The sequence below is a fragment of the Diprion similis genome, chromosome 8 (assembly GCF_021155765.1).
Source record: "Diprion similis isolate iyDipSimi1 chromosome 8, iyDipSimi1.1, whole genome shotgun sequence".
In the NCBI taxonomy this organism is placed as follows: Eukaryota; Metazoa; Arthropoda; class Insecta; order Hymenoptera; family Diprionidae; genus Diprion; species Diprion similis.
Window position 1 is genome coordinate 21,745,280 of NC_060112.1, and position 143,048 is coordinate 21,888,327.

The 143,048-nt window shown below is 37.9% G+C and overlaps 13 protein-coding genes and 2 long non-coding RNA genes across 28 annotated transcripts; 9 read left to right on the forward strand and 6 right to left on the reverse strand.

Annotated features, from left to right (window-relative positions):
• Positions 1-850: 850 nt before the first annotated feature.
• Positions 851-3,927, forward strand: LOC124409884 (protein takeout-like). Its single transcript, XM_046887828.1, has 6 exons — positions 851-976; positions 1,553-1,645; positions 1,765-1,912; positions 2,759-2,901; positions 3,008-3,157; positions 3,251-3,927. Exons 1-6 carry the CDS (start codon positions 916-918, stop codon positions 3,406-3,408), a joined length of 753 nt encoding a protein of 250 aa, XP_046743784.1. The 5' UTR covers positions 851-915; the 3' UTR covers positions 3,409-3,927.
• Positions 3,928-5,111: 1,184 nt separating this feature from the next.
• LOC124409888 lies at positions 5,112-15,259 on the reverse strand. Its single transcript, XM_046887831.1, has 3 exons — positions 15,107-15,259; positions 10,070-10,253; positions 5,112-5,349 (listed from the first exon to the last, which is right to left on the reverse strand). Exons 1-3 carry the CDS (start codon positions 15,213-15,215, stop codon positions 5,184-5,186), a joined length of 459 nt encoding a protein of 152 aa, XP_046743787.1. The 5' UTR covers positions 15,216-15,259; the 3' UTR covers positions 5,112-5,183.
• Positions 15,260-18,760: 3,501 nt separating this feature from the next.
• LOC124409882 lies at positions 18,761-20,461 on the reverse strand. Of its 2 annotated transcripts, none has more exons than XM_046887823.1 (2): positions 18,942-20,461; positions 18,761-18,840 (listed from the first exon to the last, which is right to left on the reverse strand). In XM_046887823.1, exon 1 carries the CDS (start codon positions 20,148-20,150, stop codon positions 19,005-19,007), a length of 1,146 nt encoding a protein of 381 aa, XP_046743779.1. In that variant the 5' UTR covers positions 20,151-20,461; the 3' UTR covers positions 18,761-18,840; positions 18,942-19,004. The 2 variants fall into 2 exon arrangements, with proteins under 2 accessions (XP_046743779.1, XP_046743780.1); XM_046887824.1 differs by having other exon boundaries at positions 18,782-18,837.
• Positions 20,462-21,887: 1,426 nt separating this feature from the next.
• On the forward strand, positions 21,888-50,735 carry LOC124409883 (cyclin G). Of its 3 annotated transcripts, XM_046887827.1 has the most exons (7): positions 21,888-22,037; positions 44,497-44,746; positions 44,865-45,281; positions 45,394-45,654; positions 45,762-45,970; positions 46,602-46,676; positions 47,744-47,878. In XM_046887827.1, exons 2-6 carry the CDS (start codon positions 44,627-44,629, stop codon positions 46,645-46,647), a joined length of 1,053 nt encoding a protein of 350 aa, XP_046743783.1. In that variant the 5' UTR covers positions 21,888-22,037; positions 44,497-44,626; the 3' UTR covers positions 46,648-46,676; positions 47,744-47,878. The 3 variants fall into 3 exon arrangements, with proteins under 3 accessions (XP_046743783.1, XP_046743781.1, XP_046743782.1); XM_046887825.1 differs by lacking the exon at positions 46,602-46,676 and having other exon boundaries at positions 47,744-50,735; XM_046887826.1 differs by lacking the exons at positions 21,888-22,037; positions 46,602-46,676 and adding an exon at positions 31,289-31,609 and having other exon boundaries at positions 47,744-50,735.
• A 2,088-nt stretch (positions 50,736-52,823) lies between these two features.
• Positions 52,824-54,410, forward strand: LOC124409887. The gene is made up of 3 exons (XM_046887830.1): positions 52,824-53,555; positions 53,662-53,957; positions 54,224-54,410. The coding sequence occupies exons 1-3, from the start codon at positions 53,378-53,380 to the stop codon at positions 54,377-54,379; spliced, it is 630 nt and encodes a 209-aa protein (XP_046743786.1). The 5' UTR covers positions 52,824-53,377; the 3' UTR covers positions 54,380-54,410.
• Positions 54,411-54,497: 87 nt separating this feature from the next.
• On the reverse strand, positions 54,498-56,230 carry LOC124409886 (COMM domain-containing protein 5). Its single transcript, XM_046887829.1, has 4 exons — positions 55,915-56,230; positions 55,430-55,622; positions 55,112-55,258; positions 54,498-54,982 (listed from the first exon to the last, which is right to left on the reverse strand). Exons 1-4 carry the CDS (start codon positions 56,009-56,011, stop codon positions 54,784-54,786), a joined length of 636 nt encoding a protein of 211 aa, XP_046743785.1. The 5' UTR covers positions 56,012-56,230; the 3' UTR covers positions 54,498-54,783.
• A 302-nt stretch (positions 56,231-56,532) lies between these two features.
• LOC124409881 (zinc finger protein 180-like) lies at positions 56,533-59,743 on the forward strand. Of its 3 annotated transcripts, none has more exons than XM_046887820.1 (4): positions 56,533-56,580; positions 56,998-57,066; positions 57,512-57,751; positions 58,424-59,743. In XM_046887820.1, the coding sequence occupies exons 1-4, from the start codon at positions 56,560-56,562 to the stop codon at positions 59,273-59,275; spliced, it is 1,182 nt and encodes a 393-aa protein (XP_046743776.1). In that variant the 5' UTR covers positions 56,533-56,559; the 3' UTR covers positions 59,276-59,743. The 3 variants fall into 3 exon arrangements, with proteins under 3 accessions (XP_046743776.1, XP_046743778.1, XP_046743777.1); XM_046887822.1 differs by having other exon boundaries at positions 56,537-56,771; positions 58,424-59,742; XM_046887821.1 differs by having other exon boundaries at positions 56,537-56,710; positions 58,424-59,741.
• A 5,904-nt stretch (positions 59,744-65,647) lies between these two features.
• Positions 65,648-66,845, reverse strand: LOC124409891. Its single transcript, XR_006929549.1, has 3 exons — positions 66,732-66,845; positions 65,886-66,543; positions 65,648-65,784 (listed from the first exon to the last, which is right to left on the reverse strand). It is a non-coding gene; the product is annotated as an uncharacterized LOC124409891 (long non-coding RNA).
• A 16-nt stretch (positions 66,846-66,861) lies between these two features.
• LOC124409876 (monocarboxylate transporter 13-like) lies at positions 66,862-72,831 on the forward strand. 5 transcript variants are annotated; one of them, XM_046887813.1, is made up of 6 exons: positions 67,517-67,667; positions 68,947-69,005; positions 69,870-70,103; positions 70,254-70,380; positions 70,486-70,665; positions 70,941-72,831. In XM_046887813.1, the coding sequence occupies exons 3-6, from the start codon at positions 69,890-69,892 to the stop codon at positions 72,256-72,258; spliced, it is 1,839 nt and encodes a 612-aa protein (XP_046743769.1). In that variant the 5' UTR covers positions 67,517-67,667; positions 68,947-69,005; positions 69,870-69,889; the 3' UTR covers positions 72,259-72,831. The 5 variants fall into 5 exon arrangements, with proteins under 5 accessions (XP_046743765.1, XP_046743766.1, XP_046743770.1 ...); XM_046887809.1 differs by lacking the exons at positions 67,517-67,667; positions 68,947-69,005 and adding an exon at positions 66,862-66,999; XM_046887810.1 differs by lacking the exons at positions 67,517-67,667; positions 68,947-69,005 and adding an exon at positions 67,133-67,185.
• A 306-nt stretch (positions 72,832-73,137) lies between these two features.
• LOC124409877 (CLIP domain-containing serine protease 2-like) lies at positions 73,138-75,790 on the forward strand. Its single transcript, XM_046887815.1, has one exon. The coding sequence runs from the start codon at positions 73,354-73,356 to the stop codon at positions 75,106-75,108; it is 1,755 nt and encodes a 584-aa protein (XP_046743771.1). The 5' UTR covers positions 73,138-73,353; the 3' UTR covers positions 75,109-75,790.
• LOC124409874 (tyrosine-protein phosphatase corkscrew) lies at positions 75,539-81,078 on the reverse strand. 3 transcript variants are annotated; one of them, XM_046887806.1, is made up of 12 exons: positions 80,874-81,078; positions 79,713-79,835; positions 79,196-79,390; positions 78,955-79,117; positions 78,728-78,840; positions 78,359-78,624; positions 77,484-77,563; positions 77,164-77,346; positions 76,910-77,083; positions 76,485-76,701; positions 76,154-76,305; positions 75,539-76,069 (listed from the first exon to the last, which is right to left on the reverse strand). In XM_046887806.1, the coding sequence occupies exons 1-12, from the start codon at positions 80,885-80,887 to the stop codon at positions 75,899-75,901; spliced, it is 1,851 nt and encodes a 616-aa protein (XP_046743762.1). In that variant the 5' UTR covers positions 80,888-81,078; the 3' UTR covers positions 75,539-75,898. The 3 variants fall into 3 exon arrangements, with proteins under 3 accessions (XP_046743762.1, XP_046743763.1, XP_046743764.1); XM_046887807.1 differs by having other exon boundaries at positions 80,859-81,078; XM_046887808.1 differs by lacking the exon at positions 80,874-81,078 and having other exon boundaries at positions 79,196-79,407; positions 79,713-79,850.
• A 2,472-nt stretch (positions 81,079-83,550) lies between these two features.
• Positions 83,551-84,952, forward strand: LOC124409892. Its single transcript, XR_006929550.1, has 2 exons — positions 83,551-83,670; positions 84,231-84,952. It is a non-coding gene; the product is annotated as an uncharacterized LOC124409892 (long non-coding RNA).
• LOC124409872 (polyhomeotic-proximal chromatin protein-like) lies at positions 84,869-92,674 on the reverse strand. Of its 2 annotated transcripts, none has more exons than XM_046887801.1 (13): positions 92,470-92,674; positions 89,867-90,554; positions 89,497-89,760; positions 89,114-89,392; positions 88,749-88,953; positions 88,382-88,623; positions 87,786-88,166; positions 87,002-87,515; positions 86,653-86,910; positions 86,399-86,530; positions 86,158-86,305; positions 85,882-86,071; positions 84,869-85,798 (listed from the first exon to the last, which is right to left on the reverse strand). In XM_046887801.1, exons 2-13 carry the CDS (start codon positions 90,371-90,373, stop codon positions 85,568-85,570), a joined length of 3,351 nt encoding a protein of 1,116 aa, XP_046743757.1. In that variant the 5' UTR covers positions 90,374-90,554; positions 92,470-92,674; the 3' UTR covers positions 84,869-85,567. The 2 variants fall into 2 exon arrangements, with proteins under 2 accessions (XP_046743757.1, XP_046743758.1); XM_046887802.1 differs by lacking the exon at positions 92,470-92,674 and adding an exon at positions 92,306-92,392.
• Positions 90,855-105,991, forward strand: LOC124409879 (D-2-hydroxyglutarate dehydrogenase, mitochondrial). Its single transcript, XM_046887817.1, has 8 exons — positions 90,855-90,956; positions 102,806-103,105; positions 103,735-103,932; positions 104,066-104,259; positions 104,389-104,557; positions 104,655-104,953; positions 105,085-105,253; positions 105,357-105,991. The coding sequence occupies exons 2-8, from the start codon at positions 102,823-102,825 to the stop codon at positions 105,611-105,613; spliced, it is 1,569 nt and encodes a 522-aa protein (XP_046743773.1). The 5' UTR covers positions 90,855-90,956; positions 102,806-102,822; the 3' UTR covers positions 105,614-105,991.
• Positions 105,992-107,647: 1,656 nt separating this feature from the next.
• On the forward strand, positions 107,648-140,753 carry LOC124409834. 2 transcript variants are annotated; one of them, XM_046887726.1, is made up of 4 exons: positions 133,914-134,049; positions 134,885-135,025; positions 137,480-140,488; positions 140,531-140,753. In XM_046887726.1, the coding sequence occupies exons 1-4, from the start codon at positions 134,004-134,006 to the stop codon at positions 140,731-140,733; spliced, it is 3,399 nt and encodes a 1,132-aa protein (XP_046743682.1). In that variant the 5' UTR covers positions 133,914-134,003; the 3' UTR covers positions 140,734-140,753. The 2 variants fall into 2 exon arrangements, with proteins under 2 accessions (XP_046743681.1, XP_046743682.1); XM_046887725.1 differs by lacking the exon at positions 133,914-134,049 and adding an exon at positions 107,648-108,260 and having other exon boundaries at positions 137,480-140,753.
• The last annotated feature ends 2,295 nt before the right edge of the window (positions 140,754-143,048 follow it).

Sequence of the window (143,048 nt, forward strand, 5' to 3'; positions counted from 1 at the left end):
TGGTGTAAGGAACCCGAACGGATCATGGGTACTGTCAGATGATACAAAATTACTTTTATGAATTCTAATGGAAAGGTGGCCAACCGTCACTCGCGAAATTTACGCCGAAAGAAATTCTTGTATCGGAAAACTAAAACCTACAGCTAACAGCGTGCCCGTTATAATTCCCGAAATCTCAGTTCTACCCCTGTGATAACGAATTAAAAAATATATCACAGTCATAAGAAAATACATACTTTGAGTATCTCCTCTTTTCAGGTATATGAACTTTCAAGGTTTACTGGTACTTGGTTAGAAATACAAATTGGTTTTATAAAAAAATTTGAAAAAATCAATACGCTGATCCGCTGAAACAAGTGACTTTAAATTTCAAAACCAACGAATAGGAGCGGACCTAAAACTCTCGTGTTTTTTCTTTCTCGTAAAACAAGATTGGATGTATAATATATTCTTTAGACCCAATAAAAATTCGAAAATCTATGTTCAATGATTATATAACAACTGCAGTATACAAAAAAATGATACTTGTTCGAAATTAGTGCCTCGTATGCGTTCAAATCGTTGTGAGAAGAAAAGAACTAATCCGAATGTTTATATTTAAACCGATATGACTGTCCTTCACGTGTCTGCTCTCCATCATGTTTCGATCCTTTCGACGTCCTGGCGACCCGATCACCTCCACTCCCACTTCTTATACCTCGGTGTTTACTGGTTAACGAGTTCGTCACTTTTTCATGTGATGATCTTATGCCATACATACATTTATGTACGGCTACAAACACGCTTACATACGGCCAACTCACCCGGGGTATCAATGGTGGTAGCCCAGCTATATAAGGTTGGCAGGTCTCCATTGACTTACCAGAACTTAACGAGGAACCCGACGAGCCACTCAGCGATCTACAAGCCCCAATCATGTTTCGGTTAGCACTTCCAGTCATCTTCTTCTTCGCGTGTGCATTAGCCGTCGAACTTCGTAAGTACTACCCTGTACTGCACAATTACTGCACAATTATTTGGTTTATTCTTATCTCGATGGATTCCTTTAATCATTCACTTCGTTCATTTTTCTCTCGAAATGGCAAATATAGATTTGGCCTGAAGTGGCCGTAAAATCTAAATCGCGGCTCCGGGAACTCGTGTTTTCCACTGGGACTTGCTCTTCACGCTTTTCGTCACTATCGTCGTTATTAAAGCCCTCGAAGACATATTTACATATAATAGAAATCTCCAAATCCGTTTTAATTTTTATTTTTTCGCCAATAATTAAATTAAATTCAGCCCACTTGTATTCCACTTGCTGCAATTCACGTCACCTTTTCATCAAATATTTGACGGGAATAATTTTCATGCCGCAATAATTGTTTTATCATTTCATTGCAGTATAGCAAGCAGTTTGCTTGATTTTCGCAGATATCTGCACCTTGTTCTAATACCTAAATATATCGTTAGCAACATTTTGAAAACATTAAACTTTCTTTTCGCTGCAAAATTTTCACACACATTGTTATCTCATACAGTTTATTAAAGCGTGTGGATATTTTCGTTTCAGCTTCTAATTTCAAGAGTTGCTCCAGAAATGATCCAAATATTGATACCTGTTTGAAGTCAGCCATACAATCAGCTATCAAAGATCTTGTTAAAGGTAGTATAAATAATAGTTCAGTTTATTGCTTTACTTGTAAAGTTCGACGGAGTAAATCTCAATGCAATAATACAAAGAAGTAAAAGATCGATCGTTAATGAATATTTGTCATAAATCAGGAACGAAAGAGCTGAAGATCGCACCGATAGATCCTTTGCACCTAAAAACGCTTGACATCAGCCAAGGCACCGGCCCAGTTGCCATTGTGCTCAACTTCAAGGATGTTGACATCAATGGAATTAGTTCCATCCTAGTTGACTCCGTCAAGTAAGTTACAGTTACGTATTATGGGACTTATAATTTAAAAAGACCAATAATCATTCAGAGGGTTACGCCCGAGTATACATGGCGTAAAAATCGGGTGAGATTTGGGAATTTATATCTACCGATAACCGACTATTTAATGCGACTGGGGTTTGATTTAGTCAAAAGTATGTATGTTGAGCTGTATTTTCATATTTTTTCTTATCAAAAACAATTAATAGGAAGCATTGTTATCGACAACGTAACGTCAACTATTTCGCTCTGCGACATATTTTGCACGGCTCAACCGGTTTACTTTAAATTTAGAACAATAGTCTGAAACAGTTCAACCGTTTTGCCACGATCCGAAATTTCCTATTATTTTTTTCGTAACCAAACGGTGACCGTTGAAAGCCGAAATTCGATTTTTCGATGAAAATTTACGACTTTATCGCTTAATTAAAAAAATCATGGGTTTTTGTCAATGAGTATTAACAATCCAAGAATACTGCTTTCAAAATAAAAGTGAATCAGTGTAGGCGTTTTTGAAATATCGTGGCCAGCGCGAAACATTTCACTGAGCGAAACGACTGATGTTATTGACAATAACAACACTTCCTGTTGATTGACTTTAATAAAACAAATATGTGAGTGAAGTTGGATCTACATACTATAGAATAAAACAAACTACATTCGAATTCAATACATTAATGGGCTCTTGAGATGTGAATTCCGAAAATTCGACCGCATGCGCGTGTTCAACCTCTTAAGTTTAAGGCAAAACACCAAATTCAATATAATGTAACGACCTTTAATCACACACGTTCATGAAATAATTCATATCTGCATTGATATATTTTTAAATTTCAGTGCTAAATTAGACGGAGATGAAAAAATACTGACGTTGAATTTGGTGGCGCAAAAACCTCTGACTATTTTGGGGCAGTATAGTGTCGATGGTAAAGTACTCGTTCTTCCTATCCAGGGATCCGGAAACGCGACGATTAATCTCCGTAAGTCTGATGGTTTACAATTTTAAGTTCTACGCAACATGGTACAGCTATATGTAAACATGCTAATCATGATTGTTGATAATGATGAACTTTTCCTCCCATATAGTTAGCGTCAAAGCAACGGTAAAACTTATTGGCAGCATAGTGAAAAGGCACGGCGTTGAATACCTTATTTTCAAAAAAGTCGACTTTCTTATGACCCCGGAGTCGGTGGAACTCCAGTTCGCTAACCTCTTCAACGGCAATAAAGCGCTAGGTAAGCATATTATTACGAGGGCATAGAAAACCAACGCGCTGATAAAAAGTTAGAAATCATTATAACACATGTATCGAATCGAATACATTTCAGGTGACAATATGAATAAGTTCCTGAACGATAATTGGCTGGAGGTGTATCCAGAGCTGCAGAACCCGATCCAGGATGCTTTTGCACACACTATAGTAGATCTGGCACATGGTTTCTTCGCTCAGGTGCCATACGACAGTATTATTCCTCCGAGCTCTTAGACTCCGACGTTATTCAAGAAATCACACACTCCTAATGTCTGGCGGATCGAGATAAGCCACGAATTATTGACTTGGTTCATCAATGACGCAATGACGTATATTTAAGGACAATTTCGCATATATGTCATATTGTACAGAGAAATCGTCACGGGATTACAATTTCGAACTAACCGAGCGCTCGGATTTGAAGTAATTCGATACTTCAATACAGAACAAATTAATTTATTTAACCCAAAAAGTTATATTCGATTAGCCGAAGTGATTTAACAATCGATAAAAATTATTTACGTTGACAAGACGATCAAGTATTTATGAAAAAAAATATTTTTCTCCAAAACGTTGTTTTCGCAGTTCACTGTGGTTATACAAAAAGTTATCGAGCATTTATTTATCATTTGTACTAAGTAAGAGCTACACGTTGTTAAACCCTAATGTTATTTTCGTACACCTGTTATTTTGTGTTATTATTTACTGAAATGTTATCAAGTGGTCTGTGAATAAACTACATTTGCGATTTAACAAAGTTTTATTCTATACTTCGACGAATTACGCATTAACTGGAATAACGTCAAAGTTATCTTTTTGATCGCATTGCTTTTTTTACTCGTGCTGTTTTCTCAATAACAGCGTATATGTGTATCGAGCTTATTATTAAACGTGAGAATAGACCAGTTCGACGCCAAGTCGATAGGCAACCCGCGTTACAATTTACCATTTCACGAACGAAATTGTAACTCCGGTTGCCTATGCTTGGCGCCGAGCTGGTCTATTTCCACGTCTAATCCAGTTATATCATAACTACAATATGATGCGTTTCATAGTCACAAAAGATGATTTGTCTAATTTTATGATCCACCAAGTTTTTTTTTTGTCTAAATTTACTCGGGGGCACTACATTAGTAACACAATTTTCCTCAATGATTTCATGCCCAGTGATGCTGCTGCAATAAAGCAATGAAAACTGAAAAAGCAAATAAGTTGATAACTCACGGTACGTCAAATCAAAATTCAAAAAGTACATCAATAAAAGTCCTGGGACTATTACTTGAATATTGTGACAGTTATTCGAATAGTTGCTGCAAAAATGAAAACATACGAATGCGTACGAATCCATGTGACAAATAAGGATAGGAACAAATAAATAGAGCCTTAAGTGTGCAATAAAATGTAAAAAATGAAGGAGAATCTGAGGAAACTTGAGCAACCAAGTAAATAGAGATACTTTTTGACAGCATAGGTTAAAGTAGAGAAAGATTCCACATTTCGTGTATTGTCGTTGTGGGCAGATACATATACACCGATCTGTAATAACGAGTTTCGTTGTTTATCCAATTATGGCAGCAGACTAATATCAGTACTGCTACCGAAGTAGCGTAAAAAAGTGAATAATCGCGGAGTCCAAAGTGTATCCACAAATAAGGTTTTATTTTTATAATCATTTTTGCAATATTATAAGTTTCTTTCAACAAGTGCGCAATGTCTTCTTACTTTACTATAATTGTCCCCATGAAATTTACATAATAGAAAGAAACATCAAACTCTCGGAAAAACCGCAAAAATATTGAAAAAATGTACCTGCATATCTTAGGAGATTTCAACGATTACATAGCAAGACCTAAATTAATGATCAATGAACTACTGGCTATACTGCATGACGTACGAAAAATCACCGCATGTGTAACAAAGGTTAAAAAAAAGTGCAATTTACGGTAATATAGTAATATAGTTTATTATAAATACAATATGTACAGAAGAAGACGAATTGTAAGTCCGCTTTATATAGTCTCTTGGACGACAACGATCGGCGGAAGCTTTGCTGGTTTTAACTGCAGTTCCGGAGCTGTCTGGATGCATCGTAATCTCGGACAGCAGCTTGGGTAAACCAGATCCTCGTGCCCAGGAATTATCTCGCATCCATCGATCTCCTTGAGTGGCGTACACCTGGTACATGCAACACAGGAAAACAGGATGAGTTCATTCTCTGCACAAACGGTATTAACAACTTTATGACGTGGGTATAACACGTCCTGCGAATTGTCGATCGTATCCTTATTCCCTGCAGGCATATTTTCATGTAGCTTTATTATTTTCTCTCGCATCACCGGAGAGTCATATTTACGTATTCGCAGCGCTCCACTGGAGGCCACGAGCCGAAACTTTGAACACGGCTGAAACTCTGATTCAAATTCGATTGAAACGTATAATTATGGACATATCTCGTAAGAAACGAAAAAGGCATTATGGTTTACCTGATGTAAAACTGTGCTTACATCTCATAGTGTTTTCCACACATGTTAAAGCACCTCAATTATTTATTTTACGTTCCAATCAAATTTGAATCAGAGTTTCAGCTCTTTTCAAAGTTATGGCTCGCAGGCATCTATAACATGATGAATTATCATCTGCAACCTTTCGCCAGGTCAATCAGATTGCATTATACCTTTTCTGTGTTACTGCGCCTTTAAAAAGTACCACCAAGGCATATCCATTTGCGTCAAACTTGAAGGATGAATGGATCTCATCGTCGGAAACGAAAGTTTGGAAAAGAAAAAAGACCGTTTCGATAGCTGAGCAGAACAACTCTCAGGATTCTGTTCAACGATATCCTATCTCAGGATTTGGTTCAACAACATTGCATCCGAGAATTTAATTGAAAAAAATCGTATTTCAAAATTTTATTCAAAACCATTGTGTTTTAGAATTTGTTTTAACATCGTCGTGTCTCATTGTCAGGTTAATATTTCATTGGCATATTCTCTGATTTTTGAGTAAAATTCTGTTTGTTTTCCAACCAAACCTCGAATTTGTACTGGTACTGCACAAAAAATGTCCGTCAACAATTGCATTTACATATACTATAACTATATTCACTATATAATATAAGATTTCTAAATATTTTTTAGAAACTTTTTCGACCCTTATTCAACGAGCAAGGTGAGTCTAAAAACATAAAAAACAGTTAAAAAATACCAGAGGTTAAGCATTTTGAATATTCGAATTATAACACATTCTCTCAAATTGTTGATATCTGAGCTTGATGTTCTTCGAATTAACCCAGATACAAATCACATACTAAGCATCGTGTTTCATTCGTATTCATTATATCATTGGCCAAAATATGTAACATTGCTAAAGTTTTTTGTAAAAAGTAAATGGACGGAGCCGATTTATCCTTAAACGATTCACTTCAGTTACATTATATAGGCGTGTGTGATGGTACGGTGCGCTTTTATGTGATAAAAGTAATAAAAAAAGCTTCGTAGAAGATTTTAATGGTGGGTACCTGGGTGCTAGCTGCAGTAATTTAACCGTTCGACTGTAGGTGCATATAGCAGTATGTGCGATAAGTTCCGTCGTAAAGCACTGATAAGGGAAACATTTTTCCACTGATCTAGAGTACTGTCTCGGTAAAAATTTCAGTTGCACTTACATGTTTATGATTTAACTGTAAACCTTCTAGAAGATTGTCAACAGGGACATATTGTTGTTTTTTTAAAGTTTTTTTTTATAGAAAATGGTGCAAGCACAGAACGAGTCCTAAGCAATTGGATTTGATGTTTCTGAATATCGATTTTAGATCATTGATTGAAATAAATATACCCATTGATCGATCGTAATTTACGTAATTAATTGCATTATTCGCACTCGCGGTAGTTACGGTAGCAAATGACTAAACAAGAACACAACCACAATGCATGATTTATATATGCTACTTAATTACATTGTTAAACGCATGATACGCATCGCTCGCGCCTTAAGATGTGAAATGTCATGGAATAAAAACAACTGTGCATGGTAATTACTTTTTTCTAAATATGCAAACACGATTGTTTGGCATTTATAAGTTTCAGACATTTGCAATAAGTAAATAAACTCAATGTCCTCGCTGGTTTTAAGTGTACCGGGGCTAACGTGGAAACAAGCCACCTCGGCGCCTACAGATACGCAACTGAGCGTGACTGCAGCTTTTTTGTAACTCCAGTTGCCTATTTGCAGGCACCAAGCTGCCTTGTTTCCATGTTTAGGCGCCCGGTATACAATACTGAACAGTTTTTAATTTATACAAGATATTATGACTCGTAATTGTAAGTTCTCAAACCGACATTCACGAGGGTCAAGATTTCTCCAAGTGCCACTTACGTCTCGAGAAATACTAGGAATCACTCAAATCAGGTGCAAATATGTATGCCACTTTTCAAACATGCTTATAGGTATACAAAGTATGCACAGCGTAGATACTGACAGACAACATTCACCTGCAGTCAGTCGTTCCCAGATCAACCTATATTTATTATAACTTTTACATTCGGATCGAGTCGTATGATTCTGGCGAACGTGGCTTTCGTTTGGCATAATTTTACTTCATCAAAAATAATATAACATACAGTCGATATAATATCCGTCAAGAAATTAGCAGCGTGCTTTTCTTTTCACAATTAATTTTCCGAAAAGCCACTACGCATTAGACATACGCTATATTAAGGCGGTTTTAGTTTTGCAATAAATTTTACGATGACATGCATCACTGAAAATATTGTACGGTATATGCAAATTTCATTATGGTTATTACACGTGCCTACGGTTGAATTGAAACCCGCGATTATTCAAACCTACTGATAATATGCTGTAAAAGGGAAGAATTACCATTATTTTTTTTACGTAGGTGCTAATTCGAAACATAATGCATAGCTTCTTCGTCTAACAAGAGTTTCGAAAGTTACGCACGCAAGGTGGAAGCCAGCAGCTATTTAAAATAAGACGTGAGGTGTTTTCGTTTATGGCTAACCTGCAAGCCGCGATATCAGTTCATAATATATGCCAAGATAATCTTGATTTTGTTTGTGCAGGAAAAACAAGTTACGAAGTCTTAAGAAATGGCCCGAGGCTGGCCCGCCCGGCTCACGGAAAATCATGCAAATAGTTAGCAGGCTGTCAGGTGTACCCACAACAGTACTACAAATGCGCGTGGAACCGAAGTCAAAGAGCTTGTGAGAGTGGGCACAGACAGACTAAAGGTATAAGGTAGTCGAGCTGCATGGCTAGCAATGAGACTTTCAGATACCCCGCGGCGACGACGAATCGATGCCAGGTTCAAATCATAAATATTATTAAGGTGATGTATTGTTTCCTATATGCAGCTTCAAAACACGCCGTACGCATGGGTATACCTCATAGCTACTATATACCTGCGATGATCATCTCCGCACTCCCAGTCGGTCGATCATCACGCCTCCGCCTTACTCATCCCAATGAAAATTATAATAACAGACAACCCGCACCGATCATGCAATGAATCGCTGCAGCGATGTTGCTGATCGTTTATCATACATCTCATATACTGCACTCTATCCAGCTTATAGGTATACTTTATATGAATTATACCGCACTCCATTTAACCGCACTGCGCATCATGGTCTGGTCTGCACACGGATAAAACGCATCGTACGAAGAAGTAGAGAATGCAGAGATCCAGAAGATCTCACAATGATCCTGATGCGATGATCGCATTCACGCATTCATCTCGCAAAATCCAACACTCGATCCTTTTCTAGTTTCGAACAAAGTTGATCTATTCATATATAATACATGCAGGCTACACTTGTCAAGTATGACTTTCTAGTATCTGGATTGACTTTCGAGATTGATTCCCTTGATTAATTGATATTCTCAAATATCGATGCAACGGTTCAGCATGCAGATGAGACGGATGGATTTTTCCCCTCTGTGATCTGAAGTTTCATAATTAAAACTTTTTTGCGTCCGCAGCTTGTACTCGATCTGCACGATCCTGGATCTCGTCCACCTTGTCCTAAATTTAACATAGGGTAAATCCGCCTGCATTTATGCAATTCAGGGTACACCTTACCGATCGATATTTGTTCATCTCTTTCACGATTGGCTAAATTTCACACTCTCTCCCGAACTCCCGCCAATCATTTACCATGAAACAAATGTCGATCGCTAAAATGTACCCTGAATTGCATAAATACAGGCGAATTTACTGTTATATGTTAAATTTCTTATGGAACATCTCGAAATCGAGTTGGATTAACGGACGGATTTGTTATTTGTTTACTACACAGTACGATAAAAATTCATGGACCCGCCATCCGCATATGTAAACAATAATAACAGTCTGACATTTAGATCAGAGAGAAATTTTTTCTCAACATATTTATAAACGCAGTGTGTGATCAAAGAAATTGCGTAGAAGCGTGACGGACCTTGAGCCCTATATAACATGTATAATAATTGTGCTGAATTCGACGCAAGGTCTACAAGGAAGTAGAATATCGGTAAAAAAAAAGTAAATTGCTATATACCTACTCTCCTACGTTCTGCACCTACAATAGAACCGGCAGAGTAATTATTATCAACGAGACATGACAACCCTCAATAATCTGTTTTGTTAGCTCTCGATGGACGGTAAAACTATCTGGTTTAATGTCCGATCGTATACTAGTCCAATGGCGTTTTACTAGATTAGACACACTTGACCAATCGTACAATTCGCATATAAATTCGACACTATTATACATACAGCGGAAATGCTCCAAAAGAATTTTAATACTTCATAATTTGGGTGAAAGTCAATTTTTAAGCCAAATAGCAGCGTATAATAAAGGAAAGGAAGAATTACCATGAACATCATATAGCTCACCTTTCAACCTTGACGAAAAGTTCGGACCTTGCGTCGTTCCCGGTCGAATGTCCAGGCGCCCTGATGCAGGTTTTACTGACACAGTGTTCCCCGGGTGTTCGTCCGGCGCCTCCAGCCAACGTCATAGTGACGCCCGGCGTCAGTACGGCTCCAGAATCAGCGTCATAACAGCTCCCTGGATACTCTGCGAGCAGTCAATGATGCTTCAGTCTTGGGGGAGGAAGGTGATCACTGTACACCTATGGATGATGAAGAGGTGGTTGTACGATGCGGTTGGGTGCGATTGCTAATAGAGATGCAGAGCGTTGTTTATTCTACGATTTTAATACTGCTGGCATCGTGACAAGCATATTATCATATTGTCCGTATGATGAATTGCCATAATCGGCTATAAAAGCACGCGAAACGATGCCTGTAGGCGTTTAGGTATTGTACAATAGGCAATGCGAGGTAATGGATATACATCCGAGAAATGATACGAAGACTGAATTTTAAATCGAAAATCGGAATGATTTGCTCGAGGATCATGTTATGTCTATAATATTGATTCTCTATTTTGTATTTCAGAGGCTCATCCCTGTGACGTATGTACATACGTACGTACATACAATGCCAAGAAGGCGAACGTCATATTGCTTCAAGGATTTCCGGCGCACATATATCTTTTGTCTGATCGTCTTGTTATATACTGATTGGCGTTGACTTATATTTACTACTTTATACTTGACTCATATGGTTTATAATTATTTGTAGTTTATGAATGACAGTTGAAAATTCTACAGATTTTCGAATTATATAATTAAATGACAATGCCTGGTCGTGGAAATAAGGCAATGAGGCAACTTTAAAACGTCACAGATTGCCAATCATCATCATGTACAATGTGATTAGCGTGGGCAACAGGTGAATAATTGGCAATAAAATATCGAGATAAGAAAGAAATCACCGTATTTCGCATAATGACACGTGGGTATGTATGCAGGTACATAGGTACACGTATGTGCATAAGTGACTGCGATCGTTGCGGCAAGGTTCTGCATTGGTGTAACTGATGGGATCCTATAAATCTCTGCAGATAAAAGTGAAGTTAAGTGTGCCACAAAGACTGGATTGCCATGGCTTGTAAAGGTAATGTGGGAAAGCAACGTCGACGCGAGGTGATTTGCTACAGAGACATAAGGCCCCATGAAACATTCCTGATTTGAACTGTTATGCAAGAGAGGAACGTATTCTGCGGGAGCTGTAAAAAGGCATTGGAATTTCTTCACGATCTTTTCGGCCATCGAACCACAGCTGGCCTAGCCATAGAATTGCAAATATATACATATTTCACGAAGGCTTGCACGAAGCGACTTATTATGCATAAAGGTGTTGCGTCTTACGTTTATGGATTGTGTAATACGTGTTAAAGAAAACGGCGATAAGAAAAAACTACTAGAAAAAAAAAACAGAGAAAAAAGAATGAAAAAAGAAAATCAAGGTGGCTAACGATTTCGCATAAAGTATAATTACACTGCGAACCATAACAAGTTCGTACTTTGCATTCCGCATAAGTAGGGACGTGCGACTATTACAGTAGGTGATGATATAAAGTTTTCACTATTCCTGAGGCACGTACTTTGCACCGATCGCAACGTGCTTTTTAGTCATTCCACGCATTGCGTCTTGATTACTCGCTATTATATCTCAATTCGCATGCGTGAATGAAGGAGCATTGAAAAGCTTTGCCCAGAGTGTACCGTGTTCGTTGTGTATTAAATATCACAGCTACGACAATTAAAACGCGAATTTAGAATTTTCACCTACCATTGCAAACAAGGCGTAGAACACCGTTTTAAAAAAACCTATCTAACGGTTGTCTAATGCCATCGAACATCGATAAACGAGCGTCTAAAATCATTGGAAATCATTTTCACAATGTTATAGAGAAAGTACCTTACACTCGGTTCAGTTTATACAGGCATAGCAGCTCAAGTTTTGAACTAGCCATTACAAATATTATATTTTTCATAATTCACCGTGCTCGAGGCATAGAAAACTATACGAGTGGACCGAATTGTTTGTGTAACGAAAAACACGGCACGGTGTGTGGCAATTGCTCAGTCTGTTAATTCCGAAGGCGAAGCCTCTTACCATGGTGTCAGAGTATCGACGACTTGAGAAATCACGTAATTCATTACGCATTTTGTAAAAGAGGAGGACTTTTGTATTGAAATAATACTGCGCTGATGCTTCTGTGCTCCCAGTTGCGCACAATTTATTTAAACAGGTTTACTTGAAATGAGAAAATATAATATATCCTTCCAAAAACAACGAGTCATTTGAATACATTATATTCTCAGTTTTAACATTTTCACAAAACAGCGTCTACGTCAAAGTTGAATAACATTCACCTCACCAATAAATATTAATCCTTAGACGTTCGCACGTATGCATGCATTCATACATGTACCTCAGCTACACTTGTGATCAACAAAAATATAACGTTGACCGTGAGTTTGGCAAATCCCTATCTTTCATTCTAGACGAATGCTGTGAATACTAACCATCACGAGGTGAATAGACGTTAGATTTCCTTCCTTTCATGGCTCTTAACGATTCGTGAGATTTAAACGACATGCGAATAATTCATATTCTACGTCTTATCTTCAAAAGGCCCGACCTCCTTTGTTTTATGTATACATGAATTCCTGAATCACAGTACACATATAATCTTGCCAATTTTATCTGTTCTTGAAAATTTCCCTTAAGCTTCTATTAAGTAAATTGTAAGAATACGTTAATGAGAACGTATAATTAATCATTTTATTATTTCACGAGCCGGTAAAATTGCTTATCGCCTCCAGTACTTTTACTTTCTCTCAGAAGAGTTATCGTTCTTTTCATCTGTTAAAATGAGGCAAAAAGTTTTCCCCATTAATATTAAAGCTGGAAACTTGGGCGGCCATGAATACATTTTTCCTGCAGATGCACGACAGCTCCTTCATATATAGATATACGCTACTAACATTCGATATTTAATATAGTATAGGTAGCATACATAATCTTATAGACTCGATTGCGAAATGAAATTCCTAAGCAAAAGGCGATCCGAAATTAATTCGAGCTTGGAGTAACTGTATTTGAATTCACACTTTCGATACTCTATATCTGCATACAAATAAATGTACTTTCCATTTTTTCAACTGGAGCTGAACAGGATTAGATTAGCTGCCGGCTCCTTTCATGCGTAACAATCCGTATAATAGCTAATTCACAGTGTATAGAGGAAGTGAAATATATATACATATATACTCCAAGAAATATCCGCCCCATGCATCTGCATACATTTTGACGCAATTGAGGATGTACAGCTGTTCAATCATTGTTATACACCGAACGAGATCAAGTTCGATTCGTTAACCCATGATCGATAATTTCTCGCATAGAATTCTATCCTACTGTTCGACGAATGATCTCGGCGCGTTAATTTTCTCCCTTAATATAGGTGGTGCGAAAAATTCCGAACACAATAGGAACAAAGGGACGAATTTATGCTGCTCGAACCAAAGCCGCGTCAAGCTAATGCTTTCAGAGTGACGTCACTACGTCTGCAAATTATCCTCTAGCTTCAACGGCTAAGGATGCAAGTGTCTGGGTATTGCTGAATATCGAATATGGGATGTCTTATTGAGTTACGACCGGTTATTGCGTCCGTTCAGCGAGATTGTACACGGTGATATCTGACTTATCCACGAGGTCATAGTCGCAGCTTGGATATTCAATATACCGATCCAGATATCGCGTGGTGCCGTACTCGCGACGGTTCGGGGGGTTTGCCGCATCTGCACCATTCAAGATGCTTGTTCAGTGTGAATGCCAAGCTCAAGTCTCGACGCGGAGTATCGTGTATCACTAGAAAGGTGTTTGTTGTTTTTTCTTTTCCTACTTTACATTTTTTTCTATTATTGTTATTATTATTATTATGTTGTTTTTTTATTATCATTGTGTTCACTCTGCAATCCGGGAACTTGTACATACGTATACAGGTACCTTAGTTTTTTACAAACCGCCAATTACGATCAGACACCATAACTACTAGACTTAGCTACATACAAGAGTTTTATGAACACCGCGCGCGCCTTTCATTCACTCTGTTCAATCCTTTCGTGAACCTATGCTGTTATATATGTTGTGTAGAAGCGATTGGCGATTTCACGGCTGTCTATCAAAGGTCTGATGAAATCGTTTTGCACAAATTATGGGCTTTATATCGCCCAACCACTTTTGTGTTTTTAATACGAAAGACTGGTACAGGGTTTAATCAAATGTATTTATGTGTGAACGAAAAAAAAAGAAGGGAAAACAAATAAGGATATCTCACGCTCTTTGAGTAAGGTTTATAATCGTTGTTTGTACCATACCGTGCAGTACTTGAAGGCCGATTTCATCCGGTTATTGGCATAAAGCCATGCGACTTACTACGAGTATGTATAACACGACGAGTGTGCTGGGTACAATAAGAAATAAGGTGCATTAAAATTTACGGTGAGTTATGCACATGACGCATTCATTGGCGCAATTCAAATTGTAAACATATACCAATATATATGTACAATGTGAGGATGAAAAGGCTGCTGCCGCACTTGCTGCGATATTTCAATTAATTTCAAATAACTAATTTACCCTGTATTAACGCGCGTCTTTAACAAAATTAGATGATGGAAATGTGAAATTCAATATCAAGAACACAGCTGCGCGATAGTTGGTCATTTGAGATAGATTTATCAAGCTGTTTAGGCCCATAATTTATTCCACGTAAATAAATTGCTACTAAAACCATACAGTCAACCTTCAACTAAAAAAATTGCGAATGTAGAACTTGCGAATATAAGTAATAAGAAAACAATGCTTCCTCTCAATCTGCACTGCACTCGAATTTATCCAGTTGTGAAAATGATTATACAGATGATTTTGAAAAGTAAACTTGCGGGATATTTAATCCGCGAATTGATCGATAGTGATTATTTTTCTTAAAATGCTTATCGCTGTACCTACCAGGGTGTATGTCGGATTTGTAGGTGTTGATCCAAGAACGGACGGGCGAAATGCACATGGCGGCCAAAGTGAGGGCGCAGAGTGATGCCGAGGACCTTCTTCGCAGCATCGTGGTCTCAAATCAACTGAAAGCAACGAACCTGCAACTTAACACGGAACGCTAGACTCAGCGTCTGGTGCTGGCCATTCTTCCGCCTCTCCCCACTTCATCGGTGTGATGTTAATGATCCTCATAAAATATTACTTTGCTTAATGATCATTACGGCGATGTCGAGCATGATTATGGGAGTAATATTTTGCCACGTATGACATTGCCTTCCCAAGCTTTTCTCCGCTTGTTTATCTTTCGTTACCAAAATATTTGCAATATAATATCACTTGTTTATTTCAATTGCAGCAATTGAAGACGGCGCGCTGCAGGGTACATACGTTATACTTTTTATTTTTACTCGTCAACGTATGCGAACAGCTGATTACTACAGGAACGATCGCATGAGTGATGGTCGGTTTAATGCTTTTATTTATCTCTCTCTCTATTCTTTAACAATAAATATAGATACGTGGAGGGTATCCATTTTGTTTTACACGATTGCAAATAAAAAGAGAATTTTTTTTACCGTTCAGTAACAGTAATACACGCATCATGAAACTGAAACAATCTAAAGATTTATGATAATTTACCGAGGTTCTTGAATGCTTCGTAAATTGTGCCATTTCGTTCTGATGGCTATGTCCCATTTCGATCGAGTTTCTAACTATATTTACTCCGTAATTCGAGCGATAATCGTTGAAAATCAAATTAAAGTAGGTACGAGGTAAATGTGGCACATTTATAGAATAATTTTCCTGAAATTTTTCACACTTTCATCGAAGAATCGTATCATATTTCGTGCACGCTTCGAAGTGCAATTAATAAAGTTATACAATTATCGCGGATAATCGACCTTGTAAAGGTGTTTGGAATCAGTGCGTCGGAATTATAATTAATCTATAAAACATATGGAATGGCAAATAGAAGTCATAGGAAATGAATAGCAAAGTGTTCTACCGCAACAATTGAACATTTCCGCAAGTTTTTGCTTTTCGATACGGTCGTTGTTGACCGACTGGACGGTTTTATGGGCTTTCAGATCGCCTCGAGTCAATTCAAAATGGAAAAACACCAGACACAGAAACCAGCTTACGGAGATTCCCGCTTCGCCTTGGGCACTTATGCATGTATTATATACCTACGTAAGGATTGATCAACCTCTCGAGGGATAAGGCAAACACCAGGTGGCAAACTCGAGTCCGCTAGACGGGAAATTGCCAACTCAAGGACAAGGGCGTGAAATGCAAGGGCGGTACATTTATATGCGCAACTTGTCTCGCACGCGACAAAGCGGGATAAATCATCAAAGCAAAGGACGCATTCACCGCTCTGCATCCGAAGCAGAACCGTAGTCGCATCATTTGAATTTGAATGAAAATCGCGCATGGATTATAGATCAATTGTAATTGATAAGATGGTGGGATGCAAGTGGCAGAAGATTTAGAAAAAAAAAAAAACAAATGGATATCAAGTAATAATTTTATTTACTTTGTATTGATACACTTCATGAAAATGGACTTTCATGGAAAAGGAGTATCTATGCTCTACAATGCGGCAGTATTTGATGTCAGCGTTTGAATTCTACTACATACCTGGACAATACAATCCAGTATAATGAACTGAAATGAATAATGGTGCAAAAGTCTAATATACCGCATTGAACAACATGCATAACAGATCCTGATATCAGAACTTGAACTCGCAGTTTCTTTTATTAGGATAAAAAAAATATATATGTACAATATGTACAATATATATGATATATGTATATATCAAAATACAGTAACGAATTATCTAAAGTAGGCAATGACTCACTCATTCATTACTACATTGAACATTGATTGAATATTCCCTTTTTTCAATAAAATAAATATTTTACTCTTCATGGTCGAAAATAAATGTCCGTTGATCAGTTGATGGTATTTACCATTAGTTGCCTAATTTCAATAATCTAGTAAATTTACTTGAATTTTTTGGAGTACTAGAAGAAAATAGTTCATCTTTTTGCAATATATGGTAACTCGTTTTGACCAACGAATTCATATCAACAATTTCCTATAGGATTCAAAAAAAAAAAAAAAAATTAGTATATTTTGAACGTTCAGTTAGATATTTCTTTCATTTTCCACTGCCTTCACTTAACTTAATAATATTTGTACATCGGTTGGGTGAAGGGTAATACATTTCTGATATCAAAAATCATTTCTCATATTTTCAAGTGATAGTCAGTGAAAGAAAAATCATAAGTTCCAGGAAACGGTTCTATTCCCTTGTTCGCTGTATTTTCCCGATGACTAGATAACCTTACAATAAGTTATATTTTCAAAGAATGAAAATACTTGCAATTTGTCGTCACATGCGTTTTTGCTCATGCAAAACTATCTCGCCAGCATAAAAATCTGTTCGGTAAAATCTCTGAATCTTTAAAGCATGTAAGTCATTCAAATCGATGTAAGCTGCACGAACTGAGCAACTGATTGTGTAACAGGCCATGGTGAGACTATCTTTTTACAATCTCTGTACTAGGAATCCAATTCCAATGTCTGGGGAAAATTACAATTAAAAAATTACAGCTACCGTAACAGAATTGACGATGAAATAAAAAAAAAAAAAAAAGAGAGAAAACGGTAGAACCTGATAAAATTTTCTGTCAGGTTTCTTTTTGTGCATCACTTAAATTAATAGGGTAGATATGCATGAAAAATGGTGAATATTTAAATATATCTCCAAAAAGTATTTTTTTTAAATCTGACATTTTGCAAGGTTTTTTTCAAAGTTAGTCATCCTTTGGAAATACCTATACATTATGTAATAGTGTATTTCTCAGTTCAACACAGTCCACGTAAAATAAATTACGGGAGGTGATCTGAATAACAGGTGCACAAATTTCACCTCAGTTCTTCAGGAACGCTCTCTGAACCGCGAATGAGAATTATAATTAACGTTGGACTTACTACTGAGAATGAATTAATGAGGTAAAACAAAGAGAAAAGTTTAAAAAAATTGAGTGGAGAGGAAATACAGCAATCTCCAGTTCATCATAAATGAAAGCATTAATCACATCGACCTCTTTCACAACAAAGTCTTGAATGTATAAAGTTCTGAAGTAATAAAATTGGACAAATTTTCATCCTTAAATTTTATCGTCTTCTCTTTGATCACTGATTTTTCCAAAGAGAAATATCATTTAAGTCTATCTAAGCTTTGCACTAACGAGCAGCCTTTCAATCAGCAATGTCTAAATTCTAGTGGTGCAAACTGAAATAACCTAACAAGAAAGTAGTTAGTTAACACAAAAGCACTCACTGATAAAAGAATAAAATAGAATTAATCTAAAATATCAACTCGAAAACGAATTAATTTAGACATTTAAGATATGGTCATGCTTCACAGGCTGTTAGTGGAGCACTCTCGTGCTATATCCGATTAAGATTACATATCACATCTTTGTGGTTGTTTTCCTGTACTACTATCAAGTAATTGGTATTGGATGTCACAAACATAGACAATAACTCCAGATTGGGTGGTCAAGCGACTTGGTGTAAAAAAAAAAAAAAAGAAGCAATTTTTTGTTAAATGGTCACAACTATGCATCCAAAAGGTTCAGTTCTGCAGTACCAAGATGCCGCAGTACCAAGTCCTACTGAAAAATAGACGAATACACAAAATGAGTCATGAGTTTCAACAAGTAAATTCCTTAATATTCAAGTTCGTGGAACGCATTTTGTGGAAATTATTACATACCTGTAAGGACTTGTATCGATACTAAGAGTATCGATACTCGTCTTCGATTGCAGTGCCCTGATTTTAGAAGGTCCTTGCTTCTGCCTCCAATGTCTCTGGCCGTAAGATGATTAGATTTTGCCCATATGTAGATTTACCATCAAACAATTGTTCGACTTGGAGCGCATCCGATGGAGTTTTGAAGTAAACAAAGCAAAATCGTACATTGATTTCCGGGACAGTTTCAATGTCGGAAACATAGATCGGTTCGAACTTGTCGAACATTTCATAAATGTTACTAACTCCCAAATTTGAATGAATATTTGCCACAACAACGTCGCAAGCGAGGAAAACTTGAGTTTTTTGTTCCAGTGGATTGGTGATCAAGGGTGGTGGTGCATCGGTTATTACAGACAAGCTTTTACTGCTGGCACGCGAAAAGGGCCGACTGGTAATCATTGCCTGTGGTATCGCACCGGTGGGTATTGCAGGTGTGTCAACAAACATCTTCTGATTTCCACTTTGCCAATCATCGTTGGATGGTTGAAAGGTGCTGGCAATGGTTCCGCGACGTTTGTACAATTCTGCAAATTTTGATGCATTTAATCGATAATCCGAATTTTCTTGCACCTCGTTACTGCCATCTGATTTATTTTTTGGTAGATTCCTGACGAGCCTCGCGCTCAATGGTGTCCTTAATGGATTGCAGTTGTCCGTTTTGGGAGTCTTAATGTCGTTACCGGAGTTGCTATCAGCTCCGTTCAAGTCATTCGTACCGATATTTTCTCCATTTTGTCGCTGAAAATCATTTCTTTTTGGCTTGGCTGAGTCTTGATTACCGTTGATAAAATCTATTCTACCGCTTTGATTGGTATTGTGCAAATGATGATTAGTTTCCTGTCCACCGATGTTAGATTTGTTATTTTTTCTAAACTGATGAGGAGGGGAATTTTTGTTGTGACTTCCATTTTTTTTTTGAGCTTCCTCCAGTCTTATGCTTGGATGACATTCCAAGCCCCGTACACATTCAAATGCTTGTTCTTTCGTTCGAAACCTTATAAAACGAAAACCAAATTCATTACTGCCGGCTGCGTTAATGCTCACTACTTCACCGTATTTGGCGAAGATTTTTGTTATATCTTCCATCGGCAATCCCGACTTGTTACGAAAACGTACACAAGAGATTCCATTATCAGGATTTACTTCAACAAGTTTGTCATTATTTGCCATACTTGCACGATTTTATTATTTGGCTTTACGTATTACTTCACGTTAGGTTTCTTTTTCTAGGCTATGGGAGGCTGCAAAGTTTACTATTGTAATAATCCTTGAACTTCCTCAAACATGTGTCGGAACGGAAGTTTACCACCTCTGTCCGAAATTTACAACCTCAAAAGTTTTTAGTTCACAAGACAAAATTGATCACGATTAAACTGGAAAACTTCATCAACTTCATGTGGCGTTTGTGCTTGGTCGTGAATCTAGTTCGAGTCAAAATAAAGTTTCTATAAACATTACAGAATTCACAAACCCCAACACAAATTCGTTCTACACAAACTTTGCTTCAAACAGCTCAAGCTCAATTTCAAAGCGTTCCCATGCCCCTACCCCATTTCCTTGATTTCCTTATCCAGTACCAAAACGTGTTGCAAGTCATTACTTTCTGAAGTTTATGACAGAGGGCGCCACGAGGACTTTTTTCAGAGTAGCGAAACCGTTTCCATAACGATTTCTTGAAACCTGTTAGTGCATGACGGATATACATGATCATCATTGGCTGCTATTTGTAAAGGCTTGTTTACAGCAAACACGCGCTGAAATCTCAAAGTAATGCTATACCCCTTCTTGACCGATTGAAGTTACCTTGATTAGTTTTTTGATTTACCCACGAACGGAGATGTGAAATAAATTTAACTTCTCGTTCTTGATAATCCATGAAAAGCGAAATTTCCAACTGTTGAGATATTTAATAACGATGAGAATAAAATTACTTCTATCTCGTTATCCGTACTCTGGGTAGTTTGTGTATTTTACGTACTATCGAAATTGACGACGATGAAATTTAGCAAGGCCGAGATTTCTGCAATTTTACGTTGACATAACTTTCACTTTCATTCTAATAAAAATGACATTCGCAAAAGTCTAAATTGTCAGAATTTGCCTAATATGTAGTATAATTTTTTGCTATCTTATTGAATATCCTTACATAAAGTTAAACGTTTTTTGCCATAGATCATCAAACCGAATAAAATTAATAATAAAGATACTATTTTACCGCTACATCAAAGAAAAAAAAATGTTTCGGAATTCTTCGATGTTACAGTCTGAAACTTATTCGCAACAATAGTTGCACAATAATTTTACCGATTATATTTCGTCGAGCATGAAATCTGTTCTTTGGTTGATGATAAACTGGGTACAACCATCGTCGCATTTTGATCAGTTGTAGCAATTTTTTCAGTGCCTAAGTAGATGTCATTGCGGAAATATTGGATGATCTTCTCATATCCAAACAAAATACAAATTTTTTAGTACACATGTGGACATTAATTCAGTGATGTATAATTTTTCGGCCGAGTCGATTACGTTGGTAACGCAGATTCAGCCTGCAGTGCCACTGTTGGACGGCCGCCACGGGCTCAATCTGCGTTACCAACGTAATCGACTCGGCCGAAATCGCAGCCGTCACATGTGTATGCAGACGTCAAGTGTGCATACGTATTATGCCATTCTACCTACTATTTATCTGACGGATGATTGAAAAAAAAATATATAACTCGCTGAAGTAAACTTAAAGAAGCATTCATGCTCTGTTGACAGATTTTTCCGACCAACTTGACAGGAAAATTATTGAAATGTATTCGAAAACATCGAATTTACGCGTTATTTACGGACTACTTTCCGCACTGTATTATGGCGGCGTCTATAACTACGCGCGAGTGGCGCGGAGTGATCAGCTGTCTTAGTGTAACTCCGACGCCATTGCGCGTTGTGCAGAAACTGTCAGCCACAGAGGCGTACAGTGCTTCGTCTTCCTCTTCTGAAACTTTAATTGTTGGAAGAACGAGGCCAAGATTGGGTGATCTTTGAGGGTAGGAGCGTTCTGGACGCATCCGGGTGAGTCCTTTTATCATTTCAATTTTCCCCACTCATTTCAAAGGCCAGAAATTCAGTTTATTCGGGGCTTGGAACAGGCGAAAGAGTTGTTGAATGGGAAGTAGATTATTGCGTTGTTGCCGTTTTTTTGTCACGACCACGCGACACACTCGATTAATCTAATTCGCTCTCAACCAAATTCACCCGACTCATCCGTTAGAGTCTAACCTAACTTTAACCAGGTTCAATTTCACTTCCTTTGTCATTTTCCACTGATCGTAGTGGGTACATCAATTCCACCGTTAGATCCACACGTATATGTACACAGCAATTCAAACGCCACGACAGGACTGTCAACACAGGTGAAAGATCTATGATCTCCCCTTGTTTTTTGCTAACGCTCAAAATTTGGTTCTGTGGGTTTTACGTCAATTATGGAACGCTGATCTATGATCTTTTGAGCATATAAATATGAGAAAAAAATAAACGTACTGCACATTGTACATAATATCTTATACATATACGAAAGAATATCTATGTACGAGGTGAATATCTTGCTTGTTGAATTGTCTATGAATTTTACCGATGCCTTATACTTTGCAACCCGACGATTCCAAAGTAATTCAAAATTGAGCAAAATATTCCTTTGATCGGTTTTCGTCAAAGATCTGACACGCTTACTGATACACTTAACAAACCGTGCGTGTCACGATTGCTGGCTGTATCACCTATGCTTCGGTGTGGCTTGAATTTCAGGTCATACGATATCAACTGTCGAGAAATATTTATCAATCATATCGTCGCTATAAAAAATAGAGCGACGGGGACTATCGAAGACGGAAAGGTTTTTCCGCCCCGATCGTCGTTGTTTTATCACTCTAACTAACAAATAGGGAATTATCAAGGCAAATTTATCGTTAGCTGCGTAGAAAACCCAAGTCTTCTTACACCTTCAAATAGATTAGGTATAGAAATACAATGCGGAAAGCATAGAAATATTTTTCGACTAGAGTTAGTCTCGCGATAAAACGCACGACACACTAGCTCTACGTACATACATACGTTTCAAGATTCATATTTAGCATGAGCAATTGTGTGTAAGATAAAACTTGTGCACGTGCCGCTTGATTGTTCACCCAAATCCGTAAATATTATTTTTTCCAGACGACGTAGAGGAGCCAGACGACGGTTTTATCACTAATTGAGTCTACACAACTAAACACGCTTATTGCACTGTATATGCACTGTCTCTTCTTTTTTCTAACTATACAATATAACTTGATATCACGATATGTATGATCGTTGATAACTACGGATGTTTACCGAAACTGTTTCGTATATAATAATCGCGAGTCGGTTGCATTTCCGGCTCTGTCATACGTGATAGAAGATGCCTCTTCGTCTGCGACATACACAAAAGTATGTGTAAATAAACGTTGATATAATAATTTGGCCTAAATTTTTCTACCACCGTATCCGCAGTCGTCGACAACGTTAAGTTGAAATTCGGTGGTAGTTACGGTGCTGATTCTTATAGTTGATATCGCCCAACTTCAACCGCATCAATCAAAATTCCGAATCCTGCAAGGATAATTCATTTGTATGAGTGAGAGATCTATTTGTCGTCCTGTTTCCTTGACTTTAAAAACTTGCCCCGGCATCGATATTTTCAAGTGCCGTCATCCAGTTGATTATGAAACTGTCCCAATAAATCACAGGTTGTGGTGCCAAGTGTTTTATTTTCAGATAAAAAACACATTTTAAATTCATTCTAAAATTTTTCACTCGAGACATCCATCTGCCAAAGGGTATCTATATATAATGTTCGTGCGGTCGGCGGAGAATTACGCGTTATTGTCATACATTATACAAGGTCGAAATATTTATTTACGATGTATATGTATTTTCAACGCTGCCTTTCCTTCATTGATGGAGAATTATATTTGTTTTTTTTTTTTTCTTTCCATAAAATCTTTTATCTTTAATCTGAATGCTTTTGCAGGTCAACGACTGTAGGCGGGCTAAATAATTCGATGACCTAAAAATACCCATAATTTGAATTCGTGCATAGCTTTGTCAGGGTTCATACCTGGTCAATGATACCGAGTTGTTGTATTCGGAACGATTATTGAACGATAGCTTTTCGAGGCTTTTCGATCTTATAGCTCATACATAGATATGCATCAACTCGTTTGATCTATTCCAGTGAATTATACGTATATGGCCACCTAGTGTATTCAAATCCTGTAACAGATAAGCGGCTTTGACCTTTATTATGATTACTATAATTATTATTTTCATTATCATTATCGTTGTCATTTTTTATCATTATTCACTCGCAATTTCAAACGAATTCGATGTGTAGTCAATTTCGCAAGCTTACAGTAGACCGATAAACGTGATCTACTGCGCTTCAGTTTGTAGTCCAAAGTCACAGCTACGACGATATACATATACAATATACATACATACCTACGCAACAAGTACGGGGTCAGATTTTGGACGCATAGATATATATACCTGACGATCAGTTTACATACCTCGATCTTTCGATACAAAGAAAATGTCTTGATCCATGTGGAAGAGATAAAAATTGATTCAATCCAAATGTAACTAAAAAAACCTATGATTTTTCGTTCGAATAAAACGATTTATTATTTATATTTCTTGCCAACAGTCATAAGACAATAATGAATTAGTCATTAATTCAGTCGATTTCAATGATAACAATGTACATAATATTTTTTCCTCGATATACTTGAAAAGGAAAAAAAAAAAAAAAAATTGAAAATTTCAAAATGAAACTGAAAGCGCGCTTGATTATTATCATAGCAGCAACGTCAAAGAGATATAATTTTCGTTACATATGTGTGTGTGTGTGTGTATATACATGTACATATATTTTTTAGTTTAATTTTTATTAATTTTATATATATATACACAATTTTTGTCGCGTCAACGTCAAACCATGCATAACGTAATTTCTGATGTCTTACCGACCAAACCCTTATTTTGTAGTTCACTCGTTTACGATCTATTCTAATCAGCTTTCACACCCAATAGATTCTTGAATTTTAAACCGAACCCCGTGTACACGAGGTCTCGAAGGCCGTAAACCAATAGCACGTATCGAGGGGCGTCGGGCTGACAAGGGTGAGAAAGCGACATCAAGGTGACCATGGCAAGGTTGCATCAGTCTCGACAGCTGCAGCAAGGGCTGCAATACCGCCTGCAAATCGATATATTCCCTCCTACATCCTCTCCATTCCTACCCCGCTTCCTCATTCCGCTTTCGACCTTTCTTTCTCTCTCGTTCCTGGCCTTCAGCTTCAGTCTTCCGATCACTTTCGCCCTTATCTATCCATCCGTGTAATCATCCCTGTATCCTGTCCAGTCCTGTCCTCGTTTACACCAATATGACACATGATTAAATTGAGTCGAACTAGGCGCATGCTTTATGGAAAGAATTACTCGTTCAACTAGAAATCCTGCGTATAATATTTCTTCGTGAACGTTTAGGAAAACAATAGTGCGACAGGTAGACCATCGATTCTAACTGGAAGTTTTGAATTATAGATGTGTTATACCGATCGCATTAAATTTTAGTGACGTTGCTGTTGACGATTATCATTCTAGAGTCGGTTTTCTGTAGAAACAATTCTGATTTTTGGCTAAGATTCTTGCCGTTCAATTTCCACAGTTTTTATACTTGTCGCATTATTTTTTTCAACATGACGTGAGTTTTCACTGAGGGTTCGCCGCGCCAAAAATATGCGCCGGCAAATAGGCAACCGAGCTTACAGCTGAAGTACTTACTGCGTGTGAGATGTACCTTCGGTTGCCTATCTGCCGGCGACAGGTCATTCGCGTTAGGACGTTTCAACGATAATTCACGATGTTATTATGAAACGCACATGACTGAGCGATACATTTCGTTGAATCCCGTATATTTATCTCGTTCAAATATATCGTCATTAGCGCGTAGCGATAAGTTTACTATACGATATGCGACAGTTACACATATGCACGTAATACATGAATGTCGATCATACGGGAATGCAAAGATTATCTTTTCATGTAAAATATAAAAAGCAGTTCCGTTTTTTTACGATCTAAACGTACGACAGATGAAATCTTACACTTGGATTGAACGCTGTTTTCGATACCCAACGAATCGAACCGGGAAGCGAGGGGGGATTTGATCGCTTTACCCTCCTACTACTCACATCATATGTGTTATTTACGGTCTCTCTATCTCTATACATATACTTAGCCTTGACACTTTACCGGGCAGGAAGTTAAATTGAAAGAGGAGAACCTGCGCAGCAGCTTGGCAGCAGGCAACAAGCAGGTAGAGATTGCAGGGCGGGGAAATATCGAGTCTATTCGAAATAAGAACGATAAGAATACATTATTCACGAGGACGGCATAACCTCGCCGCGATAACCTTCGTCAACTTCGAAAGTATCTCCGCGTAGATTGTATTATACCTGCAAATGTGGGTATGTGTGGTTGTTTAAACTGTTAATCACTTTCAATTGTATTCAGCGATCATACTTATTTATTGTTAATCTTTGCAATCTGCAATATTGCTGCGCATTAAAACTGAAAGAAATCCGTGTGATTATTGACTATAAATTTATATGTCCATTTTTAATTTTGCTTGAGATGGTGTGATAGGTCGGGATTAAAGAAATTGCGAGGTGAAAATTTGACGCGTATAACACCGGAATTGTAGCTCGTAATTTGTGAGATCAGGTTTGCTCTGGATTTTCAACGAACTTCGTTACAGCTGGGATATGCAAATTTATGAGTCGGTGTTCACACATTTGACTCGCGATTCTAGGTCAATTTGTAATCGACATGCTACGTTGCGTCAAGGACTCTCCTTGATTGTGCCAACCTTCGCTGATTTCCATGTACACAGTACGTACGATAAAAACGTAACTTCTGTTTTGTAAATTTGCTGATCGAGGAACTTGCCGCCACGATCGTATCGTAGAAAAAAACTGCAAAAATCAGGTGGATAATATCAGGAACCGTTGTAAGCACTGATCTCGAGTTTAGAATGACTCAGGAAAATCACAACGGTACACCACTTCAAAAGAGAGAAAATGAGTGAAATGACCCGATAACGGGTTGTAATGTACAGTGTAATTCGGATTATTTCCGTGACGCACCCCATAGGAACCCCTAATTATAGGCAAATCAGAGTACAATCCACTCTGAGTAGGTCCGAGATTCGCCTGGGCGACATCAGTCACGTGCGTGTGCAAACAAAAGAGCAGCGAAACTGCTCAGAGTAGACTTGTACCCTGATTTGCCTATAATTAGGGTTCCCTGTGAAGCGCATCACGGAAATAACCCGATATAAGGCGATGAAAAGCAGATGGGCAAGCTTTTCTGATTGGCAATTTATCCATCGATATTATAGCTGTGCTTACAAGATATATAATATAATGCGTATCGCCGCTCAATGCCAAACAGAGATGTCTGCATATATGTAACAAAGAGCGATTTGAATAGAAGAATTGTATAATAAGGTGCAATGGCCTTTTCGTTTACCCGACGCAATGTGAGGTGAATTATTCAGGTGGTGATCGGGTCGAATGCGGTTCATGTGGTAAATGCATCTTGTATCTTGCATGCATGCGGGTACAACATTCTGCACAAATCTGTAACGTATTGGTGTCAAAATGTGCCAGGATCTCGTTACGATTAATTAATTTTTTCGTTTCCCCATTACTTTTTTGACTGATGGAAAAATATTGTGGCATTATGTAATAACAGGGTAAAGGAACAATATCTATAAGAGCCGCGCGACAAGTGCCTATAATAAAATGCGAGCGCAGAAAAAGGTTACGACGAAATTAATTTCAATTAGCATTCAAGCCTCATTTAGAGTTTACGTTTATTGATATGCATTATAGGTATCACGGATTGCTAACGTAAAAAAAATTTAGCGATCAGATGGGCCCATCTAATCGTGAGGGATTACACACGTTACAACAGGTATAATTACTCTAATGCTAAGAGCTGCTCGTTGGAATAAGTTGCAATCGAAATTGAAAGTAAAGTAATATCCTACGTTTCGTTTTACTTTTTCTACGTATACGGATATAATACAACGGTTCAAACATTGCATAGTCAATTCACATGTGAAAACGTTCCATGTAAAGTTTTTTTTTAAATATTGACCGTATACATATTATGCCTGTATAAAAAATGACGTGAGTGTAATGTGTATAATGAGTATATGTATAAAACGATTTGGTTGACAAATAAGCTCTCTGTGTGCATTTCATTTGAATAAACTCTTCCCTCCTAAGTCATGATATAAACCCACTTGCGAGATGTGTGCTCACGATATCTATACTAATACATTTATTTACCCATGCATTTGCAGTTGCGATCAGTTGCGATCATTCCTATGTATGTATCCGCCCTTTGCCCTGCAAGATCCCTCGGATAAGTTTTATACCGGTTTACCGAGCCCTGTCCATCCTGGTTTTCCTTGGCCTCTGCGCGCAGGCCTTGGGAGAATGGGCAATAAAAGAATCTCGTAGTCCCGGATTTGTCACAGATGCGCTCAGAGAAATACGAACGAATAATTTCGAATTTAGATTTTGCCGATTGGCAGGAGCGAGCAGACAAGCGCTACCGAATTATTGTTCCTAATGGTGTAAAGCCGATTCAAAGGCAGCTTAGCCTGAGACACCTTATTTATAGACACCTAAGAATGATTCTAGAACATTCGACAGTGACTTTCTATAGAGCCTTAAAGTCGCATCGACTCGAATAGCTATCTATAGCCACTCTTTCTGCATTCGAACTTGCTGACTTACATCTGTAAATAGTAGAGGAAGAAAGAAAAATAAAAAATAAAATAGACAATGAACTTGGAACTGACCATCCAGTGACGCGAACATGACGTACATAAAGCTTTTCGGGGACACGAATAACCACTGGAATCTTCTTTCCATCCAAACTTCAATGTAACAATTTTTTTGTTCCCGAAAATCTTCTGTAGGCAAACACACGAGAATCAGTCCAGGGAATTATTATTTATCGAATCTTATTTTATTTATTTTTTTTTAAATTTTATTTTATACCTTTTCATCCACTTCGCGCATAACTAAAAATACAAATTTCTAAAAAAGAGACACCTGCGTCGATTGTCGGTTGCGTAACGAATGATCGTGCGTATTTCCAAATCAACAAATTTTCTCGAAAAGTCAAATGGAGCTTATTGAAACGTTATATAATTCATTTTTTTCAAAATCAATTTTATCTTATCCAACGCACGGTACACGCAACATTCGTCGTTGCGAATCTGCGAACGGTAAACGTTCTAGAATGTTCTGGTTCTTTCCGTACAATTGACGAGGCACGTTCTCTCTCTTTGCAGACCGTCGGCTGATGTTGGCGCGCACAAAATCTTATACCTATATAGTTGCCAACCGTCGTTACCCTCGGTTATTTTCGCTCTACCGACTTGTATCTCATCTTTTCTAAATCCAATAAGATAATCTCTCTCTTACCCAACGAGTTGTTCGGCTGCTGGCTTCCACAGCTGTCACTTTTCTGACATAAACAGCTGACGGTGGTTAAGCGATCTCGAAATATCTTATACTCAAGTTGTATACATACTATTAGCACGTGACGTCGATGGCACGTTTACGTGTCACACGTGATCACGTGGTTCATCGTTTTATCTGGGCTGTGCTGTTGTTATACATGTATACAGTTAATACAGTTATACGCGATGACTGTGAAGCCTCCAGGTATTATTTCATCCACATGATCTTCCAGAACGATTTCGAGCAGATACTTTTAGTTTTAATGAACCTCAAGGCCGTTGTTTTCTCCACCCATGTACAATATCCACACGTATCTTCATAATTCTGTTCAAGCTCCGTGGATAGGAACGTTATATTATTTTTACTGATGATTTTTTTTTCTCGTTTACGTTATGTCATGTTATATTAAAGCTAATAGCTTATGTAACACGGTTTAGGAACACATTTTCTGTGTAGGTACACCTACTCGAAACAATTTACTCAAATTTACGTTTCCATTGCTTCTGAAAAGCTTTTGAACGTCAAATTGTTTTGGGTGTACCTACGTTCGATAGAAGAATACCAAAATTGGTCTAAAATTAATATCGAAAGAAACGGAGATTATTAGGAAGTTGGAAAATGAATAAAAATTTAATACTATAATTTGAAGAAAAAACAGATAGAAAAAGAAGATTACCAATCGAACATCAATTAGATCGGTATGGTGAGTTTTTTTGCGGCTAATTTCAAGGTTCAATGTGATTACATTTATAACTTCCAATAAAGTCATCAAATGCAGACAATTGAGATGGGTTTTGCAGATCAATGTAAACGCCTCTAACTAAACAATCGTTCGAATCTCTTCATCCTAGTCGCCGTTAGCATGAGGAGCACGCTGAGACAAGTGGACGAGTATCAACATGCAGCTAAATTATTAACGTGACAGATTCTTCGACTTCGACTTACTCTACCCCCTCTACCCCCCTTGAAATCTCATCGTCAAGCATCCGCCAATAAGATCTCGAGAATTGAGCGAGGAGGATCAGTGTTTAGCCATGATGTCTGCTGTGTGCATAGCACGGACGTAGGAAATATATAGTCGGGTATCCGAGGAGGGGGGAAAGCGACCGGCTGACTGGTTGGAGCTTGTAGAAGCGACGGACCGTGCGGTGTGAACTTAGCCAGGTTTCAGGATTAAGTCCGTCAGTCAGTCGTCAGATACAGCGAGAAACCCACAGCGAGCGTACCGAGAGTGCGTTATTTTTTTTTTGCCCCGAGAGTAGGAAGTCTTCCTATTACTCCTACTACTTTAAACTGTAACATTGAAACGTCGTGTGGATAATATATATACCGCGCGTGTGAACACCATGAGTTCTTAAAGGATACGGAATAAAACTAAGTCTTAAACCGGAACTAAACAAATACGCTTATAAAAAATTATTATATACAATATATCACACGAATTTACATTCCGCCACGCGAAATAGGTACACAAGAAACGAGTAAAGAGAGAAGAATATAAAGAATAAAACGGTACCAATATATTACTAAAAAGAAAGAAAAAAAATTAAACAAAAACGTAACTAAAAAGGCTGATTATTGTTAAATAATAACTTAAAAAGATATTTATATTACGTAGATTTTCAATATAATATACTTAAAAATTACTCGGAAGTAGAGAAGAAGGAGAAGGATACTATTGAAAATTGAATGTACAATTAAACGTAGTCAAAAATAAGGCTTTCTGAAAGTCTCTTCGAACTGGTGGATATATTCTGAACGTTATACTTACGATTTTGACGTTTCGTTGCGTCAGCCGCCGCCGGACGCCTGAAACGTGGCCTTCTTCTTTGTTCCCTCTGCGCTACACGAGAGCTGCAGAGAAGTTTGTTGCATCAGGTCGTTGCATCCAAGTTTTGAAAATTTCATATCCAACTTCACACACGTACTCAACCACCACTTTCGCGGTTATTGGATTGCAGTTCTGCGATATCGACAGCTCTCTATCATCCATCTTATCCTGCCTAACTTCACGTGAGTATTTTCATGATGATGACGTATTTTTATCGTACCTAACTGCAATCGATGTTTCATTATTCTGTTACTGGGTTCTACTACTTCCGTGTGAATACACTTATATTGTATTTTCTTTCTGTCACGATGGACTGTCACTGTGCTATGTTGTACGCCGAGAACTGACCGTTGACCGACACCCGGTATCAAGGCTGTCTCGATTTTTCCCACAGAATTGCATTTTCATCATATCAATCTTGTGTCGAGTGTAAGATCGTTTTAGAAAATATGAAAGACGAATTCATCGCGGAACTCGGAAACTCCAATATCGTCATGAACAAAGTCCGAGTGAGTGCGAACAACGATATACATCGAAACGTGATGCAACGAAATTCACCGAATGATCAAATCCCTCCTCTCTTACGGTCATCGTAATTCACCATTCTTCGGTCAACTTTATGCTTTATGCAAGCACGATTCAAGCCGGAAATAAATTCTGCGTTTGAAATGGATTTGGATGCAGGCGCTGCATCAATTATACCATAAAGTGTCGTATACATACGTACAACTGCAGAGGACTGGGAAAAGGGAGAGAGAGAGAGCCCTGAATACTGTTCTTTGTTAACACCGCATTACCCTCCCCCCCTTTATGACGCATCGAGGTTTCACACACATGCACGTAATGCCAGGCAGGCAGAGGCCAAACCCTCCATCAGGCAGGCAGCAGCAGGCGTACGCGACGTGACGTTGGTCATGAAAGCGCCCTGAAAGTTAAAACAGGCTTGGACTCGTTCTGGGCTTCGGATTCACACGTTTTCGGACACGTACGAGCAATGATTCAGTACCTCGAATGGAGTCTGAAACAAGGCATAATGGGTCAAGGTCCTCCGGATGCTGTTGCTCCTGCGACTTTGGATAAGTCACTTTCTCGACAAAGAAGTTATTACATCACCCGGAAGTTGAAGGCTGAATTGTATTCTACATCGGCTCTTATCATTACATACTTCCTATCGTTTTCTTTTTTCTTTCTCTCTTTTTTTTGTATTCATTTTTTTCTTTACCAAACGACTTTCGATCTTTGATCTCTCAGATCTCAATCTGTACTGATGATGACCGCATTGCGATGCTTACTACAGTAGGTAACGGATAAATATACCCGTGTATCATACCTCGTGATTCATTTCACTTTATTCCAAGGAATGCAGGTGCTCGTTATCGTTTAAGAAAACCAGTTCAGACGGTTGACCGTTTGTCCTGAAGGCTGGCGAGCCCTAGACCCTTATCACACGATATATGTACATACATACGTTTTCTTTTTTGTCTCGTGTGGTCTTTTGTCTTTTTTATCCTTCCAAAAATAGCCTTCGCTACTTTGTTGATATGTACTTCGTGGCCCAGGTAGAATGATGTTTTAATATGTATGTACTTTGTGAGAAACTGTGAATACGTCGAGGAGGAGTAAAGAAACAAAGCTGGAAAGATATACAGCTCACTTTTTCATACCCGTGTATTATTGCGCGAAATATACAGCTGATCACATATTTAATTCTCGGATAAAGTTTTGATAAGATTGACCCAAGTGCCTCACACTTTTGCGTATTATTCGAAGTATTACTAATAATCCTAGTAGTGTATGATAGATGCACTGGGTATAATCAAGGAGTTGTCAGGGAATTAAATTTCTTATCGACTTTCTTAATATTACATGGCAATAATTTTATCGATATCGAGTAACCAGGACGTGTAGTGACGTAGCGACAAATTTATTGTTATTAAACCACAAACAATTACGCGGCATACAATAATTTTACTAAAGTTAGCGTTTTTTTATTCGCGGTATCGGTGGTGTGACTGCCTTATACGAACAATAAAGTAAATGTCGCTGATAGCGATGAAATAACAATAACAAATTCTAAATTTGAAATGGCATATGCTTTTCATTGTCTTTTCGTGGAAATTCCTTCTTGTACTGACTTACATAATGTATTATTTATATCCACTATACGCTACGTTTGCAACAACGATATTCTTTACACATTGTTATTGTCATCTCTCTCTCTCTCTCTCTCTCTCTCTCTCTCTCTCGCTGTCTTTTTCTCTTTCCTGTTACTAACGTATCAAATGTCTTATTGTCGCAATCGCATCTCCAGGCAGCGTCGATGTCGCACTTTCTTTTGCGGAAACTTGATCCTTTTCATTAAGGATGAGCTGACATCGTTCTACCTATGTAATCATGAGACGTAAGCGACTCCTGGCTCGTTGGTTTAAATTTACTCGTTATCTTCCGGCAGTAGGTAAATTTCGGCTGCAATATCTTCGTGTTTACATACGTATAGTCGTATCGTACGTAGTCGCGAGTTGCAAAGCATATATATCTCGATTGTATTCACGCTATCTTATTTGCTCGCGTAATAATCTAAAATATCGTTGTCTATGTTGTTTTAAGATAAACCATTATAGTACTAATTGATTTTTAGACCTTCGCTTCTTTTTTTTATTACAGGCTACAGGGTTACATGCTTTTGTGATTTTGACTGGTACGTTTGCTATGCCTTTTGTATATTACACAAATTATTTTATTTATTGAAGTTCCGAAAGTGCCTAATTCAGAATTTTTCGGTGGCGAAATGGAATCTAAAAACACAAGATCAGGTAGCGAAATAGTTCTTGTACTTCGTCTTACGTACACCTTACCTTTCTACTTCTATTCTCTGGGATTTCCATCTTCTCTTTTTAATTCTCAATTTAATTCACCGTTATTATTATACCTGCACTTCAATAGCATAATCAATCAGTAATTATTTTTTTTCACCTTGAACCTCGCCTTGAACGCAAATTCTCGCCACTTATACTTGTTGCCACACTTGTTATACACCCTCTCATCAACTTACGTACATAATTAACAGCTTTCTTGCTTACCTCATATACATAATATATGTATAGCAAGTTTTGCACAGTTGACTCTCTCAATATTGCCACTCGCAACAGGGCCGCTTCCCCTCAAGAGAGCTCAGCAGCCTCCCCGACTACTTCAGATTAACAAAGCGTAGCCGCAATTTTTCCAGATACCCTCGCAATAGGGTCGGCTACAAAAGTGAAATGTTGGTAGAAAATAGCACAGTTGTTACGGACTTCAGACGGCCCTATTACGAGAGTCTCACAATCAGTTCAAAGCGTTTTAAAAGCACGCCGAGCTCGTTGGTGGGGGTATGCTAATTCCTAGAAATATCCTCCCCTACGCCCCCACGACCTGAGAGAGAGAGAGAGAGAGAGAGTCGAATGTAGTTGGAGCGTTCGTAGCTTCGGAGCTTTTAACTGCATGGACTAGACTATACCTAGACGCTGTAGTAGGGGCTGACGTTTGTTTATTTTCTTTTTCTATCGCCGCCCGCAGAGACGCTCGCTTCCTTTCCCTTTTTATAGGGCGCGTACGTGGTATATTGTAAACAACAAATTTCGTTCACCCCGGATGCTATGCCTGCAGTATAAGCTGCAGGGACATTGACCTATGCGGTACAAACTACCGGAATATTCATATAACTGATCAGTTTTATAATCCTTTGCAAGGTTTTTTCCTCCAACAAAACCTTCGTGTAAGGAACTTTTGCACAATCAGCTGACGATGCGGGATTCCCTGTATTATGCCTAACCTGCACATCTTTTATACAAAATGGTATACGCATTATTTTATTATTATTATTATTATTATTATTATTATTATTATTACAAGCCTTACAGCGTCTCTCCATCATAACATTTGCAGGAGTTGGTGTTTATTTGCTGTTTTAATTTTTTTTTTCTTCTCTCTTTATTAGAAAACGTTGTATAATATCGCTACAAATAGCCTCGGGATAGCAACAAAAATTTGCTCAAGGTGTACGCAGCGTAAGCCTGCCTACTACTATATGCATACGTAATACGTAACCTTGACTTGACGCAATTTGGACGGATCACCTTTCAGTGTTAAGAAAATAAAAATAAATTGAAAAACGTTTAAGAAAGATCCGAAACCCAGGCTGACTGCTTATCTTTTCCTTTCAAATCGCTCAATTGCGTAGGTAGTAGGCGTATTTAGATGAGTATCCTAGTTCGTTCGTCGTGTTGTAAAAGGTGAAACCAGTCTCATTGAGCTGCTGAACACAATCGCGCTACGGACATGTAAATTAAACACGCCAATTTTTCTTTCCATATATATGTAATACAGGCACGTGTGCCTTGCTTGAAATTCTTTTTTCTTTCCCATTGCCAAGCTATATGTATATATACACATACATATGGCAATGGGAATAAAAAAGAATATATATATATATATATGATTATAACAAACACGTCTAATAATAGCCACGCAATTTTTTTTTCGTCGATGATTCATCGCTGGTTTACGAAATGGTACAATCGCGCAGTATATCACACCTGCAGTTATAACTCGAAAATTATGATTCCGAGTTCGATAAGATGCAAAAATGAAGAAAGAAAAAATAATGATCATATCATTCGATCGAACGTGTAAATAATCCTTGACCTAAATTCTTGGGAATTCTACTCTTATATACACGACGATTCGCAGGAGAGGGAATTTATGTCTACCTGCGAAATTCGTTATACATATTTCCTAATTCTTGGGGTGGGGATGCAGCCTGAGTAGCTCGTAATCATCAATCTCTGCAATCCTCGCTTCCCGCGTCCTTGACACTACCTGACATAGGTATATACATTATACATGCATACGTATACATATGTATCATATTAAATACGATTTCGTACAATACATAATTACTTCCGATTATGATCTTGACCGGTATCAGGCCTTATGAACCTATGAAAGCCCCCCCCCCCCCCCCCCCCCCGCCGCCGAATTTTCCTGAACAAGTCGTCAGGATCAGCTGTACTTGACGCTTCGCACACAGCTGTACGTTTTAACGGTGTATTCTTTTGATGGTGGCGGTATTATTCACCGCTCCTCGACCCTGCCTGCACGTGATGTCACGGTCCGTTATTCTTATTATTATACATGTATATATAACATGGATATTGTATATACCCTGTTGCTATAAAAGATCGAGTATCGATTTGCGTAATGCCGACGGAGGGAAACGTCAACGTTCCGATTTACCTACCCACTCTCGTAGGTACTATAGAATCAAATTTTTATTCTTTTCTCATCTCGGCATGTTACATTAATATTTGAATAAAAGTGAAACCAGGAAGAAGGAGGAAGAAAGAATAACTGAAAAACCTTTCTTTGATTATATTATTCGCAGTTAGTTTTCTTCTTATCTGCCTCCCTTCCTCTCTCTCTCTCTCTCTCTCTCTCTCTCTCTCTCTCTCTCTCTCTCTCTCTCTCTCGTTCTCCCTTTATCTATATATCTATATATTATATCTATCTATTTTATGTATCCTCATTTGCCCACAATGCTATTGTAAAATACATGTCATGGATCTATCTATCTATATATTTCTTTCTCTTACCTTTCTTTTTCTGCATAAATACACAGATGGTTGACGTCTAAAAATAAAAATAAAAATCCTACGCAATATCACAGCTGCTGAAAACGCAAAACCAATAATTATAGCGTTACTGTTCACGTTATAAATGTATATATTTATATACAAACATTCGCGCTCGATCTGAAAAAATAGTTCTCATACCGGTACGATATCGAATAATCGTTCGGCTTAAATAGTCTCGGGTCAACGAACCTCGTACTCCATTTCCCTCTTTCCTTTCATATATGCAACGAAAATATCCTTCTGCCGTGTTGAAGCAAAATACCAACGACATAATTCTCTGCGATGAATTTTAAATATACATACATATATAATAACGTTTGAATATACGTGCATATATATATTTATGTATATATTTATGTTTTAAAGGTATGCACCTTATAAGTATATTTGTTCAATTCCACGAACTAAGCCGATGACGATGCTGCAGAGGACTTGTTATAATAATGGCGTTGAACGACGCTGTATAACGACAAATGCATCTATTAGCTCGCCGTCTAATGCACTGCGCATCGTCGTTGTGTTGCATGAAATACACACAACGAGAGCCAACTTCTAACGATAAGCTGATGCGATGATCCACGTCACGCATTGTAAACACAACAAACTTTCACGTAACACCCAAAGTCTATTGCGCCAAGCGCTCTGTGTATAAATGTATATGGATATTGGTATGTGTGTATGCACTTAATGACCTAAGGTGTCAATGACTCCGCGGCACAAATAGTTGGCCAACTTTGCTCAAACAAAGATAAACTATACACTGTACGCAACGTAGAATAGGTACGGTCATTAGTATATTCCTTGCATTCAAATTTAACTCGAGCAATTTGAATTGCATCAGGAGATTGTTCACATCTTCGCCAATTATATGTATTTGATTTTAAGATTGGACTTTTTTTTTTTGCACTTCATCAAATTTGATCATTTCAGCGATAATCACGATAGAATGAAAGAAAAAGATCGTGTTGTTTTGTGATTGTTACAGATAACGGAAAAAAATATTTTCTTGACGGAAGATATGTACCTAGACACATGAAAGCCTGAAATTTACCTTAACGAACGGTTCAGTGGATAATTGAGGTCAACGAGTCGAATCTGCGTTGGAAATTTAAAGAGACCCTGTTTGTAGTAAACTAGCTTTTCAGAGCCTATTGCGTGACTGACTATGAAAAGGGCGTCAAGTTGGGTTTAGGAAGATTGTTTATAACTCGTATAGTGTACATGTGTGACGTGGTCGATTAATTCCCTGCCAGCTGCAGCATGAGCCTAATATATTGTTGATATGTATGTCGAGCCTTGCTGCTGATTTGGAATGTGGGTCAAGAGTGGTGGATACAGAGTCCCGCATAAACGTGCTTAGAATTGATAAATGAAAAAGAATGTGAATAATCCTTCGATCGAACACGTATTGTAATATATGAAATGTATATTGATTGTTAAATTGCTGTAGTTGAAATAAAAAATGAGTCGTTTGAAAAAGAAGTCATAGCACGAGGTAATTTTGGTGCAGATGAATTTGTGAAATATGTTGCGCGGTTTTCAATTCTTCCATTCATCGATAGTTTTTTTATTTTAGTAGTTGCAACTTGTAAGATAATTGTAAGATAAATAAATTTTCTCAACGTTTCTGTATAAGTATGTAAAAATTTCGTAACAAGAAGAAACGAACATTTGGCAATTGAAGATTGAAGTTGTACTAACACAGCTATGAATTAAATTGTTGTCATCACTGTCCTTCTTGTTAGCTTGTTTCAATGTTTGAATTACAAAAGAAAGAGTTTAAATTCGCATTTACGGTTGAGAATTCGTGTCAAGGTTTACACTGTGGAATTCAATTCGACAATAATTCGTACAGACGAAAAGTATATTTTGTGAAACCTACAAAAGACGAGAAGCTCGGAAACAACTCGAGGGAAAATTTATATTCGCTCACTTCATTTGCAATTTAATCAACCGCAATAAATGCAGATATTTCACTTGATACGAGTGAAATTTTTTTATAATTTTTCATCGACTGACATTTTGCAATACGAGGAAGTACCAACTTCGTTTTGCATAATCGTTATACTGTAATATGTTGACGACGATTATTACATGCTTGTGCAGAAAATTTCTCTGCTTAAAAATTAATTCACGCCGCTTGCTTTGTGTGTTATGTACACAATTATGACGAAAAAAGTTGAATTCATCTGCAGTTGATGCAAGAAAGAATTCAATACTTTATATTTACGCAACCGTTGGATTATATTTGACAACGTTGTGAAATTTTTAGAGCAAGAGGGAGAGAAGAAAGAACACGTTGAGACAGAGAAAGACAGGAAGAGTATGTTGCGAAACATGTAAAGATACGTAAAACATACACTTGTGTAATTGAATACGATTCCTCCATGCAGATTGCATTATACGTGTATGCATAACACAACACTTACCTTTGAGTATTGAGACCAAGTTTGATCACGAGGTTGAAGTTAGTAACGTTATCGTAACGGAACATTGGAAAAAAAAAATACTATTTTCTGATTTTTACAGTGATTTAGAATCAATGTTGTTTAGACCGTTTTTCCACATCATAAATCGTTACGGTAACGTTACTAACTTCAACGTGATGTTTAATCGCGTTTCATTGACCTACTGATTGATACATTGATCACTTGATCAGTTAATATTTTTACACATTCCAAAACCGTTTTCGTATGCAACTATAGGTGTATTGTTTTAAAAATTTTACGGAACAAAGTTGAATTTGAAAGAACGTAAAATCTAGCGTTATTTTTGCATAAATTTGTATACCTATAATACCTAGAGATTTCTTCTTTGAAAAACAAGTATACCTATTAATGTATTGTACGTTTAATATGCTATACACATACGATATAACAAATTTGATTAAGTGAGAACGTAGCTCGCTCGTGTCGTCGTAACACTTTCCGACTCGGCAATGCTACGTCTTCCTGTTGAACTTCTCTAATTTTCTCTTCTTACCGTATATTTTTTCCAATGCGGTAACGCGTTTCTCTGCAAACTCATGAGTTGGTACATGAAACCATAGTAAATCCATGCGATATGTGTCCATAACTCTAGTACTTAAGTTGAACTTGAGAACGTGTAAGAAATTTATCACCTATTCATTGTATATTCACTTTCACAAATACCTCAACTTTTTGCCTGACCACCTACAGACAGATTCATTCTCATCATTCTACCTGCAGCACAACATTCGTAAATTAGGTATCGATGACGATGATGAAATCTTGATTTGTTTATTTATGGATATACATAGATATGCATGTAAATATGTCTCTAAATATCTTATCTCCTCTGGATAGTGTTTACTCTTATTCCAAGCAAAATGTCATGATTTTCAGTTATTATTTTACCATCACCATCTGTATTTCAAATGGGTATAGATGATACCGAAAGAAATTTCTGGTGTCAATTTGCTATTTACAGACTTTAGTTAGTTTCAATTGGAAATGTAGATATACATTGAGGTTGGCTTGCGATTTCAAATCTTGGGGGGGGGGGGGTAGGTGCTTGGGTACCATCGAAAACTAAGTTTATTCAATTCAACGGCTTAAGCTTGAAATATTATACCGCAAGCAAATAGTTGAAGAAATATCGAATCAACGACGCAATTTCGTTGCATAACGATCTCACGTGATTCAACGTCGTTTACTACAGCAAATAGGTATATATAATATAATTATGATTTCGCTATTTCTCTAACTATAGTTCTAATTTCTTTTGCATATCTCCAAATTTATGCAGTTATAACTATTTTACATCGTATTAGAAATACTTGTGGATCCATATCGGTTTATTTTACTACGCTTATGTATATTATTAAACGTTTCATGACGGACAATAATTTTCACAATGGTGCGCAGACGTCGCTCTCGTCGCTCGCGCGCAGCGTTTTCTCCTCGCATGTAAATATGCGAGTTTTGTAAACATCCTAGTTTCTATCAACACCTTGTCTTGAATTTCGGGGAGAAGATAAATTGGTCTATTCTTGATTTCGCTTTCCTAAATTTGTTCAACGTATATATCTACCTATATTTATAAGTTATACAGTTGACACTTTTTTTTGATTGAATTGTTTAACAGCGAACGCAAGAACATATCCAAAATGTAGAAATATATCGGTAAAGTAGATATTTCTATAATATTAGACGCAATTATTAATAACGCGTATTGTGTTTTCTTTCTTTTGTTTCCTCTGAAACTTGAATTCTTCTGCACAGATATGTAATATATATGTATACGCATTTAGTACGGACTTTTTTTTACATTTATACGGGTGAGTTGAGTGGGTCAACTGTGCTTAAAAAGATGAGAGAAAAAAAAATTTAAATAACAGAAAGGAAGTCATATTTATATTCCGCAGTATCCACAAACTTTCTCTTTTTTTTTTTTTTTTTTGTTCATCATCATCAATTCAGCATCAATTGGGGAAAATTTGACGGTGTGAAAATCTTTTTGTCATGTAGTTTTCGCAACTGTCTTGCGACCGATTACGCTTAAACATGATTCTCTGCTGCTATTATATACACACACTATGCATGAATAAGTATAACATGCATAAGATCTTGTGGTTTTTAAATTTCGTACAATCATGCTTGCCTATCTTCGCCTCTGCGCCATGTTATAGACGAACATAAAAATTTTCGTTACGTATGCGATACACGTCGGTGCATGTTAATTGCTTCTATCACGAATTAAGTGATATTTATCAACTAAATGTGAATTAGGAATTCTTTTTAGTACGTATGGAAGCAATCGAAATTTCGTTATAACTTTAGTTTATTTTTCTGTGCCATAGAATGTGAATTTTTGCCATGGTAAAATATTTTACTGTTACAATTGTCGTTTGTTTGAAAACTGGGTTAGGTGAAATTTTTCACACCTCTATGTTGGTATTATTCTTCTTTCCGCTTAACGTTTCGCGTTAGCGATTATTCTTACCTCGTATACATAAGTATACGTGCGAATTTATATTCGCAGTTGGTAAACACGCGCGTGCGCGCGCATGAATGTTACGTAATTTTGTTTTGGAAAGCAAAAAGATAATGATGATGAGAATCGCGCGCTGAGTCCGTTATATAGGTATGTAGTGGTGAACGAAACACGAAAAGAAAAATAGCAAGAAATATTCGTCGTCTTACGCAATATCCCCAATATACATATACTCGATCGCATCTACATAATACTAACGACACATTATTTCATCTATTTTTGCTTGTTGGCAAACAGAACCTTTGCATTCTACCGCGAACCCAGATCACGTCCAAAACTGTCTTTGCAATGGCCTAGAAATGACGAAACATCCGTGCAATGGCATTCGAGGAGTCGTCTTTAATCGAAAAATACTGCTTGAACGATCTAGAGAGTCGAGGTGTGTAGGGTAGATATTATACATCTTATTCTTACTACGAAGTTGCTCGATTCTTATCTTCTTGGCATTCTATCCACTCATTTAAAATCTCTTTTTATTTTATTGAGTTTCCAAAGTAACAGTTAGTTATAGGTATACGAATGTTACGATTTGAAAATTAAATGATACAGGCGTACAAACATTTCGATCGTTTATTCACGTGCCAATCTTATTCGAAAACGTGACAAACCCGTGTGAGACATTCAACGGGAGTTGAAATTCACTAGACGAATGTACGATAACGCGAGCTTGAAACTTATAGCTTCGAGCAGATTATTGCTGTAAGATCTTACCAGATACCTACACGCAATTCGGTTCTTTCCGATGCGACGCGACGATATGATGTCAGTCGAGCAGTCGAATGATATTGTCTGACCTGATAAAAGATTCTGTTGTTATTGTTTTGTAGATTATCATGAAGTTACCACTCATATCTGTTGTATTATACACGAGTTACATTCGTGCCTGCGTAACAATTTACGCATCATGTATGCCTATATCAAACAATGACAAAGTATTTTTTTTCTGCATCAACAATTGTAGCCAAAATATATGGGACACGACAAAAACGTCGAAGAGTCAATACGAAGTGTACCGTCGAAAGAACAATGCAATACGTGATACAATCGCAGTCTCAATTCTTAACTGAAACGACGTTGAGACTAATTTTTACACAAGCTTGTGTCTGTACAGTTGTGCATTTGTGTATGTACAATATTGAAAACAAAATCCCTCTCAAGTATTAATAACAAGCGTATGTTTATAAAATGTTCTCGAGTGCGTCTGCAGGCACTCGAGAATAGAAAACTTTGTCGATTGGAATAATGCGCCAGCCGTTCTGAAGCGGTCAAAATTTCAATACCGAAGGGGCGCCAAGAATATAATATTTGAATTTTCCTGCATGGCGCATAATCAGGTAGATCTGCTTAATACCTATGCACAAGAACTAGATTGGGGGTAAATTTATCAAAACAGCTGTTTTATTCCGTTGGTTAGAATGTATCAGGCCTTAGCGACAGCTGCATTATTTCCTTATTTACTCAGACAATCAGTCTGCAGTGTTTTAAAATTCGAACCGTTTTCAACACTTCGTAATTTTACGACGACTGTATGGAACGTTATCATAGAGCTGCCATTACAGAGCAGAGAAACTTGATTCACAGAAAAATCCTAGTCCGACTTTCGGCTACATTAAATGATTCATTCATTCATCATGAATATTAAATTGTCATGATGAAAACAGCTGCTCGGTCAGCTGTGTACCATAAAGATATAATATCTTGACACAACGTCCTGCGCTCGACCGAATGCTTTGATGCTTGAATTATGCATATTATACAGTTCAAATTATCGCTCCTGTGAACAATTCTTTCACACGGGTTTAGGAAATACATTCCGTCCACATGTTTGTTATTCGGTATATTTACCGATCTCTTCGTAATTGAATATTTTAATGATTTCTTTTGTTTACTGTTAATTGAAGGGTGTTTTTTCGTTGTTATTTATATTGAATGGTTTACGCTCATAATTCAAATAAGCTAGCAGAGTTAGCCGAGCTAGAAGAGTATATGATGAAATGTTTTCACGTCTCCGTCCTTGAAGGATGAGACGATTCAGACGATAAAGCCAACAAAACATACGAGAAAAATAACTGAAGGAAATGAAAATATTTTCAGGTTTTATCTTCATTTTGAAAACATCGCATTGAAATAAATAAAACAAATGAAGAGATGCCCTATTAAATGTAAAAAAAAATGTCTTCAGGGTTTGTCTCATTGGTTTTTTGTTATTCGTAATAACGAAAAGTCGGGTATCGTTTTGTTTACTGTCAATCAATGACCGTTGTTGTTGGTGCGCTGGCACCACTATACTATACAAGTAATCACGAATAGAAATTTCCATTGATGCTTGAAGGTGACAGCAATCATACTTACCCGCTTGTTTTCGTATTATATGATTCCAGATACTAGGCCAGCCAGTTGTTGAGCCATTCTTGTGGTGTGACTACTTCTTTTGGTCAGACTACAATTTGGCAGTGTTTCACGTTACCTACTTCTACTAAGGTAGTCGGTCGTCGGTCACACGTAGCAGGAATGGACACATCGGGCTCGCCTGTACCGGATGCAATCCACCCTCTTGTAGAGCAGCTGCAAGAAGCTCTGGTGCTTGAGACCAAGTATCAACCCAATCTTCAACTACCCATTACCACACAGGTAGAGTACAAAAAAAAAAAAATACATAAATATAAACGACACTTGCTGGGAAATTTTATCACAATGCTCTTAAATCCAAATATTCGCAAATGTAATTTTAATCTTTATTTCATTCAAGAATGATGAGATAACCATTGGCGCTCGGGATGGATCGGCGCACGTGTTACGGTGCCTAAAGGTGTGGTACGACCTACCATCGGATGTGTTCTTCATAGCGATCAATCTCATGGATCGCTTCCTGACTAAAATGAAGGCACGGCCTAAGCACATGGCTTGTATCAGCGTGTCGTCATTTCACATCGCAGCGGTTCAAATGGCTCAATCGTTGGATGCAGACCATTTGGTTTCCATATCTCAGTGCAAATGTACTGGCGGCGACCTAAAACGCATGTCAGAAGTTATCCGCAATAAACTGGGATGGGACTCGGGTGCACAAGTTATTACTGCTCTTACCTTTCTTCGACTATTCAATGTCATGTTTCATGCCGCTGCTGGACAGTTGGGACTCGCCGATTTATATGCTAATATTGTCAAGGTATGCGCGACACTCTTTTATTACAGTAAAAGTACTATTATCGGTCCTTCTATACACGGGTATGTTTATTCTTTCTTTTTCTTTATTATATAAATATGTTTGAATTTTATAGGAGTCTGAACTTCTTCTGAGGCTGGAAATGGTGGCGTGTGATGGTAACTGCGCGAGTCTAAGACCATCCGAAGTTGCATTGGTTTTGCTGTGTACGTACTTAGATAGCGCTGTAAATCGTCTCGATAGCAATGCCGATACCACTATGTCCCTTGCTGGTATTGCCGGCCCATCCACCTCCAGCTTGACAGTCGCTGCTAATCCTGCTCACCAGATGCTGAGACTTGTTGATTTCGCTGCGGAACTTCAGAAAATTTGTAAGGTAATTACAAGATAGAAGCAGAAGGCTATTATCAGTTAATTTGAACCTTTTACTGGGCGGAAAAAAAGACACTTAAAGAATTACATGTAATTGCAAACGTTTTTTAGATCCCAGATGAAAGCTTCTATCGTACACACGAATTGGTAGGCGCAATATTGAGCAAATACAATGCCCAAGAGCAAACACCGCACAGACAAAGGCTGGTTTGGAGATTATCATCTCGGACCGCTCGTCTTTTACGACCTACTGATAAATTTACCTCAGTCTTACCAGCCATTGCTGAGCATGCCCCGATTCCTTCACCTAGCAGGATCAGGTATAAATATATAGATTATTATTTCAGAATTTAATAGTATATATGTATGATGAAGTGTGATGTGGTGTTGACGTGTATACGTTTAATTGAGTTGAAAGAGCTTTTAATTATATGTGTACTGATTCTATAAAACTTTCATGTGACGGATTGCTTATATTTATGGTAGGTATAGAACAATTTTTCACACAAGCTGATCAAATTGTAATTTTCACAATTGTACGTAATAATTTCTAAATAAGCTCTTTCAATTCAAAATAGTCAATATACAATCATCTATCCAACTAAGGACAAAAGTTGAGCATTTTTCAAAAGGATGGTAGGAATAAATTTGCGCTGTCAATGTCCATAATTACAGTATGTGTCATTACTTGCCGCACATGATTGTATTGTTGGCTTTGTAAACTGAAAAGTGAACTGTGTTGATATTATTTTAAGTATTAAATTATATGAATGTTTCTAATCCACCTTTCTGGGTAAAGTAGAAGCAGCGTTCATGGTCGACAGATTCGTCCATCGAATGTTATCTACTGGAAATATTGTAGGGTGTAGTTCCTTTAGTAGCTAGGAGCAAGCATCATTCAGTCGAACATATTACTTACCATTGGTGTTTTTCTTTTTGATTTTCCTTTAGAAAAAGTCGGAAATTTGCACGTCGTCATGGCAACAAGAGGCGATAAAGATGCCACATTGTCAATGTGCATCCAAGGTATTTATAAATAGTAGATCGGGCCACCTTCCCGAACAATACATCACGTATTTTCAGTTTTCATAGTTATCCTATTTCATTTAATCACCCCATGTTTTGTGTTATTGTCAATCATTTTGTGAATTAATTTCACTTGAAAGAAAACACCGAATACGCGGATAGTGGATATAGGTAATTAGGTATTCACAATATCAAAAGTTTGGGCAGTGCAATTGGGAAAGGTATGCTGATCTGTCGCAATGACTAAGATTGTACTATACGTGTACATGAATCACGCTCCTGTATCCCTTCTTGTCTATCTTTCACACAGAGATTAGTACTTTTTATCGATTACTTAATTTTATTCGGAATTTGATGCATTTTTTTCTTGATTAATTTGAATTATCAGTAATAAAATTTAATCTTACCCTATTTCGCTTCTGGACTGATCATGTGATTGATAAAATCATTAAAATAGACAATCAACAAGGGCATTGATATTAGTTAATGACATTAGTTTATCGATTGACGGTTTGTCTGTGTTTGACACTTTCATTCCTTGCAACCGAGAATCTAATTAATTGTAGTCATATATTTAGCTTATTGGGAATTCATTCTGGCAATCTTGCGTTTATTTCACGACTTATTCCATCATTGAATAGTTACAACCACTTATTGGAATACTCCTGCATACATATAGAGCAGTTTTCTCCCACGTTGTTTAAACTGCAAATACGGATTTGTTCATCCTTACAGCTTGTGACAGGTGAATCTGCATTAACGTGCCTAACAAGTAGAGTGGGTTTACCCAGGAAGGGTTGCGAATGTGATTTTTTTTCATCAATTTATATTCTGCATGATATATTTTAGACTTATTGTTTACTATATTACGTTCTTTATCAAAATCTCAAATTTATTATTAATGTCAACAACATGTTGAATTCACCATCTTGAAGGGAAAAGCAAAGTAGCAAGAATGTTGAAAAACGTTTGCTTTGTAATTAGTCTTAAATCTGAGGAAAATGAACGATCTCTTATAATTATGTTTGTTGTCGAAACTAAATATTATATTTGTTTTCACCTTTAAGGTGCGGCAGCATAAGTTCATCTTCCAGCTGGTCCAGTGAGGACGAAATTGGCATTGACTGGGATATGGACACCACGGACAGAATTTTGCATCCTATTGACTGGCCGATTCAGTGTTAATCAAATGAGGGTACGAATTGAAGGACTTAAAATTTCAATATTTCGAATGCCAGTTATGTTTTACCTACTGCTGCATCATACATCAAATTTGGGTTTGCATTTGCATCAAAGGAAAATTTTATAAAATCAACTTCAGGAATACCCTTGTGAAGAGAAAAAAGAATAACAATCAAGGTAGAGAGTAATAAGTTTTTGTTTTTTACTTATTTGTTGATATCATTTCATGCTTAGCTTGCGAGTTTATTACGGCGCTGTTAAATTATCCCTGTGAGGTATGTGCTATCAATCAACCCGTTTTGAACGGTCCTGCACTACTTGAACTGTCTTTTAAACAGTTTCGTATTAACTCTGCAGTGCATATTGAATAAGATTTTTTCCTGAACATCTGTGTACACGATATCTACCGTACATACGTATATACATACCTATATTTACTAAAAATATAAAAAGCCAAGCTAAAATATGTATACATATATATAGATATGTATATATATATACATACAAAAAAAAAAAAACAAAAAAAAAAAACTAAAAGGTCGAAAAAGTTATCAAGCATAAAAAAAAAATTAAAAATTTTTTATTAAAAAAAAAAATATAAAATAGCGTAATAAGCAGGTAAACTTATTAAGGTGGCTTGACATAGCATAAGTTTGAAGAGCCAATTGGTTGATTGAAATTGTTTTTGTTCTAGTTCCAGAATTGCCACAAATGAAGATAGAATAAAAAACGAAATGTTGCTTGTTAAGGAAATGTGAAGAAAGTCTAGGGTATAGATTTTCATTCTGGAATTATGACATCAATTCATTGATACCAATTCATTGACACTTGTAAGTGGTTCCGTTGTTGGTAGAAGGGTGTCATCGGTTTTTCGGTCTACCCTGAATTGAGGCTGTCTGTAATGGGCTACTAGCGTGACGGTAGTGTGGAGAGAAATGTGAAATTTAGCCAGATGCGCCATTCTAAATCTTATTACAAAGCTCTGTGGTTACTCTCGAGATTCCGAATACATATAAAGTTTTGACGATTTAAAGAAAAGTGTAAAAATTATATTTATTTATTATGTGTTGTGACAAGCAAGACAAAAATTATTCATTATAGTATATGCATTTCTACGATGTTTGGTTGGTAATGTTTATTGAATATAAAAAAATTTAGAGTCGTGAAATATTATGAGAAAATACCCGAGTAGATAAGTGGATGGATGAGCGTCAGAACACAGCCAGTTTGTGCTAGTCAAAAGTCACTATGTTCAATCTCTGTTTTTAATTCAGTGTTTTAACTCTCAGTTTTTATTATCCTAATTAATTAATGAAGATATAAAATGTCTCATTAAGTAAAAGGTCCTAATATCAAAACATGTTTCCAGTTTATTTTTTCTGAAGGTTTACGTAATAAACCAATTCCAAAAGCAACTTCAATCTCATAGATTCTGCATAAGAGTCACGGGTAAAGCGTTAATAAACTCATTCAATTCATAAATGATATACCATTTACAATAAATTTACATATACATCTCAGGGTAAATGCTGGCATTGGGTGAATATTCTCTGAGAAACATTACAGTACATGTATATTCGCAGAAGTTGAAAATAAACTAGTGCAATTTTGTGTGCTGGTCATGGCTTTTAGTTACATGTAACCCTCTACGACTTTCTTACCAACAAAATTATCGTTTCGTATCAAATACATTTATTATTCATTCGAATGCAAATCATATACACATTTATATCTATCAAGACGTCCCATCGTACTAGAATTTTTCGTACTACAGTTATCATTTTTCTTTTAAGTCCAATACCACTTACCGTAGGATGTTCTACGTGCCTTCACTCTGGCAGTGGTATTCGATGATATTGTGGAAAATAACTTAAGTCTCGCCTTAATCACAATTATTGTGCTCTACATATAAGTCCGGGCGTTTTCACGAATAAAAAAAAAAAAGGAAAAATGATGTAAGATTCTTTTTTTGATGTGTAAAATTCTTTATTTAATTTAATTTGTTATTGAATCGTAGTATGTTCTACGGCCGCCCGGTCATGGCGGTATCTCTTACTTTGACTATCCAACCATTTCTCGAATAAATTATTCTTCAGACGTATTTGTCTCCTTTTTTTTCTCAATACAAGCTTAAATTAATACCAAAAGTGTTTGAAATGTAGTAGACAGACCTCAGTGTTTGCTCGAAATTAACCTGAATAATTTATTCATCTTGGTATTGAGCAAACGATATTCCACTTTTTTTATGACTCGTACTGATCATTTGAAATCGCAAAAATTTAAATCATATTATAACAGCTTTGTTTCAAGTCCTCCAAAAATGTTGGTATAGATTGTTGTGGGGGTGGGGGAAAAGATGAATTATTTTCTTGATTGTCCGCGTCATTCGCAGTAATAAAACGACATAATTAGCTACATGAATTGTCGTTACTTCAATATACTGCTTACTTTCCAAATTCATTGTTGTTCCATTACTGGGAGAATGAATATTGCCTTTCCCGGTTAGCTGACTCTTGCATCGAACTTGTAACAAAAACAATAACGGAATAAATAAGAACTGTAAAAAAAAAACTGAGCAACATCTGACGTAATAAGTATAAGAGTCTTTCTTAGAAATTAATAAATAAAGTGATAAACGTAAGTACCACCACGTTGTTACATCTGTGATACATCAGCCAGCCAGCCAACCAAGTATAATCTTATAAAAAATACTGTCAAAAGTACAAAATAATTATTTGAATTCGTTAAAGGAATCAATGTGAATAAAAGTATTTCAACATGCCCTTTAGAAGGGTAAAAGATCTCAGTCATAAAAATTCAGTCAAATTTTGCATCGTATCAATTGAAATAATGATTTATACCTTCTAATTACTACCAAATTAAAAAAAAAACCCTGCTCTTGGTAGAAAATTTACCGGTCATCTAGTTTTATGTTATAAATATAATTGTTTCATATTGATGTGGAGCAGATGAATTTTTTTCATTTTAAATCTACATATCCATGACCATTTCGACATATATATCGTGTTTTCGATACTATTAAACTTTTCGATACTGCGTTCGAGGAAACATTAATCATTCCGAATATTTACAAGTGAAAATGAAGCAACTTTTATCGACATACTAATGAAATTTTAATATTTACTTGAAGCTTCATTTATCAAGTAAGCTTTCAGTACCGTTCCATTAAACGAAAATAGCATGAATTTGACTGAAATTTTATGATGACATGTGAAGCTATACCTGCAGCTTCATATTTAATTAAAGTGTGAGAGAGTGTATGTTCATAAAAATATTTAAGAAGAAAGCAAACGTAATTTAGGAAAGATGTTTCTGTGTGGTGCAAGTGTGTCACCAGATTAAAGTGGGTCGGCAGAGAAACACACAACTCTTGTATATAGCGAAAAAATGTATTTTCTTTTACGTGTCGAATCGTCTCTGCCGATTTTCGATGTTAAATATCTTAATATTATTATTATATAACATTTGATAAAGAGAGTGCACAATGTTTTGCCCCTTAAATGTTTACACAAAAAAAAAAGGAAAAGCAAAAAGAAAAGAAAAAAGTTATTATAAATATATGTATTTGTATACATTTTCGTATACACAGGGTAAAGCGAGATAACTTTGTGCAACTGGAATATTACGCACACTAAAAAGACAACAGATGCTTCTTTCATTGCTGACAAATTGGGTTGCGACAATTAATACTCATAGATGTTTGCAAGTACCCGTCACTGTTCTAAAGTGAAGTTTAAACTAACATAACTGTCTACTGTTTCCTAAATACAATCTTCTCAGAAAAAATTTACATTTTCTAATTGCACTGTTTAACATGTTATTCCCCATATTTATTCGACATTCTTATAAAATTCCTGGGAAATAAAACTGCTCTCTTTTTCCAAGTATGAGATCTCCAATATGGACAGTCATCTCTCCTCACCCTTGTATATATATATAAATATATATAGTATAGTTAATATATTATTGAAAGTTATTAAATCTTTCGTTTATTCTCGTTCTTACGATTATTATTGTATCATTCTCAACAACTCTAGTTATACATCGTACTTCTCCATCAATGTAACACCTTCATAATTCTGTTCTTCATGTATAATTTGTGATCGAGTAGCCTGCATCATTTTCGCAAATTAATTTTCTCCTGATTCTACAATGGAGTTTGTCTGAATATGTAATATGCGTTACTACATACTTGGAAAATTCTGGTTCATTTTTATGCCACAAGAAATAAAAAGGACAATTGTGTAATTACTAGTTTACGTTAGGAATAATCGTTCTACGAAATTTCGAAGTATAATTCTCACATTGCAGAAGCGTCATTTTGGTTTAATGTCATTTTCATTTGCATATTTTGGATTAAATGTAAGTATTTGGCGTGATTAAATAAAATGTTATACAACTAATGAATATGTATGCATTATTCTTAAATGGAATTAAAATGAAGCAGTATTTGTAAAATAATTATAAACAATAATTTCGAATTGATGCAAGTTAATCGAATCATTTCCATACATTTTTCACCATAACTAATGCACTTTGATGTTACAAAAAAATTGAGTGCAGAATCATATGTTCACATAAATATTTTTAAAAAATCATCAGCAAATCGAGTACCTATTGTTGTACATTAAATCATTGGTATAATGTCATTGTTGTTATCAGAATAGCATATGACTGACAGTATGATTTGTCTTTCTCATCCATCGGCGATTATTATTGAATTTGTAATGCAGCAAATGAATGCATTTGTAATAAATACAAAATACCGTACTATCATAAAAAAAACCTTATACTTGATATGTGTTGAAAATTTATTTACGATGCTATCATATTATTTCATAGCTTGGATAACTTTTGCACATATTTGGTTCGTATATGTGAAATATTATTACATTGAGAAACGATAGATTAATAGATTATCAGACGATTCATACTTGTTGCATAAATTTGCATGTTGCAAATACTTATGTTTCAATGTTATAATGCTTGATCGCACTTGTGGTCCTTATCAGCTGTTCGGTCTTATATAAGAAACAGGTAAGTAGCAATTAGGTACCAACATGGGTACAAAGACATCTCTATTTTGTGTGGGAATTGCTTTGGGAGCTGAACTAGAGTTCCTATAATTAGTAAGCTGAACTATCATCGCAGGTTTGTCATATCTCCATGGCAACCATACAAAACCTGCTTCCTGAAGACGAGACTTTTGGATTCTGTTCTGTCATCTCTTACCGTTACACTATTAATTCTTTATACAATTTTTTTATAAACTCAGCTGTGTATAAAAGAATTTTAACTTTTTCAGAGCGATTGTATGGCACAAATGCTTGGAAATACTATAGGTATGTCCAAAGATAGATATAAAAAAAATCAGAGAGTTTTGGAATTTGCTGAAGGGAAACAGATAGCTGCCAAGAAATCTAGTCGGCCAACTCAAAACCTCTGCGAGTCTTCAAGTTCAGGTGTTACATCAAGAAAAATTATTGTTCATTCGAATTATGTGGTTTTTTATCATATCCTTCATTTCACACTCAGATGTCGAGTGGACGAGCCATTTTTCAGAACCCTTAAACTTTACAAAATACAATGAAGCCTATAAACAAAAGTCTGCAAGATCACAACGCAATACTGCAAAGAAACGGAAAAATAGTCACCAGAAGAGGGACATGGCATCAGGTATGAGACATTTTTTACCAGTATATTTTGTCATAAGTGTGATAAATTGTCGATAAACTATACGTGATCAAATAAACTACATAATAATTTTCACTCTAATACTCAGCTTGGAGAGCCACAGTTCCTATTACACCGCAGATGATCCGTATTGTTGTTAAAGAATTGCAAACAAGAAGAGCGTACATTAGTTCTGCCCTGATTGCCAGCCATTTGCGACGCTGTTACCCTATAGATAGTGATCCAAAAGCACTAAAGAAAGAGTTGAATGAAAAGTTGAACTGTGCTGTGAGTGTTGGACTGATTGCAAGGTGTGGAGATGATAAATATTCCATACCTACACTACGCCAACAAGCAAGCTTGGACAAAACAGCTGTCACTGCTTTTTGGGATACATTTTACAGAGTGAGTAATATTGTATAAGTAACAAGTGATAATTGTTTGTGCAAAAAGTATGCAGAATACTTTATGTGTCTGACTTTCTATACATTATTGTATGTAACAGATTCTACACATAAGACGTTATTCAGTCAGAAATTTAAAACATTAAATTGATATTATTCTTTAATTACACTTTGCAAGAATTTATTCTTACTAATGAAACTGGAAACAGACGATGCAAAAACGACGTTTTGATAAAACATTGAAATTTACTTTTTCTTCCTCTTCAGAGTAGCGCACCATCTGCTGTGGATGAATTCGTCAGTTTAGGTCTACCAAGAGTACGAACCCTCCAAAGAACTACCATTACTCCGAAGTATAAAGACAACAGTAGGAGTAACAGCTCTGCGGATTTTAATCAAATCAGTAATCAAAGACTAAAATAATGAAAACTATAAAAATATCGTGACTTAAAATCAGGCAATTCATACAATTCACTCATTCATGAAAGCCAATGATTATTTACGCGGTATTGAAATAACACAGCTTTGACATTTTCTGACATAAATTATAGTGAGTGAATTTATTTTTTTCCAAGTCAAGAATACAAATAAACAATTAAAGATTTTATCCTTTTTCTTCTTCTGTTATACTTATATAAAGAATATTATATGTACTACGCTATGGTATCAGCTATTATTGTTACAAAAGTATGCACAAGTAAAATGTTTTGGTTATCATATAAAAACGATATTTTCTTTGTAATTGGTATCACATTTGTAATGGCACTCGTAATATTGTATATTACAATTCTTGTTTCCCTGGGCATATATTTACAACTATTTGTTACTTATTTCATTTCTATACTAGGAGTAGAATAATTTTTTAATGTATTGCGTCGTTCAAACATTTGAATCTCTCTCAGAAGACTGGCTACTGCGTGTCTAAGTTGATGAAATTTGGCCATAGATAATTCAAACGTTTTGCACTCGCCTGAGCTTAATGTCCATTCCATTATAATACTTGGTTCCATAATTCTCGACAAGACGCTACGGACAGAAATAATTATAAATAAGATAATTTTACAGCTTATGGTGAAATGCTGTTACTTGATCACATTGTCATTTTTTAATTTCAAATAATCTTGAATAATAAGTGCAAAAAATGTGTCATCTTACCTCGAGGAAATGTTAATGTCTATTCTCCATCGACAGGATTTTATATGTGGATAAAACTTTGTGATGTATAGTAATTCATTAACTAGAACCGCTCTTCTTTGGCCATAAACCACAGTAGATAAATCTTCTATGCAATCAGGTGACAATCTAGGAAATATATATTTTTTTAATAAGCACGATAGAATTTAAAACTAGATTTATTGCTAAATTAGTATATTCTGAGAGGTGCAGATTTTTATTTTTTTTGTCATAGAGAAGATTGGATAGTTAAACAGAATATATGAGGAAAAATAGAATTTATTTAATATATATATTTACTTCAAATCTTGAAGACATTCCTTAAATTCTGCAGGTTTAACAGAGCCCGATGGATAACGCAGATGTGTGTGTAAAATTTTCAAAACCGCACTATACCATTGGTCAATATTTTCCTGAGAAACATTATACTTTTCACATATTCTATCCAGAACTCCTTCTTCAATGTGATCTCTTTGAATCGATTTTACAGCAACTGAAAAAACCAAAAGGTTTTAACAAACATGGAGACATATGATTATTTAAAAGTTAAAAATTCAAGTTTGCATATATTTTGTTACAATAAAGTATGAACTTTTACGAGACGGGATAGGTTCATATTCCGTTCTTTACGATCTTGCTACTGGTACGTATGTATCCCTGTACTAATTAAACGACAGAAGCAAGGGTCGCAAGCAGTGAAGAAGAGCTCCGAACCACCGCAATTGCAACTGTCAGTTCACGCATAACCCCCTAATGATCGGAACAGATTGTCTTTGTCAACTTACGTTGTATCAAGGGGCGGATAACTGGCTTCTTAAGCTCTGCCAAGTATTTAGTTTTGCTCCCTAAGCAGGAAATTTGGGCTTGAAAGGTAGTTGACATATTCAGTATGATTATTGACACTTTTTAACAATAATCGGAAAAAGTTACAAGCCTTCAGCTTTCAGCGACAATCGTGCCCCTGATGAGATACACTCAGCTAACGAATCATTACAGCTAATAGGTACGCCTGCGAGACAGTGAGGGACAAGATCAACGATTTACGGATATTTTCCCTGCACATTTTACGCGGTCGCTACCATTCGCCGTCACCATCTGGCCTGACATCGCAGCGACAAAATCCCTTTCCCCACCCATTCCTTATGTTAACAGAGTTTCCAGATTGCCAACCTTAGTCAAAACGGAGTTTGGATTGCCGTGCTACTTTCATGTCATGTAAAATTGATTCATGTGCTACAAGCTATGTTACAGTGAATCCAAAAGGCTGCAGCTCATCGAAATAAGATGAGCAATGAGTTTTCACCATCATTATATTTCATAAATTTTTTGTTTCAAGTTGATTTGTTGGCTATCACGAAGACGTAATAGATTTTCCATTTTCCTGCGCAACCCATGCGCAGAAGTATTAATTTTCTTAGCTCGATTCATTCATGATTGTTGACGGTTTTCCGGTGCGTACAGTCTGCCGAGTGGTTTTAAGCTTAGAAATAATAATCATGGTATAATAATAACAAATTTAGCTGAAGTGATACGTCTCAAAACGATCGAGAAAACAATGAGGAAGATTTTTTCATAACGAAGGTAAACGCACAATATGCTTTAGTGCCTTCTGACCTTGTTCGACATAATTACGAAAATTAAGGTTCGCCATCTTTGGTTGCATTTCATAAGATTTTTTTCAGGCCTGCGTAAAAAAGTTCTCTCGACTCCTGGTTTCTCAATCTTTTTCGCGATATCTGACCCACTTGTGGATTTAGATAACCCTTCCAATCAATTGTCAACAATGAACTCAACAATAGCTAGTACTGAAAAATCAGTATATTTAGGTTATCACTTTTACGACTAATTAACACACTTTATTTCGACAGCTTTTCGTTTTGCGATGTCCTAAGCCCGAGGGCAGAGCCAGATACAGTATTTCAGAAAAGACGTACAATGTGAGTATCATACCAAATAATATATCTTTTCACCTAGATTTCTATTTATTTCCTAGCTCTTTTTCCACTTTGTAGAAAGTCAACCTAAGATTCCTGAATCTTGTCAATCTCATCATCCACAGACAAATCCTAGGGACCGCCAAAATTATCTCTACTTAGAACACAAATGATTTTCCTTCTCATTTTGCCCTTTTCATTTCATTTTCATGCTTTCATAGGGGTTTGTAATATTGAACATTTTTATTTAAATTTATTCTTTTATTAATTTTCGATCTCAAATGAAAGACCGAATTTAAACTATCAATTTCGCACGAACAAATATGTTATATCAGTTGTTCCTTACTTGGTTTGTTATATAGATTCCAAAATTTTATACCGTGTAATCTGTGTTCGTACTGTAGACCATCTAAAGAACATAATCTTTTTCTACATTTATCCCTCATAGATGTTTAGTCCGGTGCAAATAAAGCAGGAATATACAGGAGTGGAGGACGCCAATCAGAGTAGTAATACTGGTATCCCAGGTAATTCTGATTATCCAGTATTTACCAATCAGGATGTGGATTACATGTGTCGTCAGCAATTGCAATTTTGGGGACAAGCCCAATTGCATCAAAATCCAATACCTATAGATTTACCATCAAAGGGTGACTCATTGGCTCGTCAAGATCTATCTCAGATGGGTGTAAGTATTTTTTAAGTAATCGGAATATAATTGTCAGGCTTGTTATTTACACTGTGTTAATAAATGTAGTATAATTGGTTAGATTTAAATTGTTGGTTGGGTTGTAAATAAATAATGGCATTTCACTTGGGTATGTCTAAATGAAATCTGTATGTAAAAAATCATGGAATTACATTTTATGTATACCTAAGAATGCCAACAGTCAGCAACTTGTACGCTGCTACATATTTCTGTGTATTAGGCATCATTTTTCAAGCATTCCAGATGTTCCGAAATTCTTTTGATACGCTGCCAAGCTTGTTGAAACTTATCTTATCACTTTGCATGTAAGCATGGCTTGACCATTCTTTAGTGGTCACCTTAGAACATTTAGATAATATTTCATTTCAAATGTGTATTTACATATGTACATGCAATTTGCTTTTACATGCAAGTAAGAATAAGATTTTTGACTTTATAAGTATTTTCTACCCATAATTAATGGCTCACCATTTCGCAGCATAGCACATTATAGTCATTCATCTCTTACACTCACCATATTCAGCTACATTCATTCTCAACTGCAAAACACACACATAATTAGTTCTTGAATTATCAGGGGGGTTCTGAATCTGTTCCAATTTTTTAAACAGAACATCTAGTCATGTACAATGTTTATATTTTATTTTACAGCAATCTATGCCTCAGTTGGCAGTATCTAGCTACCTTCAACAGCACAACATGCCGTTTCAAGTATCACCGCATCCTCAAGAAGCTACTAATGAAACTCAAACAACTCAACAAAATCAATCAAACATTACTCAACAAGCTCAACAGAGTCAACTTTCTCAAATTAGTCAACAGCAGCCAAGTATAAATCAATCGCTGCTGGGAATTCCTTCCACTTCGCCAGTCAAACATAATGGTCCTGGACGGCCACCCAAGACATCAGGAGGAGCTGGAAGTTTGAAAAAGTTGAAATGTCAATGCGAAGTTTGTTTCAAGGAGTTTGGCCACAAGAGCAATTTGTTCATTCACATGAGGACTCATAATGGCGAAAGGCCATACAAATGCTCTCAATGTGAAAAATGCTTTACTCACAGCGGTAATCTGGCTATTCACATGAGAACACACTCAGGCGAAAGACCATACGCGTGTCAAATATGCGGAAAAATGTTTAGCCATAGCGGTAATCTCTCAACGCACTTACGCACTCATTCCGGAGTTAAACCATACAAGTGCAGCTACTGTGCGAAAGAATTTAGACACAGTGGGAATCTTTCTATACACGAAAGGATACATTCAGGAATAAAACCGTTTCAATGCAAAGTTTGTGGCAAGCAGTTTTATCACAGCGGAAACTTGACCACCCACATGAAGAAACATCCTGGAATATTGAATGCAAACTCCGAACAGTGCGAGAATAGTAGTGATATAATAGTGAGTTCTGTTCGCATCATGAATAACAGCAACTCGGTCAAAAGTGAGTGTAACGATGAAGCTTCGTTGGATGATCCGTCTGTTTTGAGGTCCCCTCCGAGTTAATAGTTTCAATGAAGAATCTTCCATGAAAACTTGAGAAAATATCCAAAGCATTTATGTACTATCTCAACATCGCTAGCTCTTCATTTTTATGTGACTCTAAATCTTCATTGTGCTGCGTAATACAGTTCTTAATTTCACATTTTAAATACATAAATGAACAAAGCCATTTGTTCATGAAACTATTTTACAAGCATCTGTTAGTATTAGACAATCATACTAATACTAAAAATGAAAGCTCTCGTCATAAAATCAAGTTGGGTTAAATGTTCTCCATGAAAAAATTTTTATAAACACAATGAACAATTGTTAATCTGAAAATAACGGCAGTACTCTGACTATTTATGACCAGCAATGTACACAAAGTCCATGGTGGCCACTAGTCAGGGAAAATTGGGAACTCAGGAAAAAGTTGGGAATTTTTTTATTCTTCCAGCAATTTTATGATAAATTATTATTTAGAACAATATTTTCCCTACACGCTCGCTTCCAAGACCATTAAATAGATCATAAACATGTTTTAGAATACCCATTGAATCAGAGCTTTATTTAATAGATACTCGAATTGGCAGTCTTAGTTGGAATTTTATTCATGGAAAAATTATAATTTGGTCAGGGAAAAGTTGAGGAATTCTTTCGGCTATTTTTAGTGGCGACCATGGAATCTGATTATATTTTGCATCGATGAGTATCAGGACTTAATTTCACATAGTCTTTTTTTAATACTCAGAGCGAGTTGATTCTGGTAATTATCTTACAATACATGTGGATATTATTGTGATATTTGCTCATAATGAATTTATCACAACTTACGAGTATTGTTATGTTGCACCAATGCATCAGCAACTTCCACTTGACCTTTTGTGTTATTCCAACAATTAATGCAACAGGTTATCAAGTGTGGTAAAAGCCATACCTGTGTACTATGTAAATTTATTATTGAAACGGGAAACAGCAGTTACAAGTAGAACTAGAGAAAAAGCTTTTACTAACAATGGACATGAAAATTTGCAGTAAGCATTAAATTCCATTCAGTCTCTGTAAAACTCTGTTTCATATGGTGAGTTCATAGGTACTGATGGGTAAATAAATGATTGGGATAAATATTTTTTAATTTATTTGCAAACAATTTCGATTATCATATTTAAAAACTATTTTTGTCCACTGATAGTATATGTGCACTGATTTTATCTGATATACTACACTATCAATACCTGTGTAGATAACAAAAATAATGGCAAAAATAATTGAGATGGATGAGGGTAGTGGTAAAAATAATAAATAGTGAACGTAAATCTACAAAGTGAAAAGAATCTACGATCAATCGTAAGAGATTGAGATGTATAATATCTCAGCTGATTTTATGGTCTGGTATGGTATGATGAAGAAGAAAGAGTGTATAAAGAGAAAGAGGCAGAAAAATGGAAAATCTAAGAAGAATGACGTAAAAAAAAGTATGTAAAAAAAATAAACTTATAAGTAAAGATTTACTTGAATAGTATTCGTACTCTTCATGTAGAATTAAATCAGTGCTATGGTGAGTGCAATATTTACTAACGTACATACATAACAAGGTGGGCATGCGAATTGCGAGTGTCAGCTCGCCGGACTTTGTGAAGGTAATGTAATCTTTTTATTTAGCCACTTGAACTAAACCCTTTGAATACCACGATGCTTGGTATGTGAACATGGATTTATCATAACTTCAAAATACTCCCCAGATTGCAGGGACTTTAGTTGAAAATATGACTGGTCATTTCTTTCGAAATTGATTTAGTCCTATGTTTATCGAAAAATTAATGATATACATAATTCAAATGTGCCACTTTATGGTGTTTAAAGGGTGAACAAGGTGGAGGATGTATAATATTTATTCCATATTTAAGACTATTATGTAGATATAGTTCATAGTTTACATCATATCTTAAATGACAGAAATAACTGAATAATACAATAATAATGTCTGCATTAACTTTATAATAAAAAAAATATATATATATGAATATATATATATATATATATATTTCAGATCATGATCATATTATTCTCTCTGGTGTACCTTTTATTTTTATACACCTTAGTTACATAAATCAATGAATCGTATTAAAATTTAGCCGTATGATATAATTGATCATCTCTCTGCCATGACCACAGTATGCTGAAATCAGCAGATGAAGCTGGTGGTGGCATAATCATGGAGCACTAATTCGTCCTTGTAGCACTTTGTGGACTAGAATTAATATTGTCGTGATTACCTGCTCAGTTTTTCTCTGAAAATTTTATGAAAACTACAAAATCTTAAATATGGGAAAGCTCTGATTCAATGGTTAAACGTCAGGTTACGTCAAATAATTTCCAGATTGTCCGTCCAGTAAACTCTTCAATTCAATAATTATCTGGTTTTACCTGTGCATTGTATAGCAGGTATTTCACATTGAAGTATCGCTGAACAAGAAATCATGCGAGGATAATTTTGTACGTTACTTTAGTAAGTGGCGGCACAGCCAAACTGCCTGTCATTGACTTAATAAGAATAGGATTTCCCAAATTACTCTCTGTATCCAATTGGTAGAAAATCTTCTTTTGTATTTCCGTGTTAGAACATGAGACGAAAAGTTGAGGCAAATACATATTCATTATAAGTTATGATAATAAGAAGATGCGTTCAAGGGGGTGTCCTGATCGATTTCGACGTTGTTGTATGTATCGAATTATCCAAGTCCACTTATCTCAAACGCACAAATGGGCATAACAGCCCTATTTCATTACATTATTGTTGACCAAAAAACCGAGTAATGAGATAATTTCTACGAATTCCATGTAGAATAGGGCTGTTGCCCTTTTTGCACTTGAGATACGTGAACTCACATAATTCGAGATATATATGACATCCTCGAATTGGACCCAGCGAACCCTATTGAGCTGTGAAGAATGTGGTTCCTTTCTATTCATTTTGGTAATAGGTTTTGCCTATAATTATTTGTATAGGTCATTTATGTCATTTGAGATGTGAAGTAATTTTGCTTAGCTGTGTAAAGTTACAGTGTAATCCTTATTGGTATTATTATAAATAAATTGATAAATTTATATTGTAAACATTATCAATTTGATGTTATTTTTTAGTAATTATATAACTATATCGATATTAATTATGTAATTTGTTTATTTGATTATTTTAATTTTAATCTAGTTAACTTGCACTAGAATAAAAATTGTTGTGGAAACGATTTTAGACCAAAATACTATTACCCCACCCGAAATATGAATTCATACATAAAAATTTATACATAAATTTGGAAAAATTTACGTGATTGCGTATATCTATTTGTAGTGTTTCGTTGTCCAATACATTTTTAAATTTGTACGCTCATTCCGTTAAACTGAAATAGTGATTTTCTTTCAATCTTTCGCTATTTTAACATTCAACTTGAAGTTCGGTTTCCAAGTGATAAAGCATGTCTTTTTTAGTCGTTTTCTTCTAAGCAAAGAAATTTACTCGTACTTATGACGCAAATTAACGACTAATGGTGACTGTGAATAGGCATGATCTGAAAAGCAGTTAGTGAAAGTTAGTAAATGCGATTTTCCTGTTCATCCTCACTCCTTGCATCTTAGAAACTCGGCAATTATTCTGTCAACTCACTGCATCATTTCCTTATAACAACTTTTATTTATTACAATGACCAAATCCTCAAGGCGTTAATAATTATCGGTAGTTTGATTTATCATATATTACTTTGTAAATTTTTGAGAGTATAAATTTGAGCAACTATTTCTCACTCTTTATCAGGAATCGTTTGCGGGTTCTTGCGAGGATGCTGGTATCCTGTTTGATCGGTAGTTTACATGCACGGTAATAAACCTCAGAGTGTTAAGTATAACGTACCAGAATGGCAATCAATGATTATAATCCTGTATTGGAGGAAGTTCAAACTGTCTTCTGCCAATCACACGAATTGGTAATATCTAATTTTAAACGTAGCATGAAGTCTCTAAGCCCTGAACTGATTCCTGTTTTAGTGATTAAATTGACTACGATGCAAAAAATGCAACTGGTGAGTATTAAATGGGGCATAAACAAGAAGCCCGCAATATAATTTCCTAGAATAAGTTTGAGTGATCTAGAGAAGTATTCTACGTTATAGAGTGATCTTGTCCAGATTTAATATTGTTTCAAATAGAAAGTTCTCATTAGAAATGGCGAATCTCAAGCATATCAACAACATTTTTATTCTTTAATAGGTACAGTAATATATTGTACGATAATATTTAATAACAAACTGTATTAACTTTATCTGAATGCCAATAGATGTAAAATATATTTAGACCTACATGTATACATAACTAATTATATATGCTGAACTCAGTAATGCATTGAAGATAAGTGATAAGACAAAGGCAATTGTTAGCTTTGCAGATACGTAATTCGAGAAGTTTGATAAAGTTGAGCTGAAATAAGTTGAAAATTGAGTATTTGGGGTCGGGTCCATGAATAGAACTTTTACATGTACAACTTATTATTAACAATTATTTACTTTCATGTAATTAGTTTCGGTGAATGAATTCACGACATGTGTCATGTAAACCTGATTCTCAAAGTCCATTACAATGAAAAATATGATGTAAATGTAATGTTTACGATACTGAGTGGGATTGAATTTCTGTTAGTTTGTTGTCGATCGATGTCAGGAGATCTTTCAGCAGCGCATATTAAATTTTATTAGTGTCTCAAAAGGATTTCCTATAACACGTACTAAATATCTTAAAATAACGTGATTTTATCAGGCTTTTAATTTAGTACTAACACAATTTGATTTGAATATTCTGCTCAGAACACTGTTAGTTTTTGATGATATTGATAAATTTTTATTCTAAAAGTTTAGAGCAAAAAACGTGTAATGCATAGATAGATACGCAACAATATGAATAGTAGATTTACTAGTATTTTAAAACACAATTGATGAAACATTGATTTCATTGGTCTCTCGTCATTAGCTAATACTATCATTTCCTGAATCAATTTCCCCAACTTTCTGATGCAAGCATGGCACGCTTAAATGGTGAAATTCATTATACGCTCGCATACGTGGATGTAGCGGTGTGGGTATCAATAATGAAATCCTGATTTCAGATTTTTCATACAAGTGTATATATAATCTGCCATTGCCCTCAAATGTAACGTAAGATCTTTCATATTCGTAGTAGCGAGTATAACAGCGCCAAGCTATACTGTGATAAATGGAAAATAAAACCAACAGCCTTTAAGGCTGTTTCTTGCCACCACACGCACTCACACACATGCTCACAGTTGCCTCACTTACTAAACTCTTGCTCAAACAGGCAAGCTATTTTCATCAAACCAGTTTGGTTTCTTAAAAATAGTTAATGCAACGATAGAGATGGCATGGGAACCAGCTCTCAGCCACATTGCAAAGTGGTTGTTGAACAGAGAGAGCCTCCGCCTCCCGCCAGGTAGGGCTCACCCCAAGACTACATGCCATGCAAGGCTAACGCATCAAAACAAAATAGTCCATGAAAAAATAGTTTACTACCTGGCTGGGAAGAGCAGTAAACAACCCGTCAGGCCAGTCTTTTTGGCCTACCCTTTTTACAAGACTCTAATCTTTGATACACTTTATGTAAATTTAGAAACGACTTAAGGCAGTTAAGTTCTATAAATAGAAAGCATGGTGCTTGCAAAAAGTTTTCAACCCATTCTAGGAAAACCTGATCCTTATTCAGTGGTTTGATTGTGAACTGGGTAAAATTCTGAACATCTATTTAGATGAAATGATGGATAATTTGAGAAGCTCAAGTAATTATTCTTGAGAATGAAATTGATAAGTCATTAGAATTAAATCTGTTGTAGTCGTAAAATTACAAATTCTTTCGAATATGGAGGAAGCAATATTTTATAAAAAATTTTTTTTTAAAAATACAAGGCAAGTGCGAGGAAATGACGTTTGAAGGCTGCACAAATAATAAATAATTTGTTAGGAGAAGCTATTACTGTTACGTTAGATCCGCTGAATACAGTCATTGGTGTACATAAAGCGGCAATGAGTTTATGACTGTAATAAATATGGTAACCTGAGACAACAAAACAATCTGACGCTGTATGAAAAAATTTTATCACCAAAAATATCAAAATGACGAAATGGAAATGCATTAGAGAGCATAAAGATCTATCAGATACAATCACTTAAATAAATATACAAAGAGTCACACAAGCATTGTGGGATTGTCAGGCAATATTATTACATGGTGAAGCTATCATTAAATGAAGCAAAAAAATTACCAGACTGTGTGGGTGCGACTTAGATGTGCAAACGGTAAGTAAAGCCTGCAGGTGCCTCATGCACCCCCTCCGGCAAGCATAAAGGTGAAGTACATTGCAGCAGTGGCACATAGGAAGACAAGCAATCACCCTCTTGGGTAAACACAATAGATAGATGATATATGTGACCATGCTGGCCAATATTGGTTACTGAAGTTCAAGACTGGGCTGTTCTCTGTAAACCGACAAAGCAGAGTAGTGTGAAAGGGATACGAACTGACGCTTGGAAGCCTTGTTAAGAACTTGGTAGTGGAATGGTTCATCGGTAGTTGTTACCTGAAGAAGAATCTCCCACCCTTCAGCAAACCTTCCCAATCCACTGCCTGCAGAGTGCTGCGGCGAACCTTCCTCTTCAGACACTGCATCGAAACTCCAGGTCAGTGCACACTTCCTTGCTCGCCTCTACCACTTACTATTGCAGTAGACTAAATAAATTAACGGTAGCAAATTTATTAGCAAAATACAGTATTGTGTATCAGTTTGTAAATTTTTTTTGCTTTTGTGCATTGCACTACTCCTAAAATAACAGAATAATTTACTACTGTTTTTCGTTATGTAATTCTGGCAATTATTTCAATTTTCAAAATGATGTCTCTGAGTCTAGCAAGTAGTTCAAAGATTTCACAATTGTTTGTGTTAGATGTGCCTCAGGATTAGTTTTTGTTACAGTCATTCGATAGGCGCATGTATTCTGAACAAACAGAGTAAATTGATCAATTACAAGTAGCCTTACTGGCTCCAATATTTGCTGCAACCGAAGTTGAAGTAGTTTAGTTAAAGCCTAATGAGTTTCCTGGTATACTGTTGTTACTTCTTTTTTTATATCACTGATGGTATCATAGTTGCAAAATTTTGCTGCTGGTAGTTATTGAAATGAGAAATCAACATCAGTTTGTGGAGCATTGTTGTTGAGCATAGAGTCACGGTATTGAAACTAAAACAAAAATTTTCACTTACTCATACATCATAAAGCAAATTAGGCTTTGCAAACTTTTGTGAAAAAATTTTTACCAAAACACTCAGACGGTGGATTCTCAAAATTTACTTCACCATGCGGTATACTACCGATAGTATGTCAATGAAAATACAAAATATTATCTAAGAAATATTACATTAACTTACTCAGATTAAGTTCCGACTCTATGGTTAAAGGCTTTCTATTACATTTATGAAAGTTGAATTCTACATCATATACTGAAACCACTGTCCAGGTACTGGAAGTATGGTCAATCAGAGTGACTTTTGCTAGCAGCGTCATGTTTGTACCTACTAAAAGATAAACAAACTTCCCACTTAGAACGAGGTTGTTGAAGGTATAGAGGACAACTTGAAACGATCGTTGGATACTGTTTGATAACATATTGCTTATGGTACTTCAGCTTACGACCAGGTATGTGACAACCCATCTAATTAGATTACAATAAGTTTTTTTTATTTAGATATATTTACCTACATAGTCCGTCATTTGACAAACATCGGTGTACTCACCAACACATAATTTCGCAGACAGTTCTTCCAGTCCCAAATAATTTAGTTACATTGTCAGTCGAACATGTTTAAGGCACAAATCACGAAGGTGGCGAATTTACTACTGACACTGTTATAGTGTTGGATTATCATATTTTATAAAAATAATTGACTACAAATTATTTATATTACTTATGTTTTAACATTAGATCAACAGTACACGTTGAGTTATGGATTATAGATTTTTTTTTGTAAAGAACCTATAAGTAAACGTCATTTCGAATCCAGTATAACTAATCCACTACATATACCAGCTGAAACGTAACGTAAAGTAATTAATATTCAACGCTTTAAACCTTTTTGTAAACTTAATACATGATCTATTAAATAATATCTTCAATTTTCCTTGACAACACAGTAGCATTTCATTTACTAATTTATTTCAAAGTTTTGCTGCGACTTTATGTATCATTTCACTGAACGCAGACATAATCGAATTTGCGTGCAAACATTTGAAATATGTATTTCGGTGTAAACGGCTGTCAAGTGTTCTTTTTTTTTTTTTTTGTTAAAGTGATAAAAATTTGAGTGGTAAGTACATACCTTCTGGTTCAGGTATAATCACCGTACATCAACACGGCATCATTACGGGAACGCAAATAAATATTATCTACTTAATAAACGAAAATGTTGATTTTTTTTTTAGAATTTTCAATGTTGAGTTAAATTGAAGTTTAATAAATGTTTTGATTGACATTCACGCGTTTAATATTTTGAAAAGTATATGACTGGAGGTGTTTTGTCATTTCGGGAATGTTAATATCATTTCGTGATCGCCTGATCGTATACGAAAGTACCCTCACGGAATAAAACTCCAACTTGCATATAAATTAGCACCCCCAAATCATGGATAATGATAAATTCTCGTAAGAAAAAAGTTGAGGATGCGAATTTACACCAAAGTTGAGGGTTTTTTCTTAAGTAATGATCGAAAATAATAGATTTTCTTAGCAAACATATTGAAAAGTTACAATTATGGTTATTTCATTGTATACAATAGTAATTACAGCTGTTAAAAGTTTATAATTTTGTTCTAAAATGGTCTGTTATGATGGAAACCAGTCACTTTATGTTACATATAAGTAGTCTACACTATATGTGGCTTGAATATGAATCAAAATATATGTATATATTTTTTTTTTAATGTTCCTCGAATGACGGCCTCGTATGACATGTTCGCCATAAATAGTATTTAATTCGCGTAATTTTGAATTCTAAGCATGCTCGTTTAGAGGTAGAAGGTAACTTTTAAAAGAAGGTAACTTAAAAAATATTTTCATCCAAATTCAAAGACGGAATTAGTCATTTTCCTGATGTTGTGCTTTATACTTCTAACATTACTGTAATATTGATGTGGTACTATTATAATGTTTTTGTAATATTAATACTTGCACAGTCTGACCTTTCAATAGTTCCGCTTCTCCATAGTTTTATGCGTAAATTGTTTTTTGGATTTTGTGCATGGATTTTGTATAACTACTTCTCAATCGTTCTGCCATCCGAAGTTTATATTTATTTCGAACTGTAAGAGTGATCGTAACCATTGAAAGGTAACTTCAGAAGTCTCACCGGAGAACCTCATACATATGTATAGTGGCGTAACACCGATTCGTGGAAAAATTCCCGAACTCTGAACTATTGAAAGATATGACTCTATTTGTATTTATTGCCATCCAAATTTGTATCTCAAGCTGGCCTCAAGTCTTTCCAAATTTCCATATTGAGCTATCCTGTTTGTTGTTGTTTTGTGTTCAGTGTAAATTGAATAGTGACAGACGTGTTAATGTATATAGTATGATTAACGATACAGAGAAATTCGTGTGAATTGAAAATAATTAACTGATAATAAACAGGGAACAAGACGTCAAGGTAAAAGATTAGTATGAAAGCATGGGTTATTATATCGTGGAAAATTTTCTGCTTTTGTTTCCCTATTAAAAATGTTTATGCGTTAAATCATAAAATGTTTTGCAAGAATTCAGCACGTAATTTATTACATGATTTACCACGTAAATTTGATAAAATATATAAGAAATCATATAATACATTACAAAAGATTGTATGATTTAACATACGAACATTTTCAGTAGGTATGTATGTGTGTATGTATGTATGCATATATCAATTTTTTTGTCCGGCGATGTCTCGAGAACGCGTTACCGGATTCTAATGATTTTGGCCTTGATCAGCTCAGTACTTTTCAAACTATTGAAAAAACTAAATTTCTGAGAAATAAAATAAAAATGATATCTTGAGAACGGATGAACGGATTCAAATGAAAATTGGCACCACAAGGTTTTTAGAGTCGCTTATCATTCATCTAAGATCAGATTTGCAAAATTTGAATTTGGCGTATTCAATATAGTGAAAAAAAATTAAAAACATGTGAATTCTTATGAAAGTTGATACTAGAAAGTACTTGGGACGCTGATCACGAATTTAACATTGGGTTTTCAAAGTTCGAATGAAATAATAACATTGTTATTGCTGTTGTTGTTATAATTATTATTACTACTCTTATTATTGCTATCAGTATTTCAACTCGAAACAAGTTCGAAAACTGAAAGTTCCCAAGCCCGCTTCTTACTTGTAGAAATTGAGACTTTCACAAGTATTGTAAATTCTGCGAACAGAAATGTGTCCTTTCTGGTTATTCATAATGTGCAGGCACAACCACACGTAGGGTTTGTTTTAACTATTAATACATTTTCAATACATGTAATTAATTTGCAGATTTTCTAATTGACTATAATATGGCAGTAAAAGCAAAAAAAACAACGCTGGTACCCCCTGATGGAGGCTGGGGCTGGGTCGTTTTATTCTCAGCCTTAACTGTTAACTTTCTTATCCCTGGAACTGTGAAGTCGTTCGGTGTGCTATTCGTAGAATTTTTGCAAGTTTTCAAAGCATCACCTACAGCAGCGTCATGGATGCCAGCACTCTGCTATTTTTTATATAGTTTTTTAGGTATGTTTTAGCTAATAAAAACCAACTACGATCCAAAATTTTGCTAATTTTAATAATATGAACATTTGGTGCCTCTCAATTTAAACATCCGTGAGCAATATTTATATTGAATTTACGCCTGTTGTTTCAATTTCATTGTATACTTTCTAGGTCCATTATCAAGCATTCTGTCGATGAAATATTCTTACCGAACTGTTACTCTTATTGGTGGTACATTTGCTGCAGGAGGAATGATGCTGAGTTATTTCGCAAATTCCGTCAGTTATCTTTATCTCAGGTAAATTGAGTTATTATTGTTATACAAATATATAGCTGTATAAACTGGTATTATTTTTTATTCACGTCATTCAACGTCATTACTGTGCATTGTTTTTTGTTTCAGTTATGGAGTGATGGTTGGCATTGGAGCAGGCTTATCATTTCCTCCAACAGTATACATAGTCACCGCTTACTTTGAAAGATTACGGGGATTTGCTACTGGGCTCTGTATATCCGGCAGTGCTATTGGGACTATTGTTTTACCACCTTTCCTACAGTACCTACTTGATCATTTTGGATACAGGTAAGAGAATTATTTAGCGAATAATAAAATCTGTCATTGTTAAAATCCTGCTATCTAATTTGGTCTAACAACGTGTCACTTATACTTGAGAATTTCTTTGCCTAAACATTTCGAATGATATTTTGCTGCTTGCTTGTTTCAAAAAAATTATTGCAAGCTGCTCATTCATATGAGTTCCTTTAATGAAGGCTTTTCTTCTTTCAACTATTCACAAAGTTTTGATTTTCCGAATCTGATAAGTATTATCTTTCAAATAATAAATCTTATCTTTTCAGAGGAGCTGTGTTACTGATGGGTGGTCTCACATTAAACACATGGATTTGTGCTCTGTTATATCACCCTGTTGAACAGCACATGATAAGAGTTCCTATTACGCCAGACGATGGAGTGGATAATGAGGCATTGACTCTAGACGAAATGCCCAGTAATAAGAAATCAAATGACATTTTAAAAGAAGAAAGCTTAAAATCGACCAATGAAATTGATAAATCAATTTCTGGAAATTTGCATTTGCTGAATTTGACTCAAGCACTAGAAGGAGTTCAAAACTCGTCATTCATTGACGAAAGAAGCGAAGGATTAGACGAAAAAGATGATGTAAAAGTTAACGAAAGTTCTGATATTGCTACAAATGGAATCATCAATACAGCATTTGATAATTCCGAAGTAGAACCTAAAGATAATATTGTGACTGGTAAGAGTGTGAACAGTGCTTGTCCCAATACACCACACATAAGTAGAAATAGTTCAATGCGACACAGCTGTCGAAACTATGAAAATTATCGTGTCTCTCGTCAACATAGCATTGTTTCTGAAATGGGAACTATAGCTTTAAACCAAAGATTAAATGTTCCTGGAATGTTCAAGTGCCTTTTCAAAACACATTCATCTAAGAGGAAACATACCGCAGCTTCAGATCTAGAACAAGCAAAACAATCTAACAGTGATCACTCAGAGAATGAAGCAGCATTGGAAGATAAACAAAATTTCTTTGATTTTAGCGTTTTGAAAGATCCAATCTACTTACTTATTCTCATTTCAAACTCCACCTCTGCAATAAGTAATACTAATTTTATGATATTATTACCATCATATGCAATATCGCAAGGCTTTGATAAAAATATGTCAGCTCTATTACTGTCCGTTGTTTCTGCCTTAGATTTGGTTGGACGCATAGGTGGATCATCCTTATCAGATATCGATTTTGTACCAAAGTATTACTATTTTGTGGGTGGACTTGGATTGAGCGGTATTGCCTTAGCTTTACTGCCTATGGCCACCAGTTACACAATGCTATCATTTTTTTGTGCATTATTTGGACTTTCGTCAGGAATGTATATTGGAATAACAACTGTGATTTTAGCGGATATGCTTGGCACTGAGAAATTAACATCGTCTTATGGGATTTCCTTGTTTGTCAATGGTGTGCTTCAGCTGATTGGACCACCGCTTTGTGGTGTCATTTTCGAACAAATTGGTTCATACAAACCAATATTTCTAGCATTTGGAATTATACTGATATTGGGGACTGCTTTATGGGCGCTATTTCCTATGATAAAGCGAAACCATAGAAAAGAAGTAGATAGCGAATAGTCGAATTTATCTAGAAAACTAGACACAAGTATGGTAATTCTATAATTTCTTGTTATTCTAGAACACAAACCTTATTTAACTCATAGCTATAATTTTTCATCCATACATTTATATATTCGACCCTCAATCTTTTAATCGCTAAACATATCCCTAGTATTAATTCTGTAATTGATCGTGTTACGGGAATCTTTCTGATTACTACAAGAAACACTGGTTTTATTGTATGACGAAGCATATTGCATTTTGCTCCTTTATAAGGATTTCGCACTGTTCAATTGCACATAAGTTAGCTTAAGATAACAGCATGAATGCAATTAGTTGAATTAACATTAAATTTTTTATTTACTGATACTACACGGTTAAATTCGTATTTATTTCTAGTCATGTATATTTAAGAATGTACAAATACATGAAGCCGTCTGTCACTTGTTGATACTCCTTACCTTGTGTAGTAACTAGTAAGTAGTAAGAACTGTGAAGGATAAAATTTTTCAACCATAAAAGTTTAATTTGCTATGTGTTTCAAGAGTAGAATATAGTACTAATCGCCACCTGATGGATGCATATTCGAAATGTAGGCACATTTTACTGGTACCCGGTGATGATTACCATCGTCTATTAAAATATTTGATGATTTTTAAAAATCTAAGGTATATTGAAGTTAATTTTTTTGTTGGGACAATCAATCGGCAAATAATTTTTCTTGTGTACTACGTGAACTCTCAAAAGTAGAAAATGACCAACAAAAAATCGTGATAATAGCGTTTAGTGCAAAATACTGCCTACTCAAATTTTTGTGGAGCTTTCCGTTTATAGTGACAGTCAAATACTTTTACAACTTCATCAATTAATTTTTATTTTAAACTTGGCATTTCCTTGAATTACAATCTAAATCCAATACGAGCACATAAATATGTAATTGTTAATTTCTATAATTCAAAACCTAATCACACGGTCAGACTATATATTGCTCAGAACAAAAAATATCTATTTGTAGAATGTCAGGGATTATACGTAAGTATGTAAACGGCCGTTAAAGGATCATCGGTCAGTGTATACTTGCGTTCGTACACAAATAAGTAACTGTACCAGGTAATGTGGAAGTTCGCTAGTACAGCAACGCATTTGTCAAAACAGTGCTCGCTGCCACGATTAGTGACACTAAATATAATGAATCCGATACATTTAATATTTGCGTTTTTAGTGGTACGGGTATCCGCGGTGGATTCGGAAGATTGCATAACATACAAAGGCACAAAAGGGAACTGTGTCAATATAAAGCAATGCCCGTTCCTGCTGAATCTCTTAAGAAATCGGAAATCACTCCCGACGAGCTTAGCGCTAGAACAACTAAACAAATCTAATTGTGGTTTCGAAAAACTTGATCCAATGGTATGTTGCAGTAGTGATCTTGGAGATAATGGTGGTTCCCTGCTTCCAAAGCTGCCCACCCCAACAGCTTTATTTTCAAACAATATGATCGGCTCATCAAAAGAGACCTCTTGCCGGACGGGAGGTGGCAGTGATGGCACGTGCATCAATGTCAACGAATGCCCTTCCCTGTACGCCATTCTGAGACAAGAATCATCGGTGACCGGAACTGCTTTGCAAGTACTAAAGCAATCGCTGTGCGGGTTTGAAAAAATGACTCCTAAGGTCTGCTGCAGTGATTTTCCGTCTTCCTCAGAATCCATCGCCTCACCATCGGGACCAGATCACCCTATCACAAGCCACTCGACTCGAGAGGAATGCGTCACTCCACGAGGTACGGACGGCTCATGTGTTAACATCAAACACTGCCAATCAATGTTCAGACTTGTGAAACAATCGCACAGATTGTCGTACGAGGTTTCACAGAGACTGAAGGAAGCGCATTGCGGATTTGAAAAAATGGACCCAAAGGTTTGTTGTGAGAATGAAGAACCCAGCCCATCAAGCCCACCGGTTATCAATCGCCCAATTCATCAGCGAAAGATTCCACTGCCGCCGGATGTAACCAATCATCCTCATCTCGGCCTGCTTGATCACGACGTTTGCGGTCCGATACCGGAGATGAAAATTATCGGTGGTACAAGAACCGCGGTCTTTGAATTCCCGTGGATGGCTTTAATCGCCTACGACTCGGGCTCTGGGCTTCCGGAGTTTCGCTGTGGCGGTTCTCTGATTACGAAGAAACACGTTTTAACCGCAGCTCATTGCGTGACGATGCTACCCGTCAACCTACGTCTGGTAGGAGTACGGCTTGGGGAACACGATCTGTCGAGGGAAAAGGATTGCGAAACGGACGTTAACGGGTTGGACATAAACTGCGCTGAAGATCATCAAGATTTTTCTGTAATGGGAGTGGCGGTACACCCGGACTACTCGACGGAACAACAGCAGGATGATATCGCTTTGATTCTGTTAGACGGAGAGGCGGATTTCAGCGCAGCAAATGTGCGGCCAATTTGTTTACCCGTCATTCCGACTTTGGCATTAAATTCAAAGATGATCGTGACAGGCTGGGGTGCGACAGAATCAGGCCCGCGAAGTCAGACTTTGCAGAAGGTCACTTTGCCAATCGTCCCCAACGAGGAATGCACCAGATTGTACAAAATGCGGAAAATAAGAATATCGTACAAACAAATATGCGCCGGAGGCTCGAATCGGACTGATTCGTGTTCCGGAGATAGCGGCGGTCCGCTTCAAGCTCTGGGGATATACGACAGGCAGCCAAGAAATATTCTTTACGGGGTGGTAAGTTTCGGACCAAGAGATTGCGGAATAGAAGGGGTTCCCGGGGTTTATACCAGAGTTCAGTATTACATGGATTGGATTCTAAATACGATAGGAATAGAGATGTATGACTAATCATTAAAAAGCAATAAACGTTGACCCATTAGTGTGGTGTCAGAAATTTGAAGCTACATTTGTAGTATGACGTATCCTTACGCGGTTACAAGGAATGATAAGAATTTCGATGTTATTGGATGTGCGCTGTACGCATATGTTATCGCTAATAAGTTGTATATTTGTACAAATTTTTATTTATTTTAACTGTATATACATGGCATTGCCAATATTGTGTCACCTATGACATCCATGTTATCAATATTCGAAATTGAAATGATCAAATCTCAATCTTCTTTATGCTGAATTGCTCCATATTTCACGTTTCACCGAAATTAAAAACAAAATTCTTGCCCGTCGAATTTGAATACCGGCCTAGTTATACAGCTATCACTCATTCCCTAATCCATATTGAGTGTATATGCTGACGGGGATTTAGTAATAACAGTAGTAGTTGCCATAGGGTCTTTATTTCATGTTATAAATATAAATGGACAGAGAATGTTGACTTTTCCCAACATAGCATAATTTTATGTATGGGTCATTAATTACGACAAATAAAACAAAGTATATCGTCTCTGTAAGCAAGTTAACGTTCGTTCCCTTTCTCTCATTTCGCCAATTGAAAATTGTAAAAGGAATAAGTGAGTCTGCTCTTTGTGCACACACTCAAGATCATAAGCAATTATCTCGATATTACGTGTTATCAGAGAAAAAGAGCATATCAATATCACTTGACAGAAAGTAGTAGGTAATTTCTTCTCTCAGTCTGTAAAATCTTTATTCGCGGGTGACCCAAGAACATGCCGAGTTACTTTGGCCTAAGCGCACCGACTGTAGTGGAAAGTGTGATATTCGTTGGGGTTGGGAAAGCAACGAGCGTTGGCGTAGGAGATGAGGCATCTCCTGATCCAGTACTTGCGACATTGGTTTCATCGGAATATCGGATGTTTGTGTACTCACGACCCAACTGTGATGCTTTCTGCAATGTTGTTAGTATGCGTGTAGAAAATTAACATATTTTTGTAAAGGCACTGCAATTTCTGCTAAAAAATGAAAATAATACCTGCTGTGCCAACATGCGTTGCGAAACTGTTTCAATGTAATGTAGAACAGCTAGGTACACAAACTTATACTGAGCTTCGGTCTGGACCATTCCTGAGCGTTGGCTGCGCACCTTTTGAATTGTACGTTGGATGTCGATTTCACATTCCAGTCCTTGAAAAAAAAAAAAAAAAGCATGTACATCTGCATATTCTAATATACAAAGAACTGTTGAATACGCAAAAGATATGGGGGAAATTCATTTGGAAGACAGGAGCAGACGTTCTGGATAGTTGTGACAACTGTATTGCAGTAAAATAATTCCAAAGTTTTCCTATAATGAGGATAATTACCGTGTCGTTTGATTTGATCTAAAATCATGTCGATGACAATAAAGGTGCCTGTGCGTCCGATACCAGCACTGCAGTGTACAAGAATAGGTCCGATTCCAGGAGCACCAATATTATTGCTACTAGGTACAGCAGCTGCAGCAATTTGTCTGGCATTCACGTCGTGGAGAAAGTTCAAGACGCAGCCAGGGTCCGAAGGGACTCCGTGATCCGGCCACGCCTGCCAATCGTTTTCGTCTATTATTTATTATTATAATAGTTTATTAATTATTATTCTTGGCATTATCAAGATCACAGATAATGCTAGTTACATCTAACAACGTATGTAAACATCGACAAACGTACGTCACCGTTAACCAAGACAGACTGTTGCTAAAGCATTATAATATTATGCAAATTGTAAATATAAAGAGAAAATCAATATGTACTTGAAAGTGGTAATGGTAAATTTTTCTGGGTTCAGAATGCTGCAGTTTGACTCCACTCAGGAGAAACTCGCGAAGAGTATAATCCGCTGTTGATATATGACCAAAAGTGCGCACTCTCCATTCTCCGTACTCAGCTTGCTCACCTTCCTCTGGCCAATAGCGAGCACACTTGTTCTGAAATATAAAGGATTATATAGTAATCAAAAAACTTGGTTTCATATTTTCTTATGCTCTTGAATTTGATTTCTGAATACCTTTCCCCTCTCCATCTCCTTTGTTGTCATCACAATAACACGAGTATTTTCTTGGTATACCATGTGCCAAAAATCTTGGATAGTATTAGGAAGGCAACCTTGAGTAGCAATATAACATTTGGTTGATGTTCCAGCATCACCCGCTCCAGCACCGGTGGATGCAGCATTATCACCCTCTTCGGTCTATGTCAAATTTCGAATTTTATATAAGACGTGAGAGTAAATATTTTAAATCTAAGTTACGGTTATATGTTTGAGTAAGTGAATTTTTGATTAATACGAAATTGAAATGGATAAACCAATGACATATATTGACATACTCGTATATAGTTGGCATTGATGTAGTCAGCTCCTGGAGTATTAGGATCCACATCTTTCAAGCGCACTCTTGTGTGATCAACTGAAAGAGTTGTAAGTCAAAATGTGTTAATAATATTTGGAATTTACACTATGTAACTTGGTTAACATCTGTATAGACAGTTTCAGTTACAGATAGTTTTGTTTTAATAATTTTCATATACATTGAACTAAACTATAATAATGCAAGAGCCCACGACCAAAACCATGTCTTACAGTGTCCCGGCCGAAATCATATAAAATAGATAGATCTAGATGACCTTAGATCCGACTAGGTGGCGGACCATTTCTGCTATCAAAAAAATTAAAATTACGATAGAGAGTCTTATCACGTCTTATCTAATAATGAAATTGTACATAGCTTTTGTTATTTCATTATTAAAATGTTGGTTTTTAAACATTTTGCGCATAGTGTCCGACCTGGCTATATTTTAAAAAATGTTAACAAATCTAATCTAAATGCATCCCCGTGTTTTGAACCATTCTTGTGGCTTCTTAGATTACCAAAATACTATTTTCAGACATTTTCAGGACCGCCTATGATGCCTATTAAGATTAAATTCTGCCTCAATTTATCTAATATCAATTTTTTCTACGTCTAAGCAACTTATTTCTTATGTACATCAGTTTTCTAACAGGATGCTACGATAATGTTCGGTTAGATTTGTTGACGTTTTGAAAATTCGCTCAGATAAGACGCTGTACGCAATATGTCTGAAATTCACATTGTTGGGCTGTGGGTCAAATAATCTATCGATTTTATACAGTTTTGGCCAGGATGCTATAAGACGAAAATTTTGGTCGTAGGTTTTCGTACTATAATCGATAATAGTCTTACAAGGTAATATATTCTTGTAGCGATTTTTTGCTCGGTTCTCTGGGCGTTGTCCCTCTTTTCGAGAGAATAAATGACCACATTCAAGTTGCTGCAACGACTCAAATTCTTCCCAAAAGCCAGCTTTTCCTTTTACGGAACCCCCAGCGCCATTTCCCGTTCCATTAGTGCAACCGCCAGAAGCATTGAACCACCCGTTTTCTTTATGCAGCTGTCGTACTCTGCTCTCAATTCCGCTTGCATTAATACGAGTTGCATTGAATGGTTGTCTGAAAAAAGAAAGTCGCATAGAATTATCATTAGAACTACACTTAGTACATGTAAAAAAAATAAACATTTTATCCTCAGAAATAAGAAACGCGAATCACTTACCGCAGGTGAACAACAGTGCCACTTGTTTCTACCATTGGATTGCGTTTATAGTGCTCTATAAGATCGCTTAGACTGTCAAATTTATCACCACCACCTACGTCAAATCCATTGTCCTGCAACATTAATTACTTATTTTTTTTTTCTCTGGTTTAGATATGTATATCTCATATCAACTGACGAATGGAATGGAATAGTAATAGGAGTTAGAGGAATATAATTATAATGACCTGTGAACGTATCATGACGTGAGTTACGCGATCGTCGGTGCGGACAGACAAAACAAAATCACCCGGCTTGCTTTGAGATTCTCGGACAAGAAATGAACCGTTTTTTCCACGTTCTACCATCAATCGTTCTGCTTCTTTTCCAGACAAATGTCCGTGAAACCACCTATGGAAAGTTGAACCAATAACTTCAGTTCAGGTCAAATTGAATGTTTTAAAGATGTGTACAAAGGATAACACATACCTCTCGGTAGTTGGATCGGCGCAGTTTAAAGGATATCGCAGTTCAATCACTTCTCCGTTTTTCTCGCGCAATTGTCCACCATTTTCCATATAGTACTGCACAAGCTCGGACAATGTTGCAAACTTTTCTCCACCATAAAGATCGTAAAAATCTCCTGTATTCTGAATTTTGATATGGGTCACTTCCCCATTTCGTCTAAAAATCATGCCGCTCTTTTAAGGCAATCAACACCAATAGCGAAAAGTGTTTGAACGTTATTAAGACTACTACACTCATATGCCATGTGGATGTAAAAGCAATTTCATTATATTAGTCAAATTATTTCATTATTACTCGAAATTATAAATAATGAGATTAAAATGCCCATTGTACACACCAAGAGTTAAGATTTCAATAATTTCCAAGCACATAAAATATCAAGCGAATAAGTTAAATGCTGCTACTGATTATAAACTTGAATACACATTTAGAAATTGTCTAAGCAGTCTTATAACAAGAAGAATATAATTTCACTCACCTAACTGACAGTGTGAAGTTTGCAGGATTAGATGAACTGGGCCTTGCTAAGAAAGAGCAGTCATATCCACGTCCCATCAACAATTTTTCTGCTTCCAAACCTGATATGTTGGGATGAAACCATCTGTCGAACGCAGTAATATATAACTTTCGATGACTGTACTTTACTTGAGTAATATTATAATTCTCCTATTACACCAATATTTTAGTTGACAAAGGATGAGAAAGGCCGTCAGAGCTGATTGTTAGAAACAAGCCTTCTGTATCTTATCAGAATATACATTACTCGATTAACCTCAAGCCAAATTAAGGCGTGGATGCATCACTGCATGCCTTGCATCACTCTTTCATCGATGTTTGCAATGGAAAAATAATCTGTATTCATTTAAACCAGATTCCTTCCACGGCACAAAAAAGGTATTACTCAAGGCCAATCGATGCCAATACTATATGAAGTTGGAATGATGGAGCTCACGAGTCAGTGTATAGCGTATTTATCTATTTTTGTATAACTTATTCTCAGCCGTGGTTATTGACTACAGACCATTAAATGTATTACAATTATTATATTGGGAAATGAATGAAGTGTAGAACAATGAATAATTAATTCAAAAAAGAAACTTGCTTGAACTTGCCAGTTTGTTTGTAAATAATGAAACACATTTACAACGTACAGTCAGGTATAGAAAAGTATCATATATGTCGCCAGGTAATATTTACATTAAAATGTGTATCCTACCATCTCAGGTTATGAATACTAATCTCAATGCAATTGAAGTGACTCAAAGGACAGAGTGTGGTTGCAAAATGGGCATCGCTGAGCACCTACTTGACCATAATTAACCATGAGTTAATGAGGCGTTGAGAAATTGTTGTCAAATAATTCAGTTACGCGTCAGCAATGTATTAGCCTCAAAGTTAGTATGCGTATTATTAGTTAGGTTAATCATTCATGCATACTCTTACGAAATGCGATATTTAATGGTGTAATTTGATGAAATTAGAACCAAGATGTTCCGCCAACCGTAAATCCGAATTTAACTAGATTAATTCAGGTATAATTATGGCCAGTGGATATTTTAAATGACATATTATTGAAAGCATCGAGTGCGAGTCTCGTATTTTTTTCCCCTTTCTATGCAATTACCATAACGTGCCTCACCTGCGGGATGCCATGTCGCAACTATGATTGTTAACCCGTCAACATTTACTGCTCCATTGTTTCAGTTTTAACAATGAAAATCGTAACTTGCAACGTCAGTAAACTGCGAATGAAACTCTTTTCGAAAACTGACACCGACCTGACATTTTCAAGTGTCAACGAAAACAAAAAAACGGCTACACTGGACACTGAGCCAAAGGGATATATTATGCAGGCTATAGAAGGGTCATTCGAATTACCGATCTAAAATTTCTCGTCAGTTGCATTCTCGTACCGCTGTTAGATGACAGTCGCTACTCACTAATACGTGGAAATATTATAAGCTGAATGCCCTCCCCCGCAGTACGAAAAACGAAGAATTTGGTAATAAATAAGTATATGGATCGATATTTATGCAGAAATTAAAATTCAACGGACAGAAGCTGCGTGAAGAAGTACCGCGATGCTGTGTTCCTTCTTGACCGACGGAAGTTTATTTCATAACAATTTCTTTGATTTACTAGCAAACAGAAATTCTTTTATTGGTATTCTCTCTTACATCAGATAAATTTCAAAGAGCATAATCGCAGATTATTGAGCTACCTCATGAAACTGAAAGTACTGTTTGGTACTTCCGTTTTCAATACATTTGAAAAACTGTATGCCTAGTTACCGACGGTTGAAATTAGCGCCTTGCTGAACAAGGCTGCCCAACAGTAGGTGTTTGTAGCCCGGTAGGTACAGCAGTTTGAATTGTATGATACATGATTACACGAAGTCACGGAGTAGCATTATGTGAATATAGGACATAAATGGAATAAGGACGTTACAACTACTGAGATGAATTATGAAGTTGAAGTGACGTAACATCTTTCATTAACATGGAACGCATGTCAAGATAAGTACTGCTGTCAAAAGCTTACGTTGTGAAACTATCCTACTTCTTTTACACGTTTATACGGGACCGAACCGCACCACACATAACTCAAATCACAAGTATCACGTATAGGTATATGTATACCGTTGACCGAAGATATGTAAGGACTTTCAGTCCTTGGCTAATATTTCCTGTAGCCAGGTGGGTTTGGCGGTAATTCTATTGCTCAGCGACGACTCATTGTCAATTCCATGCTAATTAAGTTCAGCCAAGCGTACTTTTATCTGTTTTTTCTCACGCTGTTAGAATACATTCGCTTTTTTTCAATCATTACCACAGATGCTACGAATTGACGGATAATTCCTTCGCTATCCACAAGCATTGTAATTTCAATTATGTGCAGCTGCGATTACGTGTAGGATAATTTTATGTATGATTATACTGGTAGAAATGAAGTCTTAACATACGAAATATAACTGTATGTAATATGCAGTCCCCATTAGTTGCTGCTAACACCGGATCATGGTGTAAGATTACATCGTGCTCCGGATCCAAAGATATAGCAGTGAAACGAAGACATGTTCTCGTATTTTCTGAGCTGTTGATCGTACGATTATTTTTTCATAGTTTCTGATTATCAGAGGGAATGGTTATCCGATAATTTGGACGGACCTTTTTATTAGATTCAGCAGTCGGCGTCGGTGGTCCTGGAGGAACAAATAATCCTTTACATGGTAATAAAGGCGAAAATAGGATGAATAATGACGAAAACGATTTGTCGAAAGACAAAGTTATGAATCTTGCAAATAAATCAGTCAAAAATTTCTTGTCCCTAGATTAAACATGCTTTGTACACAATCAAATAACATTCTTTAATTTGGATGTTGACGAAAAAATTTGAAGACGGTTACCTTGTTGAAAATGATTTCCACGATTTCCTCCGAATTTTTAGAGAAATTGTCAACATGCATAAGTGGATTTTCAAAATCTACAAGACAGTACAATTTATAGAAGTATTTGACAATTCCTTATGAAAAACTATGCATATTTACAATTTTGTCCGAAAAAATACGAAATATTAAAATTTCTGTAAAAATTCGTAATCGTTGAAATTTTCACCAGGGTACTCTTGGGCAAATTTTTGTGACCAGTACTCTGCTGGTAAGTGTACCTAGGTGGGCCAGGGCATAGAAGTCATGTTAACGATCCGGTATCTTCTTTATCGACAAGAGCCGTTCAACCATTGACATAGCGTTTAAATTTTAATTTTCAATTTAGAGATAATCCACAGATTGAATCATTATCAATGTTACTTTTATCAATTTGGAGATGATTCTCAGATTCGTTATTCTAGCTTAGAGTCCCAGACTGCTGCGCCAGCTATCCGCTCCAAACAGAATTATGTGACCAATTTTCACGAAACGCTTCAAGTAGAGAAAATGGTTGCGAGCTTCGTTACATACTTTGTTAAGCTCCGTGGTACCGGGTACGGTCGCGGAGAAGATTTCACTGATCTCTACACTAACCAGTGGAAGAATTGTTAAACAACGTAATCCGTTAAAGAACACCGGCATTACGTGTTGGAAGGAAGTTGAATAATTAAATTTGACAATGAGAAGGAATGTGAAAAATCTGGTGTACGACACACTGCATAAGACGGTTGTGCTTACGTGTGTTGCTATAACCTTGGGTGGATCATGCATGCTCGTAGCACGAGGTTATAACTATTTAACGGTGGTTCGACCGCGACAACTGCAGCTAAAGCATGAACAAGAAAAACTATTGCTCAGCGAAGGAGTAAGCATGGATACGCAGAAGATGATGTAGCCTGATGGTCCTCGCACATCGACAACGCATTATTTCGCTTCACCTCCCTCATAGTCCTAAAAATAATCGAAATCAGTTGAATAATAAATTGACAAACTTTTGAATTAAAAAAAGGTAATTTATTTTATATTCCTTCTCCTGCTTTATTTCAATTTTTTCCATAATGCATATAGCTGTACCTAGTAGCTGTTACATAACTTTAAATAAAAATTTCTATATCTACTTACAATTAGAAACGCTAAACTTTATTTATACTCAGATTTGTACTTCTAATATTCAACTACTACTTGTTGCTAATCTTTTTCAATAACATTATCAGCAACGCTTATAAGTTAGGTATTCAAAAATAGTCATAAATCTGTCAGTATTATTGTTATTCTTCTCACTTTTAATGTTAACAATCTTCAAACTTAGGCTGTAAGGACTGATTTTCATAAAATAAGCATTCGAAAGTCTTGGATTTTGACTCTGTACAGTTAGTTTCAATTGATTGGTTTTCAGTCTAGTTTTATACAGCAGGCAGCTAGTACAATATGCAGCCAATTACCATTGATTATTTCAACGAAATATCTTATGCGTTTTCAACATTAGGTACGTGTCAAAGAAATCCAAAGGATATTACTTGTGTTAGATAAAACTAGGAAATTTCGCAAGCGGTCCTATTTTGGTTATAGATATCGATGCGATACCATGAATCTGTTCTGGCTCACACTACGATGTATACATCTCTAACTCGGATATGATGGACCATTAATCTCGTGGCACCATAAATTGTAAGTACGTTTACAAAGTGGCTTGAGATTATTGTAAAGAAATATTCACGTAACGTGTTCTTGTAACGATACTCATTACAATTTAGAATTTACAATATGAAAAAGAGAACGCTGAGAAATGAATTATCTTGCACAATAGTGTAATGGTAAGGGGAAATACTTTCTACACAATTCGAGCTGTGATTATTTTTATTAGCACTCATAAAATTATTAATTCACGACGACGAGTAATAAACCTTGATTTAATACTAGTATATCTCTATGATTTCACGTTATAAAATTTGGTATTTTAAATAAACATTATATATTTAGTATTTATATTTACAATGTGAGCCATAAAATCAGCTCCTGTCGATGGAAAATAGCAGGAAACTTGATCACGGGATATATGCTGTACTTGTCTCTTTATGCTATAATAAGTATAGTATAATGTGTCCACCATGATTAGTTAACCACAAATCACTCAAGTTTTTGCAGTATATTTTTCTGAATATTCGTCAGTTTTATAGTTTTTTCTCTTCCATTAATTTCTTTATTTGTCACGTTTAGAACACATCTTTAGCCTAGAAAATCTTCTTGATATCATTCACTTTGCACCCATCTTTACGTTTCTCTCTAAGAGCCCGTTAGAAAAAAAAAGGTTACAGGTGTACCAATAATTCCATAGCAGTCCATAGAATTGTTAGATGTGTATTATATACTATCATATAATACTTTAGTATATATGATATCAGGTGAAAATTTCACCAGTCATTTAAAATCTGATCGACTATAAGTACGGAGTTGTAGAGTTCCAAAAATAATCACTTCATTTTAAGGTATGTTAGGTTCCTTTCTCAAAGATAGTTCCTTTGAAATAAACTTCGTGCGTGTCCTGTAATTCTTCAACACGTAAATACACTGTATTTACTTTCTAGGACTCGACTGTATGTCTAATACAAGGAACGTTGCCAGTGAATTATTTACACCAAAATTAATAATTATCACCATGAGATACGCAAATTTTAATTTTTTCTGTTCCCACGTTACACTTTCGTAAAAGTTCAATGAATCAATAACCTGACAAAGAAATTGCAGCAAATAATCTGCAACGATAAATGAAATCTTCCAAACAATAATCATTTGTTAAACCCGGTAATATCATCTTTGAGAGAGTATAGTACGAAGAACTCCACACACAGTCACGAGTTCTCACCATCACCGATGAACTAGAACACTTTTTGTTTTAATTATGGCTTTTAAGAGTTGTTCGATGATGGAATTGACGGGGACAGGTTTGAGTCCAATCTCATGGAGTCAATTCTGGCAACAATTTTTAGTGCTGGTCCTAACTTGATGCTCATTGCTGACATCAAATGATCTTCTTTTAGTAACATGAGGGCTTGGCCGTCAATCTCCTGGATTGCAAAATCTTCGGCATAATCAGCACAGCCTGGTAAACCTCGTATGAAATCGCAGACCTCGTTCACCTATTGATAAGATAGTTATATTAAAAAAAAATAGAAAACAACCAAATCCTTAAGTAGGGGGATATAAAATATTTTTATCTTACCGTCCACTTCACAGGATTAATCCGAGTTGCCGAATCATCTGCATTAACAATGCCAGTAATGTTTGCGACGGATGTCGATCTGTCTTCTCCATTTTTCCGTATTGTATCTCCATTGTTAAGCTTGGACTCTGTATCCATGTTTGCCCACTCCTTTTCTCCATTCTCGCGATCGCTAGTTTCTTTTCTTTTGCTAAAAATGTACAGCTTGTTGAGAATTTGCCCCATAGCTGGGAACCTAAATCTTATTACAACAATGGAAAGATCTAGAACTCTCACCTCTTTGCACAGAGCACAGAACAGAAGCGCTTCGACTTCTTATACTTCCCATTGTGGTCTTCCAATAAATTTCCACAGGCTTCACATTTTGTAACAATTCCTCCATTTCCATCTCCATCATTCGCATAATCAGGCGCATGCTTTTTCCCTACAAGATTTATAATATATCAGTTACCGGGCACATAAAATATTACTAGATGTTTTTTTCTGCTCGAATTCATAATCCGAAAATTCAACTCACTGGGAGGTTCGTCGATGGACTCTTTGTCTGATAATAACATGTTATTTCTGTTCAATGGGTTTGACGTATCATGTCCAACTTGTCCCACTGTTCCAGTCAGTGACGATCGATTTACAGCAAATGGTTCCGAAGCTATAAAAGGTAAATTTTTAGCCACCAACCGATCAAGTATTCCAAATATTTTTACTGCATTTAATTACTTTCACATAATTTTTGACATAATTTATTTCTATGACTTTACTGTCATTATTTACCTTCTTGAATGACGAATCCTTCTATTACGTGCGTAAGCACTTGTGGTTTGACCATAGCCTTGGGCGGTGCTTGTTTATTGGTCACAGTAGGTGGTACCGACACTGATACAGTCGTTTCTTCTGTACTAACTCCATTTGTAATAGAATTGATTGCGTTAGCAAGACCTGCAAGGGGGTTACTACATCCTCTATCTTCCAGCTTTGGAGTTACTGCAGGTGTCGGCTCATCCTTGATACCGTTTTTGTTTCGTTCTACTTCTGCAAACAGGTTTACATACCTGTTACTCTGAAGTATTTTTAGAATTATAAAGGATTACAAATCTGAAAAAGTAGTTTATCATGTACGAACCAGGATTGTCAGTCTGAGTTACAGTGACCTCCGTTTGCGATACGGTTGTATTGTCCTCTTTTTTCATAGCCTTCACATTTTCATGCTGTTGTTGCTGTTGTTGCTGCTGCTGCTGCTGCTGTTGTTGTTGCTGCTGCTGCTGTTGATGTTGCTGTTGTTGTTGCTGCTGCTGAATTTGTTGTTGAGCCTGGTGCTGCTGTGCTTGCTGTTGTTGTTGTGCTTGCTGCTGGGCTTGCTGTTGTTGCTGCGCCTGCTGCTGGGCTTGCTGCTGTTGTTGTTGATATTGTTGTTGTTGTTGTTTCGTCGGCATTATTAGCGGTTGCCCTTGATTATTGTAAAGCTGTTGTAACTGGTAGGCTTGATTATGCATCGGTTGTTGAATTACTTGAACTTGAGGATGCGCAGCCATAGTTGTTATGGTTGTTGCACCCTGTTGTCCTGACAAAGCCATAGCAACACCTGGTTGTTGCTGTTGTTGTGGCTGTTGCATCGACACACTTACTGCACCCTGTAACTATTTGAATAATAAAATTGAAAACATTGGCCTCAACCTCGGTATTTTAAAGCAGGCATACCGACAATATTTCTACAAACTGCACTTTATGCACTACCCTGCTGAGCGCCAGCGCCAACACACTCACAACTGTTATGTGAGCTGAGCGTATCATACACACGCTGAGAACGAAGCTTGGCGGCGTGTAGATTGCACTTTGTAGAAATATTCTCTGTATAAAGTTAGGTTCATTTGGTAGGATTCAATTTCTCAATAAATTATCTAACGTACTTGCTGAGTCATGCTGACCGTAACTGGCTGAGGCTGAACTTGAACTTGCGTAGGAACGACACTATGTGGTCCATTTCCTGCCTGTTGTTGCTGCTGTACTTGCAATTGCTGTTGGACTTGCTGTTGTATTTGATGTTGAACATGTTGTACCTGTGGCACTTGCTGTTGAACTTGTTGTACTTGTTGCTGTAATTGCTGCTGGTGGTGCTGCTGTTGCTGAACAGTATGTTGCTGCATGATCATTGTAGCATGATGTACGTTAGATTTTGTTTGATTAGCCGCATCTGCTTTGGTCGTAGCTGTTACCGCATTTGGTCCAGGACTTGTCCGGATGATTGGCTTACCTCTGCCTTTTCCACCTCCGCCTCCTGCTTTTCCACCCTGTATAAAAAACGAAAATACATCAAAGCAACCACCTAACAAAAAAACGTTGAATAGCTGTACATCATTAACATTCTACAAAATTAAAAAAAAAAAAAATGGGTTACAAGAAAAAAAGGTAGTGTGTCGATTTTAGTACCTCAACTAATATCCTCACCTTCGTTAAGGTTCTCTAACAGAATAAATGAGATCGTTTGCTCAATTTTGATAATTACCTGTACGTGTACTGTAGCCTGTACTCCATGGACAGTCTGGGTGGAAACAGAACTAGCTGGTCGAATATTTGGACCTTGCAATGAAGATGGAAGAATGTTGAGTGGTCTTTGGCTACCACCTCCCTGTTTGCTTTGCTGTTGTTGCTGTTGTTGTTGTTGTTGTTGCAAATCGATTACTCTTGGTTTACCCCCAGCTGCAGCTATTTGCTGTACCCCTTGTATTTGCTGTTGCGTTGCCATAGCTAAGATATACAATATATACATTGATATTTTCAAAAAAAATTTCACATCGAGAATTGCGGTGATTTCTTTGTCATTTACGCCTTTCAAAAAATGATACTCTGAATATAATTTTTTTATCACTGACCATTATGAGTCTGGATAGGCTGTGGACTTTGAATAAACATATCTTGTTGTGCTGGCCCTCTGATGAAGATCTGATTTGGAGCGGCAGTTAGAAGAGTCTGCGGTTGTAACCCTGTCCAGGCAACTTGTTGAGTAAACGGCCAGGGGGCAAATTGCATACCTCCACTTCGTGTACCTGTCGCAGTCCCCGTTGGACAGGTAGTGTACTGGAAAATATTAGAGTTAAAAACACAATGACAAGACATTACTGAATATTTAGTGAGTCGATTTTCGTTTCATTGCATGGCCAAATTTCAATTGCACATATCAAAAATCGTTCAGTTGAAATACACCCTTGCTAAATTTATACCCTTGCTTATTTGTTACCTTCTGTACTTGATCTTGTTTATTAGCAGTCTGTTGTTGCTGCTGTAGTGTCGGCGGAGGTTGCGGCGAGCCAAGAACTCCAAGTTGACTAAAAACCAATGTTTGCCCACCACCAGGGTTGGCAGATGTTGGAACAGGGAGATACCCGCCAGGAAAACCTTGCACTTTAGTACCTCCACTTCCTGGATGGCCACCTCCCTGTCCCGGATTGGAAGATGTTGCCAGCATATGTGGTGTTAATTGTGTCGTAGATTGGAATGGTTTTCCAGCCGTTATTACCTGTCAATCATTCAATTTCAATTGACACCATCAAACAGGAATTTTGATTTACACTATTTCTATCATCGGTTTATACAATGACAACAATCTTTATCGATATTTACCTGTATAGACGAGGGATTTATTCCTGCCGGATGAAGAGCTATATTGCCTGGCATTATTAGCGGTTGTCCTTGAGTATTATAAAGTTGTTGCAAATGATACGCCTGATTCTGTAAAGGTTGCTGTATCACTTGAACAGCTTGGGGATGGGCCGCCATGGTTGTTATCGTGGTTGCACCCTGTTGCCCTGATAAAGTCATCGATACACCTTGCTGCTGTTGTTGCTGCTGTTGGTGCTGCATAGATACTGTCACTGCACCCTGCAACTGTATCAAAGTAGCATTTAATAAATCAACTTTTTTTCAACTTTACATGTTCCCCATAAATGGCAATATTTTTTTTCTAATTTATGTAAATCATTCATCAACATACTTGCTGTGGCATGCTGGCCGCTACCGCTTGAGGTTGAACTTGAACCTGTGTAGGAACAACGCTATGTGGCCCATTCCCTGGCTGTTGTTGTTGTTGTTGTACTTGTTGCACTTGCTGGACTTGTTGGACTTGTTGCTGTACTTGTTGTTGAACTTGCTGCTGTAACTGTTGTTGCTGCTGCTGCTGCTGCTGCTGCTGCTGTTGTTGTTGTTGTTGTTGTTGGACCTGTTGCTGTTGTTGAACCTGTTGCTGTTGTTGGACCTGTTGTTGTTGTTGAACCTGTTGTTGTTGAGCTTGTTGTTGCTGTTGTTGCACCTGTTGCTGTTGAGCTTGTTGTTGCTGTTGCTGCTGAACCTGTTGTTGCTGTTGTTGTTGGACGTTTTGCTGTTGCATGTCTTGAGTTGTCATCATCATCTGTTGTTGTGGTTGCTGTTGTTGCTGCTGTGGTTGTTGTTGTTGTTGTTGCTGTTGAGGTTGGGTAATCTCGATTTGCTTAACATCCGTCATTTTTGACTGAGTTTATCGCGGGCCAACAACGCTCTCAAACTTTCGAGACAAGATACTATTATTCCTATGTACAAAATTAGCTGAACTGTGTAGATCACTTATTGCACGGCGTTGTCTTTTTCTTAGCCATTTTAATTTCTTTAGTGTTGTCCACCCGCATCTTTCTATCGCACAGTCAAATCTGAAATTCAATGAAAGGAAAAGAAAAGTTACAAGAATGCATTACATTCACACAGGTAGATTCCCTTTTCTGAATTATTTTATTTCCATACAAACCATGCTCGCCCATAGAATGACATTCAGATTTGTTCCAAAGAATGCATGTACGATAATCATACATTTATAATTGTAACATACTCTGACGGATTGTTGATATGGATCTTTGAATTTTTAATCATAAACAGTAGCTCCATCTATCTTTAATTTCATCATTACATAACCTTATGTATTTAACTAAGATAATAGTTTATTACACTCAAATAATGAAATGACTTGTTTTACTCAAGAGCTGTATTTTCATTTTGACTGTGCAGTTTCCTCGGAAAGAGCTGATCATCGCCTTAAGAGTCTTCAAAACATTTTGGTGAGTACCATGTCGTAATTTAAGAGCAACTTTTTTTATTCAAGTAAATTGTTCTATTTATAATAACAAGTTATAAGGGTTATAGAGGTTATGATTAATTTCAAAATGATAACGAAGTATTGCAAGATGATTTTAGGTTAAGTGCAAGCTACGTAAGGATGGATAAAAGAATGACATGTATAATATATACGATATAAGCTATGTGTTACTCGTTTCTACTAATGTAACATGGGTAATCTACGCTATTGTATCTTACACACTTGATCCGAGAAAACACATTATGTGTATTGATGCTTGATGATTAGTATTTGCTGAAGTTGGAGTGCGGTTCATAGCCAACAAGAAAGATACTGAGAATTTTTTAAATTCAGGATAATATCCATCGCCCAGTATTACTTAGCATCGCAAATTGCACTTACAAAGCTAATTTCGAAATTATCAATAAATCTTGCAAGGTATGCTCGACATATGTTTAAAATCAATATTGTAAAGTTATGGCTTCGAGAAGGCTGAAATGGCATCATGTATCCAAGACAATTCTGAGTTTGAAAAAAGAACGGTATCTAATGAGAATGAAGTGTAACAAATGAAGAGCAACATAAAACAGCTGTGCACCAGTGACACAACTCAAGTTTCATATGGATAATGAGTATCACTGGTGCGTGTGTTCTTTCTCCAGGGTGAACGTGTGGTTAGAGCGAGTGAAACCGTCAAACCGTAAATAGAGTGGAACCTCAGAGAGACAGAGATGAAGTTAGTCAGTGAATCTCAACTCAATGCATGAACAAACAATTTTTTTATAATTCTAGCAACATTCAACAATGTCTAGTGCGGCCGAGTGTTAGGGCATTCTCCAATTTGTTGTATATCGGTCGTACTGCACGTTGTTTGAACTTAAAACCACGTTTATCGCCCGAGCCTTCTATTCCGAGAAGTTTGCAAGTGTTAAACGCGACATGTATGTACATATGTATGTCCGTACATACACGTATGCGCAGTATACGCATACCTGGGTTTAGCATAAACGAATGCCTATATCAGTATGCATACAATGTATGGCTCCCCTCGCAAGTCCTGTAAGTGTGTGTGTGTGTGTGTGTGTGAATGTGCGAGAGCAGTGGTGGATAGCTAGCTATCTCTCGCCTCGTGTCCATCTTGGAATAACAAAATACAAAATGTCGTCCGAGCAAAACCTCCATAATTAGTAAAAGCGGGGTGTGAGTGACAACACAGATCTCGCCATAATGGATCGTAACAATAGTAACGATAATAATAATAGCAACACGCGGTAGCGTGTATCACGATCGCGGATAGCGCGTATACAGATATCGTGTATACGACGAACGAACCGAGAGTAGGTTAGAATCGAGGTGGTAAGGTTGGAAGGCGTCCTGCTCTCCGACATATTGGATTGGACTAGCTCACTGGCCGTCGTCGGCTGGTTGCCGTCGACGGCTATGTAGGAACAAACACCGTCGCACACCAAAGCAAATCTCGATAATTTCGTACTCACCATGTATTAACACCGTTTCAGCGACTGCGCGGGATCTTAAGCACGATTATAAACACACCAAACTTGACGATAAAAAAACTACGTGTCAAATAATACGAGAATGTGAAATAACTCGAAATGCACCCGGGAAAAACATCGGTTTAGAAATAATATTCGGAGTTGACGTCGAAACCTGAAAGCGTTGGTAGTCGCGCTCACTCGCTGTCTGCCTCCCACTTTGTGAGTGAGGCACCCCTCGCTTCCCCTTCTCGAACGCCGACCCTACTCTCCCCCCCCCCTCTACCTCCCCCCTTCTCCTCCCCCCTACGTCGTATGGCCATCGAGCTGCAACCGTCGTCCCCCATTGGTCCAACGTGGACAAATCCCAGAGGCATCGTTCACCGAGCGAAGGGCGGGGCCTGCGATATTCGGATTATGGGCGCATGCCTGCACACACTCGAACCCAGCGTACACGGCGTTCGCCTAATACTCATGCGCGACGCATATACACACCGTCTAGAGGTCCATAGCAGACCTGATGGTATAAACTCCCGGCTCAGGGCCGTCGCATTGGGTGCATCCGAACGGCACGCTTCTTTGGGTTACAAAGTTTTGGAAAATTTCATTCCCTTCTGTTGAATTTTCTTTGGCAGTTTTCGCAGATCGCGAATAACTCGCCGTAGGTTCGTCGTGCTGAATTTTTTGCATAATGATATCATTTCATCAAAATTGGCGGGGAACATTTTGAGACTTTCGTACCAGCTTTCTAAGATGGAAAATAAATCTATCGACTTTGGAAATTCGTAGGGTTTCAAACTTTTAGCCTGATGCTGTATTGCATACGTACCATGGAAAAACAACTGCATGCAATCGACACATCACCTTGCGATACAGTGACGTACTTGCACGTCAATATTCGTCGCACCTGCATGATGGATAAATTAAGGGTATAACGGTAAAGTTTCAATGACATTTGCCCAACTGATTTACCGCTCGTTTCCAAATCAAGTGTAATTTCACGGTACGGCTGTACCGGTAATTGAAACTGTAATACCTCCTGCAGCGAGTCAATAAAACGGGGCACCAACTTCTACTCACGGCCCTGTCCCAGCTGACTACAAGCCGGGTTTATACCTCCGAGTTGTATGCGCCACAAGGCAGGGGATTCGTGGTAGGTTGCAGTAGGGGTTAGCTCCACGAATCAGCCGAGCTTTTCTCGCCACACAGCGGATCCCTTAATATAGGAGTATAAATTCTCCCTCACCTCTGTACATGCTGTTTCCGAGGCCGTTTGCATGCATCTCAGCAACATGGAACAAATTATAAATTTCATCGTAACGGTATACATATCACAGCTTGGTAGCCGAGTGGAGAGTTGAAACTAAAAATAAAATTTGCAAAGATGCAAGTTAGTTACTTATCTTTTTTCAATTATTTTACAATTTTTTCAAACGCATTATAAAAACATTAATAACCATGCAACCGACCATTGATAAATACATGTCGTGTCTACGAGTAGGCATTACGGTTCAGTACTTAGCAATCTCGACACAATTATATGATATTGCGAGAGAGAGAGAGAAAGAGAGAAAGAGTGAGTGTGTGTAAGAGCTTCATGTCATGATACACTATATTTATGATTTTTTGTGCCACCGGTGGAGTGTAGTTTGGGTATAGTGGTGGGGTAAGTAACCAGCCAATGGTTTAGGTCGACCAGGGTTGCCAAGGAAACCGGTTAATGATTCCGGCCGCCACTGAGGAATTGGCTCGGCGAGGGTATCCCTGCGCATGCGCACACACACCGCTCGGAGACGATTTATTAATAGCGAGCCGTCCCGTTTTACGGTGTGTGCGTCTTGCCGGTCGACTCACACCGCTACATCCGAATAGATGTCGGGCCGGTCACCTCTCGCCTCCACACAGATAATTAAATCTCTCCACGCACACAGGGGCGCACCGTCGGAGCCTTGACGACGATTGGTGTCTTTCCCAACGTCAAAATCCCCACCTCCCACAGCTCGCCCCCTCCGGCCTACTCTCCTGTTCTATCATATTTTACTGATTCGATGACACGTATATGTAGGTTCGAATCTACGTGCGTGTATCCACGTTCGCAAGTATGCATGAATATATACTGTATGATCGACGCTCGGGGAACGATTGAGGGGACATGGGGGGGGGGGGGGGGGCTCGGGTATCCACCAGTGTAAACAGGGAGATCGAAATACTGTATACATCGGCCACTAGAAACGTAGGTACGCTGGCACGCCCATGCACCAAGGTCAAAATTAGTGCACCACGTCACGCTCTTCCAGAGCTTCGTTATAGGTATACCCACACATATATCTGTATCGTGCCTTCCTTTAAACCCAGCTGATGTTTGTTATTCTATATAGTAGATATTTTTCAACCCGACTTGTATCGTAGACGGGGATCACTTCGAGGTTCCATCAGCCACCTGATTTTCATCAGCTGATCTTCTTGTTACACGCTTTGGTCGTTAACGAATCCAAGTCATTCAACACGTGTCTTGAGTTGCAACTGTAGTTTATCACTGCTGTTGTTCAAGGAAGAAATATATTATTTAACTACCAAAAGAAGACGGTTATTGTATACTCCGAGAGGCAAAAAACATTCACTTCGAGAGTAAGTCGATTTCAACTTTACTGTAAATCGATATATTTTTCCGTTTTTATTTATATTTATAACTATATAGCTCTGGATTAAATTCACATGATTTTTACATGATCTATCCTTAGAACTTTGACTGTATTAGCAGCTATTATAATTGACTCTGACGTATAAGATTTTTGTGCATCAACGTCCGCACCGTAATTCCCATAACATCAGACAATTATTTAACTTTCGACTTGAAAAGTTTGTTGGTAAAAAGAGAAGAAAAACACGCACGGTACATAGTAACCGTTTCTACCGAGTATACAACGTATCGCGTTTCGAGGTATGGTAGTTATTGTAATGAGAAACAAAACCTCGTGCAGCACGAGGATAGCAAGTGCATAAGCCAGGAATGAAATGTATCAAGACATGTGCGATGTTCCCACATACGCATAGGTATACACCTATGCCCGTATTCTGTATTGTATATACGCCCATACAATACCGATCAAGGTCTGGGCTGCAGGCAAGATGAGAACATCAATCAGTGTTAGGTTGACACGTGAGACTCCCTGCTCTCTCATGCATGTGCAGTACAAGTACGAGACATTCGGTGCAGGGGAGCATCTAAGACACCTAAGGTTTTGACTTGCACACCAACCCCCTACCCCCTTCCCTCTCCCTTGTGGTGTCGTAGACATTATGCAACACAGAGCTCTCCTTGATCCGTAAAAACCAAGTCTCCGGAATATACGGGGTTCATGCGCCAATAGGAACATACCTTCTGTCTTTCTCTCTCTCTCTCTCTCTCTATTTCTCTCAACAGTAGCTCTTGGTCTCTAAATAATGAAGGATAAAAATTGAATATGGAACACCTATAAGAGCTCTTCTCCCTGCAGATCGTCGCTGCTGCCCCCCCTCCCCCCCTCATCGTCCCTCCAAATTCCGTGTTACCCCCTCTCGGTCCCTTTCCTCCTTCCCCCGCCCCCCTCTGCCGACGCCCTCTTCGTCCCTTTTTCATTCCTCCGACGTCGCCGGCATGGTTTCGTCTCCGTTCACGGCGTCCTTCTCCTTCTACTCCTCGCTCTCACTCTACCAGCCGGTTTCTCTCTGTCCCTCCCTTTCTCTTTTTCACCCTCTCGCTCCCTTTCTCATTCCGTCTCTTTCTCTCGGTCCTACTCATGCCTCTCTCGATTGTAGACCAGGAAGAATAGTGGCCTAGAGCGCGCTTGCGGGGTGGGCGTTTCACGCTCACGTGACGATCACCGACCACCGCCGACTTTCTATACATATAGCACGTAGTATGGGTAGGAACTTGCTATATAGCCATATGTGTACCGAGGTGTATATATATGTATGTATATACATATATATATATAGGTTATACCCGACCAGATTCGATGCATATACGTCGAGCGGCTGGAGTGGGGCATAAGGGGTCGAGGAGAGGGAAGAACTTCACGTATAGATATATCCACTCGCGCTATAACGGTGGGGCATGAATAATTGTAATGCAACATTCGCGGACTCTCGCGTCATGTCCCCCCCACCGATTCGCTATCTCGTTCGGCCTTGTGTCGCCACCTCGTATACACTTTGGTGTATCCTTCTCTTTCTCTCTTTCCCTCTCTCTCTCTCTGTACGCAGCACGCCTCGATCATCCCAGAGTCACCCTCTCTTCCACCTCTCGCTCTTTTCTTTATATCCTTGTATTGGTGTATACACATATGGGTATATGTATAATTGTTGTGGCGGGTCCTTAAGCTGCTATTTCCTTGTATAAATATTGACCAAAACGATCAGTTTGACAGCTGTATTATAAGACTGCAAGATTGGCATGATGATGCCTTTCTTATATGCTAGATTGAGGGAGAAAACATGGCGGTGTCATTCAATGACCATCTTAGACCACTTGGAAAATTACTTTCAAACAGCCAACCATTCTTTTTATTTGTATACCACTTTGTCACGATCGACGTTTGTTTATCTTTACTCACTACACTCGTCTATATCATATCACGTTCAATTTTGTTTACTTCGATATTCTACAAGAACATATGTGATTATACTCAAACTGCGAATGAAGATCGACGAATTCCAGCACCGTGACCCGTATATATGTATATACACGTTTTGTTGGTTAAAAGATGGCGGAAGAGGGACAGAGAGGGGGGAGGAAGGGTGTCCATATTCTCGGTTTGCTGTATATCGTTAATTGATATTTTTACGGATGTTAAAGCTGTTTGAACCAATCATCAATTTTCGATTACAAACTTGTATGACAATGAACACTTTGTATTATGATCGTTATAACATACGCATTAAAAAAGAATTAAATCACATGAGGAAACTTCGTTACGCGTATGACGTTGTACGCATAGCGAAGTATATTAAATTCTTAAGTATTTAGCTATACTCGTCGTGTAAAGTAGGCGTAAAAATTTTGCTTCATGTGAGTAATCTATTCTCATTCACTCTGTACATAGAATGCAATGTTGCAACATCATGTAATATTCTAATGTGCATGGTTTAGTTCGATGAACGATGCCAGGCAATTGTAGGTGCTGCAGTTCTGCACTTTGCGATTTTATATACCTGCCTACCTGAGTTGCGTAATTCAAGGCACGTCATTTATTCTTGCCATCATACTGCAGGGTTTGCAATTTCAATTGTAACACGAGTACGATATATAAAATGTAGTGTAAAAATGCACTGCAGTATGGCGTGCAATTGACGAGCTTCTTATTTCTTTTATTTCGTTCTGTTTATTTTCATGTAAAATTCACAGGAAACGAATGGAAAAAGAATGTCAAGATCGCAATACATTACATATATATATATATATATAGGCGGATTACCGCGAGGAATCGTATAGCAATGATCAAGTCCGTGGGACCGATGTCACTCTAATCTTATCAGAGAAGAGCTCATTGTCTTGTACAATTATTGTAGATATAGATTCTTTGTCGTTATACCTATATATATATACACACATGAGTATTATATTATCAGAGTTGCAGTATGCACGTAGATTATGTAACTGATTATAAGATATGAAGAATCGCAAATATAATGCACATTAGGATGGATGGCTCAAATTTTTTTTTATCTTTCTCGTTTCCATCGCCTCAAATTTTTGTCTATGATAGAAATAAGGTCCTCCCAAAGGATGAGCTCTCTAGCTCAGGTCTAACAGCTCGCTATTTTAATTTTAATTTTGCATTCATTTGATGTTGGAAAATTTTGATTTTCGTTAAAAGTTGAAATACTTGTGATCTATGCAACATTTTTTAAATACCAACATGCAGAGATCCTCGAAGCTGATTCTTCGAGCTTTACAATCCTCTGTAAGAAAGCATGGTTATCATCGTTAGGACACTATATTGTATAGGTTTTCTCCTTTTCGGTAAAAATCGGTAACTTTCAGATGACTAATGTCTATTCCAATGATGATAATCGTTTTCAATGACAATCACACTTTGTTACAAAAGTTTAGAAAGCTTGAAGAATCAGCTTCAAGAATCTAGACCTAGATTTGAGAAATATTGTATGGCTTACGAGTGTGTTAACTTTTAACGAAAAGTGCAATTTTTCCATGTTCAATGAGTGGGAATTAAAAATCAAAATAGCAACATTTTAGACTCGAGCTACAGAGTTCATCTTTTGGGAGAAATTTTTTTCTATCAAACACTAACACTTGAGGAAGTGAGAGGAATTTTTTTTTTTTTTTTTTTTCAGAACACCCTAATGCACACACGCACAAAACACAGAACACAAAATGTATCTATAGACGAAGAATTTGTGACTGCAGAGTTTTAGATATACTTCATATAATATACGAGGTATGATTGATTATTCTGCAAAGACGCGGGAATCATATTATACATATATACATATATACACCATGTAGATTATATATCCGGATTGTGGAGGCGTTGAGTAGCTTGTGGTTCATATGTATGGGTCGTGCAGGTATAATCATGACGAATGCACGTCGTGCAGGGATTTGTACGTGAAAATTTTTTCACCGAATAAAGTAGAGATCTCTCCATTATTAGATGGCAACAGCTGCAGTACGTGGCCCGAGTAAAGCTATTCGCTAATGGATGAGTCTCTCTACGAAGGATTTGGTGGCTGGTGAAGTCTCTTGCGTCAATTAAAATCGTGAAAATCTCGAGTTGTACGTCACTGTGGCGTGAAAAACCTCATAAATATAGTACCTTTGCTGAGGCGTGCGAGTCCACGTTGTAACAGTTTATACAGCTACCCTGGAGGCATATCTTACATTTTTCCACCCTTCGCGAGCTTTTCTTTCACGGTGTTATTAAGACGATGTCGTCCACTTCATTTCATCGCCTGGGGATGCCGATGGTTCTCGCTTCTCGCGGGCCTTTTACATTATGTGCAGTTGATTTAAACGCAGGTTTCGCACATTCAGCAAATGCAAAGTAACACTGTTGATGGAAATTTGTGATGTACGTATAGCTAGCGAAGTTTTATCATGGTTTATGAATGACTCGCAATAATTTTCAATGCTCTTCTTATATTATATGTGCGTAACTTACGAATAAGACTTGTGTAATAAGAGTAGACTGCAGTTATACTTGTTATTTTGAGAAGTATTCTCTCCAATCAGTGTCTATGTTAATTTATCGATTCACGTCATTATCAGAACGTCAGCGATTGATGACAATTTTACATTAATACATCTGTGTTAGAAAAATTTATGTATGGTCAGCGATATAATACGATCATATAAACACTGCCAGGTAGGCAAAAATTTGGAAACAGGTACTTACACACTTGCAAAGTGGCCTATACATAATACCTGCGAGTTCTCGTTATGCTTTTTATTTCGATCATACTGCAATGTCTTACGCGTTAAGTTATTCATTCTAACGCTACAAGATGAGACGTATATAATAAGTGATTTATTGCATGGCATATCTGTATACCTATAGAATACAATCAGCATATGTGATATATTTCGTTGACAATATTAATCATGCACAAGGATAATTAATATCCTTGCTTTATGTGCGATATACTATTGTTGCAATCAAGTATAGGTATGTTAGGCTTATCAATTAGTCTTATATGCGCACGATGAATAATATCGTGGATTGTAGATCTGTTACGAACTTTGTGATCGTTTTTATTATTTCATCTGCAGGTATCTATATGTACATAATACATAGGTATAAGATGAGCTTTAACTAAGTATGTATATATATGTGTGTGTGTGTGTGTGTGTGTGTGATGTATGGCCTTGCACTGCATGCACGCGTGTGCCCCTCACCCTTCACGGAGCAAGAGAGATATAGAGTTCGGTGCCTTCCCTCCACCCTCGGCTTTTCACCCTCAACCCCGAACTGCAACCCCTCGCATCTCGTGGTTTTATCTCTCTCACTGCTTGGTGAGCTTTGTCAAGTGTTCTTTCCCTGCTCTCATAGGCACGTGTATATCCGCGATCGGAATACGCGCGAGCTAGGCTAACTATTTTGGCCCAACTTTATTAAATCAACTTTTCACGTATTTACTATTTAGTTTGAGGTAGGTACTATTATAGGTATGCACAAATAGAGCTGTATATGAGAGCTGTACAACTTGCTGGACATAATTTGCACTCTCTCTTCGATGCGCGATTCGATATGTCCTTCTACTTGTTGCAGTTTCTACTGTGCATTCGATGAGTACAGCCGCACAGGCACAGTAATACCTACTCATTAATGCCTCAAACTTCCGGCTAACTTGCTTTTGGTCCGAAACAAAATGCGAGCTCTATTCTATATGAATTATGTGACAATGATTGGCGATGCAGCCCACTTGAGAGAATGGGAGTCATTGTTATACATAATTCGTGTGGAATCGAGCTCGCATTTTGTTTCGTATCGAAAACAGGCTAGTCCAAAAGTTAAGTCATAATGAATAATACTGCAACAATTCGAGTCGACAACTTCTGTCAAACGTTTTGTTTTAAATCATGAAGGAATTGTGTATAAACATTAAGAAAATAAGTTTATTTTATATAACTACATATTATATAAATACTCGGAGTATTTTTAAATTCAATTCCCTTTTTAACAGATAGGTATATTTATTATAGTGCATAAAATGGTTACAAAATAATTTCTTTACAGAGTATAACAAGTTCTAATAGTCCTTCATGCTCAAACTCAATCAGCCTCACACCATCCATTTTACAGCACGGTATGCATAAACGGTATACTTCTTGTGTTAGAATCGCTCTATTCACCGTCTTGGGGTTGAATTTTACGCACGCAACGTGTTGCTTTAGCTAGTAACACACGTTATATAATATGGTCCTTGGGCTTTTACTTTGTGTGTTATTATTAACTACAAATTAGTTTAAGTATACCATGAAACTATGGAGTTGGCTGTTTTTTTGTTTAATATACTGACCATTGACGAAAGTTCGAGTAAAAATCTTAACATTTCATTTGAACGGCAGAATGACCTTGCTCACGTCACAGAAGTCTAACCAATCAGAGAACTCGACAGTGATTCTCAATGCTTAGGAGCCCTAGATATTCATTATCGTTGCAATAATTGTATAATGACTGTTTTGACACGTACTTTACAGTAGTAATCATGACCTGATCTAACATTTAATAATGATCATTGCCGGCCTCACATCTAACCTATTCCATAAGGGTGAGGCTCAATGAAAATTGGATAGCTTGGCGTCTTCATATTATACAGAATAGCAATGTAGGAAAGACACTAATCTCTATAGTAGAGATCAGTAAGGAAAGAGGGAAAAGTGTGCATTTTGAATCAAGGATAAATGTTCTGCAAGGACAAAAAAAATCATTTGAACAAAATCAATCTTCGATCGAAGGCCTGATTATGGCACAGGATAATAAAAGAAAAGTAGGTGCCATGCAGTGTATTGTTTTTTCGATAACGACCGGGCATTTGTAGCGTGACGAAGGCACGTTCGTCGTGTTTTATTTCTCTTCCTTTTTTCAAAATGCACTATCATATTAACGATATAATTGCTTTCTAACGAAAACTGTAAAAAGTAGGTACCCACAACCTGGGTGGTTGTCCTATAACAATCCCAGCACAGTATTAACGACGTTGACCATTCGTGATCGCTGGTTGTGTAGTGTGACTGCATATTTTTGTGTATATAGATATATATATAAAATAAAACCCTTTCCCCCACCCTTCGAGTCCCTCCGTGCCACTGACCGCTACCCCGTGAGGTACAGTCGGTTCAGTCAGTATCCCGGAGCTGAGAGAGAGACTGCTTCGTTTTTCGTTTGAACCTACACCGGGAGGCATCGTAAATCTGTCGTCGATGGTTCAGAGTGGTAAAAATCCCGGCCGCGGAGGCCATTACGCGGTCATGTTTCCTCGAGGCTACTCAATTTACGTCCCTGGCTATAGGTAGAACTGCAGCGCTGCAGCGTGCGAGTTTTGCGCTTGACTGTACGCCGTCCCCCCGGTACACTCCGATCGTGGCGCGGCACGACGACGCAGAGAATTTCAACTCCGAAGCCCTGAACGAAGCGGCGAAGAAGGACGGCGGGGATCACGCGATTCGTCTCGAGCCGACGAAACTCGTAGTAAATATTTCTCTTCCACCTATAAGTATTCTTGTTGGTGGAATTTTGGGAAGAGGTTAGGTGCAGGGAATGGGAGTCGACGTTTGCCGTCGAGAAATCCTTCCAGGCTAATCTATCGCTCTATACTTCATATTTTTTTTTTACAGAAAAATAGCGCCGGAGAATGTTGAGCGCTTTGCGACAGCTGCGAAACGCTAGGAAGGGCGGCACGGCTCTCCGGCATGCGAAAATCAAGGAGTCGGCAACGGTGCTTTTCGCCACGGACGCCGTCGCTGCACTCAAACCTGAACCCACCGCTGTCAGGTACAAGGTGACACGTGGACCGTACGCCACGGTCACCGACAGCCATCTACGCTTCTTCGACGATCTTCTCGGCAAGGACAGGCTTATAACTGATCCCGACGAATGCGAGAGTTACAACGTCGATTGGGTTAAAATGGTCAGAGGTGGGTGGTGGAAGCTGCAGTAGGTGGTAGACGCTCAACGCGTCTCGAGAGAACCTGCGCACCGTCTGCGCGGAGGTTGCATTTGCCGACGGGAGGGAGAAGGAAGAAAAAAGGGGAGGAGCTGAGCGCGAGGGAGACGCCGCGCGTCGTCTTTCTTTTTTCACAAGCTTTTCCGATTATTTTTTTCAACCTTCTTTCTCGTTTTTTTTCCCTATTTCTTCTTTTTTCTCACCCTCTACAATCCTTTATTGCATTTTATTCGTTTTTACGCTATCCGCCATTTCCATTACCCGGTTTAACGCGTCTTGTGATCAACTTTATTTACTATCTACCTACTAACTGAATATGGACCGTGAATTCGTTCGGTTCTAGATCAGGTCTGTCGGTTCAAGCCTCGAGGGTCGATTGTGTCGTGCGTGCCGCTGCGTGCGATACGCATGAAAAATATATTTCACAGAGCGCGCCACTAAACACGACGCTCCGTTAGCGACATCTTCTATTAGAAATATAAAGCTTTGCTCGGTATTTGAAATTGGCGCGAGTTACGAATTAGATCAATTTTTCTACGTGACGTTGACTTGACTAAATTTTTTTTTATCGACATCACCTTTTTTCCTGCTATTTTTCAGGGTGCAGTCGTGTCGTTGTGAAGCCAAAAACGACGGAAGAGGTTTCAGAGATACTCCGATATTGTAATGTAAACCGACTAGCTGTATGTCCTCAGGGCGGAAACACTGGACTTGTTGGCGGCAGTGTACCTGTTTTCGATGAAATCGTTCTCTCCACCAGTCTCATGAACAACATTATCGAAGTTGATAATATTTCAAGTAACTATCGTTCACAGGATTTTACACCTCCTACTGTGTCCCATATTCTAATTTTTATTAAATCCTAGATTGATAATTTCTACGTCGTAATGAAATCCCTGTTCTTCTAACTCCGTATCATTTTTATCTTTAGGCACATTGGTCTGCCAAGCTGGCTGTGTTCTAGAGACTTTGGAAAACCATTTAGCACAATCAGGGATGATGATGCCGTTGGATTTAGGTGCTAAAGGTAGCTGTCAAATTGGCGGTTGTGTTTCTACAAATGCTGGCGGTCTTCGACTCTTGCGTTATGGGAACTTGCACGGCAATTTGTTGGGGCTTGAAGCCGTACGTTAGATATTAAACAATTAGTAAATAGAGAGTCTGAGATTTAATATTCTACTGGATTGTGCGGATAGTGATACACAGATTCTAATTACTTTGATATTAATCAAATTACTTTTTGTATTCCAAAAGGTGAAGGCAAATGGTGAAATTGTAAATTGTTTGAATACCTTAAAGAAAGACAATACTGGATACCACCTGAAACATCTATTTATCGGATCAGAGGGTACTCTGGGTATCGTCACGAAAATTGCCATTCAGTGCCCTACACTTCCGAAAGCTGTGAGCGTGGCTTTGCTAGGTGGGATAAACTTGACTTTCAGTATCTTTGTTTCTTTACTTTAAGCTTGTTATAAAGTACATCTAATCAGTGTACATTAATCATTGGATTTCCACAGGTGTGGATAATTTTGAGGACTTATTGAAGACTTATCAGTTGGCAAAGGCGGAATTAGCGGAGGTTCTTTCTTCTTGTGAAATGATTGATCGGGCTTCAATGTCTGTCTGTACTGATAATTTGGGGTTGAAGAATCCGCTAGTTCTAAATAATGATGGGTACGAATTTTACATGCTAATTGAGACAGCAGGAAGCGAAACACGTCACGACGAAGAGAAGCTTAACCAATTTCTCGAGAAAGCTATGGAAAAAGAAATAGTTAAAAATGGTACAATTGCCACGGAACCTACCAAAATTAAAGTGAGTTTGAAACACACATACTTAATTTTTGTCTTTCAACACGAGGTACAGGAATATTTGATTTGGTGATTATAAGATACAGTTTGAACTTTCTTTCCTTCCTGTTAATGATGAATTTTTCATCTTTTCAGAATATTTGGCAACTCAGAGAACGTATCACGGAAGGTGTGATGCGAGATGGTTATGTATTCAAATATGACATTTCTGTACCGTTACCAAACTTTTACAAAACAGTCCAGGTTCTACGCGAACATCTTAAAGATCCTCGTATCAAACGAATAGCAGGATACGGTCACATTGGTAATTCACTTGACGATTTTATAATTACAGATATAGTTGAGTTTTGTTCAATTGCATAATTACAATTACAAAGTTCGTATGACCATAGTAAAAAAATTTTCAGGGGATGGAAATATCCACGTGCAAGTTTCGATACCTGAATACATAGATGAAATAGCCCATCAAGTGGAACCATTCATTTTTGAATACGTTTCTAAATTGAAAGGCAGTGTGAGTGCGGAACATGGGATTGGGTTCAAAAAAACAAAATTTTTGCATTTGAGCAAAGATGAATCTGCCATCAAGTTGATGCACGAACTCAAACAAATGATGGATCCAAATCGAATTCTAAACCCGTACAAAGTCTTACCATCTTTGTGATCTATCAAAAAAGCTTCTCAATCGTAAAAGTTCGACCGCTGTTTGCTCCAGTTTTACCGCGGGGTAAGACTATCTCGTCAAAAAACACTTTCTCACTAGTATATATGTGTATATGTCCTTACATACAATCCAATTTAAATATGTATATAGATATGTTACGCTAACGTATTTAACGTCGACATGTTACTTTTTTTTATACTCTGTAATATTTCAAATGCAGCTTTATGTTTCATAGAAAATCCTAAGTCTAAATCCGAGATAATGCGTTGAAAGATGTAATAAAGCTTTGTAGCATCTGTAGCAAAAACTTTCGTTGATGTCAAACCATCGAAAATTCGTATTTTTAATAAAAAGATTGCGAAAGGCGGATTCTAAAAATATTGAAAAGCGTTGAATCACGCGGGCATCTACGTCCCATCCATCTATCTCGATGTCGAAATTTGGGTTACGGTGCAACTGTAATTCCAGTAAGATTCTGACTTTGGAAATCGATACGCACTATGGGACTGGATACAGAAGCTGTGGTTCTTTTTTATTATCTCAATAAAAAGTGGACCGCAAGTATAGTTTGTCGGCTAGTAGATTCGGGGGGCGATATGGAAATGCAGAAAAGACTGTGTATAAGTAAATCGACATGCGATGATTAGCAGGAATACGGTTCATCGTCTCGCCAACTCCAAATCCCTGAGCCAGCGACGCAATCAATAATCTGTTGTTCCACAGCCGCGAGCAGCCTCTGCAAAAATACGCGAAAATTCGCGCTTGGAGGCTCGGCGCGGCCGCGGCTGGGTAAGTCGGTCAAAGAAGGGCTCGCGCTTATCGGTCGAGCGAAGAAGCTTCTACTGTCAGATTAGTTCGAGGCGCCTCCGTAGTTCGTCGCTAGCGACACGGTGGAGTCGTCGTAGTCACGCGTTCCCTCGGCTTTCGATACTCCAGTCGGTTTCGGCCGCTCGGAGTCGACTCCGGTGCGTTGCTCGAGTGACTGGCCTGGATTCGGCAGTGTGCAACGACGAGTTGCCAGGTCTGGGAGTAGTTCCCTGGGACCTCGTTTGACAGCTGCTCATGTCGGCTCCTCCGTTCAGGCTAACCGAGTGCATTTGAGAACGTGTATAATAATGAAAATCGCGTCGCTTTTACGGCGGGGCTTGTTTTACTATTAAACAGTACGCCCACGCCGGTCAGAGAGGATAGATCGATATGCGACGTTTCGAAGGTGGAATAGGATGGTGTTTGTTCGTTATGGCGGAATGCGGGTCTTCGTGAAGGAAATCTGTCGCGATTTTCACGCGCCTAATATACAAATAATAAAAAAAAACGATCACGGATCGTAATTCAGCGCCAAATAATGCGACGGAAAAAAGTTATCTACACACATTACCATTGTTGAAAACGGCGTCTCGTCGTTTTTTGTTGATATTCAAACATCTTTCTTGTTACTCAAATCGCAATTATTAATTATAGAGTAATTAATCTTCTTTCCTATCTTTGTTCTTCTTGCGTAAATATTATCAACACTACCAAAACAGGTTTTATTTTTTTTTACTAAAAAAGAAGAAACATGTAACGACAATAACAACACACTTGAAATCCCGTGACGATAATGAATCGCTAAACACACAATTTGAATTCACACCGACTGTACTAGTCAATCGTCGAGCAGATGGAATAAGTAAAGTAGAAAACCAAAAAACACTACCATCGTGAAATCATTGTTATTGTTCTTCTCACTCAACATTGGATAATGTATGATTACGTTATTGCATAATTTTAGACACGGTTAAAATCGTAGGTATACGTGAACAGCCGCGACTACGAGACAGGAAAACCGAAGGCAACCAATATTTACATGATTATCCTCGGTAGAAACGAGGAAGTTTGCAGGTGAGCGGACAAGCTATAGTGTGCCGTTAAGCGAAGGGTGATTTAAACGGAGGTAAGAGAGGTGGAAAAGCAGAGGAATTAAGAAGGATAGGGGATAAGTGATTCCTAGAGCTGAGAATCGCGTATTCGGATACGTGAATAATAACAACAACAAAAACAAAAACAAAGACAAAAACAACAATAATGAAAGAACACTGCAGCGATTCGCCGTCAGAGATGTCGAAGGGAAAAGGCTCGTCGCTCAAGTCGCTAAAATCCCTGTTAAAAAAGCCCGGTCAGACTAAACCGAAGGGTCAAAAAAACCGCGTGGTGATAAACGAGAAGCTGAACGAATTCTTCGCCGCGGATTATATAATCCTTATCAAAGAAGAATGCTGCGCCGATTACGAGGAGGAATGCGACTGCTGTTGCCAGGAACACGAGATGATAAGGCTGGGTAACTGCAAGGAGTGCAGGGCCGAATTGAACCTTCAATTCGCAGGGAGCGGGCGTCCTCTCGACCCCGATGCTTCCGGGGGCCAGGAACAGGTGTTCGCCACCGCCGACGGCCTCGAGGATGTCGACGTGAGGATCGCCGCGATAGAAGGGCCCCCCAGGAGTCAGCAGATCCAAAAACAGCTACATCCGCAGCAGCAGGAAACCCTCAGTCCCCCCGAGGGATACAAGGACGTTTGCGACGAGGGAGAATCCGACGAGGTCGATCATCACCCAGTTCACCCCATTTGCGCCGAGTGTAATTACTACCATCAACAGACTGCGGAGACAGGTGAGGAAATTTTCTCTCACATAGCTAGCGTTCGTCCTCGTCCTCCTTAATTCTACTCCTGGGGCTAATGGCGGTTTATTTGGTGAACGGGGGGGGGTTTATTTCACGGGAAATTCTAAGCATCGTCGATCTCTCGATAGTTGGTTTTTTTTTTGTATTTTTTTTTATTTTGTCTTTGTTGCTATCTTGGTTAAGTATTGTTACACCATTGTTGCACTGAATGCCATGGTTTGGTCAATTTGTAGTTTTGAGAGTTTTAATAATTTTATGATTTTGAACTTAAGTTATCTGATTAGTATTGCGAAGAAGAAGCAAAGCATATTAATTAATATGTCTAGAACAATCGTGTTATTATATCATAATGTTGTAGAAATTAAACGTATATGTATACATATATTTGTAATAGATAATAGTATAAATTTGAATCTGTGAAAATTTATTTTATTCAAATTCAGAGCGTAGGTATACAGAGAATTCCTCTGCACAATTATTATACATCTTGACGAGTTCTTGGAGAACTTGGAAAATTTAACAGGCTTGAATATACGTTAACCTCACGAAAGATTGAAAAAAAAAAAAAAAAAAAAAAAAAAACTGCAGGGTGGTCATTCGTCTGAAAAAATCTGAAACATAGAGAAATAGGAAATTTTTTGGGAAATATCTACTTGGAATTGTCCTTAAAAATCTCGCGGAATACGATGTGCGATGCGATATTTAATTTTTTTTTTTTGTTTTTTGCGTTTTTAAATGAAAGATTGAAGTAAAAGGAAAAGAAAAAAAAAACTGTACCATGTTCCAAAATAACGACACCTCCCAACAATGCGTAATCGCATCGCAACGTTTACATCCGACTTTCGTTATCGTAAAAGAATTGAAAAAAATGAAACTCAACCACTTTAAAGTCACTATATATATAAATTTGCAAAATAATCCCCCCCCCCCCCCCCCGGCCAATGTTTCGTCACGTTAACGTTACCAACTTCAGCTTCATAGGCGAGAAACCATTGAACAAAAACATTAGCTCCCCCCTCCCCTAAACGTATAACCATATCACATACCCAGGGCCGGCAAGTTAGGAATTTCTGATTGGGGGGGGGGGGGGGGGGGGGGGGCATGTTTTTCGGTTTCAGTTTTATTTTGGGTCTTGGCGAAAGTAGCTCTCCTAATGGAATTTCGACTTATAAAATCATTCACACAATCATTCAATATAAGTTCATTTGTATTTAGGTTTTCTGTGATTTCTCGGTGAACCTAAATACAAATGAACTTGTGAATGATTTTATAAGTCAAAATTCCATAAGGAGAGCTACTTTCGCCATGACTAAATAAAAAATCTGAAAACGACGGTCCACCGTAACCGCACAGATATGACTCTCGTGTTCTAAATTTCAGCAAATTTTGTAGCATGGCCTGTAAAATTCAAGAAATTTTGGTTTGCAGTGATCGAATTCCGTGTGTGGAAAAACCACACACGGAACATTCCGAGAGTTTGGATGTCTCCACACCATCCACACAATAGTTGCCGGCCATGCACATACCTGCAGCGTGTAATATTTGTTATGCCCCGGATGGTTGTCGATTTGATCATCAGTGTATTGTGCGAGCTTTGGTCCTCGGGGGATGGCTGCACGGACACACATGCATTTATATATATTCACATATATATTATATGTGTCTGTGTCCGGCAGCATATGAGGAGCATTAGGTGCGCGCGTGGGAAACCCCGGTTGTGCAACGTGTATCGAATTAACGCTAGCATTGTCTTTAGCGATAGATGTATGTATGTACATGCATGTAGGTTCTTCTTCGTTTTACACCGCCCGGTATCGTCCACTTTTACCCCGACGACACTGCAGCCATACGGGAGGGTTGAACAAAGCTGCACCTTATATCCGTCATGCGGGACGACGCCCTCACTATCGTCCCTCTCCTTCCGTGACCGTCCTTACCTACCTGTAATCGAAAAACACGTGCGCGATGCATATAGAGAACTATACCTAAGAGTAGGTAGGTACTTACCGTTTTGTGTCGAAAGAAATTTGCCGAAAATACGTGGATTTGACCGGGATTCATCACCTGCGTTACTAATTTACGTCGAGTTTTCAGAGTAAAGCTGAAAGAGGAGGGAAATCGTTTTTTTTCTCCCCTCCGGGGACGAAATAAAGCCTCGTCTTCTTTTTATCCACCTCCCCCACCCCCCACCCCCCACCCCCCCCTTTTTTTTTATTCTCTCTATATTACATATACCTGTATATATATGTGTAGCCAGTTTCTTCCTTGCTGCAAAAATGTGCCAAAAATGTCTTTTCACATGCCAAGGCAATGTTTTACCCGTAAGACTTGCAACTAATCCTTTTCGGTCGGGGTTAGTCGTCTTAAAATTTTATATATAAATATATATATATATAGCGAGGTGAAATTTTCAGTTCATCTACGATGTTTCTTTTCCGGCATTTATCGTGTGCTATACATCTACGGGTTATAACGTTATATATTTTCGTCAAAGTATTTTACCGCGGTTAAGGAAGAAGATGGCGAAAAAGGACGGGGGGGCTTAGGAATTTCATTGCGGCACGACGCGGTAAGTGCCGAGCCAATTTCAAGAAAATTCTGACTAGGTTCGTGCACAGAAGTGCCTCACCTCCCACCATCCTCTTTCTCTCTTTCTCTCTCTCTCTCTCTTCTCTAACTAGAAGCAGCTTCATGTTTGAAATACGAGCTTGAGTTTGAGCCAAGTGCGTGAAACGCGAATGTAGGGATATATAATATATATATATATATGTAATGAATTTTTTTCTTCTTCCTTCACTAATCTTTGGTGAGTTATGCTGCATGTTCAACCGCGAACGCCATATCGAAACTTCTTTCTTGATACACCAAGCGCGTTATTTAATTATATATCTATGCATGTATAATACATACAACTTATACTCGATATATATTATATATATTTATGTATAATACGAATATAAAATTATACGTGTATGAATTCGATATGCAATACACATAACCGAGGCTTGAATCCCTCAGTTACACCTCCGGACTTACTTCGGACGCCAAAGCTAATAACAATTATTTGTATTAGTTCTAGAAAAAGAAATGTTACACTTCCAATTTATCCTCCCTATTACCATCGTCGAATTACACGAATAAATCTACCTTATACCTACCCTGTTATTTGTTTCGGGGTAGGTATACACATAATGGGAAGCCTGTGTATCGTATTCGCTGAAATTCGCGCGGTAATTTTGCGAGACGTGATTTTTCACACGCCTTTGCGGTGTAGGAACTATATACCTATATTATACCTATGGAAAGCAGAAAAGAGAAAGAAACGTTGGAACGAGCAGAAGCTAGAGTAAAATTAAATATCATTTATGCAAGGGATCATAAATAATTGTTAAATAAATTGAAGAAAATATTCAAATATAATATATATTTATAACAGATAATCATAAAATATTTATTTACATAATTATGATTCGTTAGTCATTTATTTATACAGATAAATAATTTATTTAATAACATATAAAATCGTTTATATGTATATAATACGTAAACGAAACTTCCATTATTTGTAGTCAGAATTTTGCACCCTCGAATTATGGTCTTGTGTACCTATCCTATAAAAAATTTCGACAGATTTACAATATGGCGATTCGCGAATGTCTTGCATCGTACACATGCGAATTCAACTAAATTGCCAGAACTACCGTCGCCATATCTACCCCCCACCACATCCCACTTTTTTTCTACTTTCTTCAGATTTTACATTATACTTGCGGTTTTCTATTCTCGTCGGCTGCCGCGCGCATCTCCCGTTTCTCTTCCGCCTCTCGCCCTCTCTCTCTCCCTCTCTCTTGATTTACCTCTCTCTCCAAGGACGCGTTTCACTCACCGTCTCCTCGCGAGTATTCTCCACTTCCTTTTCCTCTTCCTCTTCGAGGCCTCAGTCGATTCCCTCTTCTCCACTTCCGTCTAGAATCGTAACACGTTATTTAGAATTCGGTTGGTTAACATTTTGAGTCTAAGTGATAGGAATATTCTTACCATCTATTTTATATCCGTGTTTTTGTATATGTAGAGAAATTTTCAACGTATTTCTTTTTTTTTTTTTGCTTTTGTTGGAAGTATACTTATAGGTTTTCAATACACGAGAGTAATTATTGCGATATAATGTGAATTATTATTGTTAGAAAAAATCGTGAATATTGAATTACGAATCTGAAATCGAATTTTAAGAATTCAAGATGATGGATTCAATATGGCGGATGGAAATTTCAAACTTTATCGAATCCGGAGAAATAACTGTTCAGCGGTTTTTGGGAATTGTTGATTATAAATCTGAAATCAGTTTTTTAAAATTCACCATGGCGAATCCAATCAGCGACCCCGCAAACCCCGGAGTACAGTTTCGTGACCGTATTCGATCAAATCAAAAATTTTCGTCCACCACGTCGAATCCACCATCTTAAATTTTTGAAAGTTGATTTCAGATTCGTCGTCAGCGACAAACACAAAATACTCTTAAATTTAGGATGCAGTGAGTGAGAGAGAGAGAGAAACAAAAAAATTGGCATATCGAAAATCCTCAAATGACTATTTCGAAAAATTTCCTTACTTTTATAATATTCGATTACAATTTTTTTTCATCAATAAATTGAAGGACGGTGAACATTACTTTTACTCAAAAGGAAATTTTTTCTACATATGTTACATATATATCATCTGCATGATTTAACAAACTTTTTTAAGCAACTTGCAGAGAGCCTCAGGCAAATTTTTTCACAAACGGCTTACCATAATATGTCCGAGCTTGTCGCATCGTTTAAATTGAGACGCGTAACATTTAGGATTACGTTGTTACATAGCGTATAAAATATGGTAACCCGATTTGTCAGGATTTTAGGCAATACGAATATCCGGTTATAATTGCCTCGCCTACCGGCCATAACTTGGTGGGGGGGGGGGGGGGGGGGGGGGGTATTGCTGTCGGTTTTATAACATCTCAGTGATACCCATGTATATATTTATAGGAAGTTCATATCTGTGCGAGTGTAAAATGCAATTTGCTTTTGCAAATGATAACGGGAATTGGATCTTTTGTTTTTTTTTTTTATAACTTTAATGAACGACGAATGCGATATTATGTAAATTTGAAATAAATTAAGGTCAAGTTATTATACATTTGAAACGTGAGTTGCTGCAGGCGTGAAACGCGCGCTTCGAGGGAAAATTCAGATTGGTTTAAAGGGATTGTGGAATTAATAACATGTGGTATAGCATGTTAATGTTATATCTGCATATAGATTGCGTTTATACGTGGTCTAATATTAATCGAAACAATATTAGCTGTACGAATTAAATGAATTACTTTTTTTTGTTTTTTGAATCATTTTGATATTAAATATCAATTTTATAACACATCGCAACCACATTGATTGTGATTTAAAAATGAAAATATTGATCAGAATATTGAAAAAACAAGAAGGAAATCTGTGAAAAAGTAACTTTAGTTCGTGGAAAGTAGCATCGATGAGTTTATTACATTATTTTCGATTTTTGTAACTCCGATTTTCAAAGAGATCTTAATTCGCACAGCTTGAAAAAATGTAAATTTGACAAATACTTAGTGTAAGACTATCTGTATGATAAAATGAATGAATGGTATTGAATTTTGGCCAATCAATCGCAGTAAATTTTTCGTGCCAACCTTTATTTTTTTTCTCCTCGAGATGTATGATATACACAGAGAATGAAATAGCAGCGGTCCTCGTCTTCTGCAGCAACTGCTTATTCATCTTTCTTTATCTACAGGCCCGATGGCACACGATCATATTTTCAATTACTTCGCCTTGAACAGAAGCAAGGCCTCTGAAACAGAAACAGGCGGGATCGAGGGATCTGATGCTCGTCCATTACTCTCCTCTCGCGCGTTCATCCCCCACCCCCACCCCCACCCCCACCCCCACCCCCACCCCCACCTCCACCCTCACCGCCATCCCTAAATATCTGGCGTTTGTCTCGATCACCGAGAACCTTTCTTATCTAACGAGGGGCGCAAGGAAAAGATAAAGGAAAAGAGGAACAAGAGTTGAGAAGAACAGAAGGAAATAATAACAGAATAAAGCAGAAAATGCTGCGATCTGCACTGCGATGGTGGAGTTCGATAGCGTTTTAAAGATTTGCGGTATGTCGGTGTTGAAAAAACTGATAATCCTTGTCTATAAACCTATCGATGATACTGTTTATTGTTTAATATATAATAATAAATTTTAACCAAACTCTGCATTCCATCGAATTCCATTAGCGCACGTATACCTAACATTTTTTATTTATTTATCTCTTTTTTTTTTAACCCCGTACCGTACAAGTATTAGCTAACGCATTTTTTGCACATTTTTACGTAACGGTTTGCTTGGCTTGCCTGCTACTGTTTTTTAACGTTAGTTAACGATTTTTGAAAAGTTTATTGGCAAGTCGATTCATTATCTGGGAATGGCAGAAATGCCATTTAATATAGTCACATTCTGACATGCATGCAGTATTGCGTAACGAACAATCATAATCTATGGGTCGTGCCGCGGAATATTCATCTCCCCGTGTTTTTTTTTTTGTTTGTTTTTTTTTCATTTCCCTCAAAGTATGAAGTTTTTGCTCGATTTTTAATTTTTTACAAATATTTTGAAAAAAAATTCGTTCCATCAAACAAAGTTCTTCCAGGCTTCCCTATAAGTTATAATTGTATAATAAATGTTATTAAATTATATATCGTATATCCATATATATATGGACAAAAAATGTCACAAATATTTCCATCGATATTTGTGAAAATTTCGAAGTATCTTTATGTGTTGTGCTGGATGAAAAAAGGATTGTTTACCACTCACGAGTCATGCGTATAAGTTGCGTAACATATATATATATATATATATACACACATATACTCGTATTTCGTCCAGAGTAGCTATTTTATTTTTTCGTTGGACTTAATTGTTAATTAACGTCGGTGTTAACGCGGTTATAAATGTAACCTGCGTTATACGAAATGTATACGTCCGTGTTGACGTAATCGCGTAAAATTTATATCACGCATCGTCTGTTCGCACTAGTTTTATTAATAATATTAATAATCAACAAACACACACGCACACGCACACGTGTTATACCGATGAAAATTGCAGTTTATAATTAACAATTGAGGAAAATTCTTGAAGAAATAAAAATTAAACGACGAATGAAACTATCTCAACCCCGTAATTGCAGTTTCAATATCTAATGTTACATGTATAATTCATAAACAGCTTTTTATCGCTACAGACAAATTTTCGAGCAGCGCGAATATCGGAAATTATATGTTGCACGAACTGCTGTATATTACGTAATACAGGTCGGAGTTGAAACACGATTGTCACGTTGCACCTACTGTTATATGTAATCCTCTCATGCACGCGATCACTGCCGTATGTATGCAACAAGGTATTACGAACACTGTATTATCGAGCTGTAAGAACGACGACGCTAATTCCTGATGGGGCTTCGTATTATGTATAACGATATGTGTGTGTATATATATATTCCTTCGGGAAGTCCTTCCTCCTTTACTCGCCACACGGAAACCGCGTTTCGTTTCCCTACAAAGCGACGAAGAAGAACGTACGAAATAATAAAAAGGGAAATTAAAATCAGGATAAACCGTTTCTATTTGATTTAAAAACTGTTATAATAAGATTAGGAAAGAATATTTCGCTTCGTATTACAAAAAGATTTTCAGGGGGTGAAGGATCGGCGCGTTCTTAACTTATTACAATTATAGGTATATCTATATAAAAAAAATTTCTACAGCATAAGTAAAATGTAAATACGTGTATAATATAATAAAGTTTTAGGTTTATTTCGGCAGAGTGCATACGTGTAAGTAGGTATTAGATACGATATGGATTGAGTCGAGTTTTTGCATTGATCCGAGGCTAAATCCCGTATACCCAGGTAATATCGGCCTGCAGCCATGCCCTAGTCTAGCCTCCATGCCTCCATGCCTCCATGCCTCCATACGGTGTATAATCTATAACCTACTCCACCTCGCCGTCTCGCTTTACCTCGTTCGAAATATCGCCGAAAGTAAACCGCCTCGTAGTCGACAAAAAAGCCAGACGAGCTCTTGCCCGAAACTCGAGACGTTACGGTAGGTGTGGGTATGAAAGAGTCCAGGTCCAGCCACTAGCTTGTAAGTATCCTCGTCTATGGCTTATTTCCTCCGGCTGACTGTTACAACGCGCCCATCTATATATAGATATATATTAGACTGTATCGAAAAAATTGACAATTTTTTTTTTTTTAATGGTATACTGAAAATATTGTTCAAGATGACGAAAAAGAAATACCATAAAAATTTCAGATTTTAATATTGATGTATTTAGATGTGCCTCATCGCGATTTTCTACTTTCCATAAGAATAACATGGCAAAAATGGTTCTTGCTCCCTGCGATTTTTATAACTAGATAACGACGCGTCGTACAGAAAATTCATAAACATGTTTTTGTAGGAAATTGAACGTTCTACAAAAAAGGTCTTATGTCATTTTACGATAAGTCTACTTCTTCAAAAGTTATTTGAGGTCCTTTGCTGATGTTTGACCTCAAATAACTTTTGAAGAAGTAGACTTATCGTAAAATGACAAGAGACCTTTTTTGTAGAACGTTCAATTTCCTACAGAAACATGTTTTTGAATTTTCTGTACGACGCGTCGTTATCTAGTTATGAAAATCGCAAGGAGCAAAAACCATTTTTGCCATGTTATTCTTATGGAAAGTAGAAAATCGCGATGAGGCACCTCTAAATATCAATATTAAAATCTGAAATTTTTACGGTATTTCTTTTTCGTCATCTTGAACAATATTTTCAGTATACCATTAAAAAAAAAAATAGTCAATTTTTTTGATACAGTCTAATATATATATTTATGGTATCTGTTTCCTTTTTGTACATAATTTTTATATAAATGTATATATTATACACACACACACACACATGCATGTAAATTATTGTATATGAAAACGTAACCTCGAAAGGAATATATATTCAATGAAGGTCAATAGACTTTTCGACCGTATGAAATTGACACCGATCTTTGGTTAAAAGTTTTGCGTGTAATCGAGTATTGAATGTCGGTCCGGTAGAATATAATGGGGTGTTTTTTTTTTCAATTTATTCAAAATTTTTTTAAAGGTACGTACACGTAAGGAAATATTGACGGAACGTGTCGCGAATTTTATGTGAATTTACATACAGCTAAATGTAATGGTTTTGTTAGGTGAAGGTATGATACGCCATTTTTATCATATTTTTAGTTTAACATGCGCCGAGGCACTGGAAACAAATGATCAGTTTTGATCAGACTTACGTAGAAAAATTCTTTGTAAAGAGAGGAAACGATTTTAGTTCAAAGCGAATTTGACGAGCGTATACATATATACATGTGTGTATAGGAAGGTTATTCGGTTTGTGAGATATGGGTACAAGTCAATTTCATATAATAATGTTCCAATGAATCGTAATGAGCAAAAGAAAACAGAACAAAAAGATCAGCAGGAGCAAATCCTTTTTTCAAAAACAAAAAGGATTGAAAAATTCTTACGCTGGATATTTTTATTGGACTGCATAAGAAAGTTTCGCGCTCTTATATTAATTAAGCGTCTGAAATCGTTCGAATTTCTTTTTCTTTTCTCTTCATTTAATTCACAATTTGCTTGTACATCCCTCCAAAAAAAAAAAAAAAAACAAAACCTTCATCTACTATTATCTTATGACTCGGTTCAAAAAACCTTTTGTTTTTTCACAAAGAATTCACTGCGTATGAAAATTTTTTGAAAATTTGTCATGCAAAGCTGTATTCTCGACTGTTATTATAGGTATAGGTAGAGGTAGTGATAGTCTCGCTATTCGAGCGATTGCCTGATAAAAGTATCTTCTTTTTTTTATTATTATTACTATTGTAATAATTATTTTTTGTTTTTTTTTTTTTTTTTTGACCGAGACATTCTGTAAACCGTTCTGTTGCCATTTCTCTCTCTAGATTTTTTTCGTTATCGTACGACGTACTAAAAGAGAGGAAATAAAATAAAAAAATCTTGCGGGTCACGGTCAGGTCGGAATGGCCTGGAACGTCCCATATAAACTGTCATAATGTCGCGGCATCGCGCACGTAAATTCCGCACTTCTCGAAGCCTTGAGAAAGACAGACAGAGAGAGAGCGAGTCTCCGCAAGGCGTGAGCAGATCCTCTCTCTTTCTCTCTCTCTCTCTCTCTCTCTCTCTCTCCCTCCCCCTCTCTCTCTCCAATCGGATATTTCTCACGCACGCACTCGCTATAGCGGTTTAGTTCGCAAGCTCGCGCTTGCGCTACAATATTGAACTTGAAAGCCGTGTCCGAGAGGCGCGACCGCCTCTCCTACTCGCGGCAGCTTCTTCTTCTCGCCCAGTTCAAATCCTCCCCCTCTCCCTCTCCCTCTCCCCCACCCCCATCCCCCACCGCCTCCCCACCTTTCCGCTCATCCTCTCGATCCTCTCTCAGCCTGTTTGTTAGTAAGTATCCCCGGATGAATGGACGGACCGACGGGTTCGTATTCTTACAAGTCCCCCGTGCGCCGGTCCACTTTTCGTACTCGCGAGTCGATATAGCCTTCCCTCGATTACTATAACCTTTCTCAACGTACAGTGGCCCCGGTACTCCTCCCCCCCCCCCTCCCCTCCCCCCCATCTCCTATCCTTCGTCGTATGCCTGCCAGAAAGGCTTGCTTCGACGCAAGCGGGAGGGGGGCGGGGGGCGGGGGGTCGTCAAATAATGGAGGGAACGGAGTTTCTGTAATACGAGAATCAAATTTTGCTTCGACTTTTGGTGAAGTTTGTTATTTGTAAGAGAGAGATACAGGATATTAAATTCGAGAGCTGTTGTGTAATTGAATCTGGATTCGATAGAGAGCATAGTTAATTATAGATGAAAATTTTAATATTTAATTTGGCAAAATTTGAGAAAATTTTGTAAATCGTGTTTTTGAAACTATAAGATGCAATCTCGGGTAATGATGATATCGATGTTTAAACTTGAATGATAGAAATTTATGTTTGATATTTGAAAAATGAAAAGGTTCGAGATATATACGTTATAGATTATATTTGAAATGGTACCAAATATCGAATGCCTGTTATTGCATTGGTAAATGTTTTATATTGGGTTCACCAATGAATTCGCTAGTAGGTTTTTACTATGATAGACCGTAGTTAAAACCGAGCACGATCTTTTTGGTAGGCTAATATTTCGATGCTTTTTAATATTCGTGCGATTAGATATAATTTATAATACGGTTTTAGCCTATTCCCGATGATGTGCTTTCAATTCAAAGCTCGGTTTGTGGTCAGACGCATGTTGGCGTTGTATTATATAACACATATCACGGATCTTAAGATTATCCAGATTTCAAAGGCCTGAGACCTGGGGAATTGCTCACTTGATTCGTGTATATCTAACAATTAGAGCTCAGAAAGACGACTGAGAATCGTATAATAATAATGAAGATGATAACAAAAACAACAACAATAACAACAATCATGAACTTTGTTGTAGAGAATCAAATGTGTAGAATACAAATTATTTATCATTATACGTTATAATAAAATTGTATAATCTGCATGAGGATTTCAACTAATGTGAAAAATGTGTTGTTATTTTGTTGTGATTCTACATTTACACTAGTATTAATTTTATTTTTTACATACTTTTTCAACTACATAACAAAACAACAATACTGTTATTGATACAGACTGTGAAAAAATTACATAGGATGTAGAAGAAAATGGGTAAAAGGAAAAAAAAATTAATTATTAACATGCGCAACGCGGATTAAAAATAATTTTTAACGACGGGGAAAAAAGTTTATCTCTCAATTTTGCGAACGCGATATACGATATCGACGAATACTGAAGCTTGACGTTTACCGATAACGAACTAGCGTATTAAATTATTACGTAGGTACGTACGTTATACGCAATTATGGAATCCGTTGCATAAATTCTCGGAGTTCCTGGCAGCTTCAAAGCTTAAATTATGCGATGCAGGTTAAAGTAGGTAAAATTGACGAATCGATTTTCTCGAGTTTCAAAGCTGTATGCGGAATTCCACCTTCGGCGAATCATAAGCGAGACGTTCGAATCGTTATTACCATCGCGTTCCCGGTATGTAGAGGAGGCATGTGATACGTGAAATTTTTTTCATGAATTTGCGTGACAAGGATAATTCGAAGTTACAGGTATAAGAGTTTCGGGCGAAAAAAAAATGTACTTTTTACTTCCGCGTATTACTATAGCTCTGTAATATAATCGTTTGCCTTTCTAAATATTACCTACATATTTACAATCTTGACATCGTAACGATAACGCTGCGATGTATCGACTTAAAATGAACCGTAAATACAACCTTTCAAGAATACATGTATCGGCTCCCTTCCTGTTGCAGAACCTCGGTAGGCGGTTACAATAAAGACCGTAGCCGTGGGTGGCTAAATTGAAGTTCGATAAAATAGGGATATTGAGCAGGAAATTCGAATTTCATATTTATGGAACCTCTATTACAGTACCCACGTAAAAGAAAATCCAGAACATCGGTGTGTGTGTGTGAGATTCCATACAGAAACTTAAATGGCTTTGCGATTTTCCATGCTACATCATATATGCACACGTTGCAGCTACATATATGTATAGGAATAGTCAGCTGTAGATCGTTTGGTGTAAATCTCGTCTGTTTTACTTGATGGTTATAGAATTAATTAGCGACCGAGGCTTTGATGCCTTCTCGGTAAAGGTATAAATTAATCTTCCAACGTTCATGCCGGGGGCTGAATGGCTGAATGGCTTGAGTATTCTGTCACTGCTTTTGGAATTCAGTCTATACTCACACGTGAACGTGTAATCTTCATCACACACATGCGTGTATGCACCCTGGATAATTTCTGATCCTTGACGACGGCTTGATTTTCGGTAGTAGGTGTCGGAGTAGGGTTTGAAATATTTTTGTATTATTCTTGTCAACTTGAAATGATTTTTCAAGGTGCAACATATTTGCAAGAATTATAAAACGATGTTCCAGATACGAGTTACTGTGTATAACCATCGAGCAAAAATTTCTTAATCGTTGCTTTTATAAACAAATATATGAGGCATTCCATCCCAAACTGACTCATGTCTGGTTCTCACCATCGTCGAGTTTTTTTCTCTCTTTAAATATGGTGCAGAGTGTACGCAAGAAGAAAATCTTTCACCGATTTTTATTGCTCCCAAAAACACGAGAACACAATTATCGAATCAATGGCCTCGAACGTTTGCCTTCAAATTTTTTCATCAATTCTTTGTTAAGAAAGGAATATTTTGAAGAATATTTATAATTACGAACCCGTGATTCAAAAATCTAGAACTCGGTGAAACATGATCTTTTTCTACGTTTTAAATGTCATTCTTGAACATAAAAAAATCCCCGATGCTAAGGGTTAGACGTACATCGGTTTGGGGGTAGAATGCCTCATATACATCCTATAGGTATTCCAAACTGACGCATTTACGTATCGTTACATAATGAATCGTTCGACGATTCGGCGAGAGCAACGCAAAAATCTATGTTTAGAATCTTCGTTTGCGTTTTATTCCAAGAGAACCGAAGAGAACTCGGTTATACTGATCGGTTCAATATTTGAAATAGTTACACGGTTTTAAAGGTGGTTTTCCATGCAAGTAGAGCCTGCGGGCACTTGTCTTTGGTATATGCATTGTATGTATAATACAAATGTACAATATACATACATATACATGTCAATGCTATGGCATACTCGAGAGAAGAGAACTCAGAGGACGACTGTAAGGTACTGCAAATCCGATTTTACAGAGAACGATCGATTCCACTTGCTGCAGCAACTCCTCGAGGTACTATTGTGGATATGTACAATACAATACTTGCTTGCTGCTGTCGTTGTTGTTGTCGATGTCGCAGCAACAGCAGCAGCAGAGAAGTGAAAGCCAACTGGTATCGACGAATTTGGACGCAGGTATTCCACACAGTTACCTAGCGAATATATAGTTTTTGCCGCAACGTTGTGCAAACGAGGGTTCAATTTATACATTCTACATGTAGGTATACGCTTTTTGCACTACATCGCATTGCAGTTTTTACGATAACGAATTACCTACACAGGCCAACGAAAAGTGAAAAAAATATAACTTTTTTCTTGATTTTATATTTAATCGAATAAATGTTGATTATAGACATTGAACAATAAGCTAAATCTTCATTCGTAACTTATAAAAGCTTGATTTTCTACTTTTTGATTTTTTTTCTCGTTACGGTATAATTTTATAGACAAAAAAAAATAAGTTTCCGAAAGTTTCAGTTCAAAATTTGAATTTTGAAAGGTCGCTCATAATTTATTTCAATTTTTTGGTGCATTTCTTTAGATTTTTCCAAGCGACCTTTTAATATTCATATTAAAATTTCATAAATTTTCTTTCTTTAATTTAGTAAGAAAGAATCGATAACAATACACCACGACATGAATTAAAAATGAAACAAAACACTGAAAATATAATTTTTTTAATTTAATTTTTTGACGATTTTTGACATTTAAAAAAATTTGGAGCGGCCTCTTGAAATTTTTTTTTTTGCGCTGTTCTTTGGAGTGGGCTCTTAAAACATCAAAAACTAACATTTTGTCACACGAGACTCAAAAAAAAATAGTCGGTTTTTTTGCGCCACTCTAGTGTTCATGTGCAAGTAATGCGTGCGATTTACTTTTTGCTGCATTTAAACTGTACGTATATGATCAACACGACTCGTCGAAGCTTTGGTTCAACTTTCGACGAAGTGATTCAGTGCGGAGTCTGATCGAAACTCAGTTTCTATTTTTAACTCTCTATACTTTATTCTTTGGGAATTTTCGCGGCCGCACAAAGAATGGATCTTTGCACTTCACTCTGAACCGAGTCAAGTTCATTCCGCATGATATGATATACATACCTTATCCCAACGATATGAGCTGCAGCGTGTATGTATGTATCCATATTCTAATTCCGTCAGAGTCGTTCACCTTTCTACTGTAGCAATAGCAGCAGGCAGAGCGGTTTGAAATTTTCCCCAAAGTTGAACCGCAGCTGCGAAAATACCACTGTATGTTGTATCTACGTGTCGTATACACCCGTCGCGTCGCGTCGTCGCAGGATCGCCACCGTGCATATATGAGCCAGTCGCAACCGCGTACCTACCAACAACTTTCCGAGGCTCTTGAAAACGTAATTAAACACCCGCGAGCACCAACACCGTGGCAAAGCAATTGTACTGCAAAATTGTTGTGTGTTATATATATATACCTACGTAGGTACTACGTGCGCGTTGCGTGGAATTGGGTTTTCACATGATGTAACCAGACACAAGAATCACGATTGACGCGCGTACAATTTAATTTACACTTTTATTATCAAATTAATTGTATATATTAGTCGAAGCTTGCTTCTAATTTTATCATACTATGTAACACTTATAATATTATAAGAGACGATACATTTAATTTGGTACACATATATAAACGCGAGACTGAAGCTAGAAGCCAAACATTCTAATGTTCATTCGAATAAGGTACTATACAGAAGTCCAAAATTCAAAATTTTCGTGAAATACCTTGAACTTTCGATACTTTTATATATATATACGTATAAAACTGAAGTGCATTTTTCTATTTCGAAAAAGTTTAACACGTTTTGCTGCTAGCTTTAGCTTCATCATCATATATAACCACGCCTACAACACATCGGTAACACTTACAGATAACGATATTTTATACAACATATAAAACGCGCAAGGCATGATTATTTAAACAATGACAAGAAAGGTATAACGTATACCTATTACGCGATATTAATTTTAAAGTTGAAGCTTATAGGGTCAATGATCACTCTATTATTATAAAGCTTCTGATCGTGGACAAGTCAATCCAGCACACCTTGATTTGGTTTCGAACATCGCCTCTCTGTCTAGTGATGATGATGGTGTCCCTTGAAGTGGTGTTGGCTATGATGGTGACCGTGGCCACCGTATCCGTAGCCATGGCCGAACCCTGGACTCCCAAATCCGTGACCATAGCCGGCTGCTCCACCGCCATATCCAGGCGCGTATCCAGCTCCAAAATCTCCCCCGTAGAACGGTGCGTAGTGAACGGGGACCGGGAAGGCCACCGGATGTGGAACCGGAACTGGCACTGGAACCGGCCGGTTCACGGTCACCGGGAAAGGGATGTGGCGGTGGACCACAACCGGGACGGGAACCGGGACCGGAACCGGCTTTGCGACTGGGACGTGTCGTGTTATGGGAACAGGAACGGGAACTGCAACCGGTTGCGGAACCGTGTAGAACGAGCCATCACCGTAGCCACCATAGCCACCGTATCCACCATAGGCACCATAGCCACCATAACCGTAGCCGCTACCGTATCCCGAATATCCTCCTGGTCTGTGAACGCCGTGACCTCCATGATGCCCGAGTCCCGGTCCCGGGTAGTAGACGCCTCGTTTGGTCGGTTTCAGGGATGAAGATCCGGAGCTTTCGTCGGTGATTGAACTTGGATTGGTTGGTTCTCCGCTGCTGTCTTCACCACGATCCGGTCCAGATTCGGTTGCAACATCCTCGATTTCACTGGGGCTTGATTTAACACCCAGGCAAAGGGATACCAGTAGAATGACCTGAAATTAGAGAGAAAAAAAGGAAATCAGAGGGAATGTTTACCTCGAGCTTTTCTATTCCCTTGTTGTTCTTAGAGTTAATTGAAAATCTCATCCACGAAAAGCGGATGCTCAAGATAAGCTTTGTTCAGGGTATATATAGGTATGATCGTCGTCCGCAGCCAGCATGCTTTGCAGGGATTACACCTATCAGAAGCAAAAAAAAAGGGCCAGTAATTTCAGCTTGTTCTACTCGCCCGACCGTATAATTTTCGATACTATTACACACTGTTCTACGTATGGATTCCTGTTTTTCGTTCACTCACGCTGAGAGCAAACCAACTCCTTTAGAAGGTTACAATCGATAAACGATCGTCAACGAATCTGTTATAAGGAATTCTTGAATAACTGAGAACCAAATACGTGTAACAATATATTATATTGCGACTTTTGGTTTGCGGTTTCATCAATTTTCTCTACTGCGCATTGAACCGTGTCGCAACTGATCCGCCGATCGGCTCTGTACTCATTGATGCAGTGAGAGTGTTTAACTTTGTGGAAAGCGTCAAGTAACGTCGATTATTGCAACGTGCAGCCTACCTTGACGCCGGAATAGCGAGCACAAGTCACCGGTTCTGAGCTCACCGCGCCCATTTGTATTACCTGCCATTTGGCCGAGTCTCGGTAATAAAAGGTCCCTCAAACACTTATGTACATGCAAACGGTGTGAAATATTACAATCAACATCCCCCCCCTTATCCATCCATCCATCCAGCCATCTACTCAACTCAACTTGGCACATGTGTATGAGAACAAAGCAGGATGTATTGAAACACACGCCGTTAACCCATAGTCTATAGACGCCTATAGTTTGTCTATAAGGTGCTTCGTGCTTCATCTTGTATGCTGATATCGTAGCTGTTTACCATTACTTGATTGTATTGAAAAATCTCTGTATTCCTTTGCGGTAATAAACTATTGGCTCCGGGCAAGGGATAGTATGGATAGATACGATTTGGTAGAAAATAATTATATTGAAGTTGGTGAGGTTGTCGTAACGATTCATGCTGAGGAATGGAGTGTTTTGTCGACATTTTGGAATTTTATGGTATTCAGGAAATCGTGGTATAACAAAACACACTTATGTTTCGAATTAGCGAGATTTTTTTCATCATGGATGATGAAAATGCACGGTTGTCAGAATGTTTTTTTAAATTACAAGGCTGAAGTTAGTTACGTTAACGTAACGAATCGTCTGGGATAAAATCGTTACTCTGCAATATCTGAATGACTTTCAAAGAGTTCGATGTTTAAAATATGATATGTTTTGGTTATTGGGGGTTATCAAATTTCAGACGATCCTGTAGTTTCAAAGTAACGATTTCTCCGAAACATACTTACAAATCGTTACAGTAACGTTACTAACTTCATCCTCACTTTTACTTCACTCGTGAACTATACAGAACTTGTGACTCAGCTACTTTAGAACTATTTCATCCATCCACTATTTGTACAGCTTTAAGGTGTTCGAAATTGGCAATATTTAACCCCGTCTGGCGAAGTAGGTATCCAAAGGTATGCACGATGCATATATGGATGTAAAACTCGGGTGGGTGGCGTAGACGTGTAACGTGCGGATCGAGTGGGATGTATAAAACAGCGTTTTCAAACTTTATGTACCACTGACTTTGCACAATACGAAAACTGCCGACCCGGCCGCACACACGTAGGTGGGTACACACAACCCGTCCAGATTCCACGCAGCACGGAGAAGCCAGAACAGCTTTTTTGCTTATACTGCCGCTTCCAGCCCGGTAAAGGAGGATAAAAAACAGTGAAAAGCAGAAAAAGCAATCTTGAACTCGGCGGATTTTCGTCGGTTTAGTTCGTTTATTCTATTGTACTCACAGCGTTGATTCGTAGGAACTTCATGTCGGTGCGGTTATCGCGAAGACGGCTGTCGTCGCAATTCAAAGATTCTACTCCGGTGCTGGCCTATTTATCCTAGGAATCAGATCGGCAATTCCTTCCCCTCATGGGGCGTCTCGGGGCGGTGATTCCGACGGCCTTTCTCTCCTAATTAGTCCTTTCCCTACTTCCTTCCAGGTTCGGAATTTTGTCATTTCCGTCCGGTGACCGGCTACGATGCCGTGTGTCTGTCTGTATGTCTGTTTGTTTCTGCGTTCGACCGACTCGACCGGTTAAAACAGGTCCTGTTCCATAGTCTGCAGGAAGTGGCGTCGGCAAAAATGGATCTGGCACTGGTCTCGTTTGTCCAAATAAGTTTTCCCGTTTTCTAGACTTTATATATATATATATACCCCTAGCTGTCGTAGGTGGATTTTCCTGATTGTCTGCTACTACTGTGAAGCAGTGATTGAAAGTGCGGAACCGAACGACCACCAGGATTACCACTTTTACCCTGGAACACCGAAGAGATGGAAAGTTACCCCTACTTGGGTTCGAGGTTCTTCTCTTCTTCCGCTGAATCGAATCACGTGATTCTCGTTTGTTGCAGGACCTGGGATTGAGAGGATACTTCAGTTGATTTTGACGAAGAATTAATGTAGCTCCGAAACTATATGATAGGTGGTGGATTGTTTCTTTGGGATTGGATGATTTATGAGTAACAGGATCTAACGAAGTCATGAAAATCATCGAACGATTTTTTTGCGCGTACGTGTCTATTCTATATCCAATTCTACATCCAATACCGAAGACAAAATATGCAGAAATAAATAAGAAATGAAAGAACCTGTAATTTTTGGTAATTGATGCACGATTTTATAGAATTTACGAGTCTCAGACGTTGGGTAAATGACAATTTTTTTTAGAAACGAAAACAGTTATTTTTTTTTATCGTTTTCGATGATTATTACGACTTCATTAGATCCTGTTACTCATGAATCATTGCATTCCAAGGGAACAATCTACTGCGTAGCATCGTTTCGGGGATGTATTGATTTTTTTTCAAAATCGATCGTAGCTTCCTCTTAAGGGAGAACGGAAAATCTGTTATGTATGTACGTCGCGAGACGCCAATTTCTTACCCCATCGAAAATATCCGATCTCAATGCGCGTCTGGAAAGAAGGTGGAAAGAAATTTCCATTTGCATAATATTTTTCGGACGGCCCGCAATTTGAACCCCTGGCGTGGATTCCCCCCTCAGTCTCTGTTTGCCAAAGTTTGTATCACATCGACGGCTGTATGTAATGTAACGGGTGTAGTCGAGTATTTTGAACTCTCAGAGCACAAAATACGCGCTCTTGTTTTATGCATTGTCGATGCTGCACAAGGAAAACTTCTGGGACGCTCTAGTTTTAACAATGGTCAATAATGACGTCCTTCTTCTTCGTAGTTTACTCTCAAATGCAATTTGACCATTACTCCTCAAGGAGAAGGGTTTGGAAACAATTTTGCAGTGAGCTTATCACGGTGCATCGCAAACACTCTTTGTTTTTTGTGACAAGTTTCCAACAAGTTTTGACAGCGCACAAGGTACTCTTTTCTACACCCTTATGCGAGCTCAAATGTCATAACGAATGGCTTTTCGCTTTCACGTTGATGTATAGTTACCGGGTAACACAACGTGGCAAATGATCGCCTTTACGTGTGCACGTTCCCGCACAACCTCGAACCTCGATCGCATTCGCACCCACCGGATGCACAGTCTTGCGTGACTCCGGTCGGCCTGCAGGTCGCCCTCTGCCCTCGCCGTGTGATCCGGTGCTGCTGGGATGTAACGTGCGCGGGATTCCTTCGGGAACAGGCAATCCACGCGGTTCGTGTATAAGTTTATCTTTTTTTATTTCGGGTGCATGCGGTCAAGTACATGGCAGGTGCTTAAATACTTGAATACGCCAGTATAATGTCTCGGGTTGCGTGTTTGTGTGTTCAAGGCGCCGAATTTTAACTCACGCATGATAATCTTCTCATCGATGTATATATATATATATATATATTAGGGTGGTCGTTGAATGTTTTTTTTCTTTTGGAATTTCAATGTTGGATCGTTGTAGATCGGCTTTAAATATAAATAAAAAAAAACAAACAGATCTCTAATTTTTTCAGAATTTTACTTGTTTTAACAACCACCCTGATATATACTATATATATACCTGTTTGAGGAAAAAAAGAAATTTCATCTCAATTTTCGACGACTCTTTATGATTTTTCGATACACGCTCGGCAATTATGTTCTATAGGTTGAATGGATTATACCTACACGATATTACCAATTAAACCTTTTTAATCTTTTTAATCAACAATCAAATATTTCATCAGTTAATTGTTGTTTCGACACTCAGTTTGCTGATTCATTCGATTAAATCGAACGAAATCAAGTGTCGGACCGTGAACATATTACTTAACTTCAATTGATTGCACTTGATTTATATAGGTATGGTATAACTCTTTAACTCGGAAAGAGGATTAATGGTTCTTAGGCAAAGTTCGTTTCATCGCACATGATGTGCTTCAGGCACTGGAAACACGACGAAAGTATCTACTCCAAGCTTATCAGGTGCCGAATGAAATTAAGAGTGATTATGAGGACTCGAGATGCCTGAGGCTACGTCGCAGTTGATCGTCTCGTATCCTTTTTATTTCAAGCTCGGTACTGTTTCAATCTGTAAAAATTCGTCGGCAGTTAATATAATTGTATGCAACAATTAGCAAATTTCTCTTAATTTCACCATCGCTTGACACGTTTCACAGAGAATCGTTACGTGAGTACGAAATGTAACATTAACTCTAAGAACGCGTTGACTAACATTTTTTTCCATTCGACTACTCGGAATTTATCTACAGCATGTATCAGTGCATCTATTTCAAAAATCTACTCCGAGTGTTTCCTTTCAATAATCCTTCTTCTTCACCGCCGCCATTATTTACTCTACTGTGATCGTTTTTCAACTTACACAAGATAATCATGAGTACCCGTACCAAGGATTTTTCTTCACTCCGAAAAAGAATCCACGCGAACATTCGAGAAAGGAGATGGAAAATGCTTTACGAATCGCCAGCATGCAGACAGAGCTCACAAATTAAAATTTGTTTGGGATTTGTTCACACGAGAACAATGGAAAAATGTGCTGCAATTCACGTTGTACGTACTTTTGCCCATTAGTCCACGAAAACTTCACTCTTTCGGCTTGTACCAACGTTCGTTCGTTCGTTTCTTCCTTCCTTCGCTTCTCGCGCTGTGCAGGTACATACATCCTTTGTAATATTTTTTTCCTCCCCTCCCTCCTTCCTTTTACTCTTCACTTTCTTTTTCCCGGCTCTTTCTCTTTCTCTTTCTCTGTCTTTTGTCGGTGAACCACTGCCCCGACAAGCTTTGCCAACGCGTACACACTTGACCCGTGCACCTTATACTCTTCATTGCCTATAATAAGCATTGTAGGTAGCATGCAGGTATAGTCTGTTACCTTACACACCTACAATTCCTTTAACCAGACATCGTAATTAAAAGGAAAATTCTTCCCTCGGTCAATTACTCTTCGCAGTTCATACAACGTACATACATGGTCATTATGCTTTTATTATGTCTTGTTAGGTTTGACGTAGGCAAAGACATAAACGTGAAGGTCGGTTTTCCCTCCAAACTTCTGTTGTTAATCACATTCGTATGCAGGGTTGCAGTTCAAGATAGTTCTTTCTCCAACTCCACCCTTGGTCTCTTCTTCTATCTTTTTCCAAGGCGCGGGCACAACGTGGTGAATCGTTGTTTGTGTCAGCGGGTATACGTTTATGTACACACATCCACACGCATACAAAAGTCCGCGCCTTCTTCCTCGGGTCTCTCGGCACTTTATATTCAATCCAACGTCTTCGTAATATCCTCCGGTTAGTTGGTATGTGTCCGATGTGCATGTGCCGGTGATCATGCGGAGTACATACGGCCCGGAGGATATTATAAGGATAGGTGTAGTGTAGAACATCGTGTACCTCGGGATCGTCTGTCGCATAACAAATTCGAAACAAAGAATGTCCCCTCTAATCACAGCCTTTGTACTCTCCATCCACCGTTCGGAAGAAGAAAGGGGCCTCAAGCTTTCCAACCACGAACTCTGGCCCAGGTTCGTTCCTTCGGATCCACATCCACGATACACACGTGCGACCCTAATCGCTCGGATGGCACAATGAATGTCTTTGCGACTCCGATATCTAATTGCAAGGGTTCGATACATGCATAACTTGGTATAGTCGAATTTGTTTTTCAGGGTTCGTTCGACGGTGATGATCCTGGTACAGGTTTCGTTTCTTACCGGTCGCCATTATAGACGTATTTCTCTACAATCTTATACTCTATTCAGATAGTGGATTAATTATCGTAGCTAACAAGTGGAAAAGTTGTGAGAATGTCTCGTGGTTATACGGGTGTTGAAAAAAAAGCGAGAATGTGGAACAAAGTGCATAAATATTCGGTATATTAACACTCGCTTACTCATCGTCAGTCGTTGAAAATTTTTGTTATTTGACAAAAGGTATCCAACCTGCAGGTAAAGAATGAGACGATTTTAAACCTCACTTCCTGTCTGTCATCCGAGAGCTGGTGCTGAATGAAGTTTTTACTGCTGGAATCACGAATCAGAATTTTGCGTCACAGCAAATTCTTACGTTCTTATTTTTTCCCGTTGTTATTATTATTATTATTATTATTATTATTAACATATATGTACTCTAGTTGCCACCTTGTAGGTTTATGTAACAAACACTTGATAATGTCCATCGTCATTGTTCAACAGCGATTTGCGGCAAGTATATTCAATGTTTTGAAAACTCTATAAAACCGACTACACGCAGCTATTTTCATTCTCATTAATGACGTATAGATACCTAAACTTTGCAGTTCGAGGAATCATTGATTGTGAACTGTGAGTTTTCTATGTAACACTTACTTATATATAATTACTCGTTACAAGTGACTCGCAATAGGAAGCTGTTTCTTCATTCTATTCTTCAACTTATTTTTGTTTCACTTGTAATTTGTCCGCCTTTCGTAACGAGCAACTTCTTCTTCTTCTTCTTCTTCTTCTTCTTCTATATATTGTACACCTCTCTCGCTTGGTTTGCCTAATTGGATTTTACTCCAGGTTGCAGTTGCTGCTGCTGCTGCTGCTGCACCCCAGTAACTCCCACGACCCCCTTTAGTTCCGCTCTTCTACACAATTTTTCTTCTTCTTCTTCTTCTTCTTCTTCTTCTTCCTAAATTTCATCCATACACTGTAACCCCATGCGTGCTGCTTATTACACTTTTCTAATTCCTAGAGGACGACTTCTTCGTCTTGAAGACTGTTTTCGTCACGCCTCAGTTCACTCTGGTCGTGATATCTTCAACGCTGCGTATCGCGTTGTGCACTGCAATGTACGCTCTCGATAAGATCATCGGCTCATCGTCAGTCTTGAAAGAGGAGCGCCATGTGCTGTATTTTGTCATCGCCATGCACGCCTATCAACATATGTGTATGGGTTTCCACATACACAAAACGTGCGTAACCATGCGTAGCCGTGGGATTCCTAGGCTCGTCCTCCCGTGAAATACACAAACGCTCAAAAGCAACACAAGAAACGAAAAAGTTCAGAACTCAGACGTTTTTTTTCATTCATTTCTTATTCTATCTCATTCTAGTTTCATATTATTACTAGTCCGTAGGTATATGTCTGCTCTGCGTGCGTGTAGGCGGCGTTTCAAGTTGTCTAGACAGGACAACCGACTGCAGCAGCGACGAGCACGTGACATAATATTCCTTTTCTCAGGTCTTGTCTATTTTTATAGATCTGGTACGACGTATCGCCGAATTTCCGATATTATTCACTACCAACTGGCGTGTTTTTTTTTATTTTTTATTTTTTATTTTTATCTTTCGTTTACTACGTACGCACTTGTACATCCGGATTTGGAAAAGAATTTCGGTCCTATGTCGAATGGGTCGATTAATGATCGAAAACTGTTTGGAATTAAAGAGGGTTTTTTCTTAACAGGATGAAGTTTATAATGATTATATTTTGTTTGTTTGTTATGGCTTACTAAGTCTCAGACTGCACTCCTAAAGTTGCGAAGGAACGATTTTTGTAAAACGTGCATCGTTTACGGTAACGTTACTGGCTTCGTTTTCAGTTTTTTTACGAGTTTGTACGTCTGCATCAACAAGTATGTTTTATATTACAGATAATATTATTCGCAGTATATAACGATTCTCACAAAAAAAAAAAACAAAAAAAAACGCAGGTTCAACTTTACACATCCAAGCTTTTCCGCAACTTTTTCCCCATTTCTTTTTTGCCTCGGCGGACGTTGTTAAAACTGAATGCACTCGTTTGTAGCTGGCTACTTAATTAGTCCTGAGCCCTGATACGGCCCGTTCGTGTCGTATAAGTCTCTAGCTACATATGAACTTGCAAGTTATAACTGTTATAAGATACAGACACCGTAAATTGGTTCGTTTTAACAGATTTCTAAGCATACATACATACGTTTGACACTATATACACTGTGTTCGAAACATATAGCTATAATTGCATGTGACAGATGCATGGCAGCAATTACGGGGATGGGTATCTGGTTAGAATATTCCTACTTGAAACAAGCCAACGACTTACTCAACAATTCTCATCAGATCCACTTTAGCGAACATAGATTAGAACAACAATGTATATGTGTACGTACATGACAACAATCGGACATCTAATTGCTCGATCTATATCACCATGCACTGCGTGGTCTGTTTTGGTGTTGATATTTCATCGACAACGACGATTAATATATCTATATACGTATACATGTGTATACACGCAAGCTTGGTATGCGATAAGAGATAAGAGAGATAATTTTAACTGAAAACCAAAGTGCGTACCCCGAGTATGATCTCAACCTGATATCCAGTCGTCGGTACGTTGCTGACAAGGTAGCTCTTGAAACAGTAGTGAAAATTGTCTGATGAACGTTTCGTTGCCTGATTTCGTCGATCTGTTCTCTTGTACAATGAAAAATGGAGTCCTGTGCGGTGATAAAGTACAAATCACAAGTCCTGACGAGTGAGTACTAGAGCACGTCACGGTCACGTGTTGTTTTTTTTTATTCTAAACTACAGTTTCTTAGTTACAGTTTTAATAAAGTTCCTCGCGAACTTGATATTGGTAAGAATACTTGGCGGAGAAGTTTGTTTAAAAAATATTTTCCTTATCTATGAAAATAATGCCTCGTTACTTTGAGCAGCCAACTATTATCTGTACACGCTCTACATACCAGACCGCGAAACTACTGACCGAATAGACCAGCGTGACATCATCACCAACTGATACGAAACTCCGCGTGAGAACTTTACATTTTCTGGTTTCCGGTTAAAGTTCTTGTTCTTTGAAAACCGGTGATTACTGGTGTAGTTTTCGTCTGCTACATGTAGAAAATCGAGGTCTTCCACTGCGGTTTACTTCGATTTAGAGTATTACTTGATGGTAAAAAGCGGTCAATTCTGTAAAGTCAACCGTTATGGCGTCTGAAAAATCGCTTTGTGCAACTCAAAATCAAATACGTTTGACGTTTGTGTGCTTCAAATGTACGTCTGGGTGTCATGTATTATTTTATAATACGATAACTGTCAGATGTATTGAAATTTCTTTATGACGTCGAATGCGAATGCGAATGCGAAAGCTGGGGCTCTGCTAATTATTTTACCCTGTAGATCAGCGTTTCGCGATATCAATTAAATTATACATGGCTGCGCGCTGTAGCGATCCAATGGCTGGATTATAAAGGATCAAAGAAACGCTTTGTCCGATATACGCTTCAGTGTGTGTATAATATAATGTTTATACGGATCTCCACGAGGAGCTGATATTTATTCATCTCTTTCTCACTTTCTCGTTATAGAACCAGAGGAGTCACAAACTATAAATGCAGGCGCGAACGGTATCGACATCGAACCGAAACGCAACAGTCCTGATGACAATCTAATCACCGACGAAGATGCTATCCAGGACACCAGCGATCAGGCCCAGCAAACAACTCCGGGTAAATTTTGGCTGTATATGTATAATGCGTATTATTGTTGTACAATCATTCAAATTCTGTGTATTAAGGGCCATTCATTAATTACGTGAGGGATTCGAATGGGGAGAAGGGGGTTAAAAAATCTATACATGAGCTTATCTTGGGGGTGGTGGGCAAAAGTAATTCTTACGTAATATTTCACAAGTAGGAATGTGCATAATAGACATTTTCCATTGAGACAAAATGTCCGTAGAGCAATGTCTCAGGAAACAAAAATCGCATAGAAAATTAAAGGGCAGTTTAAAAAACTACAAAAAATTTTTATTTAGACGTTCCACAAACTATAAGATCTATCTATTCATTTTTAATGTACAATTTCATTTATATATTGTTATTGTAAAAATTTTTATTTCATAATAAGTTTTTAAAATCGTAAATATGTTCACATTTGCGCACTTTAAAGCTTATAAATGAAAACTATCTAGTAACTAGGAGGAGTCCAAGAAATCTTATGTGTTCTTACGAGGGGGCAGGCGGGGGGGTTAAAATGGCTAAAATCGTCCTTACGTAATTAATGACTGGCCCCTGATGACTTTGGGTGGCAAAATTAATAGCAAGCAAGCATATAAATTTGATTCAAATAATTATCCTTTCCACGCTGTGTTATCGCCTTGGACAATGGTTCAGGAGAAAATTGAATACAAAACGAAAGTTTCTCATCTCTTCTCGATTCCTCTATAAAAAGATTATAGTCGCGAGAGATGTATGTGTGTGTGTAGTGTATGTACCTATATCTATAGTATACATGTGTGTATAGGATTAATCTAGTTTGTTCCCTTGACGATGTTAAATTTATCTGAAATGACCCCGGTTGATAAACTATAATTCGTCGAGACAGAGACGCCCCAATCATACATATTCTCGTTCTTATATACTTGACGGGTAAAACGATATCATTTTCTGAGCGTCTCGACTCGAATCTTTAGTGACACGTACGTTGCACGATGTGCTTGGAAAATTTATAACCACGGTACAGGGATAACCCGCGTCTGTCTACTTGTACGTTATTCAATTGAACCTAATTGAAGAAGTTTTATGAGGTTTGAATTGTCGGAAATAGAAAATTTTCCTTTATACGGTTATAAAGCGGAAAATGAAAACAATAGATTGACAAAATTTCTCGTTCAACTGTACATCAAATCCATGATATTTTACTATTCCAAGTCTTTAATTAACGCGTATAAATTTACATTCTTTTACATTTTTAGCTTTGATTCATTATATATATATATATATATCTTTCTTTTTTTTTTTTAACAAAGTGAGAAAAGAAAAATCGCGTTAGACAGAAAGAAAAGAGAAAAAAATAGATCCTGGCAAATTGTATACATATATCTATAATATGTGTATAATAAGTCCAATTACACAGGCGTCCAAGCGCAGATATATGTATAAGGTAATATATGTAATTACCTCTTGGGGGCGCGTTGACGTATATACATATGTTGCATATGTAGGTATATACATACATACACATGCACGTATAAACTAATGTTCCACATGGGGAATCCGTGAGGAATTTGATACCTTGGTTGAGAGTCACGTGGTTTTTCTTGACGCTCGGATCGCGACGTCGCGCGTCGTCGTCGTCGGCAGCCTAGCCGACGGGATTCAGAGCGAAGCGTTATACGCTTAGGTGTATATAACGTATATGTACGTGTGTATATACATACCTACGTACCCCTTTCTCCTTAGGTATGTGTGCTTTATACGTGCGATGTACGTACGTCCTCGGGATCTCTCAAACTGTCCGCGCGCTTGAAAATTCAATATTCCCTGTGCAGACTTCGGACGTGAATGTTTACATACGTCTGTGCATGTGTGCATGCTATGTATATACTGGCGTATAAGTGTGTGTGGTACTACACACATGAATGTCGAGGATCTGAGGAATTAACGTCGCGAATATACTTACATTATTATATGTATATATGACATATGTATGTATGTATGTATATATATATATATATACCGAATACCTACCCCCGTTGTTTTAGAACCGACGTACGATGTGCTCTGTTATATGTATAAACTTGCACCGGAGTCGTTTCTAATCGATGAACCTAGATATTACTAGGCGAGCTTAAATTATCACGCATTCGTACGAATGGATGAGCATCGTCGGGGTGCATTAATTTGAAATGTAGTTTTGTTGCGATAATATGGATAATTTTTTTGAAATTCAATCTTTCTTTTAATATATTCGGTGAAATTTATGGTTATAGAAGGAAAGAGAGTTGAAACATTGGTAGGTAAGGATGTAATTTTAATTTTTTTAGTCAGACGTGTGGAATCATTACGAAAATGTCGCTCGACACTCATTGAACGTAGAAACATTTTCCATACGTTTCAGAGGGTTTGAAAATATGCAGGAAAAAGTGAGAATAATCGTAACCCATTTTTTTTATATTCCAGATCTTCATCAGCGTTATCTAGTCGAGACAATCACGATGACAACGGTTACGGAACGTCGAATCGTTCGCGAATTGGGCGGAGAGGACGGAAACGGTGGTAGTGGTGGTGGTGGTGGTGGTGGTGGTGGTGGTGGGGTCGTCGTCGAGGAGGGCGATAGCGGCGCTAAGAGGGTCTCGGGTATCCTGAAGAACAACAAACTGGCAAACAGCCCGCATTCATCATCGGACTCAAAGGACGAGGGTTCTGTGCGTTTCGAGAATATGTCAACAGCGGTGGCGAAACCTGGGGGCGGCGGTGAGGATGAACAACAGCAACGGCAGCAGGATAACGCCGGCGGTAAAGTGGTTCACAAGGTGATCGGAGCGGCCGATTTGACGGAGAAGGAATCCGGGGATGGTGACGCGGCGGAATTATCCCTGACGTTTAAACTCGGCAATGTGTCCTTGGTGTCGAACAGTCTGAAGCCGAATTCCGCGGTTAGGCAGCTCTTCCCAGATCCAAGATTCATATCGCCGCCTCCGGCGCCGAACAAGTCGGTACTTCCGGCTGGGGTCGAGGACCATCAGTCCCGGGACGAGGATGATCCGGAGGGGCAAAAGTTCCTCATAACGACAGAGAGTCTCAGGCTATTCGACGCCGTCAAGAGGGCGAAACTGGCTGGTGGCGTGCAGGGCGAGGTCGACGGCGAACCTACGACTATCCGGAAGACTATAGAACGCAACGCCCTGAGACGGAGTCTGATATCGAAGTACGAACCGAACGCCAAGAAGAAGAGTCTCCGGTCCAAAGAGTTCACCCTGGAGGAAAGGATTCGGCAGTTGACTTGCCTCGACCTTGACGACCGCGACAACGAGAGCAGCGCCTCCGAGAACACGACCACCGGTGACAGCTGCAGCGACTACCTGGACTTTCCCGTCCGGACGTCACCCTCGGGCGAAGAAGCCAAGAGCGACTCGTCCGCTCGCTGCGTTTCCGTCACGACGACGGCCGTCTCCTGCACACTGTCGAACTCCCTGCAACAGGTGAACGTCGGTCAGGGGAACAACCCGTCGCCGCAGGGGAACATGCAGCACCAATCGACGTACAGGAAGATCACGGATCTTTTCGCCCAGAAGAAGATTGACGCAGCGAACGATTCGATGATCAGGAATCTGCCCGACCTCGGCATCGGGAACAAACTTGGTCAACAGCCGGGGCGCGAGTATAATACCGCGGGTAAGACGCCGATTGCGAAGATGAACTCGGACGCGCGTAAGCAGTTCCTGGCCAGTCTGGCACCGCTGTCATGCGTCGCGGGTACGGGGATCGAGAACCGCGAGGACTACTACCAGTTGTCATCGGCCAAGATGACCAGCTCGGGGAACAGCCGGGACTCCGTCGGCGGCTACAACTCGGACTCGTCCTACAGCCTGGAGGATATCGAAGCCGCGCTGCGGGGCGAAGAGAGGAACTACAGGAACGCCGGTGGTCCGCCTGACGTTACGAGGGGAACGCCGACCAGCACAGCCGGCGACGAGGACTCGGCCACTGACGAACTCATGGCCTTCGTTGAGCAGGACAAGACGCGAACGGAGCGTATAAAGAAGCGGTACAACGAAACGGAAGAGACGCAGCAGCAGCAGCAGCACGAGGCCGAGGATGAGGACGACGAGCTCAACGACTACGGGTTCAACCGACGACCCTCGGTACGTGGTATAAAACCGAAGTTTGGTTCGACTAATGAGATTCTACGGCAATTGCAGTCACGCAGCGTAGCTCCTGGAGCGCTTATCGAGGCTGGTAAAGCCGGGTCTCATTTGTCCTGGCCTTCGTATTACAACGAGAACGAGGTGATCGGGGACAAATCATCATCCTCGTCGTCGTCGAGGATATTTGTCCAGGACGAGGAGGACGATACTTATCACACGATCACCGACGGCAGGGATAGCAGCAATACGATAAACCGTATAAACACGATGCAGCGTCAGATAGACGACATATATCAGACCATCGCCGAGACCGCTGCCAGTGTTCAAGGATCTCTGACCCGTGGCTCGTACCTCGAGAGCACGCTGCCCAGGTCGGCCACCAGACCTTCGGTTAACGGGGACTGTGGTCAGCGGTATAACCCGGGCAGCGGGGACCAGACGAAAATTAACGGTCAACATCCACACACCCTTGGAGCTAGGATGCTGCGAATAGCCGGCGGCGGTGACCCGGGTCAGGGCACGATGTACAACACGCTTCCGGGAAAGTCGACGCGGCGTCATACCCTCGGATACCATTGCGAGATCGGCACCGTAACTCCGGGTCTACAGCAGCCACAGCAGCAGCAGCAGCAGCAGCCGGAGGCAAAGTGTTACCGCACGATGTACCTCCTACCCTACAACGGAATGTCCGATCCCACCTACCAAAACATCCAGAGAATCCTTCCGGCGCATGCCGCACCTCCTGCGAACTACGCCAACCACGTTGATAGGTATCCTTACCCGAGGAACAATCTCTGCAGGAAAATCGAGGATCCATCTACCCGTTACTACGCGGCTCGTCCTGTTTCCGCCAACCCCACGACGGCGTCGCTCTACTCCTCGCAGTCGGCCCAACTACACCTTCATCTGCATCAACCGGTCGTCCAACCGGAGGAAATGCGTGTACCGAACACGCTTCCTGTACACCATAACGTTCATTCCATTCATCATCAGCACCAAAATCCTCCCGGTTACGGTCTACAGTCGGTACCTTATTCGGCCTGCGCGAATCCGGTTGTTCAACGTGGCGCTGGTCCCGGGGGAGGAGGTGGAGGAGGATATCATTATCAGCTGCACCTGGGACGAGGAGCAGCCGATGTCCAGACGCAAACCGGAATGATAAACGCCCTGCCACCAACCTGTTCGACCTCATCTTCGGCGACCTCGTCGCCGATGTGTGCGGCTTATAGCAATAACAACGCCGTCGTCGTACCGGGCGGAACTCTTGCGAACAACACGGTCTTGGCATCGCCGACTAAGATCCAGCAACACCATCATCATCATCATCATCATCAGCAGCAGCAACAGCAGCAGCAACAGCAACAGCAACAGCAGCTACGAGCCGTATGCAACGTTGCCGAACGCGGCGTTCCCGAGGGTGCTGCAAGCGCACCGTCCCATGATTTTTTGCAGAATAATTCGAACAATCAGGTTCATCACGCCAATCCTGGCACGATGATCGGACATTCGAACAACGGACCGCCGCCGAATACACAGAATTCCGTTTACTACGCGATGAACGTTTAGAGAGTACGTATATATATATATATAATACATATATTTTGAATGTAGGTGGTATTAAAAACGGTGAAAACTATGTAGAGACGGAGATAGAGAAAGCGGTGGGAAAAAAAAGTTTATAATCTTACTCCATGTTCAGTCTAGCGATTGTTGTCTCGATGATGCGGAACCCTATAGCTCTTCACTCAAGTGGAGAGCTTCAATGGGACACGATGAGTTTATATATACCTAATGCTATAAAAAAAGAAAAGAAAGAAAAAAGAACCATCTCCTTGGGACGGATTTTATACCGGGTATATGTAGGTACACCGTTGTTGGATCTCTTTTGCCCGCGTGAGGTTCCTCTTGAATGAGTATTATAGTAGGTATATAATGTTATACATATACTTACATGTATGTACTACATACATGTAGAATGAAGAGAATTGCCCCCGTTATCTATATGCGATGTGGGTGATTTAAAGGTAGGTGCGTATGTACCTAATATGCATATAATATACAAATTACGATTACGATTATTATGTTATACTCGTACGTATAAATATATATGTTGTATGTATGTATGTATGTATTCACGTATTATATATACATATAGAAACGACATGCCTGCGAGCAGGACGGAAATAGCAAGGAAATTTTACGAGAGATATTCAGATTTTGTTGTACGACTATAGCCGGATATGTATGTACACGCATGGGCGATGATCGCTCTGTCAAAGATCCGGGGACGAATTGAGGATTGAAAGAGAAGTACTTCAGTGGGATGAAGAGTATTATGTATCTATATATGTATGTGGATATAGATATATAACGAAGCTCGTTACACGAAGTAGGATGAAAAAGATAAACTGAAAACGAAACATATTATTATACGTATAAGGAAAAAATGGCGGGTTCTTTTCGGATGCTTCAAGTGCATTTTAATCCTTCTTAACCTGTTATTTCTATACAGAGATTTTAAATGGAATTTGGTGCGATTGGTGCATCCGCTAAGAAATCGCCGAAAATATAAATTTAGTGTAATTAAAATTAGGAACGAGGAATACAGATCTCTACAAAAGTTGCGATCGCTTCTGATTTCATGTTTCTAATACTTATTATTGCTATTTTTGATTCAATCCAACGCCTGGCGGATGAGGCTTCGGATTTCCGTTCCCTGTCTTTTATTGTCCGGACAAATCACTATGCAACTCATGTGTCGTGGTTAAAAGACCAAAATGGAAACTACTCTTTGAATCCCGTTGCTGTTCGATGTTGTCGAGCTTTCTTTACATTTCCCTGGATTACAAGCGTCTGGTGAGGATTAATAATTAGTAACTCAAGTCATCCTTGCTTCGCATCAACCGGATGGCGATTCAACCGTCATTTTTATATTACACATTCAAATTAGCTTTGCTTAAATCAATCGAACTGCGTAAAGCGTATCAGTTTTTTTTTTTGCGAATTGTAAATGTTCTGTTCCCCGTTCCTTCCTTTTTTTTTTTTTTACCATTTTCTTCGTGTAACAGGCTTTATATACAGTATACATATATGTTGTATATATTGGGCGATTGATATATAGTACTACTTGTATTAAAATCAATAGAATGGAGGGTATGGATCAAGAAATATAAGTAAAAACAAAAGTGGCAGCTAATTTAAGATTGTTGTAGAGTAAGTTATTAATATCGTCAAGTGCAATGCGGAATTATTCACGGTACTTAACGGACGGCCAACTGTCTTAACATTATTTAATATCAGAAGAGAACATCTCGCGATCATCCAGTTTTTTTCTCTTTACTTCACCGTATTCATATAGCACTAAATTAATGATAAAAATTTCGTTTCAATGTAGTTTTTTTTTCATTTTTATTTAAATTTCGAACAGACGAAATACTTATACACGTTTAGTTTCCAACGGGTGAAAAATATCTATCGATAACCATTATCGGTTTCATGAGGATTGCTAATTATCTTATACTTTAATATAATAATTACCATGAAAACTATGCACCGCAGTATCCAACCATATTTTCTATATCGCGTTTGCGTGTGAAATGTGAGTTACCCGCATACCTACAATGTTGATCCGTTATCTGTATCGATTCCGTTCTGAAGCAAAATTAGAACACGATATATCCTAATTAAGGGAATACATATGTGCATGTTTGAAGGGATGATATTTTTCAAGCACCGATTAGTCTTCAACGATATTTTCAACCATCGCTTACAATTCCAGTCACATTTACATCCTAATTTACAGCGAGTAGTTGACTATGAAGTAGAAATTCAGGCTTTCCGTTTAATGAATATATGAACGCCAATTCACATGCATCATTGGA

Coding starts and splice junctions, on each gene's coding strand:
- LOC124409884 (XM_046887828.1), top strand. CDS start 916: ATGTTTCGGTTAGCACTTCCAGTCATCTTCTTCTTCGCGTGTGCATTA. Junction 977..1,552: donor TGCATTAGCCGTCGAACTTC/GTAAGTACTACC, acceptor TTTTCGTTTCAG/CTTCTAATTTCAAGAGTTGC. Junction 1,913..2,758: donor ATCCTAGTTGACTCCGTCAA/GTAAGTTACAGT, acceptor TTTAAATTTCAG/TGCTAAATTAGACGGAGATG.
- LOC124409888 (XM_046887831.1), bottom strand. CDS start 15,215: ATGCTGCGAAGAAGGTCCTCGGCATCACTCTGCGCCCTCACTTTGGCC. Junction 10,254..15,106: donor CAAATCCGACATACACCCTG/GTAGGTACAGCG, acceptor GACTGCTCGCAG/AGTATCCAGGGAGCTGTTAT. Junction 5,350..10,069: donor CTTTTCGTCAAGGTTGAAAG/GTGAGCTATATG, acceptor TGCATGTACCAG/GTGTACGCCACTCAAGGAGA.
- LOC124409882 (XM_046887823.1), bottom strand. CDS start 20,150: ATGGCAAATAATGACAAACTTGTTGAAGTAAATCCTGATAATGGAATC.
- LOC124409883 (XM_046887825.1), top strand. CDS start 44,627: ATGGACACATCGGGCTCGCCTGTACCGGATGCAATCCACCCTCTTGTA. Junction 45,282..45,393: donor TATATGCTAATATTGTCAAG/GTATGCGCGACA, acceptor TGAATTTTATAG/GAGTCTGAACTTCTTCTGAG. Junction 45,655..45,761: donor AACTTCAGAAAATTTGTAAG/GTAATTACAAGA, acceptor AACGTTTTTTAG/ATCCCAGATGAAAGCTTCTA.
- LOC124409887 (XM_046887830.1), top strand. CDS start 53,378: ATGTGGTTTTTTATCATATCCTTCATTTCACACTCAGATGTCGAGTGG. Junction 53,556..53,661: donor GAAGAGGGACATGGCATCAG/GTATGAGACATT, acceptor TCTAATACTCAG/CTTGGAGAGCCACAGTTCCT. Junction 53,958..54,223: donor TTTGGGATACATTTTACAGA/GTGAGTAATATT, acceptor CTTCCTCTTCAG/AGTAGCGCACCATCTGCTGT.
- LOC124409886 (XM_046887829.1), bottom strand. CDS start 56,011: ATGTCAACTACCTTTCAAGCCCAAATTTCCTGCTTAGGGAGCAAAACT. Junction 55,259..55,429: donor GAATGTCTTCAAGATTTGAA/GTAAATATATAT, acceptor TATATTTCCTAG/ATTGTCACCTGATTGCATAG. Junction 54,983..55,111: donor GACATTAACATTTCCTCGAG/GTAAGATGACAC, acceptor TTCTGTCCGTAG/CGTCTTGTCGAGAATTATGG.
- LOC124409881 (XM_046887820.1), top strand. CDS start 56,560: ATGATTGTTGACGGTTTTCCG. Junction 57,067..57,511: donor TTTCAGAAAAGACGTACAAT/GTGAGTATCATA, acceptor TATCCCTCATAG/ATGTTTAGTCCGGTGCAAAT. Junction 57,752..58,423: donor AAGATCTATCTCAGATGGGT/GTAAGTATTTTT, acceptor TTTATTTTACAG/CAATCTATGCCTCAGTTGGC.
- LOC124409876 (XM_046887809.1), top strand. CDS start 69,890: ATGGCAGTAAAAGCAAAAAAAACAACGCTGGTACCCCCTGATGGAGGC. Junction 70,381..70,485: donor GTCAGTTATCTTTATCTCAG/GTAAATTGAGTT, acceptor TTTTTGTTTCAG/TTATGGAGTGATGGTTGGCA. Junction 70,666..70,940: donor CTTGATCATTTTGGATACAG/GTAAGAGAATTA, acceptor TTATCTTTTCAG/AGGAGCTGTGTTACTGATGG.
- LOC124409877 (XM_046887815.1), top strand. CDS start 73,354: ATGTGGAAGTTCGCTAGTACAGCAACGCATTTGTCAAAACAGTGCTCG.
- LOC124409874 (XM_046887806.1), bottom strand. Junction 78,625..78,727: donor GGCACTGTTGTTCACCTGCG/GTAAGTGATTCG, acceptor TTCTTTTTTCAG/ACAACCATTCAATGCAACTC. Junction 77,347..77,483: donor TCAATGCCAACTATATACGA/GTATGTCAATAT, acceptor AATTTGACATAG/ACCGAAGAGGGTGATAATGC.
- LOC124409872 (XM_046887801.1), bottom strand. CDS start 90,373: ATGACGGATGTTAAGCAAATCGAGATTACCCAACCTCAACAGCAACAA. Junction 89,393..89,496: donor TAAATCCCTCGTCTATACAG/GTAAATATCGAT, acceptor AATGATTGACAG/GTAATAACGGCTGGAAAACC. Junction 86,306..86,398: donor GTCCATCGACGAACCTCCCA/GTGAGTTGAATT, acceptor TAAATCTTGTAG/GGAAAAAGCATGCGCCTGAT.
- LOC124409879 (XM_046887817.1), top strand. CDS start 102,823: ATGTTGAGCGCTTTGCGACAGCTGCGAAACGCTAGGAAGGGCGGCACG. Junction 103,106..103,734: donor TTGGGTTAAAATGGTCAGAG/GTGGGTGGTGGA, acceptor GCTATTTTTCAG/GGTGCAGTCGTGTCGTTGTG. Junction 104,954..105,084: donor CGGAACCTACCAAAATTAAA/GTGAGTTTGAAA, acceptor TCATCTTTTCAG/AATATTTGGCAACTCAGAGA.
- LOC124409834 (XM_046887725.1), top strand. CDS start 107,678: ATGAAAGAACACTGCAGCGATTCGCCGTCAGAGATGTCGAAGGGAAAA. Junction 108,261..134,884: donor TCAACAGACTGCGGAGACAG/GTGAGGAAATTT, acceptor TTCTCGTTATAG/AACCAGAGGAGTCACAAACT. Junction 135,026..137,479: donor GGCCCAGCAAACAACTCCGG/GTAAATTTTGGC, acceptor TTTATATTCCAG/ATCTTCATCAGCGTTATCTA.